Source organism: Mustela lutreola, chromosome 1 (assembly GCF_030435805.1).
Source record: "Mustela lutreola isolate mMusLut2 chromosome 1, mMusLut2.pri, whole genome shotgun sequence".
Classification (NCBI taxonomy): Eukaryota; Metazoa; Chordata; class Mammalia; order Carnivora; family Mustelidae; genus Mustela; species Mustela lutreola.
The window spans coordinates 140,880,327-141,006,424 of NC_081290.1; the positions used below are offsets into that span (position 1 = coordinate 140,880,327).

General features: G+C 42.6%; 1 protein-coding gene and 1 long non-coding RNA gene across 4 annotated transcripts; one reads left to right on the top strand and one right to left on the bottom strand.

Annotated features, from left to right (window-relative positions):
- Window positions 1-17,816: 17,816 nt before the first annotated feature.
- TMEM154 (transmembrane protein 154) lies at window positions 17,817-62,338 on the top strand. 3 transcript variants are annotated; one of them, XM_059175404.1, is made up of 8 exons: window positions 17,820-18,004; window positions 24,347-24,400; window positions 38,411-38,671; window positions 38,765-38,803; window positions 44,702-44,729; window positions 46,079-46,164; window positions 48,184-48,241; window positions 57,213-62,338. In XM_059175404.1, exons 1-8 carry the CDS (start codon window positions 17,911-17,913, stop codon window positions 57,226-57,228), a joined length of 636 nt encoding a protein of 211 aa, XP_059031387.1. In that variant the 5' UTR covers window positions 17,820-17,910; the 3' UTR covers window positions 57,229-62,338. The 3 variants fall into 3 exon arrangements, with proteins under 3 accessions (XP_059031379.1, XP_059031397.1, XP_059031387.1); XM_059175396.1 differs by lacking the exons at window positions 48,184-48,241; window positions 57,213-62,338 and adding an exon at window positions 46,945-47,167 and having other exon boundaries at window positions 17,817-18,004; XM_059175414.1 differs by lacking the exons at window positions 44,702-44,729; window positions 46,079-46,164; window positions 48,184-48,241; window positions 57,213-62,338 and adding an exon at window positions 40,496-44,674 and having other exon boundaries at window positions 17,817-18,004.
- A 33,121-nt stretch (window positions 62,339-95,459) lies between these two features.
- Window positions 95,460-110,238, bottom strand: LOC131832434 (uncharacterized). The gene is made up of 5 exons (XR_009354046.1): window positions 110,141-110,238; window positions 108,181-108,322; window positions 104,037-107,333; window positions 95,853-96,026; window positions 95,460-95,584 (listed from the first exon to the last, which is right to left on the bottom strand). It is a non-coding gene; the product is annotated as an uncharacterized LOC131832434 (long non-coding RNA).
- Between the last annotated feature and the right edge of the window lie 15,860 nt (window positions 110,239-126,098).

A 126,098-nucleotide genomic window follows, 5' to 3' on the forward strand; every position in this document is an offset into this window, starting at 1 on the left:
TCTTTTTTTTCAGCTTTCTTGAGAAGTAATTGATCAATGATACTGTAAGATACTTAAAGTATATATCACGATGATTTGATGTACGTGTACACTGTGACAGAGTCCCTCTCATCTAGTTAATTAACACGTCCATCACCTCACATGTATGTCTTTTGTGTGTGAGAACATTTAAGTTCTACCCTCCTAGTGAATTTCAATTATATGATACAGTGTTATTAGGGGTGATTCTTAATTAGACTAAGCCAATGAAGGTAATTCCACTTCCTTGCCTCTGACTAGCCTAAAAATGTCAATGTGAAGGAAAGTCAGCTGGTGGTCCCTGGTAAAGTTTTCATCAGAACAGGGATCAGGAACATTTTGTGTGTCAGGCTTCAGACTGTTGTGTGAAGGTTTGATCCTGAGAGAAGAAAGAACAATCTGGCATCCATGAGGGAACAAGCCTCAGGAGCCAAGGCAATACCCTGAAGATGGCAGAGCAGAAAGGTGGAAGGAAACAGGGCCTTTGATCATGTCCTTGAGCCACTGAGCTCACAAACCCTGGACCTGATTTATCTTCAGACTTTGTGTTACGTGAGATTCTCTCTGTTTAAGGCATTTGAAGTTAGGTCTTCTGTTTCCTCAAGTCAAAAGCGTCCTAAATGACATACGTTATTTTAGCCACCCAAAGATTACTCTATTTTTATTTGTCTGCAGGTATTTGTGTATATATCTTAAATTTCTTGAGACCAAGAATCATAATTTTTTTAGTATTTTTTAAAATAAGATTTTATTTTTAAGTAATCTCTATACCCAAAGTGGGACTCAAATCCACAACCCTGAGATGAAGAGTTGCGTGCTCCACCGACTGAGCCAGTCAGACACCCCAGAAGGCTTCATTTTTAAAGGAGTAATTTTAGGTTTACAGCAAAATTAAGAAGGTACAGAGGTTAACCAGATACCCCTTGTCCTCCCCCCCATATATCTAGCCTTCCCCATTAAAACATCTTCTACCAAAGTGGTGCATTTGTTACAACTCAGAAACCTACACCGAGATCCAAAATCCATAGTTCACATTAGGGTTCGCTTTTGGTTTTGTTTGGACAAATGGATAATAATATAAATTTACCATAACAGTTTCATAAAAAGTAATTTCACCGCCCTAAAAAAATCCTCTGTGCTCTGCCTATCCATCCCTCTACCGCCCAACCCCTGGCAACTACTAATCTTTTCACTGTTTGCCTTTTCCAGAACAGCAGATGGTTGGAATCATGCAGTCTGTAGCCTCCCAGATTGGCTCCTTTCACTTAGTAATATGCATTTAAGTTTCCTCCATGTCTTTTCACAGCTTGATAGCTCATTTCTTTTAGCGCTGAATAATATTCCATTGTCTGGATGTACCACAGTTCATTTATCTATTCATCTACTGAAGGACTTTTTAAAAAAATTAACCTATTTTAAAAATTAACATATAATGTATTATTTGTTTCAGGGGTACGGGTCTGTGATTCACCCGTCTTACACGATTCACAGTGCTCACAATTACTGAAGGACATCTTGAGTACTTCCAAGTTTTGACAGTTGTGAACAAAGCTGCTATAAACATTCGTGCGTGGGAGGTTTCCGTGTGGACATCAACTGTCAGCTCCTCTGGCTAAATACCAAGGAGTATGATTGCTGGATTGTACGGGAAGAGGTTATTTCATTTTGCAAGAATGCCCAACTGTCTTCAAAAGTGGCTGTTCCATTTTGCATTCCCACCAGCAAGAAGTAAAAATTCCCATTATTCCACATCCTCACCAGAGTTCAGTGTTGCCAATATTTCAGGTTTGGGCCATTCTAATAGATATGTAGCAAAATCTCACTGTTGTTTTAATTTGCATTTTCCTGATGTCGTATGATGTGGGACATCTTTTCACATGCCTATTTGCCACCTGTATATCTTCTTTGATGAGGGTCCGTTAAGGTCTTTGACCCAGTGTTCAATTAGGTTGTTTTCTTGTTGTTGCTTTTGTGAGTTCTTTATATATTTTGGATAATAGTCCTTTATTAGATGTGTCCTTTGCAAATATTTTCTCCCAGTCTGGGTCTTGTCTTCTAATACTCTTAATATTGTCTATTGGAATCATGACATTTTATGCAGAATTTTTCAAAGGTCTCTAATACAACGTGGTTTGAGAGAACAATTTCATTATTTCATTTCTGTAATTATTTCTCTTCCAAACATTTTAAGACTTAGTTCATATTAAACTTATGCTAATCACTGGAACACTAAAATGAACATACGCACGTACAGCTTGTGGTTGTTCAAGACAAAAACGGGACATCTGATCACCTTTATAGGCAGAAGCTTTATTGTGAGGCTGTGTGTGGACAGACCTTTCACATCTCACAGCTCTGACTCTGTCCTCTGCTTGCCTCCAGCTTATCTGACCCGCGTGGGCCTCTCCTTCTATTTTTGTAAGTTCTATCCTTCTCCTTCTACCAAACAAATGGCCAAAGGGGTAAAAATTCTTTCAAGTTTCAGAGGGACACATTTATGTTAGTATTTTATCACCTTTGTAGGAAAAAGCCCTCAGGCACACTACTTTGTGATCACTGGACAACTTTGGGTCAAGTGCCATCTTGAGTCAGCCAATGACTACTTTAAGACTATAAAATTCCCTGATGTATCTTCCTTCAAATGCTAAGAGGAAGTTGGAAACAAAAGGTACCATGACTTGGATGTTGAACGTGTTTTTGAAAGAGTGATACAGAAAATAACTCCAGAACTCATATCTTTAGTCACTGCTGCTATGTCTTCACTGTGTGCCCTGTTTAAATAATTTTTTTTTAATTTTTTTTTTTTATTTATTTATCAGAGAGAGAGAGGGGGAGAGAGTGAGCACAGGCAGACAGAATGGCAGGCAGAGGCAGAGGGAGAAGCAGGCTCCCTGCCAAGCAAGGAGCCCGCCTGTTTAAATAATTTTTAAATAATTTCTATCTCCTCAGATCAAAAGAATGAAATAAAAGAGAATCAGTTCTCTCTTTTAAAATTAGTAATGATTCTCAGGGCACCTGGGTGGCTCAGTCAGCTAAGTATCAGAATCTCGATTTCAGTTCAGGTCATGATTGCAGGGATTTGGGATCAAGCCCCTTGCTGGGCTCTGCACTCAGTGGGGGGTCTGCATGAGATTCTCTCTTCTCCTCTTGCCCTACCCCTCCAACTCAGTGTGGCATTCTCTCTCTCTCTAAAATAAATAAAGAAATATTAAAAAATAAAATAAGATCAGTAATGATTCATAACTTGTTTTGGGGAAACGAAATGGAAACTAAGTTCTCAAGGCTAAAACAAAAATGTGCTCTGTTGGAACAAAGCACAGTGTAATAATTTATAAAGGACTAACAATATTTAGAAATATCGAATTAACTAGATAAAGTAAATGTTAAGATAACAGTTACTAGTTAAGATAAAAACAACTACTGTTGTGGTTATTTTACTTTACAGTCAAATACTACTGTACCTGTAATTATATTCCCAGAGCAAGAGGTTATCATACTGACATCAACTCCACCAAGAATAAAAAGAGTTACCTGGAGGATAGATTAGGTTCCTATACTTATAGTTCAATGAAAAAAATTGTTTTTAAAGATTTTACTTATGTATTTGACAGAGAGAGAGAGATCACAAGTAGGCAGAGAAGCAGGCAGAGAGAGAACAGAGGAAGCAGGCTCCCTGCTGAGGAGAGAGCCCCATGCTGGTCTTGATCCCAGGACTCTGAGATCATGACCTGAGTCAAAGGCAGAGGCTTAACCCACTGAGCAACCCAGGCACCCCAGAAAAAATGTTTTTTTAAAGCTTATTTATTTTTATTTTAGAGAGAGAGGACATGAGCGGGTTTGGCAGAGAGGGAGAGAAAGAATCTTCACCCAGACTCCCCACTGAGCTGGGTGCTGTACTCTAGGCTCTATCCCTTGACCTTGAGATCATGACCTGAGCTGAAATCCAGAGTTGGCCAGTTAACTGACGGAGCCACCCAGGCACCACTTAAATGAAAAAATTTTACCTTTATTTGTTTTCATTTTATTTAAATTCCAGTTAACATACAGTGTAATATTAGGTTTAAATGTAAAATTTAGTGACTCAACACTTCCATACAGCACCCAGGGCTTTTCATAACAAGTGCCCTCCTTAATGCCATCACCCATTTAGCCCATCCCCAACCCACCTCCCCTTCAGCAACTTCCAGTTTGTTCTCTATAGTTAAGAGTCTGTTTTATGGTTTGTCTCTTTCTTCTCTACTCCCCTCTCCCATTATGTTCATCTGTTTTTCTTAAATCCCACGTGAGTGAAATCATAGGGTATTTGTCTTTCTCTGACTTATTTTGCTTAGCATAGTACACTCTAGATTTAACCATGTTGTTGCAAATGGCAAGATTTCATTCTTTTTGATGGCTGTGTAATATTCTGTTATATATATATAAAACATCTTCTTTGTCCATTCATTGGTCATTGGTCAATAGACATTTGGGCTCTTCCCAGTTTGTCTGGCATTGATAACACTGCTCTAGATATCAGGGTGCATGTACCCCTTTGCATCAGTATTTTTGTATCGTTTGGATAAATACCTAGTAGTGCATTTGCTGGATCGCAGGATAGTTCTATTTTTAACTTTTTGAGGAACCTCTATACTATATTCCAGGAAAATTTTTATTTTTAAGTAGAAAAACACAAGTGTAATTTCAGAAGTATTCTTAAAAAAAAAAAAAAAAGAGAGAGGAGACTCTGGAAAGAAATAGTGGGTGATGCTTTTATTTTCTGCCATCTACTGATCTGCATTTTCTAATGTTTCTACAGTGAGCATATATCACTTTAAAAATAATAAAATGGTAGGGCACCTGGGTGGCTTGGTTGGTTAAGCATCTGCCTTTGGCTCAGGTCATGATCTCAGGGTTCTGGGATGGAGCCCCACATTACCATCAGGCTCCCTGTTCCACGGGGAGTCTGCTTCTCACTCTTCCTCTACCCCTCTCCCTGTTCATGCTCTCTCTCTATCAAATAAACAAATAAAACCTTTAAAAAAAATATGGAAATGTTGCATTAATGTATGACCCCTAAGTAAGGAAAAGGAAAATAAAGAAATGTATTTGGTGTAGAGCCCAGTGTGGTGACTTAAGTAAATTTAAGTGCTTTGTTTTCTAATGCTTCTGAGGGTAATGATCTCCATTCCAGAGCTGGCAAATGTAAACAACACAAGATACCCTGGAAACACACTGGAGCCTATTTTGACTCATTTGAATTTAGAATTGTGGTAATAAACCTATTTGGGTAAGTGTCAGATGATGGCTACTTCTATGAGTATTTGTGCTGTGACTTCACTTGCTGTGGATTTAGAATGCACCCAAAAGGACAGCTGTGCAAGATGCTATTTTTGTCTGCCTCTAATTCCTCCGAGATTTGTTTATCCAAATTGTCGAAAACCACCCAATCCTCAGTGAAAACCCACCAACATCAAATGCAATGCTTTTAAAAAGCAACCCATTCTGCAACACAGGGGCAGGGGAAAACATGTTATTTAAAATAAAATGTCCTTTGTGGGGTGGACTTCACTAGAACGCCGGTCAAGACATATGCTGCTTCATTGCCAACAGAACCCAGTTCCATTCCTCTAGGACCTTGTCCCTGACTTCCTTTCCAACCCCACACTCTACTTTCCAACCACATGAGATCGCCCTTCCCTAAGGCCACCAAACCAGCTCAGCTGGAACAAATCTCCAGACGTCACCACGCAAACACTTTCAAGAGTTCATATACGAAAGGCCAAACATTAAAACCTCCGTTTTATTGTGGCTGACATTCCTCCCCCCTCCCCAAAAAAAGAGCCAATGTGTTTTGCAAAAACAAACAAACAAACACAAAAACAAACAAACAAGCAAAACCCCTTGAGGATGGAGGACAGTTTTATGCAATGGGAAAATAACCACACCAGAGGAAGAGAAGGTAGGCAGCCTCTGCTTCAGCTAGTAAATGTTCGCAAATCTAAACTCTTGGCAGGGAGACAGTGAGAATTATTTTGTTTCTGATTTGGTAACTTGTGACCCATTTACAAAGGCAAAGAAGAGATTTTTTAAAAATCCCATTTGAATAAGGGCCGTTTTTAGATTCTTTAATTCCTTTGTTCATTCAACTCGTATTAATTGGTTTTAAGCTCTCTTCTGGGGCAGAGCATTGAGCTAGAGGAAGCCCTAAAGTTAACTCAGACAGGGTTTCTGCTTTCCAGAAGCCCATGGTAGATTAGGGAAGAAAGAGATTGTCTAAATTATATAATCTGAATGTGTTGTGATAAAGGTCATGAGTAGCGCTACAAGGCTACAGGTGCTGTCAGTATCCTTCCTCTCCAGTAATCACGGCCATGAACAGTGTTTCTAGCAAGACCATTCAGGGACTCAGAGATCCAGGCATACCCTGAGTCATCACAGAGCATGACTCAGCCAGATACATTTGCTGGTTCCGGATTGAGCAGTGGCTCTTGCAGGAGGAGGAAAGAACAGTGGCAAGTTAAGTGTGAGCAGCTCTACCTTTACAAGCCCCATCTTTACTATCTGCAGTATGGGTGACAGCCACATGACGCAAAACTTCATGGCTTTGCCAAAAACAGCTCTATTTTCTCTGATTTTTCCCTATTCAGGCTTGCAACTTGTGAATGAAGACGCTTAAGGGATATGTCAGTCAGCTCTTGCTGCACTCATGCTAGGTAAAAAATAATCCTAAATCTCTCCATAGCTTATAATCAGAAACACTCATTGTCAAGCCCCTGGGTCTCTAAGTCAGCCGAGGTCTGGCTGAGCTAGGCTGGATTCCAGGTTTCTGACCTTGTTGAGGTCTGCTTCACATTATGAGGCTCATGATCTCAGATCGCAGAAATGCAAGAAGCCAGATTACACAATATGGCTTTTAAAGGACTTGTTTGCACCTGGCATATTATCTCTTCCCCGCATATCTCATTGGTGAGAGCAAGTGGTACAGGACTGGCCCCACAACGCTAAGGCAGGGAAATAATCTCTGCCTATCTGAGCAGCAGGAACTGCCAAGTCACAAGAGTGTGGATATAATTTATGTAATTCAGAGAAAGCATAAGGAACTGAGAACAACAATCTAATCTACTGTGGGAGAGAAACTAACAATGAGATACGTAAGTAAGTGCAGTGGGGCTGTTGCCGACCTTCGGGTACTGGAACGTAACATACGACTGATACCGGTGCCCAGTGCTTCTGTGTGCTTAGAGCTGAAGTCACCATAACTGCCGACTTTGAGGGCTTTTGTTTCTGGCTTCCAATAAGCTTTGGGCCCGCTGCTTCACGAACAGTGAAGGAAACACATCACCCTTCTTTTTAGTGTCTTGGCGCGCTCCTTCCCTTCCTCCTGCCCCTCTTCCACAACTGTCAGGCTTCTCCAGCCCACCGCGTTTCCGGCTGCTCTCCCCTCCACGCAGTGATGCTCTCCTCCAATTTCACCCACCAGGCCCTGCTACGTTGCTGTTAATACACGTCTGAATCTCGGTGATGAAGGAACATCTCAAGAACCCCCCTGGGTTGTTTGGAAGCAGGTCCTGTCTTCGGAAACGGAGGTCCGGGTCTCCTCTGGAAATGCTTCCGTGAGCCTGCCTCGGAAAGAAACTCACAGCCTCCTACAGTGTGAGTGCTGGGACTTTAGACGGCAGCTAGCCAATCCTGCTATGTTAGAGATAAAGCAAATGAGGCCCAGAGAGTCCATTTACTTTTTTTCCTTTTCTTTTTTTTTCTTTTTTAAATGTTTATTGTGTTATGTTAGTCATCATAAAATATTTCATTTGTTTTTGATGTAGTGTTCCATGATTCACTGTTTACGTATAACACCCAGTGCTCCACACAATACATGCCCTCCTTAATACCCACCACCAGCTCACCCATCCCCCAACACCCCTCCCCTCTAAAGCCCTCAGTTGTTTCTCAGAGTCCACAGTCTCTCATGGTTCATCTCCTCCTCTGATTTCCCCCAACTCACTTCTCTCCATCTCCCAGTGTCCTCCGTGTTATTCCTTATGCTCCACAAGTAAGTGAAACCATATGATAATTGACTCTCTCTGCTTGATTTATTTCACTCAGCATAATCTCCTCCAGTCCCATCCATGTTGATACAAAAGTTGGGTATTCATCCTTTCTGATGGAGGCATAATACTCCATAGAGTATATGGACCACATCTTCTTTATCCATTCATCTGTTGAAGGCATGTTGGCTCTTTCCACACTTTGGCGACCGTGGCTATTGCTGCTATGAACATTGGGGTGCATATGGCCCTTCTTTTCACAATATCTCTATCTTTGGGGCAAATACCCAGTAGTACAATTGCAGGGTCATAGGGTAGCACTATTTTTAATTTTGGGGGTTGGGGGAATCTCCACACTGCAGAGAATCCATTTACTGAAAGAACTAAGACCAGGGTCTTGGACTTCTTATTCTCAATCCAGGGGACCCAGCGTATCTCACCACTTGCATCCTTCCCTGAGGGAGTCAGTTGAATTCTTATTAAAATTATCATGAACATGTGTGGCAGGTACTAGATGAACTTCTATAAATACAAAGATTTGGGGGCCCTGGGTTCTCTCTGTTTATACACATTCATCGAGAACTCCCCAAACTAGCAAATTGGACTATTTGGCCTGGGAAAAGGAGATTTCAGCTAAAATGCAAAGATAACTATAAAGAGATAACCCTTAGCTTCTGATCTTCTAAGGGGACCAGAGCTGCCGACCTTCGCGTACTGGAACATCACATACGACTGATACCCGTGCCCAGTCACCAACCCTGGCACTTCCAGGGCAATCTCAGAGAAAACGAAGGGGATGGAAGGACCCTAAAGTAACTGAAAGTTTATCCCATATAAATCAGAAATTGCTAAACTGACTGGTTATTTGTGTAAGTGACTCTATTTCCTTTTTCCACTACCAGAATTGAAATTCATAACTGATCTTATAATGGAAAAATAGAGTAAGTTACTATATTCCAGGCCTGAGTTTGCGATGTGCATTTTGAACCTACTGTCTATTGACAGGTACTACTAGTACTACTAGTACCCTCTTAGCTAATATGTATGGAAAAAGATCTGCAACACTTTAAACACGGAATACTTTCATTTTGATTATGTACACTTGAACGTTTCCACAATAAACATGCACTATTTTTGTAATAAGAAAAATAATATTTTAACTGAAAAAAAAAAACCCTCCAACCCTCCATTACTCATTTCTACCCAATACAGATCCTCTCCATTTTCACTTATTTTTGGCACAATCCACATACCTTGGCATTGGAGTTGCTTCTCCTTACATCTTTCTTATTCAATTTGCAATTCCACCCCTTCCCCGAAACCTTTGTGCCTTTGTATTTTCTCGTTTCATTGGTGTTGAGGATTTAGCTGGCCAAGACATCAGCCGAATCTGAGAAGTCAAATTAAATAGAAAAGCCAATAAAAGAAAAAGCATTGAGACCACTAATCTGATTTATCATTCCGAAGTGGGCTTCAGAACAGATACTATGCATTTGCTAATGTTGTCTGCCCTACTTAAAAATTACTTGAAGTGACTTAGAACTAAATTATCAAGATATCATTTGATCAAAACCGAAACAGCAGTAGAAGGAAACTGAGTTCCTTTTAATAGGCGTGGGAAGCCCCAGCTGAGTAAGACTGGGGCAGTCAGGTCTGTTTTGCTCTGTGCTGTGGGGTAGGGAGCTGGGATGGCCTTTAGCTCTGCAAGAGTCAAAGGGAGACTTCTGGGAGGGCTCCCTGGTGGAGACCCGCCTCGAACAAGGTCCTGAAAGAGAAGTTCAATTAACCAAGGAAAGAAATGTTCCTAGAAGGGGTTAAGGACCCTGGGCAAGGCAGAGTTATACCACCAAGTTCTACACTCAGTTCCAGGCTTCCTGGCAAACAAGGCCAAAACGCGGGAAATGTGCTACTTATTTTTACTATTTGAGAAAAGGGAAATACCATTCCAGGAGCTAAAGATGAAACTCTAGATTAGTGATTTTCAAGTGTTAGCCCGTATAAAAATCCCCTTGAACACCATGAAACTCGCAGAGTTCTGGACCCCATTCCAGAGATTCTGACTCGATAATTCTGGGGTGCGGTCCAGGACTCTGAAATAAACAAGTCACCCCATAATTCCAATGGAGTTTCCACCCATTTAAAAAAAATACCACCATCAAATGAATTTTTTAAAATCAATTTTTCATTCATCTTTTCATTCAAAAAACAATTAAGTGCCATCCTCAATGTTGGGGGTTGACAGGAGAAGGAGACAGAGTGGTGGTCTGCCCCCAGGGGCACTATGGGCCGTTAAGAGGAGGGCCACAGGGTCTCTGGGCCAGCCAGCCTCTTCTCATGTGCTCCCCACGGGACCCTCCAGACCAGACACCTGTGCCTCGTCCCACGTGCTCATTGCCACTTCTGCTCCTAACCACAATCTTTCTCAGTTTCATTTTTGGTGACGAGGCCATCTGCCTGGGCTCAGAAAACTCAGTTGTGGAGGAGGTGCCCACTGAGGCACTGGATGGAGGCTCCCAGGATTCTCCAAATGCTGCAGCAGCTTCTCGGAGTGACCAGCTGAAGAGTATGTCACCAGAGTCAGCAGCCTGGATGCAGGGACAGGGACCACTGAGGATCCTGACAAGTGCAGAGGGGCTGGTCAACCAGATGGACCTAGATGGATCCAGGCTCCCAGCTTCAAAGATAGTGTGCTATAGATTAAATATGGGTGCCCCCCCAAGTTCATATTTTGGGGCCCCAACCCCCTATATGAAGGAATTCAGAGATGGGGACTTTGGGAGATGTTAGAGGTTGATGAAGTCCTTATAGTGAGGCCCGCACTATGAGATAAGTGTTCTTATAAGATGAGGCATCAGAGAGCTTGCTCTCTGTCAATGTCATGTGAAGACACAGGGAGAAGACAATGATCTCTAAACCAGGAAGGGGGCTTTCCTGAGAATATGACCATGTGAGCAACCTGATCTTGGACTTTCAGTTTCTAGAACTTTGAGAAAATACAGTTGACCCTCAACAACACAGCTTTGAACTTCATGGGTTCACTTATACACACAGATTTTCTTTGATAAACTACTCTCAATGTATTCTCTCTTCCTTACGATTTTTTGGGAACTTCCTTATGAATTTCTTTTTTTCCTTGATTCATTTTTTAAAAAAATTGTTATGTAAATTCAATTTAGTTAACATATAGTGTACTATTAGTTTCAGGGGTAGAATTCAGTGATTCATTAGTTGTATACAACATCCAATGTTCATTACATTAACTGACCTCCTTAATGCCATCACCCAGTTATCCCATGCCCCGCCAGCACCTCCCTTCCAGCAACCTTCAGTTTGTTTCCTAGAGTTAAGAGTCTCTATGGTTTGCCTCCCTCTCTGTTTTTGTCTTATTTTATTTTTCCTTCCCTTCTCCTATGCTCATCTATTTGGTTTCTTTCTTTCTTTCTTTTTTACAATTTTATTTATTTATTTGAGAGAGAGAGAGGGAGATGGAGAGAGAGATAGAGAACATGAGCAGAGGTGAGGGATAGAGGGAGAGGAAAATGCAGACTCTCTGCTAAGAAGGGAGCCCAACACAGGACTCAGTCCCAGGACCCTAGGATCATGAACTGAGCCAAAAGCAGACAATTAACCAACTGAGTTCTCCAAGCAACCTCATCTGTTTTGTTTCTTAAATTCCACATATGAATGAAGTGATATGGTAATTGTCTTTCTCTGAAGGACTTATTTTGCTTAGCATAATGCACTCTAGTTCCATCCATGTTGTTGCAAACGGCAAGATTTCATTCTTTTTGATGGCCGAGTAATACTCCATTGCATCTATGTACCACATCTTCTTTATCCATTCATCTGTTGATGGACATCTGGGCCCTTTCCACAGTTTGGCTATTGTGGACATTGATGCTATAAACATTGGGGTGCATGTGCCCCTTCAAATCACTGTGTTTGTATGTTTGGATAAGTACCTAGTAGTGTATTTGCTGGGTCATAGGGAAGTTCTATTTTTAACTTTTTAAGTAACCTCCACACTGTTTTCCAGAGTGGCTGCACCAGTTTCTATTCCTACCAACAGTGTAAGGGGTTCCCCTTTCTCCACATCCTCACCAACATCTGTCTTTTTCTGACTTGTTAATTTTAGCCATTCTGACTGGTATGAGGTGGTATCTCATTGTGGTTTTGATTTGTATTTCCCTGATGCTGAGGGATGTTGAGCATTTTTTCATGTGTCTACTGGCCATTTGTATGTCTTCTGTCCATTTCTTGATGGTTTTGTTTTGTTTTGTTTTTGAGTTTGGTAAATCCTTAATAGATTTTGGATACTAGCTCTTTATCTGAGATGTCATTTGTAACTATCTTCTCCCATTCCATTGGTTGCCTTTTAGTTCTGTTGATTGTTTCCTTTGTTGTGCAAAAGCTTTTTACCCTGATGAAGTTGCAATGTTCATTTTTGCTTTTGTTTCCCTTACCTTTGGAGACACGTCTAGCAAAAAGTTGCTCCAGCCGAGGTCAAGGAAGTTGCTGTCTGTGTTCTCCACTAGGATTTGGATGGATTCCTGTCTCACATTGAGGTCTGTCATCCATTTTGAGTCTATTTTTGTGTGTGGTGTAAGGAAATGGTTCAATTTCATTCTTCTGCATGTAGCTGTCTAATTTTCTCGGCAACATTTGTTGAAGAAACTGTCATTTTTCCATTGAATGTTCTTTACTGCTTTGTTGAAGATTAGTTGACCATAGAGTTGAGGGTCCATTTCTGGGTTCTGTATTCTGTTCCATTGATCTATGTCTGTTTTTGTGCCAGTACCATACTGTCTTGATGATCACACTTTGTAACTGAGCCTGAAGTCCAGAATTGTGATGCCTTCAGGTTTGGTTTTCCTTTTAAACATTCCTTTGGCTATTTGGGGTCTTTTCTGATTCCATACTTCCTTGAGATTTTTTTAAAAAATTTTATTTATTTATTTGACACAGAGAGAGAGAGATCACAAGTAGGTGGAGAGGCAGGCAGAAAGGGGGGGGAGAAGCAGGCTCCCCGCTGAGTAGAGAGCCTGATACAGGGCTCCATCCCAGGACCCTGAGATCATGACCTGAGCCGAAGACAGAGGTTTAACCTACTGAGCTATCCAGGCACCCCACCTTGCAATTTTCTTAACATTTTCTTTTCTCTAGCTTACTTTTATGTAAGAATGTGGTCTATAGGGGCACCTGGGTGGCTCAGTTGGTTAAGCGAGACTGCCTTTGGTTCAGGTCATGATCCTGGAGTCCCGGGGTCGAGTCCCCCATTGGGCTTTCTGCTCGGCAGGGAGTCTGCTTCTCCCTCTGACCTCCCCCTCTTATGCTCGCTCTTTCTCTCATTCTCTCTCTCAAGTAAATAAATAAAATCTTTTTTTTTTTTTTTAAGAAAAGAATGTGGTCTATAATACATACATAAAATTGACATTAACCGACTACTTGTGTTATCCATAAGGTTAAGGCTGTTAGTAGTTAAGCTCTGCAAAAGTCAAAAGTTACACACATGTGGGGGGTTACACACCCTAAGCCCTGTGTCGTTCAGAAGTCAAGTGTAAAAGTCTATGGTATGGCAGCCCAAGCTAACCAAAACATGGTGGAATTGCCATCAGTCCTTCTCCTGGCTGTAGTCTCTCTGCACACTCTGGGCTTCAGTTTAATCCTTCGGCCCCAGCCTTGCCCTGCCCGTTTATCTGTATGGACACACTTTTTTCCAGCCAGGGACCTTAGCTTGCTCCCTACAACCTGTCAATCAGCTTCAGAGTGATTATATGCCCACGTGCTTTTACTGTTACCATGACTGAGGTCCTTCTGACAAAGTAAACACTGCAGATCATTAGCTGCCACCATCTAGCATTTAGACAGAGAAAGAAGTCCCAGAAAGTGTGTGTGTGTGTCTCAGTGTGGGTGGAGATTTTGTGTGAGTATGCAAAATGTGGGTGTGTGTTGAGAGACAATATATAAATGGACAAAGGCCAAACCATAAATGTAATAATAATACTGTAACCCACGGTCCGCAGCAAACGACTCAGGAAGCCAGTCTGCTATAAAGCAAACATGTCCAAGTCAGACCCTATCTCTAGCAACAGGCCCTGGAAGTCAAACAGCAATCCCAAACCCCTGTCACAATGGCCCTTATTTTTATTCCCTCTTCCAAGCTGGGAGAAGCCAAATATGCACCTCTAGCCAGTCACCAGAACTAAAAATTAGAACTTGCTTCTAGTTCCTCATGCCAACAGCCTCTGCTCTCGGGGCATACGTGAAACCTTCTCCTTTTCCCACTAACAAGTTTTCCCACTCCTGTCTCTGCCTTTGCATCTCGGCCACAGTGCAAGCCATGGTGGTTGACTCCATGGTTCGAGCAGGCTGGGAATCAAAGGTCTTTGCTTGTTCTTGTTTGGATGATCTTCATGTATTTCTGCAGTGTGCAGGAGCGTGTAGAAGCACGTGTGTATGAACACGTGAGTATGAGAGGGAGCTGTGTGTGTGTGTGTGAGTTTGTGTGGGGGAGAATGGCAAGGGTGTAGGGTAAGGAGAATGGTGGAACAGGATGCCACACTCACCATCAGATCTCCTTGCTTCTGGGTTTGCTCCCTTTGCCCCTCCTCTTGTAGGGCTGACGGGGAGAGAAGGTGGGCGGGGGAAAAAGCAGGAGGGAAGGGAGTTGGATTTGGATGAGAGTCACTTCCGTGATACAGATAGTTGATGATTAAAAGCCAGACTTTTGTGTGGAGTAATAGAGTCTCTAGATCATCAAACCAGTCCTCCTACTACTCCCCCCACCGCCCTCTAGAGTACAACACCTCAGAGCTTTCCCAGCCCACCGTACTTCAAGACCTCCGTTTCTCCTTTCATTGTTGAAAGCCAATGGCAGATTCCAGGACAAGGTTCCCACTCCCCTCCCCATCTCTGTGCCTCCCATTCACACTGGAGCCTCCCTGGTGTCTTACGGTTGTGACTGCGTCCCTGACTTCAAGTTAGTTACCAGTGTATCCGGATTTAATCTGAGGCCAGGCAGCCACTTGCCAAAATTAATGGTTGGTAAAATTAGAACAAACAGAGGTAAATAGCCTTTACCTAGCACACCATCTCCCTGTGATTTTAATAGCAGCAAAGAGATCACTGCGGTTTTACAATTTTCTGATCAATGATGGTAACTTTCTTCCCCTTAAGATGCGGTTAATCACCCTAAGGGTCTTAGAGAACACAGGGGTCAAAAGAAAATTGCACGTTTGTGCAGGCTTTCTGCAGGACCTCCATATATTTTGCACATCACGCTAACTGCTGGGAGGTTGTGGTGCCCAGGAGCTGCGCCCTGCGCACTCGGATAAATGGTGCAGAGCTTCCCGACTCTGCCACGGGAAAGAGTCTGGGGTCCTGCCACAGAAAACCTGATTCCACAAAGCCCCCTGGTGAGCTTCCCTTTTAAAAATGGAAGAAACCAGGGCTGACACCCCACCCCCACCAGTGAGCACTTGGAGCCTGGCATCCCTAGTCCTAATAAGATGCAAGTGGCCTAATGGAGGGAACTCCAATGCTGGGCATCTTCTCCCGCACGTGGGGGTCACAGCGGTGGGGATGTGCATGCTAGGACGGGGGGAAAAACTGCCAGGTGGACTCTGCACCAGTTCTGCCCAAACCAGTGGTCTGCTCACTTGCTTGACAAGAGTTCTCTCCCTGCTGTTTTCCAGTCCATCCACCAGTGTTGGACTTGTCTATTTCCTCCAGCTGTGTGCTCTGCATTGTCACCTAAGCTGCAAAGCGATTGTATCTGTTGACTTAAGCCACTTTAAAACGGTGAAATGCATACTGTAGGTCCAGGAACCAACTGGACATTTCATGAATCACCAACCCATTTCTTGTGAATACGAATGGAGATTAACAGTGACTAATGTCACCGAAAAGCAATAACGCACTAACCCCAAAACAGATAGCTGTGTCAGGGGCTGAGGAATTCTGGTTGCTTCCAGTGTTCACACCAAGCAGAGCACCAGGGATGAACTGGCTCCAAGGGAGTTACTCATGGTACCTGCAGGCAGGGGCTTAGAGACCGGGTGGATGTCTGGTGCCTCTCTCTCTCTCTGTCTTTCTTGGCAGTACCACAAACATAACTATGAAATTTCCTTCTGTCCTGCCTGGGCCCTAAACCTAAACCAAAGGAATGACTTCAGTTAGAACACAAACACCTAACACACTCTAATCCGTTGCTTGCTGGTCTAAACATCTCATTGTTTCCCCTGGGCAGAACGGCCACCCCCATTCTAATCCAATTCAGTCCTATTTTGTTTGCTAACCACCTCTGAGAATGTTATTGTTATGTAAGAAGGAAGAAAAGCGAAATGCAGATTTTTTTTACCCCCTGAGAACAGATTCTGCTTCAGAAATGGGCCCTTTAAGAGATCATTGCTCTTTACCATAGAGCCAGCAATCAAGCCCTGTGGCAGTTTCCCAAAGGATCGAACGCTTCTGTCTGCACAAATGCGTGCATCCAGATGTTTCTGGCCGCTTTATTTCTAAGTGCTGAAACCTGGAAGCAGCCAAGATGTCCTCCAGGAGGCGAAGGAATTGGTAAGTGTGGTACATTCAGACAATGGACTGTCACTCAGCGCCAAAAAGAAATGAGCTGTCGTGTCACAAAAAGACATGGAGGAAACGTAAATGCACATTACTAAGTGAAGGAAACCAATCAGGAAAACTACATTACATGCCACGTAATTCCAACTGCACGCCGTTTGGGGAAAAGGCAAAACTCTGGAGGTAGTAAAAAGATCAGTGGGTGCCTGGAGTTAGGGTGGGAGGAGGGATGAATGGGTGGAGCATGGAGGATACTTAGGGCAGAGAAACCATCCCGGGGGATAATATCAAGGTGGATTTGTGTCATTTTGCGTTTGCCAAACCTACAGAATGTGCCACACGTGAGAGACCCCTAATGTCAACTATGAATTTGGGGTGATGACAATGATCAGCGTGCATTTCTCCATGGTAACAATTTGTACCAGTTTGGGAGGATGTCCACAATGGGAGGCTGTGCGTGTGTGGGTGTAAGGAGTGTATGGGACATCTCTGTAGCTTCCTCTGAATTATGCTAGGAACCTAAAACTGCTCTAAAAACACATGAGTTTTATAAAGAAAAAAAAATAATAGAAATCATTTCTCTCGGGGGGTGCAGAGTACATTCGGGCACATGCTTAGCGTTGTCCTTTATCTCCCTATGAGGGAGGTGGCATTCAGGGCCCAGCGATGGTAGTGTGTCTGGCTGGAGAGAAGTGTCCCAGCCATTTTCTGATGGTCCAGGTACCCCTGCCCGCTAAGCCCGAGCTGTCCAACACAGCAGCTGCTAGCCGCATGGAGTTCTTTTAATTTAAATTAATAAAAATGAAAGTACAAATTCATTGTGCACTGGTCTCATCTGAAGGGCGCTATAGCCTATGTGGCTAATGGCTACTTTATTTGGCAGATTTGGGACCTTTCCATCATCTCAGAAAGTTCTACTGGATGGCGCTGCTCTAGACTCTGGGCCGCCCCAGAGGCTCACCTGGGGTGCAGCAAAATCACCACTGGAGAATGCTTGAGGTCCAGGATCCTCAGGCCCAGATCCCAAAGGACAGCTGAGCTCTAGACCCCTTTTCTAAGAGCCAGTTTCAAAAGATGGGCGCCCGCTGCAGGGCTGGGACTGAAAAGGGTTCGTGAGACCTTGCAGGGCAACTTCTCTTTTGCAATCCTTGCTGGTCTGACAGGCTCCTACAGAATTACATCACTTCCTAAAAAACAGGCAAACACCTCTCCTTCAAGTTAGCACCGACCCAAACAAGCAGGAAACAGGAAATGTTCAGGTTTCAGGGAGGCTGAAGCCCAGCGCAGCATCATGACCGGGCGGCGGCGAGCGGACAGGAAGGCTCCCGGGGCTGCCCTCGCCTTTGCCCTGGCGATCGCGCTCCTTCCCACCGGCCAGGCTCAGGGTAAGCTACGTCCCGCTTTCCAACCCCCGGGAAGGAGGAGAGCCAGGCTGGGTCAGTGCCCGAGGCTACAGAACTCTGCCGGGAAGGGGAACACCCAGAAAACCAAGTCCTTTCTATAAAAGAAGAAGATGAAATTAGAATTGTAGTTTGGGAGGCAGGGGTGTGGAGTCTGGTGGGGGGAGGGCTTGGCTGGCTTCCCCCGCAGCCGCCCATTCCTCCTCCCGCGCCCTCACTCCATCTAACTTTCCTGCAATTTTTGTCCTCTACCAAGTGCGGGGTCCCTGTAATTTCCCGGCTTGGACGGGCATCTTAAAGAAACCATAAACTTTTTTGTCAGTTGGTGTAAAAGAATGTTTCCATCAGAAGTCGTGAATTTCCTTTTAATAATGTGGGCTGGGAAATCTGCTAGTAGCAAAATCTCCCGGAAAAACTGATGTATGGAAATGTACTACTGGAATGTATACTAAAGAAAACCAGTCAGTTAAAAAAAAAAAAAAAAAAGTAAACAGGAAATTATCAGAGGAGTTACCAGGCATCCATTCTAACTTTTCAAGAGAAATCTTTCATCTGTTTTTCTTTGAGCTTGTTACTTTGGGGGATATTTTCTTTGCATGCATTTTTACTAATGAACCTTTACTTTAGAAAGTAATGTGATTGTAGCAAATCAAATGTATTGGGAAGACAAAATATTAAATCTCATTATTTTGAACTAAGAGCGGCAATTGATTTATACCCTTGACAGTTGCTACAACGAGCGCAATCTCCCTCGATTGCCTCATACAGTTTTGTTGACTTGCCCTTGGGTAAATAAACTCATTGCCCATGACTTCTGTCAACAGATACTACCTGTTTCTAGTAGTGCAGGTCAGTATTTCAAGTAAAAGGAAAGTTCTCACGCTAGGGTTCTTCGAATAGGATGGGGATTGGGGGGCAGGCATCAGGCACTGACCTAGCCTGTGGCAATTTCCTGGAGAGTCACAGTCAGCAGCCAAACAAACCCCCCGCCCCACCAATTTCTCCTGCCCTGGGTGCTCTCCATGTGGTCTTGCCAGGCATCTGGGGTGGAAAATGAAAAGTGAAAGGCAAACCATGCCCACTGGAAAGATGTCCGGTTGAAATGCTAGGTGTGTTTCAGATGAGACCTGGGGCGGGGTGGGGGGGACACAGTGTGTTGTCTTAGGCACAGTTTGGGGGCTGGGAGCGAGCATGATGATGACGAAGCTCCAGCCGCACGGGTGACACAGGGAAAGTCGCTGAAGCAGGGGACGGTCAGATGTCCAAGTGCCGCGGCTGCTCAGCTCTTCTAACTGGGACCCCGCGTCCCAACTGGGCCCCAATGGAGATTCCTTTCCCTGTGGGGTGTCTCTCAGCAGCCCAGGGGGCAGAGCTTGGCCTTCCTACTTCCAAGTCTTGTGAGTCTCAACGCTACCCCAGGTGCCTCAAACATGCCCTGAGAGTAATACTTAAGGCTGCCTGAGTATTTTCTGGAGCTTCTGAGTATCTTCTTGACATATCTGAGTTGAAGCGTAAGGCATCCACGAGAGGCAAAAGGGTCACGTAAAGACTCAGTACAAGTTTTCTTTCTAATGCTGGGCTCTGATCGGTGGCTCTTTCACAATAAAGACCTTTGGTTGCTCCTCATTTATACCACTTGGTCCCTTGTTTCAACCTTCTTCCCAGGTGTCTCCTCCTGTGTGCCCTCCCACGGCCCAATCAGACTGAAGGGAGGGGGTGCTCCAGGTCTCTGCGGTTCTTGTCAAGAATGAATGACAAGTTCCCTTTTTTCTACTTAGTGAACTCCTATGTAACCCTAAAGACCTAGACTGGAAGTTACCTTGATGTCTCCTTTGCGCCTTGCCTGATGGCTTTATCTGTGTCATGCCCACATAAAACTCAACTTCAGTACACATAGCTGATTGCATAGAATCCTAAGTGTGTGTATGTGTCCGTATCTCCCATAACCGCTGTGAGAGCGACCAGAGAAAATGCTCGGTAGCTTATCTTTGACTTGTTGGGATCCACATAAATAAAGAACTCTGTAATTGTTGACAAATGCTAAAATCATTCTAGAATGGATTTGAGGTTGAGCACTAAAAGTTGATGAGCTCCTGAAAACAGGTGGTGCGAGAATGTCAGGGAAATCAAAGGGGAAAACCTGCATTTCAGCTGAAAGCAGGGTTTACCTAGATAATCCAACATGCTTATTGGGCCCTGTCTGGATTTCCAATGTCAGAAAATGCAAAAATGTCCACTCACAAAAAGCTATATAATCAAAGCCAAGGAGAAGTCTTTTATAAATTAAGGATTGATTATCTATTTTTTAATTAATCAATGTATATCCTTTTGAGCTAATGGTGCCTAAGATGTGAGGATGTGAGTTACTAAATGGGTGTCACACTTGTATTTCCTTGAATTCTTAAGGAAGTATCTTGGAAATGTTTAGCAGTGGAATCCAGTCCGCTGAGCAGCCTGATACCCCCTCCTTGCAAGCATATTCCAGGATACGGCTCAAGTCAGTTATCAGCAGTCCCAGGCTCTGCCGCAGTACCTTGGAGTCAGTGTCCTTTCTCTATACGGAGAGCCTGCTGCAGTCTTGATTACTGTCCCAAGTGAAATAATCTACTTAGAAGTCACCGGGAGAGAAATGAGAAAACAGCTTTTCTGGGATTTTGACGAAACAGATGAGCATAGTTAAAGAAAAGCTGCGGGTTTAGGTACCTTGGCCAGCATGGACGCTAAGAAAATTCAGACTCTATGTCAAGGCGACATTCTGTCCAGGGGGTGAGGGAGTCGTTTTCACCTGGCTTCTTGCCCTGTGTCCTGTCAATATCAGCTTAACACTATCAGAGAGCTAAAAGCAGCCTCCCAAGACACTGAAAGCGTGGGGTTTATTAGCTGCAGTGGGCAGGATGGTCTGTAAAAGGAGAGCTGAGGGCACCGGGCAGAAACAAGGAGGCTGTGTTTTGCTGGGTCAGGGTTAAACAGCGGGTTTGACGGGAAAGACTCGGAGATTTTCTGCACCGATTCAGAAGAGTAAGAACCATTAATTAGTAGATAAACTTTGAGAAGAAAAGAAGGAATTAAAGAAAATACTATTTACGTAAATGGAACTGCGATTTCTGACACTGATCTTGTCTCGTTGAGTGTGACTGGCATCTGCTATTGCGTGGGACAGTTCCAATTTCAAGTAGCAATAATGACGAGAGCAGACGCCTAGAGTCCTCATTGCATGCCAGGTGCCCTTCTAAATAATTTACATATACTCACTCATTTAATTCCCCTAATGACCTTATATAGTGAGTACGAGTATCCCTGCTTTACATATGAGAAAATGGAAGCACAGAGAGGTTAAGTGACTTGACTCGAGTCACACAGCTAAATAGTGCATCTAAGTAAGATTCAGTCTCAGGAATCCATGCTCTAACGTATACTATAACACCTTTGGGTTTTTAGGCTCTGCCAGTATATGGGTCTAGTTCCAGGTTTAGAAAAATATGTCTCTGGTACCCTTCCAACTGTAAATGTATCACATACATCTTGGACCCCCTCAGTTGGGGTCTAAGGCTATTGCATGTTAATAAAGGAACTGTATTTGTTTGGTTGGGTCAGAGACCGGCCTACAGCAAAAGGGATGGAGCAAATTGGTTTAACTTTGGCTTGTAGTGGAGGAAGGGAAGGGCTGCAAGTTGCAGCAGGAGGAACAGAGCATCTGGGGATTAGCAAAGTTAAGACCAGAAGCAGGAAAAGTGGAATGACAAAGTCACTGGTCAGAGGCTTTAGGGTGTGGGAACCAGGGAGAGACAGCACAGTCTTGTGTTAGCTGCCCTGAGAGAGCCCTGCTGAGATCTGACCTGGAGGACCAAATAGCCTTCAGGTACCAAAGAAAATAGGCAGAAAGGGATTTCCTGGGGTTTAAAGTCCCTCTGTGTCTTTAAAAGCCTGACCTAAGGATCCAGAAGAGGCCTGGATCTTGGCTGGGTTGGGCCCCATTCTGCAAAGAAACAGTATGACCTATAATCTGCCTACCTGTGTCAAGTTTGCACCACCCTCAAATTTTGGCAAAGATGTGGAGAAAAAGGAACTTTGCAGCACGGGTGGGAGGGTTCCCACAATCCGCTAGCCTATACTGCTGCTTAGCCTGTGCCTTGGGCTTTTCATTTCAGTTATATTTTTCACTCTAGACAGATTTTTTCATTTCCAGAAAAAAAAAGTGTGCTGTGTCTTGCTTGTTTTTTTCTTATTAATTATTCCTTCTCTCAGGTCTTTTTTTTTTTTTTTTTTAACATAGTCTTCTGTGCTAACTTTTATCTGCAGTTTATGTAGACCTAATCTTGTCACTGGTTCTATCTGTCAATTCCCATTCCTGATAGCTATCTTGTGGGGGAAGTGGCGCCTGGGTGGCTCAGTCAGTTAAGCTTCTGCCTTCTGCTCAGGTCACGATCCCAGGGTCCTGGGATTGAGCTCTCTCTGCATCAGGCTCCCTGCTCAGAGGAGAGTCTGTTTCTCCCTCTCCCTCTGACTGCGGCTCTGCCTACTTGTGCTCTCTATCTCTCTGTCAAATAAATAAATAAAATCTTTAGAAAAAAAAAAAAAGGAAAGAAAAGAAATCGTGGGGGCACTGAGGACTTGCTGTGGCACACAGAGGATGACTTCACCTCATTTGACAGAAACCCAGATTTCTGATTCCAGCACCAAGTTACTGTAAATACTTTCCCAATACAACCTACTCCTGTTCCAAATTGTGTTTGGAAGATACGGAGGCAGGGATGGGCCAGGCTGAAGCTTGGACCTCAGGCTTCAAGGCTGGCTTTGGGTTGGAGAGGGGACAAGCTGAGCAGTCCTCAGGGGCCAGACTCCAAGAGCTGTCTGAGGGGGTGCCAAAACCTCATGAAATGTACGAGCCAACAAAGCAGAGTCTTCTGTGGGGGCAGGTCAATCCCAGAAATGGGCAGACAAGGATGCCAAAGTCATTGCCAAGGAGAAAGAAGTAGGCAGAATTAAACTGAACATCAGAAGAGGGGCCAGGGTCCACAGTGTCAGGATGATGGTGAGATCAGCCTTGGGGTGGCACACCTGACTCTGACTCTGAACTCTGCCAAATCATTGCTCCTTCCTGTCCGTCTTCACTCCCTCTTTCTATCCTTTCCTCCCCTGCCCTTTCTTTCCTTCTTCCCTCTCTTTCTTTCTTTCTTTCTCTCTCTTTCTTTCTTCCCTCCCCCCTCTCTCTCTCCCTTCCTTCCCACAGCCTGATATTTTAGCTTTAACTTTTTAAAAAAATATTTTATTTATTTATTTGACAGAGAGAGAGAGAGAGAGAGAGAGAGAGATCACAAGTAGGCAGGGAGGCAGGCAGAGGGAGAGAGAGAAGCAGCCTCCCTGAGCAGAGAGCCCGACTCCGGGGCTCGAACCCAGGACCCTGAGGTCATGACCAGAGCCGAAGGCAGAGGCTTAACCCTCTGAGCCACCCAGGCGCCCCTAGCTTTAACTTTTAACCCAAGAGATGCACCGAAGTCCCCTGAAAGCATTATATAGCCTCTTATGCCCAATGGGCCCAACCTTTGTTCTAGGAAATCCCCATAGGTAAATTTGTCTCTAAATTTAAATTTCCTGAATCATTTTTTCTTTCTTCTTTAAAAAAAAAAAAATTTCTGGGGTCTGGGGATTTCCTTGTTTTTTGACATTTTGTTATACTGTAAAAAGTTGTCTCATATTTCATTCAGTATCTCTAGGTGCTGCATATTGGGAGAATTTTTCAGGTTACCAACTGTATCAGATTACTGGAAAAGGAAATTTTTCTATATAATCAGCTTGGAGGACAATTTGGAAATATTTAGTCAGCTGAATATGTTCATACTTGACAACCCCAACAATCCAATCCTAGCTATATATCCCAGATGAAGAACAAATGCACAGCAAAGAGGCATGGCCAAGAATGTTGATTGTAGCATTGTTTGTAAAGATGGAAAAAATAGAAACAACTTAAATGTGCGTGCACAGAAGAATACATGAAATTTAATACAGTCACAACATGAGATATCCTACAACAGGTAAAATTAAGTAGTCCAAATGTATGAAGATGACTCAATCTCAATCTCAAATGCAGTGTTGGCCAAAAGAGCCAATTGAAGATCATTATGCACAGAATGATTACATTTATTTAAAATTTTTAAAAACACTCCAAATTATGCTTATATTGCTTAGGGATATAGGCATATTTGAAAAGTTGCAACTGATATTGTTACCTTTAGGAGAGCAGTTACCTTTGGAGAGGGTAGGAGGGAATGAGATTGGGGCAGAGTACAAGAGAGGCTTCAACTGCATCTCTGATGTGATTCTTTTCAGAAAACACCACGAGAGGCCTGGAGACAGCAGATGAAGACCCAGGGGTCCATTCCAGTGAGTGTCCTGTTTTTTTCTGACCTGGAAGCTAGGAATGGTTTTTGTGTATTTGAATGCTTCAGTGAAAACTTATTTAAGTGGTTAAATGAAACCTGACTTTTGCTTTCTGGACCACAAGATCTAAAATATTTATTCTCTGTTCTTTAAGAAAAAGTTGCCAACCTTTGGTCAACAGGGAAAGGTATAAGAAAATCAGTGGTGGGTACTCAGTTATCTGTTACATTGTTCTCTCAAAAAAAGGTAAAAAAAAAAAAAAAAGCATAACCTCAATACAGTCATTACCTTAAAAAATTAATATCATCATCTATCCAATCAATGTCTCATTAGCTCTGATAATTATCTTATAAATGTTTTTTAATAGTTATTCTGTTCAAATTCGGATCTAAATAATATCAACACCTTTAAAAAAAAAAGGTAGGTATACATTCATAATGAAAAATAGCTAGAGTACCTTTGAATACTTCTCGAGCTTTCTTCTATCTTTCCTTTCCATTGTTCCCAATCTCTCTGAAAGACAGTCAACAAGCCTTCATCTCAGCCCACTGACATCTGGCTGCTGTGTCAAGAGCAGCCACTCAAATTCCTCTTTCTGGATCCCCAGTGCCTTCTAATAGCTAAACCCAAAGGACCCATTTCTGTCCATATTACATGTTCTCCTCTCTATCACTCAATGTAATCAACAGTGATGGAAATGCTCCTCTTCCTTGGGTCTTATGATGCCATTTTCTCCTTGATTTCCTAGGACATTGATTGCCCCCTTCCATTTTGGGATTAGAGATTTTTTTCTTCCACCTGCTCATCTCATAGTAATGTCTATCTTTTATTTCTTATTCCTTACATTCTTCCTGGGCCATGGCATCCATGTTCATGGCTTTCATCTCACTCCGTGGTTGATGATTCCCAAAAAACCCACCCCCCACCATGCCTAGTTGCCTGGCTCTAGATCTGTATTCTCGCCCTCAGTTCTTCTTGGGCATGCCACAGGGACTCTAGGCTCAGCATGTCCAGAGAGGAACTCCTCAGCTCCCTGCTAGCCTAAGCCCCTATTAGCTCTCACCTCGTCTCCTTCATTAACTTCTTAACTTATCTCCTAGCTTTTAGTCTCATCTCCAACCCCATTTCATGTAACACCCAGAGCAATAGTTCTATAACAAAAAGTTATCATTTCCTCCTGCACTTACCCCTTCAGTGGGATTTCATTTCCTTGGGGTAGCTTCCAAACCCCTTGACATCATTTCAAGGCCCCTTATGAAAGGGGAGTTCCTTTCCTGCTTATCCCCTGACACTCCCCACCACACGCTCTAGGTACAACTACTTGAATGTGTGTCAAACTCTGAGTCTTTCTGTGTGCTTCAACTGTGATGCCTTTCCCTGACATCTTTGCTGGATAAACTTCTGAGATTCCTTTGAAGGATCTCCTCCTCTGTGAAGATTTCCTGAATCTTTCACTCCCATGTCCTCATGGGACTCCATACACAAACAATCATACACAATGACTTTTATTAAACCACATTATAGTTATTGATGTATGTGCCATTGTCCCTACCTACCCGTGTTTTCCTGGGAGGCATAGACCTGGTTTCATTTCTCAGGACCTACAACAGTGTCTGGTACATTATAGGCACATGACTGACTGAGGAATGACATGAAATTTATTCAAGAGTTACATATATTCATGACAAAATAGTAACCATTTAAATAATAAAATGAAATTGTGGTAATACCTGGATAAATATGATTTTTTAGTTAACCATGTTTTATTTTATTCCAAAATGTTAACTATTCCAAATGTTTTTATATATAAATAGTTTACTTCTGTCTTCTCACACCCAAACGGGCAACAGTTACTGCTTCCCTTCCTGTAGAGAATATTATGTAGCTGTATCTATGAGTAGTACTGAGAAAGTACTTTTTTTAAAAAAAGATTTTATTTATCCATTTGGCAGACAGAGAGGGATCACAAATAGGCAGAGAGGCAGGCAGAGAAAGAGAGGGGGAAACAGGCTCCCCACTGAGCAGAGACCCTGATGCAGGGCTTGATCCCAGGACCCTGAGATTATGACCTGAGCCGAAGGCAGAGGCTTAACCCACTGAGCCACCCAGGCACTCCGGGAAAGTACTTTTAAAAAAAGATTTTTATTTGTCAGAGAGATAGCACAATCAGCAGGGAGAGGGAGAAACAGGCTCCCAGCTGAGCAGGGAATCCAATGCTGGGCTCAATCCCAAGGCCTCAGGATCATGATCTGAGCCAAAGGCAGGCACTCAACTGACTGAGCCACCCAGGTGCCCCCTGAGAATGTATACTTAATCCATCTTCCTCTCAAACTAGGGATGAAGTTCAGACCCAGGAAATATGCATTGAGCAGCGTGACAAATTGCAGAAATGTCTTGTAGTCACAAACATTTTGGGGAGACTTTTGAAAAGAATACAAAAGGAAAACAAATTCCATAGATGATAAATTTCAAGCCAGTAAGAGCTTATTTAAAAACTTGAAAAAGAAATAAAATTTCTGTAACATAAAATAAACAGAAAAATCTGCCAGGGTGGTGGGGGGAGGGGAATGAGAGCACAGAAACATTTCCTGATTAATTAAAGAAGGTAGTTTGAAAGAAGAGTTATTTACTGGAGAAGGGTCCACTTGGTGGTGGCATTTTGGTTTCTTTTCCTTGGAACAAAACCACCAAATCTAGTTTGTTTCTGAAATTTCCATATTTCTTCTATGTGTCTTTGCTATATAGGAATTAAAATGTCTTTATTGTTTCCTGCTTCCCCACCCCATTGTAGTTTTCAGAAACAGGAGACCAGTGGTTCCTAGGGCTTGCGGACATGTGCTTTCTTTCTTCCATTGGCAGTATTATTTTTAAAATTCATGTATTCTTTTTTAAACATAATGCTTCCTTTTTATGGTTAAGATGACTAGATTTAGCAAATAAAAATAAAGGACACCCAGTTAAAGGTAAATTTCAAATACACACTTTTTCATGTGTGTTTAAGAACATCTTGTACAATTCAGTATAAGTAGAGGCCACATTTATGCACAAAAATTATTTGTTGATCTGATATTCAAATTAAACTGGCCATCCTGTACTTTAGTAACTCTATGACTAGGATTATCTTTTCTCAAGCAAAGACCATCCTTACGTTGGTATATCACTAAGAGCCCAGGCATATTGGCCATGTACCCAATTAACACGTATATGAAGAAAATTTAGGCTGAATCCTAGATCAATCATACAAATTATAAATAAAGGAAGTGTGCTGGAAAAAAAGCAAAACACATCCCAGTGATTGCATAGACTAAAACCGGGAATCTGAGAGTGGATCAACATTAGAGAATCTTCTAATGTAATTCATCTCATTAAACACCAGAAGAGAAAAAAAATTGTAGGATCATAATGATAAATGCAGAAAAGAGCCTGGCAAGAGAGTGGGACCACCCAGCATCAGTAGTTCAAGCAGCAACACTCACTTCTCAGTGCTGGAGCCCTGTGAGATTGGCCGGGATGGAGGGCAGGATTGAGTTTTTCTCAAGGTAAAGTAGGATCAGAAGTAAGCAGGGCTTAGACACCTGGTAAGGGACTTTGCTGACCCCAGAATATCCAATCCCCAATCTGCCCTCCTCAGACACTACTCTAGGGACCTCGGGAGATTGTCTCCTTCCTCAGCCTCTCAAACTCTTGCTCTGTGCTCCCCAGTAGGCTAGCGATGGGAACTTCTGAGTACCCCTTGTCCCCCTTTCTCCTGCAGCTGGTGATGAGGTACCGTAGTCCCTGAGCAACCAGCTCACATCTCCTTTCCCTGCTCTCCTGTCCTCTGATTTGTCGCAAACATCCATCTACCACTTCGTTTTTTGGCTTGTCCCTGTCTTTCGGTTGCTTTCTCTGACAACTCTGAGTTGTCACCCGTAGGTGGAGGGCCTCTGTGCCCCGCGGAAGAGCCCACCTGTCTCCCTCCCCTACTCAGAGCGGGGCTGGTAGCAGGCCAGGGAGAGGACAAGGGCTTGGCCAAGAACATTTGTTTCCAACTTACTCTCTAGAATTGTATTCTTGAAACTGGCTATTCAAAAGAGAGATAGAAAGGTAATAAACATAGAAAAGTATTCAGATTATGAATGACCATAGATATTATTTTAATAGAATCCTTTTTTTCCATTTCAAAGCACTTGTGCATCTATTATCCCACTGATGGTAGAAAGAGTTTTAAATATGAAAAATGCATGTGTATTCTGTCCCATAAAAATACTTGAATTCCTTTAAACTGCCAGGTACCACAGGCTAGAGTAGGTCTCCAGTGTGCAAAAAGGTAGCCAGACTGTCAAAAATGCAGCTTCTGCAAATGAGTAACTTTAGACCGGGACAGCCTGAGGGTCTGGGCAAGTCTGATTAAATATGAGTAAGCTTTCTTTTAAAAAGACATAAAAATAAACAGTTTAAAACAGAAAAGACATCAGAGCACCGTGGGCCTCCTTCGCGGGGCATGTTTTCATCTGATAGTAAATTGTAATTGCAGGTGTGTCTCAAGGCAATGCGGTGAAAATAGAACCAAGCTTCAGAAGTAAATTCCCAGAGCAGACTACCGCAGGGAAGCATTTTACCAGAAAACCCTCCTCAAAATAAGCAAAAGGAACATTTGTCAACCTTCTTTCAACATGCGAGATCATCCCCTTTAGTCAGCTGATGGCTGGAGAGACAGGGTGTGCAAAACACGGGCACCGCTTTCCCCTGAACCTCCTGTGGTAGAACCTGCCCTTCTCCTTCAGTGCTTTGCCTCCCAATCCGTTCAGCCACGCTTATGCTGACCATATCTTCTTCAGATAAATATGTCAGGAAAAATATGTTCAGGAATATTTTCAATTAACCAAAATTATTAAATACATCATACAACAGAGCATATAATGAAAACAACAATCCTTCCGAGTCCCTAGTCCTGTTCCCAGAGAATTAGGTCACCTGTGGGAAACCATGTGGAATACTAGATTCCCTCCATCCCACCAAACAAAAACTACAAACATGACATTTCTCAGGAGTCTTCACTGGCATTAAACCGTTCCTCTCATTTTCCAGTGTTTTCTTTAAAATTCAGGTAACCTTTTGAGGACACCACCTAGTTCTCTTTGTAACTAAGAACGCACTGTGTGTATTCTTGGAAGAGAGTGGACAGAGAGAGGAGGACAGGATATTCTTGTTAAAAAGGTGAGAGATGTCCTCTTATTGTCTCTCCAACTAACCTGACTTATTTACATTTCCTGAGCAACTTGTACACAACGGCGACTGTACAGCAGACAGGGTTCCAGGAGTTAGGGAGAGATACGGCGCCAAACCGTGGAGGCATTTGGCAATAAACAAGTACCTGAATGAACTCCTCTCAGATGATACACAGTAAGTCAGCATTGTTTTGAAACCAAGCAAACCAGAGAAAGGGCAGAACACTTCAGAAGCCATGAAGGATTGTGTCCCAGTGGCTCACCATCAAGGAGCCATTGTCTGTCCACCTGCTGTTGGCATGTTCTGGCATCAAATGCCATCGCCCTCCCACAGACGGGCTGCGGCCCCATGAGTCTGCTGAGTCATCTGTTCTCATTCTTCCCTGGCCCATCACAGCCAGATTCCACAGATGCTGAGCCACTGGTTTGTAAAAAGATGCCAGAACCAGAGAGAGAGACCATTTACTTGATGGCCACATACGCCTATTCACCTATTAGTTTCACTTCCAGAGGCTTCTTTCTGTGTAGGGGTCTCCAATCACCTTTAAAGCGGGTAAGGACTATCTTCATGAATAACAAATTAAAATAAAGTCAAGGGACTTACAGTTTAACTCAGTAACTCTCAACCCAGTATCCTTCCTTACTGCAAGCTTACTGCTGAAAGCTCTGGGGCAGCTTTGAGGACATATCGTTGCCCAGGTGCAGCAGCAGATACCCTCACATAACGGATGTGGGTGTAGCTTAAAACCCACCAGGCAGTGTTGGTGGACCGTGAGTGTTGAGAATAAGAGGTGTTACCAATAATTAAGCACAACTAAATAAGCTTGTCTGGGCAACTTAGACCCATAGCTGTCAAAGTATGGCATCCAGACCAGCTGCGGCAGCATTGTCTTAGAAATGAAAATCCCTGGGGCTCCTGGCCAGCTCAGTCAGTAGAGCATGTGACTCTTGATTTTTGGGTTGTGGGTTCGAACCCCATGTTGGGTGGGGAGATTACTTAAAAATAAAATCTTTCAAAAAAACCCTTAAAATTCTTGGCGTCATCCCAGATCTGCTAAAGCAGAGACTCTGTGAGCAGGGGCCGGCTCTCTGTTTGAGGAGCTCTCCAGGTGATTCTGACGCTAACGTTTGAGGACCACTGGTATAAACCTCCAGGCTGAACTGTCTGCAGGCACTGCTGCTGGAGATGAGGGTTTTACGCTCCAGCACAGTCTCTTATGTTCAGACTTACTCAGGAAGTCGTGGTTGTCCCAGTGCTCTCTCAGTTCAGCCTGGCCAGAGTCTCTCAGGAGCTCCAGGCTACAGTGATGATTCTTCAGCTACTGCATTCTGGTGATGGAGTTGGCAGCTTTTGGCATCCAACTTCCTGACCTCTGACTCTTCCCCGGTTTGCCAAGGAGGAGCACGGAGAGCAGGAGGGGAGGGTGCTAGAGTGGCCCAGGGGGTGACTGGAAATGGGTAAGGTTGGGCTACAGTGGTTCTCAACCTGGAGAACTAAAAAGTACTGAGGCCGGGGCTCACCACAGATACTGGAGGTAAAGTTTTGGGCATCAAAAGAGTGGAAAGGTTCTGAGGTGATTCTTTCATGCAGCCAAGGCTGAGAACCCCTGGAGAGCTTCTTGGTTTGATTTTGTCTCATCCTTCTCACACTGACTGGCTCTTTGCTGTGTGCAGCCCTACAGGGGGCTGAGAAGTAGGCCGACTTCTTGGTTTAGTGTCTTGAATGTTTTGAAATTCATATCCTCCCGTTACTCTTCAAAGCAGGAGTGAGTTTGAATGCCTGCCTTGTGTTTCCTTTCGTTTCATTATCTGAATGATCAAGTTGTTTAAAATCATAAAATAAAATGAAATATGGGCACTTGGGTGGCTCAGTAGGTTAAGCGTCTGTCTTTAGCTCAGGTCATGATCCTGGGGTCCTGGGATCCAGTCCGCATCTGACTTGCTGCTCAGCAGGGACTCTGCTTCTCCCTCTGCCCCTACTCCCCTTGAGGGCACACGTGCACACTTTCTCTCTCTTTCCCTCTCTATCTTGCAAAAATAAAGAAAGAAACTCTTAAAAAAATAAAATGAAATAAAAGTTAACATAATATGGGCACAGAGTCCACATGACAAATGAAAGAATGGGTCCTCTGATTGAGGCCCAACATACTTGATGCTATCCCAGGTTTATGCCATTCGCCCAGCCTTGTTCTACTTTACATTATAACAGCCACGTGGCATTCTTTCGGTTGGTACTAATTCTTATCTTTTGGGGTTTTTTGTTTTGTTTTTTTCCCACTTAAAAAAAAAAAAACCAAAAGCAAAAACCAAAAAAAAAAACTAGAGCTAGGTTGCATATTTGTTCCACTTTCAAAAAAAGAGGAAGTTAGCTGGTTTGCCTGGCTGGGAAGCAGAGTCATTTCCACTTAGCAGAGTCCCTAGGGGGGGTGGGGGGAGTGTGGGGGGTGGGTGAGGGGGGGGTCACGTGCCTGTTCCGAGGCTGGGGCCCCTCAGGCTCACTGAGAACATTTCCCCCACTTTCCAACCTACCTCCGAGGATTTGCCCCAGGGTCCTTGCCAGATGTGTGGAGTATGCGCCCCAGATGTGTTTGCATGATATTGTCAAAAATCTTTCGGAAGGGACGCTGCAGGTGCAACTGATGAGCTGGTAATTTTAGGATTTGAGGATTAAAAGCCAAGTGGAGATACAGAGATTTGGCGGGACCCGAGTGGAGGGAGAGAGACGGTGAAAGGGAGAGTGCAGGGTGGGGGCGGGAGAGTGTGCCTGGGGACCCCTTGAAGACAGAGCTTCCATGGTGGCCTGGAGCCCTCGCAGCCCCACACAGATTCCCTGGGCAGGTCACTTGCGGGCCCTGGCCCCGCCGGGTGTCCCTCATACAGCGGGTCTGCTTGTCCCGTACTGTCCTTGCTCTTCCTTCTTCTCTTCTGTGCTTTTGCAGCCTAACGCCTCTCCCTTTTCGCTCACAGGCTGGACCCTCTCCATTTCTGCAGCTTTCTCAGTTTTAGCCCCCGGGCCATACATATTTTACCCCGAAATATGTCCAAATTTAGGTAAGCAGACACAACAACGACAAAAGAATGAAGCCGTTATTGCGGACAGATTAGTCCCCTGGGGAGCAGCAGAGAAACCAGTGAGTCTAGAGAGGGGAGAGGGAGAAGGGGCGGACCATAAAGGAAGTAGCAAATCCACCAGCACCTGGCAGGAGTGTGGGGCCCTCTGGGTTAGCCTTAGCTGCATTTTCATGTCTGTGATTCCCTTTGCTCTTTGGGGGAACACGCTGGGGTAGGCAGGAAAGGGTCCTCCTTTTCTGGCCTTTAAGAAAGGGAAGGTTGAAGCCAAGAGGGGCTTTCGCAGGCCCTGTCAGTCGGCATCCTGCCTGCCACGATGCCACGGAGATGTCCACAAAGTTCACACATCACACAAGACACGGCCCTGAATGTTCTGCTTCACACGGAAGCCCCAGACTCACTTCCTGAAGGAGAGTTCTGGGTTTTCCCGTAAGAGTGCTGGACCCCTTAGGTTGGTTATCCCAGCAGCATAGGATGGTTCCTACAGGAAATCACTCTTGACAGTTATGGGCCTCAGCGAGGGTTGCTTAGAAAAGGCTGGGGTCCAAGGCATGTCCGAGGGAGTGTGGCTTTAGGGGGCCCTGTGTCCATTGGGTTAAGAGTTGCTGTTACCCCATGAGCCACAGGACAGCCTCCATAATGCTCCCGAGAAACATCCTCTGAGCTGCCGTCTGGACTCCCCTGCCTTGTCTTGTGATCCCTGGCTCCTCTGCAGTTCCCACCTTGGGTTTGTCCATCCCTGGTTTTCTTCTGAACTCTTACCCAGGTCACCCATGCTTGGTCATTGACCTGATTCAATGGCCTACCCTAATTTCCCAGCTCCCCTGTTAATGACATATAATGCTCCTGGCATGAACTCTTGGGACTGATCCCCACTCTTGGTCAACTTCTGCCCCTCCTTTCTCATCAGACACTCTGCACACCCAGTATTTTCCTAACTTAACTTTCTGCCAGTCCTCATGGTGTGAGGCCTGGGCTGGAGCTATCTCGGAGAAGTTATGAGGGCAGACCTCTAAGAGTAGTTTGGTGCTGTCTCCTCTCCCCACGGCACCCAACCCCCTCTCTCTACACTTGAGACGGAATATGGACAGTACAGGGGTGCCTGGGTGGCTCAGTTGGTTAAGCATTTGCATTTGGCTCAGGTCATGATCCCAGGGTCCTGGGATCTAGTCCTGCATTGGGCTCCTTGCTCAGTGGGAAGACTGCTTCTCCCTCTGCCTGCTGCTCCCCCTGCTTTTGGTCTCTCTCTTTCTCTGACAAATAAATAAAATCTTCTAAAACAATACACATTGTACAGGCACAAGTGCCAACTGAAGGATGTACAGGGGTATTTATTATGACATCTCTGAGAATGCAAAAGAAACAACCTAAATTTCTGTGAATAGGAATAGGTTATGATACAACCAGATAATAGGGGGGAAAACAACTCCCTGTATAGAGACAGGAAATAATCTTGAAAACCAGTTTTTAAGTTAAAAAAAAAAAAGCAAAGGGTAGAACATATGTAGACTTTGTTACCTTTTGTGTTAAAAACAAAAGCAAAAACAAAAACAGGAAATGATACATAGGCAGGGAGTTTCTCTGGAAGGCAAAAGAAATAATGGCCACCTCTGGGGAAGAAACAGGAGTAACTAGGGGACGTGGTGTAGTGACATTTCCTTTTTGACCTTAGTACCATGTGCCTAAGTACCATGTCTAAGTACTTGTACCATGTACAAGTACCATGTCTAAGTACCATATGTCTAATAATTTTTAAAAATTCTAATTAAAAACAAGATAAACACTATATGTGTGGAAATGTGGAAGTAGATGGGGCTTTGGGGATCACCCCTTAGTTGTACAAACTAGGACAGTAGGCCACAGAGGTGAAGAATTCATTCAAATTCCCACTACTTCGAAGTGAGAGAGCTGTGACTGGAAACTTCACTGTCCTTTGGCACCTATGCTCTAGGGAATGCGGTTTTCAAACCACATGTAGCAGAACTTATAAATGTCAGGGTTGTAACCCAGGGCAAGACATTCGAGACTCAGTTTCTTCATCTGTAAAATGTGCACAATAAATTTGTCATGAAGATGAAATTAGGCAGTGCCTGTTATCCTAGCTAGTTCCTAGCATATAAAGCATCGGATTCATGCCAGTTGCCATTATTTATTATTTTTGACTATGATGGTGTTGGATGGGGCAGAGAAAGCTGGGAGGAAGGTTCTCATAGAAGCATCTGGAGATGAAGGCTTGTAAGGTAAAGAAAAATAAAATAGGGAGCGAGACTGACCCCTTGGTTCTTATTTATTCAGGTAGTCACTAGAGATTCTGAGAGAGTAACTGAGGCTTCATGTGGAAGATGTATGTTAGGGTGTATATGAGAGGGATATGGGGAGAGAAATGCCAGCCCTTTTCACTGCCAATTGTCAGTAAAGGCCACCTGTGACCAGCACTGCTCCTTATACTGAAAAATGAATGTGCCACCTGGGACCATCTGGTTGTACCATTTCTCTTTCATTCCTGATTATCCAAATGCCCTCGTTATTCCAGCTACCATATTTCCTTCCTTATTTTCTCTTCTTCTGGGGCAAGGGTCAAGTGGTGACTCAAAGCCTTCCTTGGAGGGGTGGATGGTTGAGCGTCCAGCTCTTGGTTTTGGCTCAGGTCATGATCTCAGGGTCGTGGGATCGAGCCCTGCATTGTGCTCTGTGCTCAGCAGGGAGGTTGCTTAAGATTGTCTCTCCCTCTCCCTCTGCCCTGCCTCCCACACCTGCTCTCTCTCTCTCTCTTTCTCTCTCTAAAATCAATAAATTTTATAAATAAAATAAATAAAACTTAAAAAAAGAAAAAAAGACTTCCTTGGAGAGGTGCCAAGCTCATCTTGCTGTTCTGGGCAGCTTTGCCCACAGTGCATCCGGGCTGAGGAGGAGTCCTGCAGAGCCAAGGTTTCTGGGACCCATCCCCTCACCCTTCCCTTTCGTGACAGGAAGCCACCTCCTTATAGGCAGAGGAGCAAGGACAGGGGGTTCCCTCTCTTGTTCATCACTTGATGACTGGTAATCATCATATTCCTATCTTATCGGAGGGAAAATACTATGTGAGGTTTAACGCTTGGGTTCTGTGACTGGCCCTCTTGGGTTCAAACCCTCCTCCATGATTGCTCTGTGACTATGGGTAAGCCGTGTAACCTCTTTGCCCCAGTTTCCATCTGGAAAAATGGTAAGGGCAAAGGAGATAATCTGCGTAAAAGACAGAGCACAGGACTTGTCTTGGTCAGTTCTCTAGGAAGGTTAGCCTGACATAGTGGCGGCAGCCTCAGCTGTAGTAGAAGTAAGGGAATGAGATAAAAGGCAAGTCTGGGGATTCGAGGAAGGTCCATGAGCACTGACCTGAAGAAACAGGGTCAGGGGGCGCCTGGGTGGCTCAGTGGGTTAAGGCCTCTGCCTTTGGCTCGGGTCATGATCCGAGCCCCTCATCGGCTCTCTGCTCAATGGGGAGCCTTCTCCCCCAACCCCCGCCTACCTCTGCCTACTTGTGATCTCTCTCTCTCTGTGTCAAATAAATAAAATCTTTGAGAAAAAAAAAAAAAAAGAAAGAAACAGGGTCAGTACCACCAACTGCACCTGCAAAGGTGCTGCTCCCCCCCCCCCCAATGTCCCATAAATGTCTAGTCATCTCTGGTTGGATTATCAGTGAAGCATGCTATTTGGTTCCAATAGCTCTGCAAACAAGGTGACTCTAATGAAGAGATTGTTCTGTCTTCTAATAAAGGACAAACATCTTTTCCTGGTTCAGGATGATACATGATGAATCAAAGCTCTTCACATAGGTTATTATTATTAACTTATTACCTTGTTTCAAAAACATATATATAGACAAAGCCACTTACCCCAGACAGAGGTCAATAAATAGTAGACATTTTTTTAAAATCCTGCTTTTGGCAGAAACACGTGAGGGACACTGGTTTCTGCAGTTTGTGATTGATTCCGATGGTTTTGGGTGGCATTTACCAATGAGATTTTTCAAGTGGATTGTCTGCTCTTGGAGGAAACTGAGACGTTGGTCTGTATAACAACAACAACAACAAAAAATTAGACTATGATCAAAAAAATGTTTTTATAAATAAAATCAGAGGAATCCATTGTCACTGAGTCGCACAGACAGACAGGAGTGACATGGACCCTGCAGGGACCTGCTCCGACGTTCTGCTGGGCTACTGACCTCTGAGTAGAAAGCTTGGCTTGTAGCAACTGACTTTTCTATTTGCACAGCACCTTGCTCTTTAGAAAGAATTTTCCCATCCATCACCTTATTGGATTAGTTTTCTATGGCCCGAACTCATATGCTCTCTTCCTTGGCGGGCCCCATATGAAGGATAAGCTATGCTATGCTATGATAGGATGAATGCCTTCTGCTTACCTTACTGTGATCACTACATAGCCAAGGTGAGGGGAGATTTGTTAGATAATCGTCAGGCTCATAGTCCTTCCCAGCCCTGGGATGAACCCCAGGATGGCTTTCCACACAATCGGAAATTCAAACAGAATAAACTTGCTTAAAGTTTCTTAATAGGGAAAGTTCTGAAAATGCTTTTTATGAAATACATTTAAATATTGGTGTAGTTTCCTCAGTCCCTAGGGGAAGTTCCTCCTGAGAACGTCGCCTTACAAACGAATTACACGCTATGTTTTTATTTAGAACCCAGGAAAATTTCTGTCAGATAATCCTAGAGAGACTCAATACTCTGCACTATGTGGGAACTGACACTGAAACCCAATCAGTCACCCCAGTTTCTAAGAATTCTTCCACACTGATAGGTAACCTTTTATTAAAAATTAGGACAGTCTGGAATACCTAGATGGCTCAGTCAGTTAAGTGTCAGAGACTTGGACTCTTGGTTTGGGCTCAGGTCATGATCTCAGGGTTGTGGGATCGAGCCCCATATTGGGCTCTGTGCTCAGTGGGGGGTCTGCTTCAGATTCTGTCTCTCCTTCCATCCCTCCTCCTCAGATCCTGCCTTCCTCACGCAAGAGCACACACAATCACACTTTGTCAAATAAATAGATAAATAAGAGATTTTTATTTTTAAGATTTTATTTATTTATTTGACAGACGGAGATCACAAGTAGGCAGAGAGGAGGCATGCAGAGAGAGGAGGATGCAGGCTCCCTGCTGAGCGGAGAGCCCGATTATGGGACTTGATCCCAGGACCCTGGGATCACGACCCGAGCCAATGGCAGAGGCTTTAACCCACTGAGCCACCCAGGCTTCCCTAAATAGATAAATAAATGAATAAATAAAATCTTCAAAGAAAATTGGGACAGTGTGCGTTCCTTTATACACAAGTGTTGCAAGGAAAGTAGTTCACTTCTAGTAGATACGAATTTAGGTTTACCCAGAAATGTTATTGAAATAGCATGATCCCCTATAGGAGATGTTCTGGAATATCAGCCTTGACACAACAAAGCTTCTCAATGCCCTTTGCGCAAGCTTGTCTAACGTACCTGGTCAGGGCTAACCTGACTGCATTTTGTGGAAGGTTTCTCTCCAGACTCTGATCCCATGTTCAATATACTCCCAGCCTGAGCTCCATTTACGTTTAATCGATACTCAGTCACACTGAACTGGAAATCAAAGGCAGGGGACCAAGTTTACCACAGGATGCGTGTAGGATGTATTTAAAAATCATTGAAAACATGACATAGTAGCTTTGTCTCCATGGCAATCTCAATTTTGTGTGTGTCCCTACAGATTTTTTTGAGGAAATAGAACAGTCAGCAGATATGTCCCTGGAAGAGGAAAGAAGACATGAAGATTTTAATATACAAAATACATTTGATACAGTGACCACAGGAGCACTCACTGCAAATTCAAGTTTCAGCGACTTTGACGAGGATGAGAATCAGTTAGAATTTGTATTAATGGTGTTGATCCCACTGGTTTTATTTGCCCTTCTATTTTTATCAGTGATAATCCTTGTAATACGCTATAAAAGAAAAAAAGCCAAACAAGGTAAATATTTTGTATGTTCCCATTTCTGGACAATTGCTTCACGTGTTAACAAACCATCTGTAAAACAAAATTTTTTTTGCTTCTTCTACACAGAAACTTCTAGCCGAGGATCTCAGAGTGCCTTACAGACATGTGAGTAGGATCCTAACGCTGTCTGGAGTGGGGAGTGGGGAGTGGGGGAAGTAAAAGAAGGGAGAGGTTTTCAAGTTGATCAGCCAGGACTACACGAAAGAGTAAATGATGACTATTCCCTTATTTTTCAAAAAGGGAATGGCTTTGGCCTAAATTGGGATTTAAAACACACAGCTGTCATCTCTGTACCTAATCCAGATGAGGGCCTTATCTAATATTGGCCAAGAGGTCCATGCAGCTTTCCCTAAATTGGAGGAAACATTCAAAATGGCGAAGCAGTGGGTCAGCTTGGGATTGGGGCAGGGAAGGTTGATACCCTGGGCTCGTCTCCACCGGAAGAGGAATTCTTCCGTCGTATATTCTGTGTATAATATACGATATATTCTGTATATTTCTGTTGAAGATACTGTTTTCTTCTCCATGCCCCATCCCAATCTGATTATGAAAAGACCCGAGTAAGCATGGCTCTTATTCTCATTAAAGCTATGCTAACTTTCGTATGAGATTCCTAGTAGGAGGAAGATTACCAGTATCATTCTGAAACCAATCTGATGGAGAATTCCCTAGGTCAGAGATCCCTCTGTGTGTATTCAATTCCAAATCGAGGAGCAACAAATACTAGGTGTCAGGGTTTTCCAAGTCCAGAGCAGACTTGAGTACTTTTGGCTTGTACTGGTAAAAATGACTTAAAGTTGAAGCCTTTGGTTATTCCAAAAATCACTCAAGAATGAGAACATCGCTAATGAGCTACATATTGATATGCATATACAAAACTCACTCAATATTCCTCACACTCACTAACAGGACACCTCTGGCTTTGAGATCGTGCCCTTGGCCTGCGGGACTGGCTCACTGTCCTTGACCGGCAGAGCCTTTAAGCTCTTGGCAGGAGCTATAAATGGTCATTTTCCATTATACCAGCAGGTATGGTAAATGCGAACTAGGGAAGGCGCACTGATGTGTGTTAGCTTTCTTGGCAAGAGCCAATATCATAGATTCCAAGGGAGTCGAAAAAACACATGTTTCTCCACTGCTTGAAATTTCAGGGTGACCTAGTAACAGTGGTCACATGGGAGCTCCTTTGTAAGCTAAAGAAAAAGATAAAGCAAACAGAGCTGTCTGAACCCCATTTTTTTAACCTCAGGGACAGTGAGAACTTCCTGCCTAAACCGTAGACCAGTAGCCCGTCTTATCTAACGATGTCATGGGGCTTGGGGGGCAGGATGGGGGTGTCCGTTCAAATATGCATGCTTTCAGGCTCTAAATACAGAAAGGGATTTTTCATGGAACTTCATCATGAGCATCTCCAAGTTCAAAAGCCATTTGCCGTCAAGAACTGGCCTCCTTCTCAGAGGGCTCATGCACCCTGTACTGTAGCCACACTCCCAAGTATTTGCTGCCCCCAGAGCCTGGCTTACAAGTTCACGATGTTTTCTTACATGACTGGTTGACACTACTCTCCTGTTTGGGATTTCCTTCTTGCCCGCTTGGCAACCTGCCACCTTCTTCTTCCATGCCCAAGTTTTTGTGAAGCCTTGAGTAATCACTCCCTGGGCAAAATGAATGAATCATGGCCTCTTCTCGGCTCTTACAGACTATGGTCTCACTTACGGTGCATGGTATTTATGTTGGTATAAGTTGGTGACTTGTCTTTTTTTTTTTTTTTTTTTTTTTTTTGGTTTCTCTTACTAGGTTTTGTTCTCTTTAGGACCAAAAGAACCAAGGACTTGCCTTGTTTATCTTGTTTAATGGTGTGGTTTGGAGGTTAGAGTGTGGACTCTGGAACCACACTGCCTGGGTGGCTTTGTTCCCTAGCCCTATGACTTCTCTGATTCAGTTTCCTCATCTGTGAAATGGACAAATCCAACACTGGGCTTACAGAACCGTCGTGAGAAGTAAATAGGTTCATCTATGTAAACCACTTAGGAAAAAGAGTAGCTGGCATGTTGTGTAGCTGCTGCTGCTTATGAGTACTGCCCCTTCTACCTGACACAGTGTGTAGCCCACCACATATATCAGCGGCCCGATAATTGTGGTTGAAAGAGCGAGTTCATGAAACTGTGTTAGCACTTTTTCTTTCTCTTTTTTTTTTTTTAGAAGAGCATCTACCTATTCCCAGAGATAAAGAAAAACTTGAAACTTACTCTTGATACAAATTGGCACTTTCTTTTTGTTTTAAATATACCTCACTTTAAGAGAAACAACACAGACATCTTAGGTTTTCAAAACAATTGCTTATCACAAGTTTTGATAGAGAGAGCTTTGTTTGAATATTTCCTTTACTATAGATATGGATGGTTCACTGCTTAACACATGGGTATCTCTTCAAACAAACTAAATGCTGGAAAGTTTATCACTCCTGTCTGCTGAAGTCCATATTTAATGTTATAATGCAAGTCAATTAAAAGAGAGAGGTTCCTGGGTGGAGAAGTTGGTTAAGTGTCGGATTCTTTTTTTTTTTAAAGATTTATTTATTTGACAGAGAGAAATCACAAGTAGACAGAGAGGCAGCCAGAGAGAGAGAGAGAGAGAGGGAAGCAGGCTCCCTGCTGAGCAGAGAGCCCGATGCGGGACTCGATCCCAGGACCCTGAGATCATGACCTGAGCCGAAGGCAGCGGCTTAATCCACTGAGCCACCCAGGCGCCCTAAGTGTCGGATTCTTGATTTTTGGCTCAGGTCATGCTCTTAGGGTTCTGAGATCGAGCCCTACATCAGGCTCCATGTTCAGCAGGGCACCTGCTTAAGATTCTCTCTCCCTCTCCCTCTGCACCCCCTCCCAGCTCTCTAAAAAATAGATAAAAGGAGACGGTTCAAATTAACAAAATCTGATTTAAATATTTTTTTTTTCCAGTAGAAATAAAACTGTCACACTGGGTCAGACCAGCATTTTGCTTGGAAAACATCTAAAACAATGTTTTGTGGGAGGGCATGGATGATGTCCCCTCAGCAAGTTAGAAATAGACACATTTGTTCCCCGCCCTCCCCCATGTGAATAGAGCCTGGTGTGTTCTTCATCATCAGGAAATAAGCCTGTACATTTGATGACAGGGGAGGACCTGGCCAACACCTGTAGCAAGAACCCTTCTTCCGACTGGCAATCATATTCTTCCTTTGGGCTTGTCCATTTCAAGTCCAGGAGAAGGAAAGTGCTGGGCGGTAACTCTGTTCTACTGTCCTTCCTAGACCTCCAGGAGTTACATTTGCAGTTGTTCTTATTTAACACTTATTAAGGGTCTCCATGGGTTGTGTCTCTACCAGAGCTGCAGGGAAAACAGCTGGCAGGAAAGCCTCACTTTAGGCAGGCTGTGACGCCTTGGCACCTGGCACGGCTCAGTACATCTCCAGAAAGACACTCTCTCTCTTGCTGAGGGTTCTGAGTGGGAAAAAAGCTTACGCAAGCCAGTCTCCTATGGGGCTCTGGCCCCCACTGCGAAGGCCCCCCATCCCCACTGCCCTGCCAGCCCAGCAATCCCACCACCAGAGGTGCACAGAAGAGAGTGATTGACTGTGGGGCACGGGTGGCTAAGTGGGAGTAACTGGGAACTGGAGGGGGAGGACAAAGTGGGAAGGAGGGTATGGAATGGAAGAACTGTAGGAGGAAAGACAGAATTAAGAGCAGATGGAGGTTGTGTAAGAGGTGCATTTGCCCTCCGGTTGCAAAGGGAGTAGATGGCTCTTAATAAAGACATAGAGGCCAGGTGGAGTGGTGCGGGCAGCGCCTGATTGCTGGGGACATGTAATTGGTCTCCCTCCTGGCTTAATGCTCGGCGCCTGTGAGCTCTCCCAGATGTTTTTCTGTTGCCATGGTGGCTGGGCCAGGGGTAATGGTCTCAGAGCAGGGGAGATGAGGCCACAGAAGGCTCTCTGCTCTGTTTGAATACTGATTACAGGAGCCTCGTGTTTGGTGCATCTGGAGCACTTTTGTAATGGGTTTTTAAACTTTTCTGTCGTCTGCATGCAGGGTTGGCTTTCGCTTGCCACAAAGCCTGCAGGCGCTCAAATTATAAAGATAAACCCCTGCCTTCTATGGTGGAGCTGTGGGACCACTTGCTCTCTGAGAAATTAGTGTATGTTTGGGGGTTGGGCTTGTTACTAAGCAGGAAAGGAGGGGAGGGAAAGGGGGGAGGTGACACAACAGAGGGATCCTATAGGTCACCTATAGGAGAGGCTCGATTGTGCAGTAAAATCCCTTAAGGAAATAGCATGTCAATTTGAGATTTTAAAAATACATAAAAAATGCAAGATGCATATATTCCTCTCTCCCCAGTCCAAGTGTCTGAGGATCAGGCATCTGCAGAGAGCTTCCGGTTCCTACCAGGGCCAGAAAGGCATAACCCAGAGGCCCTGAAGGTAGGCAGTCATGGCATGAAACTTCCATCTGTGCCTAGCTTTCCTGGATCAGCAACACCATGGAAGCTTGCCAACCCCCAGGAAATGACACCGGCTCCCGGCTTCCAGGAGCTTGGTTCCAGGTGCCTGCCGGCTGCATTTCCTCAATGGGGATCTGCGTTTCTGCAGGCCTGGCAAAAAGAGACCCCTGACTTTCGAGGATCAGGAACATCTGACTGTTCGGGGGACCTCTGCAAAGTGGCTTGCTTCTCAATGGTTTCACATCATAGAAGGTGCTGGGGGCCTATGCTCTCCAGTCACGTGTCATCACTGCCTCGTTTCTCTGGAAGCATCTGTTTCCCTGCCAAGCAAAACAGAGCTGGAACTGGGGCCCCGGGGTCTGCTTCTTGCTGCACGTTCATGTGGAGCCTGATGGGCATTTGATGTCCTGTTATCCGGTTCTCACTTCGCCCACAGTAACACAAAGCTGGTTTGCTCAAAGCTGCACTTTTACAACATTACGGAAGTCTGAAGCATTGGACATGAATTTAATCTGCGTTGGACCATCCATATTAAGACCTTCTCATTTATTCAATACTCATTTACCAGGTGTTTGCTGGCTACTGTGTTAGCTGGATGGAAGGTGAGAGACATCAGAGCGAACAAGACCTGCATGATCTCTGTCCTTCTGGAGCTATGTTTTAGCCAGAGAGACACAAAATTAAGCCGATGAATTGATCAGTGACAAATTGGGTCAAATGCTATAAAGGAGTAAGAAAGGTGCTGGGCTGGGGAACAACGGGAAGGTGGGCCCTCCTTCAGATATAGGGTGCTCCTTTAGGAGACAGTATAGACTGAGACCAGAAGGGGAGTGAAGACTCCAGCCAAGCAAGCAGCAGGGGTGAGAGCAGAGTTCGAGGAGAGCCCTTGACAGAGGTTACCACAGCCTGCTCCAGGACAAAGGCACAGTCACAGTGTTGGGCTTGATGTGTCACAAGCAGAGATGCAACAGTGATTTTTTTTTTTAAAGATTTCATTTACTTAATTGGCAGAGGAGAGATCACAAGTAGGCAGAGAGGCAGGCAGAGGGAGAGGGAGAAGCAGACTCCCTGCCGAGCAGAGAGCCCAGTGTGGGCCTCGAACCCAGGAACCCAGGATCATGACCTGAGTGAAAGGCAGAGGCTTTAGCCTGCTGAGTCACCCAGGCGTCCCAACAGTGATGTTTTGAATGGGACCTTTTGGGGCAAGGAGCCATCCCTCTTGTCTCATTCCTACATGCCTTCCCTCACACTGTTTTCTTCTTTATATGGATTAAAAAAATAAAAAGGATAAACTTCTGATTTGAGGTAAACACTCTCAGAGGACCATCTTATCTTAAAAAAACAAACACACAGATTTTATACGGATGAGGACCTCGTTTCAATATGGCGCGTGTCTGACTCAGGCTCACTATTACTCCCTTAAAAATGCTATTTGAAGTCATCTCTTATCTTCGTAAAGGAGTTTTCAGCTGTGGTTGAAATAAAACAGGGAAAACTAACATGACCTTTGTATTTTCTTCTCTTTAGGTGAACTGGGAAGTGAAAACATCAAAGTGTAAGTCCTCGTTGCCTGTGACCCAGCTCAGTGAGGACAGGGATTCAGGAAGAGGAGCAGATTAGAAAGCCCCCTGCCTTTTTAGGAGTTTTTGTTCTGACACCCTTGAGGGACCCTTGAGGGGCTCTTGTTTCCTGGACTCCAGGCGAGGGCCCTGAGCAGCCTCCTAGGGGAGGCGGATGCACACTAGTCCTCCAACCCCAATTCAGGAATCTGGGCAACGAACAAGGTCCTCTTCAGAAAAAAAAAAAATCTCTTTTGACTGCTAACAGTTCCAAAGGCATTGTAGTTCAATACTCTGATTCTGGGTGTATTTCAAGGATATTGGTTCATTTATTCTGGTTAAACATTTTATCACCAGGAAAGATAGGTTCCCTGGTATTAAAGGAGGCGAGCACTGGTAGAAGCCTAAAGTTCGTGTGGCAGAACCACACTGGGTTGGAGGGAGAGGGGAATGGTGGGGGTGGTGAGGGAGAGGACAGAGGAATGGCGCAGGGAATGGGAGGACAGAGTGAGAGACAGAGAGAGGGAGAGCGAGGGAAAGGGGAGAAAGAGGGTAAGGAGAAGAGGGAGAGAGAGAGCAAGATTCCACTAGAAGAGTGTTCTGGGACCCTGTCACCACCCCCGCCCCCGCTGCCTGCCCACCCGCCCCTCCCCCCCCCCCCCCCCCCCCCCCGCCCTGCCTCCGCTTCCCTGGCCAGCAACCGGGCTTCTTTAGACACTTTGCTCACTTCCTCCACATGGTGTCACGCCCATGCTGCGGTTCAGAGCTGGTGGTCCTCCTCCCCAATACCATTTACATTAACAGGGTCTTCTTTCCCATAATGGTGGATTCTGAGCCCTGGTAAGTGAGGCCGGTGGGTTTCTGAAAGCAAGGGCTCTATTTCTCCATGACAGAAAAGCCTGGGAATTGAAAGGAGAGGTGAGGAAAACAGCCTGTTCACAGTGGCCGCTTGACCTGGGGCACAGATCAGAAACCTCAAAGAAAGGGAAGTGAAATTAAGCAAGGCAAAAATGCTCAACAGGGCGACTCCCCTGAGGCTCGTCATAGTGGAAGGCTGGCACAAGTTTGTACCTTCTAGGGGGCGGTCAGAGGCTCCCTTTGAGCTCCCTCTGTGCCCTCCGTCTTTGGATCGGTGATAGAGGAAGGTTTGTTTTAGTTCTAGCCTTTCCTCCTTCTAGAGTTTGGTACAGTGACGAGGGCAAACCCCGCCCTCCCCCCATCTGCCCCGGAGTGTCACTCATGAGGTCAAGGTCACCTTTCCCCACACAATGTTCCAGGCTCTCCCAAAAGGAAAGGCTCACACCATGCTTCTTTGGGTTTCAACACGGTTTTTGCTTCCCTGTAGCCCCATTTTTGAGGAGGACACACCCTCTGTTATGGAAATCGAGATGGAAGAGCTTGACAAGTGGATGAACAGCATGAATAAAAATGGTATGGTCACCTAAAGTTGCTTTTTCTGTCTTCTCTGCTCTGAGAAGGCTCCGGGGTTTTGGAATACCCATAAATCCTGGAGTGTGACGGTGTGAGCCCAATCCATGTTAGATCTGGAACAAGCAGATCATGAACCTGGGTCTGACCATCCTTAAAGACGGCCTTACTTGGTGCCATTTGTTTTTATTTTTGTGGAGCTTTTCAAATGACCTCTTTAAAGAAGAAAATGGTATTTTTTTTTATTTTTCAAGAGAGGAACTCTCCAGGTCCTAATTATCTGGAAAAAGTCAGCATTTGACTGTAGAATTTAGAGAACTATGGTTTTAATCTGCATATGGTTATAAAAGTTTACCACATAGAGTTTACATAGATCAGTGCTGTCCAGTACAACAGATGCCAGCCATATGTGACCATTTAAATTAAAATTTTAAAAAATAAAAGAAAGTTAAAAATTTTGTTCTTCCATCACTCTAGCCATGTTTTGAGTGTGCACTAGCCACTTGTGGCTTGTAACTACTATATTATACAGCGTAAATCTAGAACATTTCCATCCCTGAAGCAAGTTCTATGGGACAATGCTAATATAGTGGTATTACAAATATTCTCCTTAACTTATTTCCCAGTTGATAGCTGGCAGTAATTGTATGTGTTCCTTACATTTCCTTAAATTAATATTTGAATTTAAAAATGATGGTAGCTGTTCTTTCTTCTTTAAATTTCCTTTAGAAAGTCAATAATTTTTTTTTTAATTTAAGGATTATTTATGTATTTATTTGACAGACAGAGACACAGCGAGAGCAGAAACACAAGCAGGGGGAATGGGAGAGGGAGAAGGAGGCTTCCTACTGAGCAGGGAGCCCGATACTGGATCGATCCCAAGACCCTGAGATCATGACCTGAACGGAAGGCAGACACTTAACGACTGAGCCACCCAGGCGCCCCCAATCAATAAATTATTTTTAATGCTCCGCTTAAATGAATAAATCCATGATTTATTTTACCATATCATTCATATTTTTAGCACTCATCTTTAAAAAATACACTGGGATCTATCAGGTTCAACAATAGTGAAGTCCAAATCCAGAGACCTGTCATTAGAATGACTGTACCAGAGGCTTTATCAACATAAACTTTCCAAAAGATTAGAACCCTTCAGGAACTTGTATAGTTTTGAGCAGAACTGCTTTTCATAGCCCAATATTGAGGAAAGAATGGCTCCATAGGACATTTAAGGATAGGAGTGGGTCACAGAGATAATCCTGAAGGTAGTTTCATTTTGTTATTTTTAGTTTATAAAATATGCATATGTAATATAATATGGAAAATTCAAAAAAAAAAAGTAGAAAGGAGAAAAAAATACATACTACCCAAAGATAACCTTTCTTATTTCCTTTTGTGCCTGAGATCATTGTAATACAAAATCAGGATCCTAGCACATTCACTAAACCAGAAACCTGGAATAAAGCACTTCTATTTCACCACCATAGCAGAGCGTTATTTTGACACATGCATGATGGAGGGGATGGATTTTGTTTTTCCTTAAAAGTAACTGTGGCATAATAGGAGAGAGCTCTGATGGCTTTAAGAAGGTTAGTCGTTCCTCAGTTTACTTGCGGCTTTTCGATTGGGCATCTTGACTGAAATCATTCTGCAGGCACATCAGGACCTCTGGTAAAGCTATTTTATTCCAGTGTCTAACCTGAAACATGCAGATTCTAGCTCTTGGAGCCACAGTGGGGTTCTTCAGGGACTGAATAAGCAGGCGATGATGAGTTGTGCCCTTTCCAACCAGGCCAGAGGCATGTTGAAGTCTTGTATCTGTGCTACTAATGCTTTTTCCATTTCAAGAGCCTTGCCATCATTAATCTTTTAACCTCTGGAACTCCCTAGTGAGGCCATTTCTGCACAAGGAACTGTACAGATCAGGGAAATGTGATGTTCAAATATATGAGTTTTGTGGCTAGAAGACAGAGTTTTGGTGACTAATAATGGGTTTGCTTTTTTTTTCCCCCTGTCTAGCTGACTGTGAATGTTTACCTACTTTAAAGGAAGAGAAGGAATCAAACCACAACCCAAGGTACTTCTAGTTTCCACTGTTGATGAGTGGTCTATGGGGGTGAGGATGGGAGACTATAGGTGAGACCTTTTACTTACTGTCTCTTTGCCTGTAAATTTCACAAGACGGTTTACATGGATATATGTGTGTGTCATGTGGAGAAAAGAAAGTGTGAGTTATGGCAAATAGGAAAATGCAAAGTATATATCCTAGTGGGTCCATCTTCAGAAGCAAATTAGCGCTGGCATTTTCTTGCCCCTCGAAAGAGACACTCTTGAGTAGGCTTCCATTATAGTCCCCAAATTTTTGATTATAACAAACTATAGGCTTGTTTAGCTTGGATGAAGAGATGTTTGGTATGGAAAACAGATGGAAGTGGCCATCTTAAAGGGAATAATTGTACCTAAAAGTGAGCAAAATTGACATATAAAAAACAAGACAAAACAAAACCCCACCTGGATTGGGTCATTTGTTACAGGAGAGAAATTAAATGAGAATTTAATAAACATATTCCATCCTACCACTAGGTGGCTCTGCTTGATAGAAGATTTTGGCCTCTAGGACTGGTGGTGTTCAGCACCCCGTAATGGTGTTTAACTGTTATATTTTGGGAGGATGGAATGACCATGTTTGAGGTGTTTTTGATCAGAGAATTGTTTGGTCGGGACATGAGAAGTGTCGCGGTAGGAAGGATTGATGACACAGCAGCTCGGTCCCTTATCCCACATGGCACCACTGTGATTTGGGGGGCATCAAGTTGTTGGTAGGGGTGACTCAGAGGTGATCTCAACCCTGTCTGAGATGTAGTCACTCCCCCCATGTCACACATCAGGCCTCCACATTCTTACTGAGGCACACCTCAGCTTTGACAACGAACGAAATCCACTTCCTATTGAATATTTCAGTCATGATTACCTCTCCAGATATCTGCATGTTAAAAATTCGTCACTGGCTCAGAAAAGAGCCTATCCTGTTTAAATGAGATGCCAGATATAACAAGCAGAGGAGAGAAAAGAAAATGCTCGGGGGAGTATCACAAAGGAAATTACAAAGGAGTATTTTCCCCACATTTTAATCTTACCTAAAAATGAGTCACTGTGTTATGTTTCATGTGGGGCTCACCCACATCACCACCAAAACCCTATAAATATCTTGTTACTGTATCTCTGACGGGCACCCTCACATGATGTGAAACATCAGTGGTTTTTAGGTACCTGCCTCTTGATCTTTGAACTTGTTGGCAACATAGAAGAAAAGGAATGTTAGAGGATTATGGGGTTGTGAAAGCATCTTAGAAATCACGTTTCTGAAATATTGAAAGGTTGGTCCTGGGAATAAACTTGAGCTCATTTCTGCCTGTATGACAAAAAGCCTCAAGCTATTTGGACGGCTGCTTTATGCTAAACTATGATTTTCAAGGTGAATGTCTGCATTCTTCCATTGGTCCAGAACTATCTGGTCTCAATTCATAGGACGACAGCCTGGCTTCACCTTGTTCCCTCTTGGGGAAGCCAGCACTGGCATATGGAAACAGCAATGGTGAGTCCCCAGGCTTTGGTATATAGGTACTTCCTGATTAGTCAAAGAGCAGTACAAGATTATAAAGCAAATCTAATTGTTAGTTACTAAAAACTTGGAAAGATATAAGGCACTTAGAACAAACCCTGCCACAAAATAAACTCTCAATAAGTACTGGTATTATTATTGTTTTTATATTTTTAAAAGGTTTTTTTTTTAAAATTTATTCATTTGACAGAGATCACAAGTAGGCAGAGAGGCAGGCAGAGAGAGAAGAAGGGAAGCAGCCTCCCTACTGAGCAGATAGCCCGATGTGGGGCTCGATCCCAGGACCCTGAGATCATGACCTGAGCCGAAGGCAGAGGCTTTAACCCACTGAGCCACCCAGGCGCCCCTTATTATTGTTTTTAAAGATTTTATTCATTTATTTGTCTGAGAGAGAGCATGTGCACGTGCGAGCCTGAACAGGGAGAGTGACAGTCTGAGGGGGAAGTAGGCTCCCTGCTGAGTAGGAGCCTGGCATGGGACTCAATCCAAGGACCCTGAGATCATAACCTGAGCCCAAGGCAGATGCTTAACCCACTGAGCCACCTAGGCATCCCTGGTATTATTATTATTAACTTAAATTTGATATACATAAATTCACTGCCTTATGCGCTAAGGAGACTGTGTCCAAGGGGCCAGGCACATCCATATCTGTGGTTGGGCATTAAAAAACAACAACAACAACAAAAGCAACCTTGTTATTTTAGAGCAGTTTCAGGTGTACAGCAAAATGAGCAGAAATGACAGAGGATTCCCACATACTCTGCACAACGTCCCTGACTATTGATGCTCCATACCAATTGGCTAATGTACTTTGACACATCATTGCCCCCAAAGTTCCCCACTGGCTTTTCCCTGGGAGACTCATCCTTCCTCTCCCATTCAGGCAGTGTGCTGTAGACCACAACGCTTCAGAAAGTACTCACTGGAGAGTGAGTTTAGTAGAAAACACATGTCTCCCTCCTCTTACTACATTAAGACTTCCAGAACCCATTTGAAGTGTTCAATCCTTCTTAATGCTAGAAATATCCTCTGACACAGAACCTCCGTTATATATAAAGTCCATGTGCTTCTAGAAAAAGGGAGTCCATCTGGTTACCATGCTACCCTTAACGTACCACACGGGGTGTGAAGACTTTTCATTAGGGTCCTTAGTCTCAGGTCTTTCAGATCTTTTCCCACATATCCCATTGGCCAGCCATTGTTCATTACCTTGCCCTGTCCTCACGGAATGGATGTTTTCTCTGACGCCGTGGAACCTAACATTTAGCACAGGACTTTCATAAGGGCCAGAGACATAGGAAGCACTCTGGGAAGTTTACACTAGGGTTTTCATGTCTTTAGAAAATCAATAAGATAAAAAAAGACTTGTGGAGGAGGGGGAGTTTTATGTTATTTCCTACCTTAGTATTTCTCCCCTAATTCTTACCTGTTATGCATGAGGCACTATGGGAGGAGTAGTGGGAATAGCGTCAGTGGAATAGTGTCTAGGGGGTACAGTGGGGCAGTGGGAGAGGTCTGCCTGGAGCTGAAGAGAATTCATTCAGTGGCATTGTTAAGCTTTGCCAGCACTCAGTGATAACAGAAAGCAGATCTATTGAGTTGGTTTTATTACTGTTTAAATTCTCTGTAAAGAATGCACTGCCTTATTGTCTACTCTAAACCCTCCCAGCATCTTCCTAAATGCCACTAGATAGTTGTAACCACATGAAGGATAGAATTCCTTTCATCACAGTGCTTAAGGTCTAGCCATCCTGTCCCTTCTTCCTGAGGCCTTTAGAATCGGACAGTTTCCTGCAAGTGTTTCTGTCTCGGCAAGCTTAGGTGAATAACCACAGAAAAGGAAACACAAATATGAGCCACGTGTCCATCTTCTTTCCCTGTATGCCAACTGGCCACAGTGATGAGTTCATATTGAGTAATAGCATTAGGAAAGACTAGGGGAAAATTAATTTGGTTCCTTCCAAGTGGATTTAGAATTTTGAAGGCACATTAATAACAAAAAAACAAGAAGATATTTATGCAGCATTTTATACATACCAGACGCCTAGGTTCTACCACCTAGGAAGTTAGCTAGTCAGAGAGGGTAAATAACAGCATACCTGTTCCGGTTTTGTAATGATTCTGCTGTTTATTTTATGATTCATGTCTGAGCTCAGTGACATAAAAATGGATCGCTTCAATATTTCTTGGGAAAATCCAGGTTAGTTTAATAAAGAATTTTGTGAATTTCTTCCTGTTTCTGCTCTTCTCTTTGTCTTTTTTTTTTTTTTTTTGAAAAGTATGATTGTTGATGTAGTTTTACAAAATATATTTGCTGAACATCTAGTATGAGCCTGGCATGGTCTGCATCATGCCAATTCAACCAGTTAGAATAAACTAATCTGTATGAGTAAACCTGGAATCAGAGAGGGTAAGTGATTTGTCCAATTTACACAGCAAGTTTATGATAAAACTCAGTGTGTCTTTTATTAACTGGTTAAGATAAGAGACATTCCACATATTGAAAGACAAATTAGAGATGAAAAAATAGGAGGGACATTCAGCAGCAAGAAAGACAGCCACCATGAAGTTATTAATACCTGACAGTATTTGGTGGGTGGCATGGCCATCATCTCGTACAGTCATTGACAAGACTGATCCATTAATAGTGAGAAACCAGCAGTTTTGGTGAACTGTTTTGGCTTCTCCACTCAAGTATATCTCAGTGGCCACTTCTAGTTATTTTCTTCGTGAGTTTCTTTCCTTTCTTCCTTTCTAGTTTCTCAAAAGTCCTTTAAAACTCAACAAGTATTCAATAGGAAGTATGTTTAAGTGGCAGCTGGTTTCCCTCAAATCTGAGCGCTGTCTTATAAGGGATAAAAAGTAACATCAGAGGGCACAGAGTAACCGCTTATAATCCCATAGGATGATAACCTCAAATAACACTGTTAAAATGCAGGTGTTGTACGTGTGTGCATGTGACGTGCGTGTTGTGGGTGAGAGAAGATGTATTAAATTTAATAAACCACAACAATGCTTAAGGAGTGGCCCAGAAACTGTGTCTGCTGTAGGCATGATCTATGTGTGTTGGATGAATTTTAGGCCTGGCTGTGATGTTAACCAGATGTGTGACCTCTATAAACACCCCCAACCCCATCCCCCCACCTCCATCCCTACCCCCCACCTCGTGTTGGCCCCTTTCGGGAAGGAGAAGGGAAGATATATTGGAGAAGAGAAAGGGAGCATGATCTAATTGTTAGGTGACTTTATGCCATACTGAGCTCTGCACTGCCCCCAAACCAAGTTTGGGAGCATCCTAACATGAAAAAGGTTTAATGCCGGTTTACTGCCATCTTTGGAGCCAGGGAACATTGGCCGTGGTCCTACGGAGGGAGCTGGTCAGGAGATACTGGTTAGGAGAACCAAGATGGCTGATCTGCTCCCGCCTGCAACCCAGGGGTAGTTAGGAAGCGAGGTGTTCAGAGCCAACTCTGTCCTCATTTCACTGCGAGCCCTCCAATTAAATGCTTTCTTACAAATCGTAAGATGAGGCTTTGTCATAGTTCAATTTGTTTTTACAGTTAGTAGTAGGCCTGTTACTATAAAGGCTGTTGGGGAAGCTGTCCCACATTCTTAAAATATCTATGTAACACTCTGAGAAAAAATTACTCACTATTGCCACTGTCGTCGACAAGACACTAAAACTGCCAGAATTAACACTGAGGCAAGCAACAGAGGTTTGAGGCAGGATCCCTGACTTTATTTGTTGCAATCGTGTGGCAGTTTGCCAAGGTATTTTTAACAGGGAACTCGAGGGTTTGCCAGAGTTAAAAACGCCCGGCCTTCCTTCATGGTTTCACAGAGATGATAAACAGCTGCCAAGGACAGCAGGGAACACACTAACTAAATAAAGGAAGGAACGAGCGAGTGAGAATGTCTCCAGGCCCAGGTGGTGGGCCTGACCCCAGGGTGCCGACTTCCTCCCAGGCCCGCACCCCTCCGGTGAACACAGGCCTGTGAGTGTTGGACACTAGGCATGACCTGATGCCCCTGAGGCAGCGGGTGTCGGCTTTGAGAGCGTCTTGTGTGGCAGGACCCGTCACACCACTCACTGTCCACGCAGCTGAGCAGGGTGCCACATGTGGGCTCCCGGGCTCTTTGGTGCTCGCAGGAAACAGGTTCTGCTTGGTGGACAGTGTCACAGGCTACACCTTCGAAATGCTCACAGGGTGTTCTCAACAAACCCCAGGGAAGTACATTCTCCTCAGAAATGGGAAGTTTGTTTTTGGAAGATGGTTTCTTAAAGCCTTTGGATGTTGGATGCAGTGTTAAAGCTTATGTTGAACCAACGAACATTTGCTAACGTAGACTCTGCAAAATAAGAATAATACATGTTCACACGTTTGTAGGTCAGGCCGGTAGAGCAGTGACTTCCTTAGATTTGCTCTCTTCTTCTTCGTCTTCTTTTAAGATTTTATTCATTTATTTGGCAGAGAGAGAGAGCACAAGCAGGGAGCGGCAGGGAGAGGGGGATGCAGGCTCTCTGCTGAATAGGGAGCCCGATGCGGGACTCGGTCCCAGGACCGTGGGATCATGACCTGAGCTGAAGGCAGAAGCTTAAACGACTGACCCACCCAGGCACCCTTCACTTACTCCTTGCAACAACGCTATAAAATGCATAGATTATTATATATGTTTTGCGGGTGAGAGGAGAACAGAAAACTAAGGCTAAGAAAAGTGCACTTGCCCAAGGTCATCCAGCAAGGAAGTGGCTGGACCCTAGTTCAAGCTCTGGCCACCTGACCCTATGCTCTTTTCTACTGTGTGAAAGAGCCACTGTTAGCACGTACTAGCATGCGTACTGCTGTAAACGCAACAGGAGGTGTTTAATACTGAGACATAAACTTAACCAAAAAATAGATGGCATAATGTAAAAAGAAACTGTTCAGTTTTATGGAAGGACATAAAAATATTTTTAAAAATAGAGACTTACTGTACTCCTGAAAGACTTCACAATGTCATGATTAAAATTAAGAGTTCTCTCATGCTTTAGATTAATATAGACGCCAAATGAGTTTAAATGTTAAAAAAAAAGTCCAGAAAAAAATAGAGAATATATTATTATAACTTAAGGTGGGGATTGGTTGAAGGCATGGCACACAGGTCAAAAATCATATCAGAAAAGCATAGCTGTCTGGGCGCCTGGGTGGCTCCATTGGTTAAGTGTCCAACTCTTGATTTTGGCTCAGATCTTGATCTCATGGTTGTGGGACCGAGCCCCTCGTGGGGCTCCATGCTCAGCGGGGAGTCTGCTAGAGATTCTCTCTCTCCCCTTCCATCTGCACCTCCCCCCACCCACACACATACCCTTTTCCCTGCTCAGCGGGAAGCCTGCTTCTCCCTCTCCCACTCCCCCTGCTTGTATTCCCTCTCTCCCTGTGTGTCTCTCTCTGCCAAATAAATAAATAAAATCTTTAAAAAATAATAACAATAATATCCAGTATTGGAAAGGATGTGGGGAAAGGAAATCTCCCTAAAGAAAGTGTGGGGAGGAAGGTAAATCGTACAAAATGTCTAGGGAAGGGGATAATTTGCCAATGGGCCATTCAAGCTTAGAAATGGCATTTAGTTTAACCTGGCAATTCCTCTCCTAGGTATGTTTATACAAAGGTAACAACTGGAATTGTGCAAAGATTTTTTATACTAAATAAAAACTAAAAATCGGAAATAGACAACGTGTTTAATCTCAAGAATACAGTTTAAAAAATGCTTTTTCGGTCTGGTGAGACAATGGAAGGCTCTGTAGCTGCTAAAAAGATACTGTATATTTATTAGCAAGGAATGATGTCTGTATGTGAGTGATGGTGAGAAATGCCAATTATAGCATGAAATGAATAATATGATCCCCCTTTTTTAATTCCCTTTTTGCACATAAAGAATGTATATCTTTATCAAAGGAAGGAAGCTTGGGAGAGTACACACCAAGATGTTAACTGTGGGAAGACTTAGTATTTTTGTTTTGCTTATTTGTATTTATTTTTTCAACAAAGACTATGGATTGGTTTTCTAACACTTTAGAAAATCACTTCTGTTAGGACTGCTGGGTGCAGATCAGTGCTATAGACAAAAGAGGGCTTGTGCCCACTGCTATCCGGCTTTGTGCTACACTCTGCTTAGAGTGGCTGGCATTTCAAGATAAGGCCACAGAAGGAAACAGACTTACTTATGTGCATAGAGATGAACTCCTAGATCTTAGAAATAATTACCTGCTACCACCCAATTTCCAAGAAATGGAACCTCCTTGCCCAGCTGAAGAGTGGTTCAGTGTCACCAAAGTGAAGGGTGGTTATATCTGCTCTTTGCGGGGGAAAAGTCTTAATTTTCCATCAGCTTTCCATTTCAGGTAAGTTTCGCTGTGGTATTTGTCTTTTATTCACAACTGTCTGCCTCCTCCTTTCCCATCGATTGCCCATCCCTAATCACAGCTTCTTCCCTCCGTTTTTAAAACACAAACACAAACACACAACCATCCACCCAAAGCCTCCCCTCTCCTTCCACGGATAGATCGATTTATCTATCAAACTGCTTCAGTCTTTTTGGAAACACATGCTGTCTCCCTGAGCAGGAGAGCTTGGAACTAGGAGTCAGATGAATCTAGTCAGTTGCAGACCATCCATGCCTGTGAGCTAAGGAGATACGAAGTTCTATTGGCTATTATCATTCAGGCACTTTCTTGGAGACAGAGGTCACTTCAAGTAGGGATGTTCTGGGATCTGAGTGATGGGACAGCAAAGTGAAACAAGAAGCTGGAGGGGTAGAGTGGCTTGCTTTCCAGGAGCCGTGGGTGGAGGCGTGGTCTCACTGGGAAAAGCTGCAGAGCCAGATACAAGGCCAAGATAGCCAAGCTAGAAACAAAAGCACAAATTAGCCAGCCCGGCACAGTCATGTCCGAATACCATGTCCATAATTTAGGTCTCCTCACACCCCAAGATGCCTAATGATTGAATTCTAAATGACACCGAGAAGGAACCTTTGTGGATATGAACAAAATGGGCTTTTGAAAACACGCCAGGACCACAAACTCCTGAGAAAAAACAACACATGGAAATTTTTTTTAAAGGGGGGGAAAAAAGCAATTTGGCATTGATTCATAGAGAATGGGATTAGATTTAATTAAAGGGAGGGAACCTCCAACTCCATCTGGTTCTTTCCACATCAGCACTAGGGAGGGATATTAGAGCAAGAGCTAAGGGATTATTTCTTGGCTTTCAAGGATTTCCTCCTTAGGGATCAAATACAAAAATTCAAACCAACCTTTGGTTCAGAAATGGTAAGCCGGACACCGTTGGCTTTCTGACTGTTCGTGTTTTCTTGAGTCACCTCCGTAGTGGAGCGACCAGCTCTCGGTAGCTTCTTGGAAATATACGATTGTTCTGTTTTTTTGCAGTGACAATGAATCCTGAAACTGAATGGTGCTAATGTTTTCCAAGAGAAGCGGCCCCGGAGGGAGCTTGCTAGCCTGCCAACAGAGGATGAAGAGGATGCAAATTTAATTAATTTCAAATCAACATAGACACAAGAACCTTTTGCTGTTTCTTCCAACGCCCACTCTTCCTAATGATGGCATCACCTGTACTTGGAAGAATGCACAATTGAGCAGCACTAGGAAGAAGCTTGGCTGCCGTCCATGCTAGCTGCTGAGGGAGGAGGAACCACATGGTATCCACCTCTCATCAGGGCCTCTTCCCTCCCGTCCACCCGCCTCTCACTGCCTGTACTCACTCTGGCCATGCTCTCTAGGTCTTACCTTTCTGCTTCACTCCTTGGAGTTTAAATCAGGAAGCTGTTTTATATATGGCTTACTTCTGGGTCACCTTGTTACCAAATTAGCTCTGGATAATTTCCTCTGATTAGTCAAGTCCTCTGATAGGTCATCTGCGTTCAGCAGGAACTTTCCTCAAGGCGAGTTACATCATGGGAGAGACAGAAAACAAAGCGAGTGGTTCACTGTATACATCATCCCAGGGGCTTGGTAAGCTCACCTACCTGCCCAGAAGACATACAGAGAGAACCTGCCATCCTGATGCTGTTTGGTGCCTTGTGGACTCTGAGTTGGCCGGACCCTTTGGGACCTTCTCTGAGGAATAGGAATCTTCAGTGAGAGACCAAAGTAATTTCCTTCTCAGCTAAAATCACCTACCTGTCTGTTCACATTTTCCCCAGACCTCATTCTTGCTCTCAGCACACCTGCCTTGCCTGTGGTATGTGAAAAGGACATGTACACAGGAGGATCAGCTGTCAGCCTTCTTTGTTCTTGAGATCCTTAAGGTCATTTGAAACAAACAGAATAAGAATAGGAAATACCCGTGTCTGTGGCAGATATCACTCAGTGCACTTTCCTATCAGGCTGGGACAAGCCTCGTGTCCTCCTCTACACAGCTCTCCAGGAGGCCACAATCAGTCCATCAGAGAGGACGATCTCTGCCATATTTGTTGACACCCTTGCCAAGAAGCAGTGGTGCAGAAGGGTCTGCTTATCATTCCCATTCACGTAAAATCATTCCTCATTTAATCCTTAATTTTCTACTTTAAAGCAATCTAGCAAGTTGGGAGTCCTCAGATCTTCTACAACACCTGATATTTTATTCTAGGAAAGAAGTAAAGAAGGAAAACTTTATTTATTTTATTCTCTACATATAAACTGAGGGGAGATGAGGTTCACCAAACATTTGCTGCTGAATCTGGGGTCTTGAGTTTGAAAGGCCGCCTTAAAGCGTAACAAAAACGGCCCCTCTCCCTCCTTTTGGAATCCCTCTGGCATGCTCGCCTTCAGGACTTTGCCCATAATTTTAAAGACAGAGCTCCAAAGCTGGGGAGATCTTTCCACACAAAGAAAGAAAACTATCTGGTTGTGTTTAACCACGACTATTCTGCTATCCTGAGACTTCATACAGCTTTGGCAAAAGACCGTCTTCATGGTATATAATTTCAACAGATTTATGTGTCATATTCTCGTTAGTACATCCTAATACGGTATCTTTGTTTTCACTTCTGTTCTGCACATTCATATTCAACTTGTGGTCCACAGTAACTCCCAGATACTTATGCCAAAACTGCCATTTTCTGAATCATCGTTTCAGCTTATTTTGTTAATTTGTTCTTTCTCAACATTTTGACTCTCAGAAGACTCTCTGATTCCTTCTTTTTCTCTCTAGGTATCCAAGATTTGGGGGGAACACCGAGGCCTGTCAATTTTGTCCAAGACCATCCAATAATGCGACTTTAGAAGTTCAGAGAACTATAAGAGGTCTTGGAATCTCATTTTGATGAAGCAATATTTTACGATACAATAAAAATTCTCTCATTTAGTATGTAAAATCATTTCAAATTCTAGAAACAAACTTCAGCATCATGCCTTTCAATTTATCTCTGAAAAATGTACTAACTTCTGTAATTGCACAGTATACAAGCATTTTATTAAAGGTTTTTTTTTTTTTTTTCTGGCAAGATATAGGAATCAAAACAGTGAAGGGTCAATCCTAGCCTCCTGTATCTATTAATTACTGTTCAATCAATAGGTGTCATATATTTATGATAATTTTAAGAATTGTTTTAAACTCAAAGTTAATTTTATGCTTCAGATTAATGTCTATAAACAGCTAACTAATTTTCCCTTAATTGGGTAGCCAATCAGAACAAAATCTGACTTGGGGATATTTTAAAGATATGTAAGTTTCACTGCATTTTTGTACATTTTAAGCAAACCAGGTTAATAATGTTGTCGAGTCGAACTTCTCAGGAAACTTGTTTTAATAAATATGTAAGGATATCAACCAGCTACTCTTACTGCAATGATGTGACTCCTCTTTCTGGCGAGCTCATTGTTATCCAGACACAGGCATATAGCTGGGATCAAACTTCAGAGCCATGGTGGGGTGGGGGAGGGGGGGCAAATGCCTCTAGCAGTGTAAATGCATGCTTTAAAAATGCTTTTGTCTATTTTTACATTTTGATTGTTTATCAGTTTGCACGATGTCTGGAAGGAGGCTCCCATGATGAGTAAACAAAAAATATAGACTTTAGTTTAAATTCCCGTCAGAATTAATACAAATTCTGAATGTACTGGAGTGATAAGACACAGTTACATACTAGGAAGACACCGCTGAAATTCTCATTGTGGGGAAAACATTGACATTTTAGGCTGAATTAAATTTACACATGCTATGTTTTCACACTTGGAAGATACTCAGGATGAATCTCGGCTTCCATTTAACAGGGACAACAGGCAGACCAGAGTAGCTTCATGCACAGATAACATTTCTTCAATCTTAAGTTAACCGGGAGAGTCACGGTATAATAGCGTGCAATGAAATTAGTCAGATTGCTTATTAATAATTGTAACTGTGATTAATAATTGCATCATCCAAACAATGAATCCTAAATTTGTTTGAGCAATTTTTTGACATTACCTTGGCACTCTCCCATTTGGTTACCAAAGTCTTATTTTCCTCTTAGTCCTTTTGGGGGTGGCTATTGGTAGATACGCAGCAGGTTTTCTTGATTTCTTTTGGTTTTTGCCCTACTACCTTTTCTCCAAAAAAATGTCATATTCATAGGATAGCAATCCATTCAGTTATATAAAACTTTTTCAAATCAATTCCATAGATGCTCTAAGCTCTTTTTGAAATATTTTAAGAAGTTAATTTCTTTTTTTTTTAAAGTTTTTTTTAGTTATATATTTGACACAGAGAGAGACAGCGAGAGAGGGAGCACAAGCAGTGGGAGTGAGAGAGGGAGAAGCAGGCTTCCCGCTGAGCAGGGATCCCGATGTGGGACTCGGTCCTAGGGTCCAGGGATCTTGACCTGAATCCAAAGGCAGATGGTTAACGACTGAGCCACCATCTTTAACGTCTTCAGGTGCCCCAAGAAGTTAAATTTTTAAACCAAAGTACATCCAATAACATGGAGACTTTTATTTCAGTGCTGTATAAGTTTAGAAATACAAAACTGAGCTGTTTAAGACAAGCAAAGGTGACTGGATTTTCTTCCACTGGACTTCAAGTGTGGAGTGCACAGATAACCATATTCCTCACTTCCCACCACAGCATCATCACTGGCCTTTGGTATTTCATAAATAAGTAATTGGACCTTTTACAAAAAGCACGATCTTCACATTTTTCACTTTTTTGGTCTGCATGGCAAGAATTAAATGAATAACACATAGAAACTACAAATAGTAAGAAACATTTTTTTCAGTGTTAAGATCAGTGGAAAGTAATCACCATATTACTCTGACTTAGGTAAAGCCCCTGAAATTATATATAACATCAAGAACTTAGGAAAACTCTGAGTGTTTAATAAATGTCAGCATCCAGAAAGAGCAGTGATTATAGTTTTCCAACAAGTTAAAAATAATCTGGTAGATCGTTGGTAATTTAGCATGTACATGTCTTGTTTTTAAAGTTAAGTGAAAATATTGCAAAAAAAAAAAAAAAACCCTACCTTATTAGACTCTCTCATTTTTCAAGCAGTATAAAGTATTTTCTCAGAATGTCAGTAAGATCAACAGATGTTGTATTTACCATTGGGCTTCAATGTAGAAATTCTGCCTTGGAAGCTTCATGTAAGAAATCATTATTGATTAGAATTTATTTGCAAAACTACTGAAGTGGGTTTTTTTTTTTAAGATTTTATTTATTTATTGTCAGGTAGAGAGAGAACACAAGCAGACAGAGTGCAGGCAGAGGTAGAGAGGGAAGCAGGCTCCTCGTTGAGCAAGGAGCCTGATTCAGGATTCGAACCCAGGACCCTGGGATCACGACCTCAGCCAAAGGCAGCCACTTAACCCACTGAACCATCCAGGCATCCCTACAGATTTTTTGTTTGTTTGTTTGTTTTTCTTTTTGTTTGATTATTTTTAGAGAGAGAAGGGAGCAGGGAGGGACAAGAGGAGAGGGAGAGAGAGAATCCCAAGCAGGCTCCACACCCAGCATGGAGCCCACCATGGGGTTTGACCCCCATGACCCTGAGCTCATGGCCTGAGCCAAAGTCAAGAGTTGGTGGCTTAACGGACTGAGCCACTCAGGCGCCCTACAACTACTAAAGTTTTAACACTGATGAAAGGTTTTAGGGTTTTTTTCCCCTTGTCTTGCATGCTGAGAATAATATATATAATATTATTTTTCCCTCATAGCTTATGGCTTTAGAAATGCCAGCTATACATTACATATGTATAAATTGTTCTATTCTCAGCTGCATGATTTTTGATTAAAAAAATTATTAAGTCCATACCTGTTTGTATGCTACATTGCTCAATCAGCAGTAATGGAATTAAAAAGCATTTCTAAATTCAGTTGAAAAATAAAGTGCTATAAGATAGGAGTAAAAAATATCTTTAACATTAGTTTCTATGTAATTAATGTATATTAACATTTTAAATTAATGTTTATTTGAAGGTAAGGTATTTGTTTACTAAAATGTTGACTGAGGGTAAAGGGGTGAATTAACATCTTTTTAAAGGAAAATTCTTTTAATTTCTGTGACTATGAAAAATAAAAAATTTTACCTTTGATACTTATGCTCTTTTGATCTATATATCTCTTTAAATAAATGAAGCAATGACAATTTTAAAAGTTCCTATAGAATTGAACCTTTTTTACACAAAATTATCTACCCTAAAATTAATTGGATTTTCTACATATCTAAAAAGATACTATAACACATTCTTGTCTTTTTTTCTTTGAAAAATATTTTTAAATTGAAAAATGAAATTTTAATTGTCTATGGAATGTAATTTTTAAACATTTTTTAAGTAAAAATAGGAAAATCTCAGAGCTAAAGCCTTCTCTTTGTCCTGATTACTCACTTTTCTTCATGCCTTTAATTCTAATTTCATTTTCCACACATTGACATTATAATAGTTAGAGCAAGGCTGACAGGCAGGTTCACCATACACAGATCCTACGAAGACATCTGTGAATAAGGATGTGTTCTCGCAGGTCACAAAAACTAGTCAGCACCTTGACAAACAACAAGCAGAAAGATCCCTCCTCCAGGCCCCAGCTGAAGTAAAACCTGGTCGCTTAGGGCAACGTTAAACCCCGAGAGTCTGTGGCAGTGGGTATTTCCTTCCTATTTCAACCAGAACGACTGAAGGACTGAAGTGTTGGGACAGATCAGCCTTGAGATGGCTTGGACCCAAAGAGCAGAGAGTCCCACAACATTAGGGAAATGATACTAAGAGAGAACAATAATACTAACTGTACCTAGCATCCATTGTGTGTCTCAGGAATTAAGTTCAGCTTCTAAGAGTAGACACATGAAATACAGTTGTTTTAAGCAAGGTCTTTTCTTCTCCCACATGAAGGAGCACAAAGGTAAGCTGGTGTGGTAAGTGCACGGTCACCTGAGACCTGGGTTTCTTCTCAGACTCCCACCTCCGTCAGTGCAGAGCTCCAGTCGACCAGGTGGCCACATGATGTAAACTCTCCAGCATCATGTTCACAAGGAGGAGAGAAAGGGAACAAGCCCAGGGGTGAGTCACTTAAAAGAGCTTTCCTGCTGGCGCATTGAGACACCTCAGCCTTATCCTATTAGCTAACCTATCTGCCAGGCCACCAGGAACAGTAGTCTCCAGGGTTGGCACATTAGCATATCCAACAATAAGGTTCTGTTTCACAAAGCACTAAGAGAATATTGGATATCTATAGAGGCAGCAATCCAGGCCAGAAGGGGTGAAGCACTTAATCATGTAGCATCTCATTTTAATCCTCATCGTAATACTTTGAAGATTGGCTTAGAGAACTCATGAACTTGTCCCGTGTCTTCCCAACTGCAGAGCACGTGCTTTAAACTACTACATTAACCCGCCTGTCCAGTAATAACCAGTAGGAGAATGTTTAAGAAGGTGTTGGTCATTGTCAAGGAGGCCCATGGGTGGGCATGGTTGGATGAGAAGTAATGGAAGCTGACGGCTGGTGGAGAAGGAAGGGCGCCACACAGTGCCAGTGGAAATGGTGTATCCGGCTGAGAAAAAGAAGCCTGGGCTTGGAATAAAGTGGGTAAGGGGGAAAAAAACTAGTTTCTGGATCTAGCTTCCGGTAAGGATTTGGTCACTGAGTGAAAAAATAAAATCCCATTTACTGGGGCTGAAGTCAGCAGGGTAGTGGTTGTCCTCTTCAGGGTTGGGATAGAGAGCTATGCCCAGTTACTCTCAAATACAGGTGGTTAGGGCGATCACGTGTAAATGCAGAGTTGCTTGAAAGATCACCTCTTTAACAGCCATAATCACTGTGACTTTCAGAATGGCCAAACCTGGCAGGTCCGTAGCCCTTGTGTAAAAGAGGAAGAATAGCAATGTTTGAGATTTGCTCTGACCTCGAGTCCCACCTCCAGAAGCAGTCATACTTTGCAAAAGAGAAAAATCTGATTGAATTGGCATTTTGCCCATGTATTGCTGCCTAACTACCTTAGAACTGGGTGGGTTAAACCAAAACCAAACCAAAGTAACAACAAAACAAAGCCAAAAAACTTAGGAGCTTAACCCAGCAACAATCATTTATTTTGTTCGTGAGTCTCCAATTTGGGTGGGGGGTCTTTGGGAGTGGCTCCTCTCTATTCCACATGGCATCACCTGGGCGACTGAAAATTGGGGCTGGGGGATCTGCCTTCAGATGTCTCACTCCCATGGCTGGTAAGCTGGTATCGTTATTGGCTGTTTGATTGGAACCCAGCCAGGCCTGTGGGCCCGGGGCCTTGGCTCCTACTACATAGTCCTCTCCATGCCTGTCACACAGCATGGTAGCTGGGTTTCAAGAGCAAATATCCCAAGAGAACAAAGTGGAAGGACATGGCATTTTAAAAGCTAGACTCAGAAGTCACAATTCATCACTTCCTCTGTCCCCTGTCATTTGAAACAGTCACAAAGTTCAAGGGCAAGAAGACATAAATGCTACCCTTCGGTGTCAAGAGCAAGTGGAATAGGAGATATGTTATAGGCATTCTGGAAAACATCATCTGCCAAACTTGGTGTGGCCCCATGCTATGGCTGTCTTGGCTTAGACATACATACCTGTCCAGTAATTTTGGGTAGTTTTCACCACCTACATGAGGCTTGACATAACAGAACAGGCCATGGGGTGGGGACAGACACAGAGAAACTTATGCCTATTCTCAGTACATAAGGTTATAATGGGAACAGATTCGATTGTGAGCACCTTGAGGATGGGGATTAAAAAGCGTTAGTCATCTCTGTATCCTGAACAGTGCTTGGCCCTAGGAAATGCTCAATAACCATGGGAAAACCCATCACCTACTGAGCTAAGAGTCACTGTACAGCCCTTACTCAGTACTACCGTCAGTCTTTACTATCAGTGACAACAGAACCCAAATAGAGAATTGTTTACTGTCCATTATCATTTTTACCCAAGTTTCCAGTTCCACTGTGTTTCCCTCATCTTCCAGCTAAGATTCTGATGCCATTTCTTTTTTTTTTTTATTTGACAGAGAGAGATCACAAGTAGGCAGAGAGTCAGGCAGAGAGAGAGAGGAGGAGGAAGCAAGCTCCCCGCCGAGCAGAGAGCCCAAAGCGGGACTCGATCCCAGGACCCCGAGATCATGACCTGAGCAGCACTGAGCCACACAGGCGTCCTCTGAAGCCATTTTTAATCATTATTCCAAATTGTCCTCTTGTGTGTGCTTTTTGTTTTTAGCTGTCTTAAATCCAATCTGGAAGGTGGCAGAGAACGATCGTAATTGAACTATCAAGGAAGTGGAGGTGGAGGGGAAAAGTTGGCCCCAGTTTGGAGGGGAAGGAACACAAGGTGCGGGGGAGCCCAGCAAACCACTGAAATCCTCTCAGCAGCTCTTTCTACTCAGCTCTGGGCTCCCCTCCTTTGCTCTCTAGAACGTGCATGGAGAAAGGAAATACAAGTTTTATTAATAACAAGAGTCAATGATCTATTTTAGGTGATGATACAAGCAAGATACTGACTATTTCTTCCTTGGATAGGAAGACAGATGAACAAAATAAAAGTGCTGTAAATTCTTCTTGAACGTTCTCCAGCCCGCACTAAATGTAGATGAAGCCAACCAAGACAGCTAATGGGGCAAGATGGTAAACTATGGGACCCATGTTATTCTCACTGCCATGAATCTGTACAGAAATTCCTCCATCTTGTAACATGCACTGACCAATGACTTTTCAACTCGTGTGAATGTGCCTTTCTGTTTGTAACCCACCCCTGTTCATTACAGATGCCTCCATCCTTCCTCTTTGCTTATAGTGCCCTTCAGGGATCAGGGATAGATACATCTGTGGAAACACCCAAATGAATTAATGTCGGGATTTGTGTTCTCATTGGGGCTGGAGCATGAATAAGGGGAACACAGTGGGCTGGGGAAGGAGGTGGGGAGTATGTGAGGAAAAGCTCTTGGGGACTCTCTGGTTCAACAGATGAAACCAACATTAGTTGTGAAGACCAAAGGGCAGGATAGGAATCAAAATCTGGAACATAAAACTGAGGCAGGAGTTAGAAGCAGACTAGAAAGGGTTGGGAGTGAGAAGGGTGAGGAGAGTTCTGGGTGATTTCCACAATGGAGCTGAGCTGTCCAGAGTCTGCTTTCATTGTCCACTGGATGCACCGGGAATGGTGCTCAGGCTGGCTTCATGGTGCAAGGGCAGAAAGGACATTACATAATAATACCTTCTCTATAACAGAGTTGCGCCTCCTCCCTGTTAAGTTGAGAAACTCAGTTCTAGAGGGAAAGCATGACTATTAAACCCTGGGCTAGGATTCATGGTCTCACAGCACTGGCACTCATACCCTGACTCCTATCAGAGGTCTGAGGATGGTGGGAGCTAACTGAATTGTCTGAGAAGGGACAGACCACCTACATCTCTGGTCAGACCCAGAGCAGGTGACACGAGGCGTGGACAGGGCAAAGCTCAACATTTTCTTTTGAACAAATTTTACAAATCTATCCTAAATAAATACACTTCTAATTTTCTGCCCTCACATGTAATGTTGCTGTGTTTGTTTAAACAAGACTCTTGATTCCATGAGAAAATTTCCAACTCTAAATACCTCAGCTCAAAAGAGACGTATGGGCTCAGGTAACCAAACTGGGCAGAGACAGGAAGTTGTTTCTCTCAGAGACAAGCAGAAGCAGGTTCAGCTACAGCAAGGGGCAGCCAAGACCAGGTACTCAAACACAGTTAGGATTCTCCAGTGTTTCTGTCTTTCCTTCATTGTCTGAAACAACTTTCTCCATAGGGTTATAACTATTGCAGCTAGTAGCTCCAGGAAGCTCATCTTTCTGTCTTTCCCACCAAAGTAGAAGGGAATCTCTTTCCTTTACCCAGTGAAGAAAAGTCCCCCAGAACGACTTTTATGCCTAACCCCACGAAAGTGGTATTGGGACTGATGGGGTTGACATTTCCCTGCACTGCCACAGGTTGAAATGTGTGTGTCTGTGTGTATGTGTCAGGTACACACATTGGTTGGTTGGTGGGGTGGGTGGTTGATTAGTTCATTAGTTGGTTGTTTGGTTGGTTGAAGAGGATTCATGATGAAGTAGCTTCTAAAGGGAATCAGAGTGTTATGACCAGATGCATAGTATTTGGGACAAGCCACGCACACAGATACCCCCACCCACTACACGTGCTCTTCTTTCCCATTCTCCTTACTTATCCACATGCAGAGTCAGAGGTCCAGAGTGGGGTGGGGGCGCCTGGGTGGCTCAGTGGGTTAAAGCCTCTGCCTTAGGCTTAGGTCGTGATCCCAGCGTCCTGGGATTGAGCCCAGCGTCGGGTTCTCTGCTCAGCAGGGATCCCACTTTCTCCTCTCTCTGCCTACCTCTCTGCCTACTTGTGATCTCTGTCTGTTAAATAAATTTTAAAAAAGAAGAAGAAGACGACGACGAAGAAGACGTCCAGAGTGGGCCAGGTTCTCAGGATGGCGGATCTATTGATGCTTTTCATTTCCTCCTTTGTACATTTTTAGTATTTTTCTAGATGTGCTACAGTAAATGTGTATTGCCTTTGTAATTTATGTTACAAAAAACAGAGTGGGTAAGTTTCCATTAATCGAAGCAGAATATTATGAACTCAGACAGGAAAATCCAATATTTTTACCGTATATCTTGTGAACCTTAGTTGCAAAGCTAATTAATATATTTAGGTGTATATGACCAGGACTACTTTTTGTGGGAAAGAGAAGGGGTTCCAAATAGGGGTTGGTTAGAAGCTCTGAAGGCCTTGCTCCACAGTGTGGAATGTCTTGGGTTTTTCCTACATGCGTTCCTGTATCCCAGGCTGAACATGGACACGCTTCATGCATTTCTCTTCAGGGCCTATGGGAGATTCAGGGCATCTTTGGAGATTGTATTTACCTTGTGGGCTGTGTCTCCATTGAGGACAGGAGCAGAATATCCTCAAGCAGTTGTCAAGATCCCAAGAAGCTGAATGAGAACAAGCCAATATTAGAAAGACTTTCTCTCCCCATAATGCCTAATGTCTAATCACTTAGGCTCTTTTTTTTTTAAACTATAAGAATCATTAAATATTAAAGAATATTTTGAATACAGAGTAAAAATATCCTCCATTTAAAATTCTCTCTATTGTACACATTTTCCTTGCCACAGTTTCTACAATTAACGCAAGACGCTTTTCATAGAGAAAAAAAAATTAGTGAAAATAAAGTGCAATTATAATACCCCCCCACAACCAAATGCATTCTTAATTCCACGAGACTAGCAAGGCGATTTGTACTCTCCACCAACTCTTTCTAAGAAAGGCAATGTGAGGGGCGCCTGGGTGGCTCAGTGGGCTAAAGCCTCTGCCTTCGGCTCAGGTCATGATCTCAGGGTCCTGGGATCGAGCCCCGCATCGGGCTCTCTGCTCAGTGGGGAGCCTGCATCTCCCCCCACCCACCTCTGTCTGCCTCTCTGCCTACTTGTGATCTCTGTCAAGTAAATAAATAAAATCTTAAAAAAAAAAAAAAAGAAAAAAGAAAGGCAATGTGAGAAGAAGTCTGAGGATGAACCCTGATGAGACTTACGGGGGCCACTTCCTCAAGCCCCCTGAGAAAGTGTACTTTCCCGAGGAGAGCAGGAACATTCCCAGCTGCTGTTGGAGGCTTTAGGGGGGGTCCACAGCAAAGGGAGTCAGTCAGAAATCCTGGAGAGAAAATACGTGAAGGCTTCCTAAAGATGCCACTGGGATCCATTCATTCTGCAAATATTGTTTATACCCACTCTGCTCCTGGTAATAAAGATACAGAGGAAAGGTGGGATAGTGTGGAGAAGCCCCCGGCCTCTGGAGCCAGACTGGCTGGGTTTAAATGGTGGCTCCAAAAGGGGAACCCTCCTACGCTGTCGGTGGGAATGTAAGCTGGTGCAGCCACTCTGGAAAACAGCATGGAGGTTCCTAAAAAAGTTGAAAATAGAGCTACTTTACGACACAGTAATCACACTACTGGGTATTTACCCTAAAGATACAAAGGTAGGGATCTGAAGAGGCAAATGCACCAGAATGTTTATACCAGCAATGTCTACAATAGCCAAACTATGGAAAGAGCCTAGATGTTCATCAATGGGTGAATGGATCAAGAAGATGTGGTATATATACACAACGGAATACTATGCAGCCATCAACCCCCCCAAAATCTTGCCATTTGCAATGATATGGATGGAACTAGAGGGTATTATGCTAAGCAAAATAAGTCAATCAGAGAAAGACAATTATCATATGATCTCTCTGATACAAGGAATTTGAGAGACAGGGTGGAGGGTCATGGAGAGTAGGAAGAGAAAAAATGAAACAAGATGGGATCAGGAGGGAGACAGACCACAAGAGACTCTTAATCTCATGAAACAAACTGAGGATTGCTGGGGGGTGGGGGGCAGGGATAGGGTGTCAGGGTTATGGACATTGGGGAGGGTATGTGCTATGGTGAGTGCTGTGAAATGTGTAAGCTTGATGACTCACAGACCTGTACCCCTGGGGCAAATAACACATTATATGTTAATAAAATTAAATAAATAAACAAAAATAATGCTGGCTCCATGCTTCAGGTTACCTAACTCTCTGTGCCCTACCTGCCACATAAAATTTTCTGAAAAAAAAAAAAAAACCAAAAAAACAATAAAACCCCAAAACCACATGAATTAATCCATGTGAACGCTCTGAACAGCAAGTGCCCAGTGTGTGGTAAGGATTGGAGAGAGCTGGTTGTTACTCTTGTCATCTCTGCCCTTAAGGACATCACAGTCCCGAGGCTGAAATGGCACAGACTGTAAGTCTGTGGAACAAGAGGAAGGACCTGCCAGGCTCAGTGGGTAAGATGCAGAGTTGCTGGGAAGCTCCCCTGCTGAACAGCTTGTAGGAAATTACGCTGCCCAGGACTCTGGCCCCAGCACAATTTTGAAGGTTATTGGGTCACAGAGGGCACAGTCCCCTAGTGAGAATCATTCCAACTGGGAATGATGGCATGATGATGATGATGATGATGATGATGAAGACTTTTATTGAGCACTTACTTGGTGACAGATACCCTTCTACTTGTTCCTTGTGAATGAACTTGCTTAACTCCCCAGGTAAGTATATTATTACCCCCATTCTATTTTCAATTTTTATTTATTTATTTATCTATTGGGGGGAGGGGCAGAGGGAGAGAGACACTCTCATGTAGACTCTGCACTGAGTGGGGAGCCGGATGTGGGGCTCGATCTCACAACCCTGAGATCCCAACCTGAGCTTAAAACCAAGAGACAGACGCCTAACTAGCTGAGCCACCCAGGCACCCCTATGATCCCCATTTACAGAGAGATGAGGTAACTTGCTCAGGGCACACAGGTAGTATGCGGTAGAGCTGGGATTTGAACCCAGCTAGTCTGTTTCCAAAAACAGCCTGCGTGTTACTAGGCTCACTGTGCAAATGTGCCATTTTCAGGGACTGGGAAGGAATTGTGTGAAGGATGACCCTAGATGGCATTTTGTCCACTTATTTGAGTATCATTCATGTGTTCTTTCAACTGACGTTTCCTGAGCCCCTTATCATATGATCTCTCTGATACGAGGAATTTGAGAGGCAGGGTGGGAAGTCACGGGGGGTAGGGAGGGAAAAAAATGAAACAAGATGGGATCAAGAGGAGACAAACCATAAGAGACTCTTGATCTCATGAAACAGACTGAGAATTTCTGGGGGCTGGGGGCAGGGATAGGGTGGCTGGGTGAGGGACATTGGGGCGGGCATATGCTATGGTGAAAGCATAACATATAAGTAGGGCACAGTGGGACCTGTTAGGTGCAGAAAGAAGCCAGGATCCTCCCACCAAGCTGTTTCGGGAGATAAGGTTTGTGCCCAAATGCAGAGTGACAAGTTCCTGGGGAGGAGCAGATACAGGGCTCAGAGACACAGAGAGAAAGGATGACTGGGTTGGGGACAGCAGGCCGAACCTGACGGAGGAAGTTGAATTGGAGCAAGACCTTAAAGGACAGAAGGGTTGGGACAAATGGTCATTCAAGAAAGTGGCATTCCAGTTTCTAAGGAAGAGCAGGAGGAAAGGCAGGGCATCAGGGGAACACGGCACAGCACAATTTGGCCGAAGCATGCAGGGCGTGTGAGGGAGAGCAGCAGGTGTGCAAGGAGGCACAGGGAAGCCAGGGTCTTGAACTCTGGTTTAGGAAGTTGAATTTCATTTAGTGGGAATCAGGAGCTCTTGAAGACCTTAGGGAATGAAAGCACGATGCCCAGCACTGGGATTTGGAAGAATGATTCTCACACGTGGAGGGTGAGTTTCAGGGAGACAAGCAACCTATTAGGAAATGAGGGTAGCAGCAGAGGGAATTAAGAAAAGAGGAGAAAAGAAATAGGAAGGACACCCCAGATATGATCAGGTCACACTGCCCACCCATCTTTGGCTGCTTAAAAACCTTCAGATGGCTTCCCATTGATTTTCCAATGATCTCAAAGTCCTTAATATGGTCTGAACACTACCTTTGCCTCTTGGATCCCCCATGGTTCCCAGTGCTTTAGCCAACAGCCTTCTTTTAACTCACTGAGTACACTGTGGTCTTCTTTCCTTGGACTTTCTCACGAGCTCTTTTCTCTGCTTAAAATGCACCTTTGCCACCCCACACCTCTCCCTACTCTTTGTCTCAGTAGGTCCGTCATCCTTCAGATTTGAGCTGAGTCAAAGCCTTCCCCGCCCCCACTGTGTGTTCTCACTACCCTGTCTTCATTACAAGTTTCGTGAGAACCGGAGGCACATGGGTGGCTCAACGGGTTAAGCATCTACCTTCAGCTCAGGTCATGATCGCAGGGTCCTGGGATGAGCCCCACGGGGGCTCCCTCCTCAGCGGGGAGTCTGCTTCTCCCTCTCCACCCCCCTGCTTGTGTTCCCTCTCTCCCTATCTCTCTCTCTGTCGAATAAATAAATAAGATCTTAAAAAAAAAAAAGTTTCATGAGAACAGATAAATCCCTGCCCTTGACTGCAAGCATGCAACAGGTATCTGCTTGGCCCAGCACCAATCATCTCTTGAGCTAACCCGCCCTCAAAATGTTAGATCAATGAATGCAGCATCCGTAGTATTTGGTAACTGACTGAATAACAGGAGTGAAAACTAACACCAGGCTTTGCACCCTAGTGGCAGGAAACGTGGTGTTGCCATTTGCTGTAATAGAGAACATAAGAGGAACCGTTTTTCAGGTTATTTTTTCCAGACTATGAATCTGGCATCACACAAATGGATCTGGGGCTGCCCGCAGGTTGTCAGTTTGTCCAGCAGGCCATAGCAAATTTAACACTACAATTGAAAGGGAATGTTAGAGCTGGAGAAAAAAAGCGTGACAAGTTTGTGGGCACATTCATGAGAGTTACTTGCTTACACGCGGCAGAAAATCCAAAAGAAGAGAGGCTTAAATTTGCAAGGGCTTATTGTTGTCTCACCTAAAAGAAGTTTAGAGGTAGGAAGTCGAGGACTGATCCGGTGGCTAGACCATGCTCTCTATCTTTCTGTGTCACTGTTCTTAGTAGGTGGGTTCTATCCTTGAAGCTGCTTTTGGCCCCTGATGGCTGCTGGAGCTCTGGTCATCAAGCTTGTCCTGCTGGCAAGAAAGAAGAAGAGGGAAGATGACATGAGCTCCTCCGAAAGCCCGATGCACTTATGTCTCATTGGTCCAAACCTTTAGGAAGGCAGGATGTCCTGCCTTAAGTAACATTAGAAAACGTAGTCCTCTTGGTGGGTGCATTGCTACATTAAAAAAAGTCAGGGGCTCTCCTGAGAATAAGGTATGTCAGCTGGGCAATGGCTGATTCTACCACCAGGAAGCCAGAGCCTAGATGCGAGGGGTGAGGTTATGACAGAAATGTGCCTTTTTATAAATGTTCATCCAGCTGGGACGAATGAGTGTCCAGGGATGGGTACATGAAATTTTAGAGAAGCAAGGAATTTCAGTAACCTCCTGGTGTAATCCCTGCATTTTGCTGATGAGGAGACTTGACCCGTAGAAACAGAGAGCTTTGGCCAGTGCCACACAGCAGGTGGGTGGCAGAGCTGGGGCCAGAAGCAGAGTCTCTGGATAAAGTCAGGAAACAGACTGTTGGGAGAGTTTGGAGCAGCCCCAGGTGATCATACTGGAATAAGGAGTCATGTCATGCAACATTACAGTGATTCAGAGGGGATGCTGGCACAGAATGGTCTTGGGTTTGAATCCCAGCTGAGTGAGCTTGGACGAGTCACCCACCCAGCTTCTCCCAACTGCAGCTCGTCTTCGACATAATGGGGGTGATGGCACGGAGTAGGCACGTTATCCCTGGTGCTCATTCTTATCGTCATTATTAGAAAGAAACAAACCTCTTTAGAATAACTAAATGAATCAGTGAACAAACAAAACATGAATGGATGAAATGACAATAGACAGCTATGGCTGTTTGCTCGCTGAGAGCTTTGGAGCTGGGTAGCTCATTTCTATGTCCTCCCATTCAGTTCTATTGCTGTAGCTCCCCGCATGCGCCCTACGAAGCATCTGGCTTCCTCCGACTCCCACGGGTCTGCCTGCCAGACCATGCTTTCTCCTCTGTGCCACCTGTGCCCCTTCTAAACATACCGATTCTACAAAAGATGAGCTGGGCATTACTTCCATGGACTTCCAAGTGGACTTCCTCCACTCCTTGATTTCAGTTTCCATTTCCGCTCTCACATATCCCCTCTCACTGCCTCACCTGCTCCCCAACTTCCTTTTCCATCCGGCAAGGCAGCACATTTGGAATGTGGACCCAGGACTGAGCTCAGTGCATGGAACAGTACAAAGAAGACAAGAGTCATAGATACTGGCCTTGAATTTTTTTCAATATGATGACAAATGCGTGCGCCATAATGACATTTTCTTCCTTCCTTCCTTTTTAAGATTTTTTTTAAAAAAGATTTTACTTATTTATTTGACATAGAGAGACACACACAGAGAGAGGGAACACAAGGAGGGGGAGTGGGAGAGGGAGAAGCAGATTCCCCACTGAGCAGGGAGCCCGATGTGGGGTTCGATCGCAGGACCCTGAAATCATGACCTGGGCTGAAGGCAGATGCTTAACCGACTAAGCCACCCAGGTGCCCCTCTTTTTAAGATTTTATTTGTTTGATAGAGAGAGAGAGGGAGTATAAGCAGGCAGAGGGAGAGGGAGAAGCAGGCTCTCCACAGAACAGGGAGCATGATGAGGGACCTGATCCTGGGACGCTGGGATCATGACCTGAGGTGAAGGCAGCTACTTAACTGACTGAGACACCCAGGTGCCTCCACAATGACATTTTCTAAGACACCATGACTTCTAGGTATGTTGCAGACAGCTGTCCTATAGCTATATTTTTCTCACCGTCCCCCTTTATAGTTGACATTTTCCCCAACTCTGTCAATACCTACTCTTTGCTACTTTACATATTTTTGAATTATTAATTCTTGTGGAATTTTGAAGGCTGAGAAGTAGTTATATTTATGGTCTTTTCTTTCCCATCCTTTTTTTTTTTTTTTTTCTTTTTTAAAATTCTTCTCCTTTCCTATCTTAAGAAAATAAAAAGCTCATCAATTCAGTATCAACACCCAAGGTAAAATAGCATTAAATTGCCAAATGAAACATGGAAACTCTGTAAATACTATGTGAGAGCCTTGTTAAAATTAATTTATTCTCTTTGGGCAGATAGCGGGTTCTAGTTTGATTTGGAAGTGCAGAATTTATGTCTGTTGTAAAATATGGCAGTAAGTCCCATATTGCTGTGTCCAGGACAAGATGCCAGCTGGAGAAGAAACAGAGCTCAGTATTTGCCTGTCTGGGAGAGTTTCATATCCAGAGAGCCTGAGGCCCTCTGTGCAGTCAGAACACTCCCATATTTCCTCTCCTATAGGGTTTTGCTTCCACCGCTAACCAGCTGGGGGACTTTGGGAAAGCTGCTTCACTCTCCTGGGCCTCGGTTTCCCCATCTTCAAAACAAAGCAGCTAGACTAAATCATTTTCAAGTCAACAGCTGTCCCACCAAAGTGCACACAAAGAGCATATCTCTGAGCTTCTTAAAAATTCAGTCTTGGGGGGGGCCTGTGTGGCTCAGTTGGTTGAGCGACTGCCTTCGGCTCAGGTCATGATCCTGGACTTCCAGGATCGAGTCCCACATCGGGCTCCCAGCTCCTTGGGGAGTCAGCTTCTCCCTCTGACCTCCTCCTTTCTCATGCTCTCTCTCACTCATTCTCCCTCAAATAAATAAATAAAATCTTTTAAAAAAAAAATTCAGTCTTGGGTCGCCACACCAAAGGGGGATTGGCTCACAAATGAGCAGTTTAATGAGCGTGTCATATCATTGTGAAGCAAGGAACTTATGGACCCCTTGGAAATCTACCACAAACTTTTATTCAGCCTCAGTATGCTGGATCTTCCTCAGAAACAAATCACAAATAAATTCTTGGAGAAGCAGAAGATGGAGGAAGCGGAGGAAGAAAAAGAAAAAGAATAAGCAAGAACCTCGTTAGCCCCGGGAGCAGAGGTTTGAAAGGCAAGGCCCGTGGTTCCCAGGGCTGAACTGCTGGCTGCTGACCCCTCTCCGCCTCACATAAGGGAGGACTGACTAGCTTTGAGTCCTGTAGGAGAAGGTTCTCTCAGGTTTCCACTGGTGGGGAACTCAAGCATGGCTCCCTCAGCACCCACGTATGATGCTTTCAAAAACAGCTCCCTTCAGGATGGCTCGAGATGGCGAGGGGGAGAGGCTTCCTTTCCCCTGATGAGGTCTTCCTATTGCTGGTTTAGGGTCATGGGGACAACTGAGCACTTTTTTTGGCATTTCAATTAGGGACTGCTTAGTACAGGACATTGAAACACCGCCGACAGCGGCTAAAACTTCCTTTGCGCTGGGCGATGTTCTAAGTAATTTACCTGTGCTAACTCCTTTATACCTCTCCACAAACCTGTGAGAGAGGTATTATAATTGTATTCAATTTCCAGAAATGGGGGCACAAAGAGGTGAAGCAACTTGCTGAGGGCCATTCTCTGGGAAGCAGGAGACCTGGGATTCCAGGAAGGGCAGTCTGCCTCTACAGCAGAAGTTCTCAACCTCTTGGCTCCACTGCCTCTCTTACGTTTTGGGGTGTCTCAGCTCTCCATCAGCTGTGGCCTGTGACCACAAAGAACTCCTTAGCCATTCCTTTTCTAATTTGTCCATTTGCATCCTCGGTCTGCAAGAGGGCTGTGTGAAGAGAGAGCCAAGCAAAGCAGGAAAATGCTCTTGGGCAGCCTCAATGCCTTCCTTCGTAGTAAACATCCAGAAATCTGGGAAAGCAGATAGCTTTGGTAGGCAGAGAAAATACTGGACCTGCTCCGCAGTGACGATCAGGCCCTTAGGGACCCTGCTGTAAACATATCTGCAAATGTGAGAGCGAAGTTGGAACAGCTCTAAGCCCCTCTCCAACCTGCTCCAATAACTTTCAAGGCAAAGGTCTAGTGCATTTCCTTTGAGGGTTGTGTGTGTGTGTGTGCACATGCCCAAGGAAGCGTGCTCTTCTTATTCTTCAGGTGATTAGATAAAATGATAAAATGCCTTGCACAGATACAGTTTCCTCCTGCAGGAAGTGAGCGGATGGGAGAGATTCACTGTCATGATGAGTCACTACCCGGATTTGAAACAAACACACCTACAAAGAGACGTGGGGTGTAGACTCAGTAAATAACCAGCTGGCTGGCACTTCTGAATCCAATTGCTGCCACAGATTCATTTTCCTATTTTTTTTTTTTCCTCTCCATTTTTCACTGCTTTGGAGCCATCCTCGGCTACAGCCTGTTCATTCTCTGCATTAAAATGCAGCGCTCTCCTCTACCTTCAGAGTCCCGGGAGCGGGCTCAGTACCGAGGGGAGAAATGAGGGCAGGGCTAAAGAGGAACATATAAAAAATAAATGAGCCATTCATAAAAATGAATATTATTACCAAAAGGAGCCGTCTGCCAACGTCTCCCTGTATATATTAAGTCAGCTGCTGAGCTCCGTAACAGCGCGGAATTAAGCCAATGCATCATCTTTTTAGTGGTTGCTCAGTTGATCTACTATTAACTTTAAACAACCAATTGTGAAATGAGCACTTCACTATGCCATAATGATGATGAGGCTCCGCCTGGCCCTATTTTTCATAACGTGAGCTTGAAAATTGGTAAAATAAATTCAGCTGTGCTTAGCCCACTCTCGTCACCCTCCAGAACCAGATATTCAGGTATGGGGGGGGGGGGGCAGACGGCTCCACTCAACCAGCTTCGCGAGGTCATTTGCACAAATTCTAGAAACCGCCTTTATTTTTCTCCAGCTTAGCCTATCTTATGCCTGAAAATCCGAAAGGCCAAGATGTGGGGCTTTTTTTTGCTGTCTCCATGAGCCATTGCAGATGGCTTTTCTTCCCACTCGAAGACTTGCATCGCGGGTGCCCGTCTTTTCCTCCGAGGCCTGCACGTCGGTGGAGGTGAGAGTATGAAAGACATCGGCGCAGAGCTGGGGTTGACAGCACCGTCCCACAGGCAGACTGAGCCCCGTCTCTTGAGTCTTGCTTGGTGTTTCACCGGGTCGCCGGAGGCTTCTTGCTCTTTGCTTCTCCAGGTCGGGGCTGTGATCTGGCCCCTCCTTGGAGGTGGTGGCCCTGAAAAGCAGTAAGTGATTCCCACACGTGGCTCATGGAATCAGGGTCCTTAACTTCGCAGCCACACCTTGTAAATCTCCCCAGGCTACTAGCCGGTGTCTGTCCCCAGCAGTTCCGAGAACAATCCTGCAGACGCTGACAGGAAGGGCCGTTATGGTCGTGGATGTTCTCACCATCTGGAATGGTTACAGTTGTCAGGATCCGAGATGACTCACCGCTGAGGAATCATTTCTCTAATGGCAGCACTAATCAGGAGGGATGAGGCCGTTGCTAAGTGCCGCCGCATGGAGAAAATACCTTGCCAGATGAAAAGGGAGGGCTGTTGATGTGCTTTTGCTCATTTGAAAATAAAGGGGCTTGGAATGTTGTCCTTGCTTGCATCTCATGACAGGTCATCCTTCACATCGGGAGCCCATGTGGCTCCTCTGGCCAGCCTTCGGGATGGTTGGCTCTTTCTACGTACAGGCAGATAGGCTCTCTGTCCTTCCTCTCTGGCTGCCCTGAGGAGACTGGGCAATTTTCTCTGCTGGAGGTGTAGCAGTTTGGTGTAGAAAGGACAGTGCAAACAGACCGGTATATGGGTTTTTTTATGTAGTCCCCTCCCCCGAGCGTTTGCCCTAGTGCTATTCGTGCAAACTCTAACCCTACCATAGTCTCTCCCCTCCCTTCTGTCCCGTCCCCTGGGGGTAGGGAGGTGGCTTTGGAAATTCCCACTGGCAGCCAGAGCTCTGAGGCAGTCTCCTGACCCTTAACTGCTGCCTTCAGAAGGAATCAAGCCTGTCTACCCCTTGATTGTGGGCTTCCGGCCTCCAGAACTGGAAGAGAAGACACTTCTTCTGTTTTATGTTCCTCAATGTGCAGTTATTTGTTACCACAGCCCTAGGAAACCAATTAGGTGAGGGTACCAGTGGACCTTATGTGTCACAAGAAGACGTCAGATGAGAGCCAAACGGTCTCTTAGTCAAATAGATTAAGAGTTGTCAGCAGCTCCATTGGGAAATGGCTGCACCAAACATCCTTAGACTTTGTGCTTGGGGTCACTGTCTTGTAAAATATAGGTTTGTATTTCATGGGGGTGGTTGATTTATCTGAATCCACTCCATTTGTTACCATCAAAGGAGTCCTGAATCCAAGCTGAAAGCTCACCCCTGCCCTTTTCCCCATGGAGCGGAAACCAGGATGCCATGACAATTTCCCCAGGAGGTGACAGCTCAGGGTGTCATTTGTAACTGTTTCACATTCATTGCCATGGGGTGGCCACGTCATCCTTTTCTCTGATCTCCTTCCCATCCTTCCTTTTACCTTGGCCTTGCCTTGTGCAGCTGCATACCCATCTCAGCAGTGATCCTAAGAATCCCGATGGAAGGAAATCCAACGGCATCCTTAATCTTCAAATGAAAGCGGACACTTATGCATGTTTAAGAACTCATTTAATTCTCATAATCCACTTGTTACTATCCCTCATTTACAGACAATAAAATTGAGGTCCAGAGAGGCTAACTTGCCCTAAGTCAACAACTGAAAACCACGAACTCTGGCTCAAGAGATCTGCGTGAACCAGCTCTGCAAACTGCCTCCAAAGGAAAAGCCCCTTTGGGGGCTGCCAGCCGCACACCATCTTCTGCTTCCCAATGTTCCTTTTCCATGTGGGACCATCCCATTTGAGACTGCAGCTCCCCCATGTAATACAAGGACCCGCGCAAAGACTCCCAGCTCCACTTATAATTCCTCCCAGCACCGCCACAACTAAGCTGACATCCTTCAAGCAAGTCTCCACAATCACACAGAGAGAAACGTGCCATGTCCCACTCAGGATGTGCCTCGCCATCTTGCTCCCAGGGTTTCTCTACCATGGAGGCCATCTTGTTCCCTTCCACAGAGGTGGGGCTGGGAAATGAGGGCTAAATCCCAGCCCATGGGCAGGGGGAGGCTATCAGGAGAAAGGATTGCTCTTTTTGCTTGCCTGCCTGCCTTGCCTGCCCACTTCTGCTTCCCAACTGAGGTCCAGCCTGCAATGATCACACACACTTCCCATCAGGAAAATCCCTCCCTTGCTTCATGTGGAGGTGGTCTTATCCCCTCCTCTCAACAGGAACTCCACATCCTAATACAACACCATAAACCTGGTATCACACCCTGAGGCCTGCAGGTCTAGGAGCTAAAAGAGGGAACATCCATTATATCATGGATGATGGAGGTCGCAGTCTCCAGTCACACGAAGAGTCCTCTCATTCCCCTGTAACTTGACAATGTAGTCTCATTCTTAGCTCATTCTTAGCTCTAGTAGCCGTTTTCTCTTTGGTCTAATAAAAAAGACATCCCATTAAAGAAGTGAATAAGAAAAAAGGAACAGAATTTACTCAGTGTAAGAAACATTTGGGTTTTTAGTTCACACATTCATTGCAACATGAAGGTGATGTGACCACAGCTGACTCACAGAGTTAATCAATTAGCCTGTAACACATAGAAAACGAACATGACAATGACACAGCAGTAGAAGTTACCAGCTGGCTTCCAGGAAGCTGTCCTGAGCCTACATGCTTTGTTTTATCTGGTCCCTCTTGTCCCTAACATTACGGTTTGCAGACACTGGCTTCTGATTCTGCCAGTGCCAATGGCTCCAACAGTTAGCTCAAAGCTAGGGCGTGGTGTGTTAGAAAATGATTTCAAATTGAGTGACATTTCAGGGCTGGGCAATGGCTGCATACACTGCAGAAACGGAAGGATGGTTTTTGCTTTTGGACAATCTGCAGCACGCTTTCTTATACAACTGCCTGTTGAGAAAGAGAGGGTCCCTCTTGCCCCCGCCCCCAGTAGAACCCCATTTCTGATTTTGAAATAAATATAAGGTGTATGTCATGGGCTGAAAATGAAGTTATCTATTTTTAAAAAACAATTTCTGATTCAAAACAGCAACTTGCTATAGTGATTATGATAGTGGTTTAGGGTCAAGTTCTTCAAAAGATAAATAAGATCATCCCAAATGTAATTATGTTGAAATATTAAACATTAAAAGCTCAATTTACCAACAGTTCATAGTCTGGGCTATTATGAGAGCAATTGAGTCAACCACAGAGCAGCTTCCAACAGGATCTAGAAAGATGCTTAGAAAATAAAGATTATTGATTTTTTTTTTTTTTTAAGTTAAGGAGCAAGAAGAAAACTTAGCAATTCAGCTTCTTATCTTAAAGATGACAGGGAGGGGCGCCTGGGTGGCTCAGTGGGTTAAGCCACTGCCTTCGGCTTGGGTCATGATCTCAGGGTCCTGGGATCGAGTCCCGCGTCGGGCTCTCTGCTCAGCAGGGAGCCTGCTTCCCTCTCTCTCTCTCTGCCTGCCTCTCCATCTACTTGTGATTTCTCTCTGTCAAATAAATAAATAAAATCTTTAAAAAAAAAATAAAAAAAAATAAAGATGACAGGGAAAAGGACGTTTGTAGATAAGTTTGAACAAATGTATCAGCTGCAGAAGGGAGGCTTTTCAGCCGTGTGAGGTGTTCACATCCAGTCTCTCCGTGGCCCGTGCTAGACACACAGCCATGGGTTATTTGGGTTATTTCTAGTGGCTGACCTGAACGGTCCGCCACAGCCAACCAGCCTCTTTGTCGTTCTTAACACCTCCTTCGATACTTCACATCTTTTGCAAGTTGTTTGTTAGTTTTGGGGTTTTTTTGTTTGCTTGTCTGCTTTTTTTGAACATCAGGGCTGACTGGTTGCATTAACCACAGTGACTACACTCCGACTCAGTCTCGCCAATGGTGGGGAAAGGCTGGTGTTAGTATCAGTAGCTCTTGTTTGTGTGCTTTCACTCTCTTTTTTGTTTTTCTTTATTTTATTGCTGATTACGTTCCTCCTAACCTTCTGACTGGTTGTGTCTTGGCCTCTCTATGAAATTAAGACCAGGAGGCCTGGAAGCAAAGCTTACTCTCACTATTACGCAGGATGCTGGACTTAAATGCGTCCTTTAATGGCATCTGTACCTCACTTCCTTATTTGTAATGTGGAATTGATGAACCAAAGAACCTTCAATTTGATGAGATCTTAGATGCTTTTTAGTAGAGCAAAATATTTTCTCTCCCTTTTTTTTCAGATGAAGAAATTGAAGATTAGGGAAGCATTCATTAAGGGAAGAATTCACTAAGAATTGCTTACAACTGCCACCTCTCAGGATTGAGAATAAATATGGGGTAATAAGCAAAGGATATTTTAATAACTTACTTAATACTCCAAATTCATAGTTGTCTTTGGCAAAATGTTGAGGTAGATAAAGACTGTTTTCTCGCCTTTCAGCTCCCTACCACTCTCTGAGTCCAAATATTTGGAGCCGCTGTTTGCCAAGAGAAACCGGTAAAGCAATCATAGCCTGTCTAATGCAGTTTTCGATTTTACAATGAAGGACATCTGTGTTTGTATACCTCAGAAAATAGACTACAAAAAGCACGGGTAATTAGGTAAGTTCTAGAAATAGTAAGGTAGCATGCTTCTCAGTGTTAGCCTTTTGCTACTACTACAGAATCTTGAACATAAAAAGATTATGGGACAATGAGACAACACCTAGAGGAAAATGGAAAAGATGTTGGCAGCTGAGGATACAACCTTTGGGATGAACATCATTCTCTGTTCTCCATTCCTAAAAACTTGATCATTTAGAAGGCAACCTGATATGAAATGAAGTTAACTTAGAAAGTGAATAGAACATGATTAATTTTCAGATACCTTCCTTTCAGTATATTTTGGCTATTTCAGTTAAAAAAATATTGACCTACCTTCTTTTTCTTTTTTCTCTTAATAGGTAATGACTTTACCTATTTATTTATTTACATGATCTTTATGTCCAATGTGGGACTCGAACTCACAACCCAAAGATCAAGTATCGTGTGCTCCACTGACTGAGCGAGTCAGGCTTCCCCAAAAATGTTGACTTAAAATCTTAAAGCAGATCTGGAACTATATCTTGGTTCAGTGCTAAAAACAAGAGCCCAGTGCCAGGGGTTCATGCAAGACCCAGGCCAATAGCATTAGAGTCACGGGGAAATTTTTTTGAGATGAAGATCTTCTAGGTCCTACCACTAGATATTTTGAATCAACTGAAGTGGAATGGGGCCTGGGCATGTGTATGATTTTAGATTTCCAAATGTTTGTCAGTATCTACTGGTGGGATGCATTGGCCATCGGCCCGGGGAACTCTTTGAGAGGTACTCTGTTGCTTCAGGCCTATAGAGGAGATGGTTTACAGCAAAAGTTCAGTGTGAGTCAGAATCCTGACGGGGAATAGATGACACACTGGAATCAGGTAATGTGAAGATAAAGAAAGGGAGGATTACAAAGGCATGGATAGGGTGTAGGGAAATCCACAAAGGATGGTATAGCACCCCAAGACTAACAATGTAGAGAATCACTACCACCCTAAGCCTGAAGAGCCAAAGAAAGAGAGTGGTTATTGGAATAGACTGTCGCCGTAGGGAGAGGACCACCTGACAGAATTCGTGGCCTTATAAAAGGATGTGGCCATTGGATGTCAACGTTCTTAGCAGCATTCTTCAGGATAGCCAGAAAGTGGAAATAATCCACCTGTCCATCAACAGATGAATGAATAAACAAAATATGATATACGCAGTGAAATAGTATTCAGCCTTAAAAAAATAAAATTCTTGGAGCAACTGTGGGGCTCAGTCAGCCTCTGGTTCAGGTCACAATCCCAGGGCCCTGGAATTGAGCCCCACATAGGGCTCCCTGCTCAGCAGGGAGCCGACTTCTCCCTCTCCCTCGCAACTCCCCCTGTTTGTGCTTATGCTTTCTCTCTCTGACAAATAAATAAATAGAGTCTTAAAAATAAATAAATAAATAAATAGAATTCTGACACATGACTCTGTGGATGAACCTTGAGCACATTTTGCTAAGTGACACAAGCCAGACACAAAGGGACAGTACTGTAAGAGGTATCTGGAGAAGGCAAATTCATAGATACAGAGAGTAGAATAGAGGTTGCTAAGGGATAAGGGGAAGGAGTAATAGTTATTACTTAATGGGTATGGAATTTCTGTTTGGGGTGATAAAACGGTTCTTGAAATGGATTAGTGTGATAGTTGCACAACATAATAAGTGTGCTTAAAACCCCTGAATCATGTACCTAAACATAGTGAAAATGGTAAATGTTATGTATATTTTATAAGAAAAATTTTAAGTGCAGATATGAAACAAAACAAAACAGGATGCGGCCAACATGACAATCAATTCCTTAAGGAGCAGGTCCAGCTTCTTTGTTCTTCCACCCACCACCCCCCTAATCCTTACTAGTTGGACCAAACTGGGATGCACGGAGCAAGGGAGCCCACTGATGTAGTTCATAAAGATCAGCCATGCAGGGCACAAAACAGGGTGGAGAAGAGAAGATCTGAAGAGACAAAAGGCAGCTGGATAGCCTGGGTCCTGTCACTCAGTCATCTGCTCTCTAGAGGAAGCATCAAACCTACCATCAGAACAACATCAAAAAAGCACTGGAATGAGAAAAGCTAGTGGCAGGTGTTTTCTCCTTCCCCAGAAACAACCATATATAACCAGTAAACACAGTGCTATGTTTTTCAAATTAACCCAGAAATTCTCTGTTTACATGCCATGATATTCATTCATATCTTTTGATCCAGAAATCCCACTGCCAGAGACCACCCTAGGGAAACAATCAGAAATGCAGCTGAAAAATGACTTACACGGAGAATCCCTGAAACAGTATTTATAATCACAAAAGAGAAGCGATGAAATGTCTGGCGTGCACAATATATTAAGTGGGAAAGCAGGCAGCAGAGAGAGTGTACGTGCAATGCCAATTGTGTAAGAGGCTGCAAACTATGCGAACACATTAGAAAGCTTATCTTCAAATGATTGGATTAAGAATGACTTCCCCCCACCCCCATTTCAAGCTTTCTTATTTTTCAGCATTTCTGTGTTGAACATGATTTACTCTGATAACCAAGAGAAAACAACACATTATTTTTTAAAGCCTCGTGTCTGCCTCGCAGAGAAATATTCCCAATACAGTGACCTACAGAGTCTTCTCTGCCAGCCTCCCTAAAAGGCATTGATTACCTGCTGGCTGCCTATTAATTTGAAGGGAAGCAGCCAGGGGAGAGCAACCACTGCCTCTGAAACAGACAGCGTGTGTGGCTGAGGGGGCAGCTTCCTTTGATGAAATATCGCTAAACGATGAAATTCTATCTCCTGCAAGAAATGATTTCTGCTGGCTGTGCAAACGTCAGGCTGGAGCCTGCCCTTGGAGAGGCGGCTGTGTTACTCTGTATTTGTAAAATCAGCAGAGCCTATGCATGAACGGTCACAGTGGGTGATTTTACAAGCTACTCACAACGGGCATCTGCGCATTGAAAACCACTGCTTGGAGAAGATTCAACCCATTGTGATTCCCTCTTGTTTCATGCTTTGCCGTTTTGAAAGGGGGTCGCTTTACCCAAGAGAAAATGCTCTTTGATGAAATGATGACAGAGACCTATGAAACTACAATATATGAACCTGAACTTGGTACAGTCTGGCCTTTGATACATTGTTTAACCGCTTCTCAGCCTCGCCCCACTCACACTCCTGACCTGCTCCCTCAGCAATGCCAGCTCTGTGCAGAAATGTGGGCTTCTAGAAGGAATTGAAAGCTGCTTAGGAATAACAGCTGTGGGAGGCCTGACCCATGGATGTTCCGCCCAGTTCTCCCCAAGACTTCAGGTGTCCTGACATAGGCCACAGACCCTGCTGGGTCTGCTCGTTGCTGGATCTCTACACTTCAGACGACCTACTGGCCATAATGGCCAAGTCAGTATTTGATGGCACTCGGGCACCTGTCTGCTGTTGGCTTGACACTGAGTCATTGCATCAACTCAGCAGATGGTAAGAGTTTTTAACCCACACAGACTGTGCTTCCTTCAGACTGGGACTTGGTGAAGTCTCCAGGCTTTTTCTCTTGTCTGCCTTCACCCGAGTATCATTTGCTGTGGACTTTACCTTGCAAACTGTCTTTCAGCATCGCAATGTTTTAACCAGGGAAATTAATTTTGCCATCAGTGAAGCTGGTAATAAAACATCACACAAAGTTACGAGAGCACTTCCAATTTTAAAAATTAGACTACAAAAACGAGCCATTGAGAGAAATCGTTTTTAGTCAAGGTAGACACAATAAAAAACTTGTGAAGCCTTTTCAACATGTTGTTTGGGTTACATCCCCAGAGACTTGAACCTTGAAAATGCTTTAAGAGACATTGCATTCGAAGAATTACTGGAAGAAATGAGGCAATGTTAAGAGCATCCATTGGTAGTAGAATATTTCCTGAAGGATGGCATATGATTTTCCTTTAGACTTAGTTGCATCCAGACAAGAAGATGTTTACCCAGTGGTTAGTCTTACCCCCGACGACTGACTCAGACTGGTCTGAGCCCCGAGCGGACAGCCCTCTTAACTGAAAGCAGAAGGATTCTCCACCTCTGTTAATAACGTCTTTCCTAACTGAGCCACTCATTTTCCCCACAATTTTCCAAGTTATGGTTCAGAGTTCCTGATCTCAAGCCAGAGCAAGAGGGAATTCATATTTGTTAATGAGTCTCATAGCATTGTTTCTGGAGAGAAATTAAGTGTGAGAATAAATAACTTGGCCAAGGGTCTGATGGATGAAAAGCAGACAGATCTGAAGAGAACGTAACAGCGTGGCTGCATTTAACACTATGCATCTATTCAGAGGGGAAGATAAAATGCTTTTTTTTTTTTTTTAATCAGTATTGGATAAGAACATAACTCTTACTCCTCCATTTTTAAAATTTTTATTTATTTATTTGACAGAGAGAGATAGCAAGAGAGGGGAGTGAGAGAGGGAGAAGCAGGCAGGGAGCCCGATGTGGGGCTGGATCCAGGATCCTGGGACCACGACCTAAGCCAAAAGCAGACACTTAATGACTGAGCCACCCAGGTGCTCCTCTTTTCCCCTCTTCTGACCTACATAAATGTAACACAGTAATGAAGTCATCAAAACAGCCTCAGACAAGGCCAGAAAAGGAGGCAAGGCTGCCTTCATTTTTCGTACATGTGACCAGAGTTCTGAAAAAGTTTCAAACTACCGTGTCAGGTAGTAAACGTTCAGTTAACACAAAGGAAAGTGTTGTAATTGAAAGATCGTTACTTTATTAGCTTAGACATACAGAGTGGTAATTGTATGTTACTATTACTTCATGGCCAATTATTCCATCCCTCTGGGTTGAGCCCTCACAGAAGGTCTTGATAGCACTCGGTATGCCAGATTCATTTTTAAGCCACAGTGCTTTCCAAACGATGACTCTCTGTCGCCTCTCTGCAGATCTCAAGTGATCCAGACAGACGAAGTTAGTGACTTACCCTCCCAGAAAGAGATATTACCAACTTGAATGAAGGCTTAGAAATTTCTCAGCAGGTTCAGGATTTCTGTCCTCTAGCTTACTACAGATAGGTTAGAAGGACAGACTTCCAAACAGTATCTGGGATGAGATAATAGTAATAGCTAGAAAAGAAACTCCCCTGAAGATGAGACTAATAGAGATTGATTCATGAACAGAGCTACCCTTTGGTTCTGATTCTAGGACTTCCCTCTAAGCATGCTGCCGTTATCTTGGAGTTTATGCTCAAAGCTTTGCAGCATCTGTTCTCGAGCTTTCCAGAAAAAGGATGGCTAAGCAGGAACAGAATGATCACATCATTCACACTTGAACTCAACGCGATGAGCACATTTGTTTGTCCTCATTAAGTGCCGCGGAGCGGGCGCTAACAGACATGCAGAGGCAATGTGCTGGGGCAGGGCCAGGGGATTGGGAGCTGGGCTCGCTCTGCTCGCAGCCTGGGGAGATGACCGCTTCTCTGAGCTCTCAGCTAACTTGTCCAGAAGAAGAGGCATTAAGGCAGAGGTTTACCAGAAGCTTCCAGGGTCCCGGGGGAAATGCCCAAGACTACCTCAGGGGTCTGGAGGAAAGCCAAACAGGGTACCTACAGGTACCTGGCTTCCATGTCAAACTTGGAGGCTTTATATGTATCAAATTCTAAGGTAGACTGATTTTAAAGCTGTGCAAAGCACAAGATGAGCTAACCTTCATGTTCTTTATTTATGAAAAGGCAAAATGAGGAGCCTGATCGTCTTTTCTCGTGGCCAAACACGATGGCGCCTGGAGCTAGCCTGCCCGGGTTTGACCCTCATCTCTTCTATCTGGAGCCGTGTGAACTTGGGCAAGTTTGTTACCTTCTCTTTGACTCGGTTTCCTCATGTGTAGCATGAGTGTAATAGCAGTAGTTGCTGCATAGGATTCTTGTGAGGATTAGATGAGGTAATCGATACAAAGCCCTCAGAACAGCGCCTGGCACACAACAAGTGTTTCCTATTATTATTGGCCCCAGCTAGCTGGGAGCGTCTGGCCCGCATGGTTAATAAAGCCACAAAAGGAAATGCAGAAGAGCTCACTTATTCCACGTAAAGGTGCTTGGGAACATAATTGGATTTGCTGAAAGTGCCTTTTTAAACGGTACTGTTGGTTTCTGATTCACATTTGGGAAGAAAAGCAGAACAGAAGGTGATAAATTCCTTTATGGGTGAGCTTGGCAGGAAAGGCAGATGCGACTGCAAAGTTAATTGGTGGATGGGAGGTGGGACCCCTGGGCAAAGGCAGACTGACGGCAAGAACATGTTCTTCCCTCTCCTGCCCCGGTTTGTGGTGATTAATTCATTAGGGATTCTGAAAGGCCATTCTTGGGTGGCTGCTGGTCCTGTCTTCGCCCAGACGGGGATGATGTCAGCATATCATTTGTGGAGTTCTATGGAGTTTATGGAGTTCTGCAAACCTCTGGAGGATTCCAGGAGCTGCAGATCGTCTCCCGGCTGCTGGCCAGCTCTCTGATCACTGAATCCCACTTGAACCTTGCATATTGCAACTTACTTGTTTCCATCATGATTTCAGTTGTGGTTGTCGCTCTTCGCACAAGCACAGGGGCATGAGAAAACCTCCGAAGTTCCTTACATAAGACTCAGTTTTCTAGCCCTGCGGGCTTGAATCTCTCTGAGAATTAGGCTCCATTTCTCATGGAATGAGATAACACACCAGACGTAACCAAGTTTAAGATGCAGAATTTAAGACTGTAAAATGAATCATTAAGAAAGAAATACCTGCTAATTAGACTCTGACACAAGCTTTAAAAAAGAGAAGTATGAAAATACTCCTGTGGACTTAGACCGATTTTTTAAAATTTTAAATTTAAAATCACACACCACTCACATAAATACACACATGCATAGAAAGGAAAATATCAGGTTAGGGTTTTCCTAAAACTTTTTTGCTTACAGAGTCTGAGTCTTCTGAATCACTCTTTTTAAACCCTTGTATCTCTGTTCCTTCACATAGTATCATTCTGTGCTGTTAGGGGCAATGAGTATGTAGAATGTCAACATCAACATCAACAAATCGTGATGTAAATTTCTGAAGTCATTATAGATGGCCTGCGGGCTCAGCACAGGTGGTGACAATCATGCCACGTCTCAACTGAAATGCCCTTTGAACAGCTATGACAGGTTCGTAGCTGTGCCAGAAATGACAACTCTTTCATAACTACCACCCTGCCTGCATCAATAAAAAGATGCATCCCAAATGAAGGACCATTTAAATATGGGGGGGATCTATATCTTGAATCCGTGAATCGGTAATAAAGGTTTACACTTGTTTTTTTTCAGAGGATGGGTTTAATTCTCAGACAACTTTTCAAAGATTGTCGAAAAACTGTTAGAAGATACGCAGCAAAGTTTTGGCCTTTTCCAAGAACTTGACAGGTCCTCCCATCAGGGTCTGCTGGAGGACCAGAAAGATCCCAGAGGCAAGAGCCAGCCTCTGGAGAGGACAGCTGCTCTCCCGGAAAGATGGTGTCATTGTTATTTTCTCTGTTAAAATACAAATACCCTTAAAAAGGTCATTCAGTGTCACCCTCTGATTAATGATTTCTCCCTTCCAGAGTGGATTTTGCCAGAGGCTTATTTAAAGGAGCCAACCTTTTAAATTACAATTTTTTAAAAAATATTTTATTTATTTATTTGACAAACAAGGATCACAAGTAGGCAGAGAGGCAGGCAGGGTGGGGGGAAGCAGGTTCCCTGCTGACCAGAGCCGATGTGGGCCTCAATCCCAGGACCCTGAGATCATGACCTGAGTTGAAGGCAGAGGCTTAACCTACACTGAGCCACCCAGGTGCCCCGTAAACCACCACTTTTTTTTTTTTTTAAAGTCATCTCTGGCCCAAAGTGGGGCTAATACGCATGACCCCGAGATCAAGAGTCACGTTCTCTAATAACTGATCCAGCCAGGTGTCCCTCTAAAGAGCCAGCCTTTCAAAAAGAAAAATCTCAAAATGTTTTAATAGCATAAAGCTTAGATCAGAAAAGGCCATATATTGTATGATTCCATTTACATAAAATGTCCAGAATGGGCAAATATCTAGAGACAGAAAGTAGATTAGTGTTTGCCAGGGGCTGAGGGCAGGCAGATGGGGGTGACTGATATTCGGTTCAGGGTTTCTTTCTGGAGAGGCTAAACTGCTCTAAAATTAGATTGTGGTGATGGTTGCACAAACCTGTGGATATACTAAAAACATTGAGTTGTACACCCTTAACTGGGTAAATTGAATAATATGTGAATTATATCTCAACAAGGGAGTTTAAAAAAATGCTTCTCAGAATGTGTTGTGTGTGTATAAAATAACCCAACCAGTTCTTTTGCCCTTATTCTGGTGATATTTATTTTTTAAAAAACTTGGAATTATTTTGTTCAAAGCAACCCAACAGATTCAACAAAGCAAATGCTAGGGCCTGTAGCAAAGAAAAACTGATCTTTTCTTGGAGGAACCCACAACCAAGGAACAGCAGAAGGGAGATAGATGCATGAATAATTCTGGAGGGCAGGGGAAATATTCTGAGACTTGAGGACATTTCTTGGTGAACTCAGGATCTGGCTTGACTTTGAAGGCATTGGATTTTGATAGGTAGGTATGGGGAGAGAAAGGAAGGGGGCACAGGCAGAGTCGAGAAATGTCTCATTTCCTCTGCAAGCAGAGAGAGGCTCTTGGCAAGAGGTCCCAGTCCAGGTGAGTTTATGAGTCCAAACCTCTGAGAGCTTCTCTGGGAAGAGTTGAGGTATCTGTGAGCCATGGAGAGTGAGGGTAGGTGGAGTCAAGCCAGAGAAGGTTCTGGGACCATGGGGAGAATGTTGTCAACAATGAGAAAGGAGCAGGGGCATTGAGCAGCTGGCTGCTGGTACAGATTCTGTTCTCAAATCCAACTTTCTTAATTCTCAGCTCTGTCATCTCTCCCTGGAATGACTGTCATAACCCATTCTGTGTCATCCATGTCACCGGCCTCTGGTGGCCTTGGGAGGCTGTGGTCTAGTGGAAAAACACCAGCTTTGTTCAACTTCTCATCATAGGATCATATTCCATTAACAACCATTCCCACCCCTCGTACTCCTGTTCTCTAAGGGGTCTGCCCACCCTGACTGCAACTAGCAGGTGGATTTGTGAAGGATAGGTTTCTTTCTTCAACCAACCCCCCTAGATTTTTAATTCAGGAATTTATTTCAAAAAAATAAATAAATAAGTTGAGATGGATGGAGTCCATACTTGGCAACTAACAATTTAGACTTAAGCGAATAGCTGACCCAGTCAAAATTTATATATAAAAACACACGGAAGAATTCTGGTGTTAACTTTTATTCCCTCCTCACTGGGCAGCTGAGGTGATTCTTAACCAGATTTCACTGAGGCCATTGTATCTGTGTTGGCCTGTCAGGATCTCTTCTTTTTCTTTCCCGGGAGGATTTGATGAGGAGATCCCCTGTGAGGCTTCACGCTCTTCCTCATCCGCGCTTGTCATCGAAATGGTTTCTTCCTCGCATGAAGGCTTTTCATTGTCTTTCTCCATCTACAGTGGCCCAAAGTGCTCCGTTTAAGAAGAAACCCTTCATCAAGCGTGTTTCTGTCACAGGCCGGAGAGGAACACACGTGGAGCAGAGGGCAAGTGTTTCCTCCCTCAGCACGACAAGCGGCCACCTGTTATCCAGGAAATTCCACTCCACACCCTACCCCCCGAAACCTCTTCATCGATTCTTTGCTCTGTGTCAGAGCTGGGCCTGTAAGCTCTCAGAGAAGTAAAGAGGATGTTTATAACTTGTTTGAGTATTAACTTAAAAAAAAAAAAATCTCTATCCAGCTCAGAAGTCATTGGTTGACATAAACACTCTGGTTTGGCTGTTGCCCCTTTCTCTGTTAGACTCTGCTCTGCCTTCATTCTTACTTGCGCCACGTGGCTCCCTGCAGAGGCAAGCTTGCGTGCAGGCACACACTTGGGCACACGTGCCACCTCTGCTGGGCGAGGGCGTGGCTTATACCATTTAAAGGAAAGGCGGGGAGGTTCTGGGAAGCCTCACTTGACCTCTCTTCCCGGCTCTCCTTAGTCCTGCTTTTGCATCTGAACTATTTCCTTCCTTGATCAATAGATGCAAGCTCATGCAATAATAAAACCAGAGAGTGGGGCACATGGGTGGCTCAGTCCTTAAGTGTCTACGTTTGGCTCAGATCATGATGCCAGGATCCTGGGATCGAGCCCCACATTGGGCTCCCTGCTTAGTGGGAAGCCTGCCTCTTCCTCTCCCACTCCCCCTGCTTGTGTTCCCTCTCTCACTGTGTCTCTCTCTGTCAAATAAATAAATAAAATCCTTTAAAAAAAAAACAGAGATGCTTATTTAATTCAAGCAAGAAATATTCCTATCCATCTGTACCATCACGGTGGATAATCAAAAATTTGCACACTTATTTTTATTAAATCAAAGAAGAGTATAAAATTAGCATACTTTCTAATTCCATAATATCACTCATTGCAGATTCCTTTCCCTCAAGCTATTTGACTAGATTGGCTAATTCATACTATGGGATATTTTCAACTGTTTACCAAATTGGAACAAGTCCAGACCAGATGCTTTTAAAAAATGCATTCTTCATAAACCAGGAAAAGATCCTAAACTCTGAGAGAATCCCAGATGTTTGGATGTTTTATCTCAACTGGGATGGTAAAACCCTCTTGTCATTGATTTGTCAGATCAAATGTTTTCTTTATTGTGACTGATAATTGCTCAAGAGCAGCCTTGGCTGACACCATCACTGATATTACCTCTTCCCATAAACACCAGTAGAAGAAAATTCTGAATTACTAAGAAAGGTGCTGCTCTATGACTCTTCTATGGTTACTTCTATCAACTTCTTCAGTCTTGAGTTTCACATTCCCAACAAATATACAAATATTGCCTTTCTTTGTTTATAGGCCAGTTCACAGAACACACCATTGCTTAAAATTATTTTTTTGGCTTATATTTCAAGTGATTCTAAACCCGAAGACTTCCAAGCAAAGGAAATACTTAATTTTTTTAAGTTTAAATTGTTTACCCCCCTTTTTTAAAGGTCAGTTATTGGGGTGCCTGGGTGGCTCAGTGGGTTAAGCCTCTGCCTTCGGCTCAGGTCATGATCTCAAAGTCCTGGGATCAAGGCCCGCATCAGGCTCTCTGCTCAGCGGGGAGCCTGCTTTCCCCTCCCTCTCTGACTCCTTATGATCTCTGTCTGTCAAATAAATAAATAAAATCTGGGGGCACCTGGGTGGCTCAGTGGGGGAGGGGGGAGGTCATATAGTCAGGCAGGCCTCTGCCTTTGACTCAGGTCATGATCCCAGGGTTCTGGGAGTGAGCCCCGCATTGGGCTCTCTGCTCTGCAAGGAGCCTGCTTCCTCCTCCTCCTCCTCTCTCTCTCTCTCTCTCTCTCTGTCTGCCTCTCTGCCTACTTGTGATCTCTGTCTGTCAAATAAATAAAATTTTAAAAATATTTAAAAAAAATAAATAGATTTTAAAAATCTGTAAAAAAATAGTCAGTTATTTTGTGTTCATGTTTTGTAAATTATTCATTCAATAAAAATTCATATATTATTAACTGATGAAAAGATAATGGCAGAAGCAGTCAATGGTCAATAAACAAAGAAAAAAATGCATGATTAAATATTTGATAGATGTTCTAAATAAAAAGATGTAGTGAGATATTAACGGTGAGTATGTGGCATGTCTTATGTTTGTTGTTAGAGAGAGGCCTCTTGGAGGAGGTCACACTGAAACAAGGCCTGAAAACAGGAGATAGACAAAGAGAAAGGGAGCAGGGCCCCAACAAGAAGGAACAGTACGTACAAGGCCTCGAAGAAGAGAAGATGTTGATATATTCAGTTGGAGGAAGGATTTTAGTGCGGCCGAGACGTGCAGAGCAAGGAACAGGTGGGTCAAGACAGGAAAGGGGAAAAGGCCAGATCATGTGGGCCAGGAAAGAAGTTTAGATTTTACTGGAAGCAAAACCTGTTTAAGGTTGTCAAATAATGCTGTATAATGACTCAGTTCATATTTTAAAAAGATAACTGTGGCTATCTTTTGGTGGGAAGAGGGAAGTCAGGCCACTATTGCAGTGACTGGAGGAAAAGTGGAGAATGGATTACAGCTGGAGAGAAACTGCTGGAAGATGAAAAATATTCAAGGAAGTAGAAAAGGCAAGATTTATTGAAAGTAAGAGAAAAGGGGCGCCTGAGTGGCTCAGGGGGTTAAAGCCTCTGCCTTCAGCTCGGGTCATAATCCCAGGTCCTGGGATCGAGCCCCGCATCGGGCTCTCTGCTCAGCCGGAGGCCTGCTTCCTCCTCTCTCTCTGCCTGCCTCTCTGCCTATTTGTGATCTCTGTCTGTCAAATAAACAAATAAAATCTTAAAAAAAAAAAAAAAAAGAAAAAAGAAAGTAAGAGAAAAGAGGGAAGGAGGAACCCAGCATGGCAGGGCCTTTTAGATTTTGCAACAGGATGGAAGAGGGTACCACTCAATAAAATGGAAGAAAACAAGGGGAGGGAATGTTCTGGGGTAGGGATTGGGTTGGATCAAGAGTTTCATTTGGGGGATATTGACTGTTCGGAAAGTCAAGGTGCCTGTTCGGAAAGTTCTATATTCTTAAGGATCGTCACACTCTAGGATGCTTTTGTGATTATTTCCATCAGGGTCTTCAAACATCAGTGAATCTGGGGAAATGGCAGAGGCAGTTTGTTAAGTAGATTGAATATATTATGTATATGAGCTTAGAAGGGAAGTCTTGTTTGGGAAGTATTTAAAACCATGGGTATTGATGGGTATAGATGAACAGCCTTAGGGAAAGAATATTCAAGGGAAGAAATAAGGCCTCCTGATTGAACCGCCAAAACTTCAACATTTAAAGATGGGGTTGAGGAAGACAAGTCAGCAAAGAAGCCTGAAGATTGGCTGAAGAAGTAGGAGGGGTACCAGGAGAGTTAAGGGGTTGGGGGGGTCATACAGGCAGGCAGGAAGAGTGTATTCAAAAGGTGGAGGTGGTCCCTCATTCCCAGAGGAAGAATTTTAATAGCATGGCAGGAGCCGAAGCCATAAAGAAACTTGAGAGTACCCAAAGGTACTCCCAAAGGTCATGGTGCTTTAAAATGCCTGTTTAATCAAACAGTGTATAAAGTTTAGTTTACAAATTAAAATCCCACTGACAGTGCAAGTCCAAACATCAAGCAAAATGTAAAATGTCCTGCAGGATCCTTCATTCCTAGAAAGAAAGAGAAATAAAAAAAAACTTATGAAGAACTTGTCATATAAAATGGCTGGCAATGCATATAGTATATTTCAATAAACAAATCAAAGAACAGGGTTTGTTTTTATTTTTGTTTTGTTCAAGTGGGTGGATTTATTTATTGTTAAATATTCTTGCATAAAATATATGTACACTATGAAGGCAACCATATTTGAACCATGCATGTGGGAGGTAACATGCAAAAATGAAGTTTTGTTAGAGTTATGATATTTACATGACTTACGAAAATGATGTTTAGGGGCACCTGGGTGGCTCAGTGGGTTAAGTCTCTGCCTTCGGCTCAGGTCATCCTCTCAGGGTCCTGGGATCGAGCCCCACATAGGGCTTTCTGCTCAGCAGGGAGCCTGCTTCCTCCTCTCTCTCTCTGCCTGCCTCTCTGCCTTCTTGTGATCTCTATCTGTCAAATAAATAAATAAAGTCTTAAAAAAAAAAGAAAATGATGTTTATATTGCTACTATATTATCTTTTTCTAAAGAAGGAAAACGATCGATTTCCCATGACGTGAAAAGGAACTGAGGTTTTCATGGTTTCTGCTTGACAGGTATCCATTTTTGGGGTGACGGGAACTTCCGAGACCAGGCAGGTAAGAAATGACCCCAGACCCTATAGTGAGGGAGTGTGGGAGGAACTCCAACCAGTCTTTCCCATCGGTATGCATATTTCTGTTTCCAGTGCTCCTTTAGTATCACAAAATGACCAACCCCTGAAACTCTAAAATTAGTTTTCATCTGATTCCCTAACTTCTGCTTTGGGACAAGATTAGAGTTGGCTATCAAAGCAGCATTGTTTATCTGCATGATTTCCCACTTTGATGTGTACACCTAAATATGAATCCGTGGGTTTGTTTCTCCGGATGGTTGGAGGGGCTGGACCACCATGGTTTTCCTGGCTGCTGTCCAGGGCCCAGCTGGACTGACTAGAGGCGGAAATTGAGGATGGGAGCAGGGTGGGGAAGGGGGAAAGCGGTTGCCTTAATGTTATCAGCGAATACTTTTGTACTATTTTTTGGCACCTTCCCACTGTGAACCAGCAGAATCTTGATGTAGTTCCCGAGGTCAAAGGCGAGGTTGGGCAAGAGAAGCAAGGAACAAAAGCAATGTGGCTTGATCTTCACCAACCTCTCAGGCTGGTGATTGCTGAGGTCAATCTCAACATCAGTTTTTACTCTCTAAGCCTTTATTGAGTGCTTCGGGTGGTCTGCGTGTTTGCTGCCTGCCGGATTCTTAAAGCACCTCACCGTGATGATCAATTAGGAGAGACAAAACGATACCGGGATGTGTGTCCTTTTGAAATGCAAATAACTCTGAGAAAAGAAATAAAAATTGCCACTGCCTTTGTAAAAATCAGAGGACTCAGCCCCTGCTCCTCTGAGCCGCATTTATCACCTTTTGCACACTCCAGCCACTCAAATAGAGGGAACTGGCAAGAAGAAAGGCGTACTTGCAGATTAAAATGTATCCCAAGAACTCTTTCCATGCTCCAAGGTAGAAATTCTTCATAGAATTATACATGAACAAATCTCCCTCTCTTAAATTAAAAAAAAACTGTTTAGAATACTGTTTTTTAACTACAAATTATTATTTCTTCTTCTTCATTTTAAATGTTTTATTTTAGTACCAGCTACTTCTCCTCTTGGTTACTGTAACATCCATTTATCTTGGAAAGAACATAACCTAAGATCAGGCAGTAGTGACCCAATTTGAAAGACTGATCATTTACTTGATTGAGAAAAGATGTATTTTTTAAATGGCATGTTCAAAACGTGTGTAAACATCTTTAAGGAGCTGCTCAATGATGACGTTGCACATTCTCTTTAGGAATAATGTGATTGTGAAGCTCATTCTTCTTCCATGACTTTTTTTTTTTTTTTTTTTTTTTTTAGAGTAGAAAAAGAGTGGCGAGAGAGGGGCAGAGGAAGAGGGAGAGAGACTCTTAGGCAGGCTCCATGCCCAGTGAGTCTGACACTGGGCTCAATCTCATGACCCTGAGATCATGATCATGATCTGAGCCCAAATTAAGAGTCAGACACTTAACTGATTAAACCAGCCAGAAGCCTTCTTCCGTGACATTTCTTAATGTTCTCTTTGTGCAAAAGATTCTCAGAAGGATGGGAGCACCTGGGTGGCTCAGTTGGTTAAGCATTTGCCTTTGACTCAGGTCATGATCTTGTGGTCCTGGGATGGAGCCCCGCTTCAGGCTCTCTGCTCAGCGGGGAGTCTACTTCTCTCTTCTCTCTCTCCCTCTGTGTTCTCTCTTTCTCTCTCTGACTCTCTCACAAATAAATAAAATCTTTTTAAAAATTAAGAATAAAAGATTCTCTGAAGGAATGAGAAAAAAAAAAAACATTTTTTAAAAAGATGACAAAACGCTTCATTAAAAGGTAGAATAAAGGCAAAATGGCATGGAATCCAGAGGCCTTGGTTAAGCCTTTCTGAGCCTCAATTTCCTCTTCCGTATAATGGGGGATGGCAGCTGTTATCATGAGGAAGTACAATTGAGGTTAGATGCTCATGTGTTTATTTTATGGGGGGAATATAACCCAGTGGGCCCCTAAAAATAATTCAGACCTATAGGTCTGTACATGTATTTTTTGATTCAGTGACAAATCCACATTCAGTATTCTAGTTTATAAGACACAAGAGAAAGGTCAAAGCCTTTGTGGAAAAAGCAATCTTGCTGAAGTCTTCTCAAAGGACACATTCATTTAGTCACTCAGCAAATTGTTACTGAAACCTACTACATCCTGAGCATTTGTGCTAGGTGCCGGGGAGTGATCAAATGAGTTTCTGATCTCATGGAACTTGGATCTAGTGGAGAGGAGATTGTGATTGACCACATAACCACAAATAAATATTACAATCTATAAGAAAAGCTACGAAGAAGAAAATTCTGACTTTTTTTTTAACTATTGGAAAATAGAACAGACATTGAAAAAAAATACTTGAGAAGTATAATTTTGCCATTTTTCAATCTCAATGTCTTTCTTAATCAATAGCTATGATGTTAGTACTTGGATTCACTTGTTCGTGTGTGGCACTCTCTGTGAAGATAAACTGTGTCAAATACATTTCAAATTTGCAAGATTGGATTAAAACATGGAGTCACGAACATAGCAAACTGATGAAACCTTGAAGCTACAACTTCATATCATGGCGATGCCTACATTTTGAAAGGGCAAGAAACTCTGGACAGGAAGCCGGGGGTGGACCTAAGGAGGCACATAAGGAAGGCAAGGGCAAGATTCCCAAATCAGTTGTCGAGTCCCCTCAATGAGGAAACCCTGAGCCAGAGTGACAAAAGGATTGAAGCAGGGCTAGAAGGACTAGTCATGGCACCCCGAAAGCAAGTTTCCAGGGGAAGGGGTTATTTGTTAGTTTTTATTGTATTCAAAGACTTTATCCAGAAGACCTCTAAGAAGTATTTTTCAAACAGTAACTTATGACTTACTTTCAAACAGTAAGTTATGACCCCTTCTTGGGTCACAAAATAAATTTAGTGGGTACCCACGGGCATTTTTAAATGAGATAATAGACAATGTCCATGTGCATTGTCCATAGCAGGGATGAGGTTGTCTGTGTTTGGGAGTGTATGTGTGCACCAAAAGGCCTCTGGAGCCCAGAGCCTGTTCAGTAGTGGGAATTTCCTGAGGAATACCCTGTCCCTGACTTTTCTTAGGATATGGTCCTATAAAGTTACAACCTTCTCCCAAGCAAATTGGGCAGGGATGTCGGTTGCAGAGCAGAGCTCCAACCCAAGCTAAAGCCCAGGGATCCATCTGCACTAAAGATGGTGTCTGAATAGGGGGCTGGCCTGCAAAGGTTCAATCTAGAAGAGTTGTTCCTTGAATGAATGAAACAGAGACCAAGTACAAGGCAAGGGTATTACCTTCCATTGTTGGGAAGGAAATACATAGGTTGGAATCGGTGCTATTTGGTCATTTTTTAACCTGCAAAATGGCAATCTCCTTTATTAAAATTAAGAGGTGGGTTGGCCTAGCTGTGGAGAGATCCCCTGATGACACGGCCTCATTTAGGAGTTGACCTTTGAGTGAGAAAGTTGCTGATAACAGAGAAAATTGGGAGTGGGATTAAACCAAGGGCTTACATCCCTATTTTCCTTGCTGGGCTCTTTGCCCTTGAGTGACTGCTCTGGGTGCCTGTCAGCTGTCTGTAACTGAGGCCATTGTCTTAAACAAGGTATGCTTAGAGGGAGCTTTCTTCTGTCCTTTGTGCTTTTACTAAGACTGCTTTCCAAATACTGTCAATGTTTTGAGTTTTATTTCTCCCACTTAATAAGATACTTCTTTCATGGTGGTTAAAAAATTAATTTATATGAAAACTTTTTGAGGGGAAGGATCAAGAGGTTGCTCATTTTATTTGCAGATATAATTTCTAACTTCAGATCTTCCCACATCGATTTTGGATGGCAGAGAGAATTCTCAAGGCAAGAGGAATGAATAGCTGGTCTTCCTTTGAGTCCTTAGAACATTCTAGAGAGGACTCCTTGATGATAAACAGGGAGGAAAGGTTGACTGGGTGGGGGTGGGGGATGTACCCGTTTGGCAAACTGTGCGGTCCCTTTTTGCTGAGTTAAGTTGGTAGAGAGGGAGTCAGAGAACAGGCTCTGAGCTGGGGACCCAGACATATAAACTGCCATGGAAGAAAGACTAGTAAAGCAGTAATGGAAGAGGCCTGCTTTCACCCTGGTGAGGGGCGGGTGGTTCTCTGTGGAGGCGGAGGAAGACGCAATCCAGGGACCCCAGGATGAGGTATAAGCTGTCAAGAGAGATGGCAGATCTCCAGGACAAACCACTGATTTCTTTCAGATGACCCACCCTGTCACTGCAACTCCCGCCGAGGTGTCCGATCGAGGGAATTTGAGTTCTTCCGAAAGCTTTTCTCAGTCAAAGCCAAAGGGCTCTTTATTTCACATGTAGAGACAAAGAAATGTTTCTTTCAAACTCTCACTTAAAACTTCCATGTCGTGGAAAAAACATGTGCTTAGAAAGGGGACAGACGTGAGTAGCATTTTTTTTTTTTTTAAATGCTCACCACAGACTTGCTGTGAGCTCTTGGGTAAGATAGTTAACAAGTTAGGAATCCCAAAGAACTACAGTCTCTTACCCTGAAAATAGGGAAAATAATACCTCTTTTGTAGGGTTGTTGTGAGGATTACATAAGACAAAGTTTATAAAGTGCAAGGCCGTGTCTGGGCACTCAGTAAATGAAGTTAGTATGTATGTTATGATCTTTCTGGTCCAACCAGCAGTGAAAGGACAACCAAAACAGAATTTGCAACCCTTTTAGGACACCGGTGTTGATCACAATATAAACATGTGGGGCAGATTTACAGAATTTATAATTCAAGATGGGGGTCTTTTTTAAAAGCTTTTATGAGGGGCGCCTGGGTGGCTCAGTGGGTTGAAGAGTTTGCCTTCGGCTCAGGTCATGATCCTGGGGTCCTGGGATCGAGCCCCGCGTTGGGCTCTCTGCTAGGCGGAGAGCCTGCTTCCTCCTCTCTCTCTGCCTGCCTCTCTGCCTACTTGTGATCTCTGTCTGTCAAATAAATAAAATAAAAAATTTTAAAAAAAAAAAAAGCTTTTATGAAAGTGTCACATGAAACAGCTGAGGCAGGTAAGTTCAAACTCTATGGCAAGAACAAAGGAAATGCGTCCAGTTTTAATTCTCGTGCAAGGATCAAGCGTAAGATTATTCAAGCACTTTGGTTTTCCTCCTTTCCAGTTTTGTTGTTTAACCTCTGTTTTATGTAATGTTGGCTTCCCTATTACGGTTGACGTGAGTGAGATTTGGAACAAAGGCTTGAAAATTAGACAGTTCAGACTTAGAGCTAAAACATAGCTCAGGGGTTATATCCAGGCTAGCATATTCTAGATGAGGCCCATGCAAATATGACACGTCACTATTTTGTCATATTCCTCTATCAATTACTTAATATTTTTCTTTAGGTCAACTCTCTTTAAAAACAAACAAACAAACAAACAAACACATAATACTTACTTTACTTCCAAGCAGTAATATTCATGAACATCACAGGTTTGAAAGTCTAGTAAAATAAGTTCATGCCTTAAAGTATTTAGATAATTTTTTCATCTAAAATCATTTCATGCACTCTGAGTGGCATGGGGGGGTCACACACTTAAGTAAACACTGATCACATATGCCCCTCTATTTTATAGATGAGGACACTGAGACCCAAAGAATTGAAGTGATTTCCCAGTCTGTGACTGTAATTCCAATAAAAGGCTTGATATAAGAATTTGGTGATTAAAAACCATCTAAGGGGGCACCTAGGTGGCTCATCCGGTTAAGCATTTCTTGGTTTCTGCTCAGGACATGATCTCAGGGTTGTGAGATGGAGCCCTGCATCAGGCTCTGAGCTCATGCTCTCTTTCTCTCTTTCTCTCAAATAAATAAATAAAACCTTGAAAAAAAAAATCTAGGCATTTCAATAGCACCAATTCTTCTTTTTCATGTTTCCCCTATACTCCCCAGAATCCAAGTGAGTAGGCAAAAAAGGATTGGCCTTAGTGAATGAGAAAACACTACATATTATATATAGCCCCGTCAAAAAAATGTGGAGATGAGTCAAAGGACAAAGAACTAGACTTTATAATTTGTTTCTCTCTTAGAACAATTTTAATAATCATCTGAACACAGCCCAAAGCTGAATCATTTACCTGAGCTTGTACTCCTTTATGGAGTTTATTTTTACTGACCAGATTAAGGTCAGCAATATTGGCCCTCTCCTGACCCTGAATGCCTTATTCCTTGAAACTTGAGTGTTAGTTCCTGTTTGCACCATTGTACCTTGTTAGAGAAGGTATTTCTATTCTCCAGAGAGTGAACAATAAGCTACTGTATGTTTGGTCTCCAGAGTTCATTTCTTCATGTTTTCATTAGTTTTATTCATAAGATTCTATTAGAGTCGATTGTTAAATTGCTGGAAACATCCCCAACAAAGGACAAAAAGGTTCTTCTATAAAACAAGAACAGCCCATCCCCTGCCCAGACTTGAAGGACCATAAATTGGTGTAGTAAATTGCAGAATATAAGCAAGTAACTTTTCTTCCTAATCTCCTAAGGGGCCTGGGATTTGTGAGTCTACGTCTGAAAGTAGGTCAGCAGCATAGTAAAAAAAAATCTTACTAAATACGAGTTGGAGTTTACTGCTTTGAAAAACTGTGGTCCAATCTAGTTAAATCAGAGTCCATTATGTTCATTTTGATGGATTCATTTATCATACATAACCTGGAATGGTTGAAATAATTGTTATAATTAATAATATCTCTTTTGAGATACCCCTTTTTTAAAAAAATTCTCCTTTTATTTCCAGAATTAATGGTTAAAAAAACATTCCTCGGTTTATCCCAGAGGTTTCATTTGACTCAATTCCATTGTGAAGTCACAGTTCCCTGGTGTCTTAAAGATCCTAGACTCTCTTTCTCTCTCTGTTGAACTCATGGAAGCATTTAATACAAATCTGTTTTGATTCATTACACAAAAGCACGTTATCCCAAAAGGTGCACAATCTGAGAATATGCATGGTCATGTAATTTCTAGCCAAGAACATAAAAGCAAATACATCACTTAATATTTATTAAGAATTAAGTACCCAAAGGGGGTTAGTTACTAACAAAGACAGAAGCACATGTAATTCTGTGTCAAATGAGAAATTTGAGCATATTCATTGGAGCAAGCATTAATCTTTTATGAATTGTACAATTTTAAATAAGGCAACATAGGGGAAATTACAATAGAGTGAAGAAAAGAGGCAATTTGGGAGAATTATAATGTATTGAAAACACATGCCAAATACTTCCCTCCATACTGATGAATGGGATCAAGCCATATTCTATGCGAGCCTCACATTGTTTTTCCATCCTACATTCTAGCAAAGTCTAAAAACAGCAGGGTAAGGAGGCAGGGATGGAAATGTTGCAAAAATATTTGTTTTACAGTACAACGGGTGCTTATCTTATTTTAAATTAAATGTTCCCTAACAGACAGCCGCTTAATGGTGCTCATATGCCTGCCCCCCCATTGTGTAACTTGCCCACAGCATTCTCTCAAAAACTACTAGAGAGAGATTTTTGCTGTTCTTTAATTAAAAACAAAAAAAACAAACCAAACCAAACCAAAACAAAACCAAAAACAATAGCCAACCATCTCTCTAACACACAGGTAGAATGTTCCCAGAACAGGTAAAAGCTCCTCTATTACACATTAGTGCCTTTTTCACTCCATGAACTCCAAGACAATTTCCCAACTATTTATTTACTTTTAGCGCTTTTCTCTGCAAACTCAGAAACCAGCTGCCATTCCCTTTAAACCCTCAAAATTATGTGGAAGTATGTCAAACGATGAGTGATACAGGAAAGGGCTCCTACCTGTCCCATTGTACCTATGGAAGAACTCCTTTAGGAACAGAGGGATCCTCCAGCGGTCACGCCCCTTGCGTGGGCTGTCCCAGCCAGTGACATCTGCAAAGTGCCATCTTACTGTGGACGAGAACACACCTGCCAGGCAGTGCCAACATTTGTCACTTGCACTTAAAAATAAGACAGAGGATGATACTTCTGACTTAGAACCAAGAGACTTGTTCTGACAGCACCATTGTGAATGGTACCATTTTAAATAAGCAATACGGAAACATTGCAATAAAATGAAGAAAAAAGGCAATTTGGGGGAATTAAAATGTTTTGAAAACATATGGCAAATACTTCTCTCAATGCTGATGTATAGAGACAAACATCTCTGGGTATCCCCTAGAGCTGGACATGGTTTTTTGTTTTTTTGTTTTTTGTTTTTTTTGTCCATGCCTTGGACCCTCTATCTGGTTGCTTGGGCTCCAAGTTTATCTTGCCTTCTTGCCCACCAGAACCTTTAGTTTCTATAGCTAGCTTCCCTGCTCCGGGCCACACTTCATCATTGCCTCCAGGTCAGTGACTTGCCTCCCATCTTACTGGCTGACCTCACTCCCTTCCCTCCTGTATGTGGTTTTTGCCGATCAACCAGAACAGTGTTGACCTGGGACATCCTCTGTCCTGGTTCTCTCTAGCCTATCCACCTCCCCGCCCCCGGCTTCCTGCCTATGTGGTTCACAACTTTGTGAATTAAGGAATCCAAAGATACATTAAAATTCTGGCCTCACCTAAAAAAGAATAATGTAACTTTGTTTCAAATGTGGCAAATGTAAAGTACTCAGGTAGTCAGTATCCTTGAAAGTGATCATTTACTTGAGCAACTAATCTCTTAGGTTGTGGGGTTTTTTTCAGCACTTCATGCTGGAGGGACATGGTTCAGATCTTCAGTCTGAGGGGAGAAAGGAGACGAGGGTGGCAAGGGCCAGAAAAATGTGAAAGGGATTGGAAAAGGGAACCAAGAGAAAGGAGAAAGAATGTGGGGTATTTACTTGTGAGAAGAAATTAATTTGCAAGTTCGTAACTCCCTTTAAGAATGTGATGTTACTCCAGGAGCATTGGATTTTATTGTCCTCTCATAGCTTCTGCTCAAAAAATACTCCTGAAGGGACAAAAGACAAAAAGCCGAAGGAATGTGAAGAGAGTGTGTTCAGTCTAGTGCTTTCTGAGGGTGGAACAGGCAATGACTTAAAAGGCATATCACGGAGATAAGGAAGAGTCTCTTGAGAGTTGCCAGACCAGTATTTCCTAACACCCCTATTTCCTCTCCTGTCGTCAGCGTGGCCCAGTTCACATTGTCTAAGGATAAGTCATGAACTGTTCCTACTCTGAGACCCACTAATTCTCCTCTGAAGAACATACTCCAAGGACAAAGAACAAAAGTAACTTCCACAAACTTGTTCATAGCGGTGCTATTCAAATTGTAGTGATGTCTTTTAGGGGTCAGACCAGCCCGTGAGCTAGCCCCTCTTCTGTAGGAGCCTCTTCCCCGCTCTGTTCCCCAGAGATGGGGCCCTGGCATCCATGTTTGTAATGGGCAATCCCCCTATGGTCTCCAACTCAACCAGGGCTGGATCTAATGCACACCAGGATGTGGAACTGGGATGGGAAAATTGCAGGTTAATCTCTGTATGTGGTCAGAGTGACACAATAAACTATGAGGTAACTCTAATCAGGGTAAAGGAAAGAAGAATGAAGCAGATTCACCAAGAAAAACAGAGATAAACAAAGAATGGACTGTCAACTTTCTGGCTCCTTCCAGACGCCCAAACTGCATTTCTACCCTTTGACTCTGTGACACGCCCCTCTGTCTTTGTAATAAATTATCCTTTTAACTTAAAGTAATTTGAATCACTTTTTTGTTGCTTATAACCAAAGTCTTAACTGACACACAATAATAAAAAAAAAATCAGAAGCAACGTACCCAAAATAAGAAAGTAAGTCAATTTGTGTAAGTTAGCATGATTAAATATTTTTTCAAGTGATTATCTACATGGAAAGATGCAGGCGAGAAAGCAGAATGAATACATTGCTTGCAACTTTTAAACTGTAGACTTAGTCAACAAGGACTGGAAAAGTATATACAAAGTAATGTAAACAGTTACTAAGGGCATGAGGGTTGCGGAAACATTGTTTATACTATATCTTTGAAATTTAGACCTCTGACATTCTGAAGCAGGGATTTAATATCCCACTTCAGATCTTCCTCAGAAGGTTCATTATTCTGATATTGATAGCCCCCCACCAGTCTTCACCCCAAACTGGAAAGCTGTTCTCGAGTCTGTCTTTTCTCCAGAGGACGTTTTACTGGGAAATAGTATTTGGGAGTTACAGTTCTGGGTGTGATTTTAAAATCATCCTTACTTTTATATGGAGAACGGAATAAAGGCAAGCTGAGTGGAATTTGAGAAATAGACTAAAAGACGGTGTGGTCGTCCATCTGGACTACCAGTCAGTCAGGTCTCCTTGAAGGGTAAACTGATTACAGGTCTGGCGCAAGAAATGTGAAAGACTAACCTGGAACATCTTACCATACCAGAGAACAGTGAAGCAATCCAAGACTACTAGTGGCCTGTCGGAAGGACTGAGGAATCAGCCTGCAGAGACTTCCACTGACCCAGTATGAGATAATTATATATTGATAAAAATAATAATCGCAAGAGATTGACCCAGATTAAGGCATTTAGATCCACGAATTCATATCATTATACACACATATGTAAAAGCTTTGAAAGATACTAAGTCATTATCTATATTGAAAATCCCAAAGAATAATTTTTATAAAAATCCTAGAACTAATTCGTGATGATAACAGGATGTTAGGACACAAGTTAATATATGATAGCCAATTGCTTTCTTATATGTCAGCAGCGAATCAGAAATCAAAACACAATGCCATCTACATTAGCACCAAAAGAAATACTGAAGTATAAATCTAACAAACTATGTTCACGTTCTAGATATATACAACTATAAAACCCTGATGAAAGAAATCAAAGATCGAAATAAATGAAGAGATGTTTCCTGTTCATGGACAGGTAGCCTCAATATTGTCAACATGTCAGTTCTTCCCAGCCTATCGATAGAGTCAACACAATCCCAATCAAAACCTTAGCCATGGGTTCCTGGGTGGCTCAGTGGGGTAAGCCTCTGCCTTCAGCTCAGGTCATAATCTCAGGGTCCTGGGATCAAGTTCCGCATTGGGCTCTCTGCTTGGCAGGGAGACTGCTTCCTCCTCTCTCTCTGCCTACTTGTGATCTCGCTCTGTTAAATAAATAAATAAAATCTTAAAGAAACAAATACACAAACAAAAATCCTCAGTCAGTTATTTTAGGAATATCAATATCAATTGCAAAGTTTATATAGTTTTGGCACTGAGAAACTCACTCATTATTTTGAAAACCACTAAACAAAGGAGAAGAATAAAGCAAGAATAAAAGTAAATTGGATAGGTCTCTTCACAGATTAAAACCTCCCAACTGTTTTAAATTGCATTTTAAATAAAAGCCAACCTATAAGGCCATGCTTGATGTGGCATCTTCTAAACACGCTCATCTTATTTCATGCCATTTAGCCCCTTGCTCACGACGTCCCAACCACCTTCACCTTTAAATAAACTTGCTTTTTTCTGCCCCAGGTAAATTCCTCTTCATGCTTCCGAGCTCACCTTACCCTTCCAGGGGGCCTTTCCTGACCATCTTAGGAGTAAAATATTATTTATTTCCTCTCTAAAGACTAATCAATTTTGTATTTTTCTGTTTGTTTGTTTTTGCTCACTTGTTTTTCCCAGTACAGTGTAAATTTTAAGAAGAGAAGAATGCCTTGTTTCCATCCAGGAGCTACTATATAGAGGCACTCTGTAACTATTCGTAGGAACAGGGAATGAAGTTATCCATCACTTTGAGACTGGATAGTTGAAACCAACAGATGAGACTCTCAAATAAACCAGCGAGAATGAAAAAAAAAAAAAAAAAAACCAGCGAGAATGATTGTGGGATCTCTAGAAAGGCAGAATCCCCAAGGTCCATGTGTACCAAAGAGCCAGAAGAGCACTGGGAACAAAAAGAAATGTGATTTCAGGGACACCTCGGTGGCTCAGTCAGGTCTCTACCTTCAGCTCAGTTCATGATCTCAGGGTCCTGGGACTGAGTCCTACATTGGGTTCCCTGCTCAGCAGGGAGTCTGCTTCTCCCTCTGCCTGTGACTCCTTCTGCTTGTGCTCTTCCTCTCTCTCGCTGTCTGACAAATAAAATCTAAAAAAAAAAAAAAAAAAAAAAATGTGATTTTAAGGAGAAGGTCATTGTGGAGACTGAGAAAGAGATGTGATTACCTTAGACTTTGGGAATACTTTCATGGAGGGTTAAAGTCTTAAAAACTGTAAATACCACGTTATTATTTTTTTTTTAATTTAGTTTTTGACGAAGAGAGAAACAGTGAGAGAACACAGCAGGGGGAGTATGAGAGGGAGAAGCAGGCTTCCCACTGAGTAGAGAGCCCAATTCGGGGCTCAATCCCAGGACTCCGGGATCATGACCTGAGAAGAAGGCAGACGCTTAAAGGCTGAGCCATCCAGGTACCCAATACCACTTTAAAAATAAAAATTGTAGAGTTCCTAAGGCCTTTGCCTATGGATTCTCAATTAACTACTCCAATGATACAGCTAATAAATAAGAGGCCCTTTTCATTATGTACTTGGCTATGGCATGGGGCAAATGATTCTAACAACTCTTACTATTATATCTGATCTTTGATGTGTCTTGACGTGAACTTGTGTGTATGTATAGAAAACCCATCACGGTTCTATTTTGCTTTTACGATGCAAATGTATCTTTTATGATTAGGAGCACTGTCATGCCCAATGCTCCTTTTAATTTCTTTCTCTTTTGAACTGAGAGATTTTCTGAGGCTAGCTGTTAGCAAAACCTGTCATCATAGTTTCTGAAAATCAAGACTAGGGTAATTGAAATTATTCATAAAGATTCTAGGAAGCTGATGGGTTGTGGAGAGGATATGGCTTCTTTCTACCTGTGTCTTAATTACTCAAACAACATATATACTACAGAAAATTGAGGGGAAAAAAAAAAGTGAAAGAAATCAGACATAATCAATCCCCATGACCCTCATGTTACAAATCTGATATATTTTCTCATGTGCTTATTGTTCCCTAGTTGCAATCTCAGTATGCATGTAAGGGTTCATCCTAAATCCTAAATAAAGGAGACAGCTAGCTGTAGAATGAGTAGTCAGGAAAGGTTTCATGAAAATGTCATTTGAGATAGAACCTGATCAGCAAGAAAGAATCAGCCTTGTGATTGTCTGAGCCAGAGGCTTCTCGCACATGAGGTAACGAGGACAAAGAAACAGGACTGGAATGAACTTGGAGGAACAGAAAAGTGGTCAATGTTCATAGAGTAAATGAGCAAGAGGAACATGGATGAAGATGAGTTGGGGGAAGAAAAGGAGGGTGTGTGTGTGTGTGTGTGCGTGCATGTATAAGAAAGGGAAAGAGATCCTGTGGGACCTCAGAAAACTTGGTAAAGAGATTACTTCCTGGTCTAAGAGGCATGTGAAGCTATTGTAAGATTTTACACAGAGCAGCGACATGTCTGATCTACATTCTTAAGAGTACTCCAGTCACCAAAGATGTTATACAGAAATTATTTCTGCATAAGTGCGGACACAAATGCTTAAGGACCAAATCCCGACTCAAATCAGCTTAACTATTCCAAAATATTTGTCAGGAATGCTCATGCATGGTGGGAACTACTGGAAGTTTAGGTGGGGCTATACTTGGGGGTCCAGAGGTTGTCCTTACATCTTACTTTTCTCTCTCACTAATTCTGCTTCCCACCCTCTCCTCTGCAACTCTTGAACCCAACCAACAGGGGGTACAGCTGCCAGTAGCCCAAGGTTCTCCAAATGGAAGACAGTTTCTGTCTATCTTCAATTTGAAACAATCTGGGAGAAGACTCAAATTGGCCAGGCAAGAAAAACGTATCTTTTCTTTGATCAGTTACCATATACAGGGGAATGCTACATTGTCACTGGTCCAACCTGCATCAGATACTTACCCCTTGGCAGAGATGAGGTTGGCTGCTATGACATACCTTTCCACCAGGATCACACAAGATTTGGAAGGATTCTCCAAAGGAAAGGAATATTGCTACAGGAGATTCATAACCATGCTGGGCACAGTAGGGAGGGAAAAAAAGAAGAAGAAAGAAACAACCAATAAGTGGACTGCACGGTCATTTGATTTACATAATCTTTTTCTTGCAGAGTAATATTCCACTATAGGTATATTTTATTCATTTAATATTTTTGCTCAAACTACCATTGCCAAGTTCTCTACTTTACTGAAACAACTCCTGATGTTTTCACAATTAGGTTGTTTCCAAACTTTAATAATCATGATTAATATTCTGTGGCTGTCCTAGTGCATATGGCTTTTTCTATATCTTTTGTATAGGGATCCCGGATAAAAGGGCATGAGATCTTGTTTTAAGTAAATCAAATTTATTACTTCCTAAAAGTTTTTGTCCATGTGAAATGTCAGTATGCACTCATAAAACATATATACACTTTTCTGTTCTCTTTACATTAATGAGTACCATCCCTTTTTCATTTTACCAGTTTAATAGGTGAAAAAGGACATATGTTTGTTTTGTTCATCGCTTTGTAAAATCACAACTGCTGGGGAAATTTTGTATTTAAGGTTAGGTGTTGTAGCTCTTTTATTAATGTTCTGCACATGTCCTTTGCTGATTTATCTATTAGAATCTGGTAATTTTTATATCTCTTTATCCTAACTCTTTGAAGTTATTACTCATTTGTGATTACGTTTTCAAGTTTGCAGTTTGCCTTTTTTATTTTAACTTTCAAAATTATATTTGCTTTTATGTTGTCAAATTTTTATTTCATCTACTGTTCTCAGGCTTAGAAATTCATATTTTCCCAGAGGCTTGAAAAATATTTAGTTCTATTTTATTTTAGCTCATCTAAATCTTGATTTTTCTTTTTCATTCCCTTACATATTCCAAGTTTTAATTTTTTATTTATAATGTGAGATGAAGATATGAGCTGATTTTTCTCTCAGTTGCTAGCTATTCAAACCATTACAATTTATGAACTGATATTTCCTTCCCAGTTGATTTGTGATGCAAATATCAAGATACATTTAATATGTATTTTATGCATGCAAGAACCCATTTACAGGGTATTTTTTCCATTGAGAGATTTGTCAATACAATCCTTACACCAGCACCAGGAAATTTTAATTCTTATTGCTTTATGTTTTGGTGTCTAGTAGGACTAGCTCTCCACTTCATTTCTCTTTAGAATATCCATGTTATTTTCATTCAGTCATTCTTCCAGATGAAGGTTAAGATAACATCCAAAGTAAATACAAAGTAAATACAAAGCAAAAAAGATCCTATTGAGCTGTTCACAAGAACTGCATAAAATTTAAGAGAGAACACTGGAAAATATCTAAATGCTAGGATCAGGGTTTTCTTTCATCAAATACATCAGGATTCTGATATCTTGTTCTCCTCTGTCCAGTTTGCTCTTTCTTTTTGGGAGCAAAATTCATTTGCATGAGGAATACATTTCCAATTTTTGTGGAGTTTTTATTTAAAGTTTGTACTTTAGAAAATAATTCTATTGTGACTGATCTCAGAATTGGAAGTAGGACTTAAATGCCATCAGTGGATTTGGGACTAAAATTCCTATAGTTTTTTTGTTGTCTCTTCTTAGTTTTAGTACTTCTACAGATCTTTTAGCACCTGAAACAAAAAACAAAAACCAAACCAAACAAAAAAGCAATCCTATAGTTTCAGGCTGGGAATCCCCCATGTTGGGCTGTATTCCATGACCCTGAGATCATGATGGGAGTGGAAACCAAGAGTTGGTTACCCAACCAGCTGAGCCACCCAGGCGCCCTGATGGTCCAACCCTTTAAGATGCTTGTCCAGTGTCTGGAATCTTGGGGGATTGTGTGTGTGTGTGTGTGTGTGTGTGTGTGTGTGTGTGTGTTTATATCTATCTTGAGTAGGCTGTAGTTCCCAAACGCTATGGTCAAGTTGAAGCTCTCCTCTGTGGTGTAGGATTTAGGGTAAAACTTATTGCTTTCCTTTTATCACCCTTCTTTACCACTTGATGCATTATAATTGGTGTACAGGTAAAAACCAGCTTAAAATCACCAGATCTGAAGGATGAAGGACATCACAAAAGCTCAGCCAGAAGATTGGGTATGGAAGTCAGAAGGGGTTGTATCTCTCTGACTTTTTGGTGATGAAAAACATGTCCTAATTGTATAAGCCTGTGTTTTGCATTGCTTTGTGGAAGCATCAGATAAGATACTTCCTTCTCCCCCACCTCCCATAGCTGCGTTCAACTGTCTAGAACTTGGAGATTCTTGAAGAATATAGCATGCACGCATGCGTGTCTGTGTGTGTCTTTGACTACAATGTATCTCCAATACACTATACAAAACCATACACAAGTTTTCTGCTTCAGGAGACCATAATTTTTGCATACATTTATAGGCAACATGGATTGCTTCACCTTCGCTTTTATAGGGATGCTTTTCCTGTCTTCGCACATTTCCCTAGTCTTTGATTCTTCGTTTTTGTTCTGGTCAACTTTATTTAAATTCCTACTTAACTGTCACACTCCCTAAAGCTTTTAGTTTTTCTCTTTTGGCAGGCAAACATTTCTCTCCTAAAGAATCTTGTGGTCAAGAGACCACAAGATTCTTGTAGTTCTCTTTGTAGTTCTCAGAATAAGGAGAAGTATTTTTTTTTTTCTATACCATACACTGCCTAGTGGGGTTTTGGTTGGCACTCAATAGCTATTTATTTACTCAAAATAGATTCTAATGAATATCAAATTCATTCATTACCCAATACCACATTCATTCATTCATTCATCTAGTTTCTGGTAGCTTCTTTTATATTGCCCTGGGTTGTCAGCAAAGGGCACAATAAAGCTTCAAAGATTTTTTTTTAATTAATGGATTTTATTTTCTACAGCAGTTTTAGATTTACAGAAAATGAGGAGAAAGTACAAAAAGTTCCCATATACTCCCTCACTTTCTCCAGTTTCCTCTATTATTAACATCTTGCATTAGTGGGATGCATTTGATGCAATTGATGAGCCAATATGGATACATTATTATTAACTAAGGTCCATTACATTACAACATTAGGACTCGATCTTCGTAGTTTACATTCCATGGGTTTGGGAAAATATATAATGGCATATATCCACTATTAGAGTACCATGCAGACTAATTTCACTGCCCTAAAAATTCTCTGTGTTCCATCTGTTCATTTCTCCCTCCTTCCCAGAACCTCTGGCAACAATTGATCTTTTACTGTCTCTGTGGTTTTCCCTTTCCAAATGTTGTATAGTTGGAATGATGCAATATATACAATTTTCAATCTGGCCTCTTTCACTTAGAAATATGCATTTAAGTGTCCCTTGTGTATTTTTGATCTATAGACTTTTAACAATTCATCAGCAATATGTATTAAACACCTGCTGCATGCTAGGCACAGTGACAGGTGTTGAGTGTCCTGCAGTAGACAAGACAAGCAGGATTGTTGCCCTTGCTCTCAGTTTGAGAACTGTCAGATATTCAGTCCCCAACAACAGATTTTCCAAGGCAACAAGGACTCTACTTGTTGTATTGAAGGTCTTCTTGTTTTTCCCTGAGGAAATCGTTTGCTTATGTCAACACCTTGAGGAGACCAATGATACCTACAAGTGATTTACCATGTTCTAGACTTACCAGTCCCCCCTTCTTAATGTAACAGGAATGAGCTCTTCTGGCTCACAGTGTAGATCCCAATTGAATTTTGACTATGAAATTTGATGAAGCAAGAGGAAAGCAACTGCCCCAAAAGATGGTTCTGCCTGTTTTCTCAGCCTGGAGTATATCTAAATCTTCCTTCCTACCTAATGACTAACATATAGAAAGTTATTTCTGCCTATAGTCAGTAATAAAATCTAAAGTTGTAGCTGAAATTTCAAAAGATGATTTATGGATCACTGGTAATACAGTTGCAAATGAAAATACAAGACATCCTCCAACTCCTTCATTGGTTTCTTCCCCCCAAATTGGCAAGATGAATCTTGTATGTGCTAGATGTCATTAGATGAATAAAATGAGCAATCTAGTCCCAACGTCAAATCAGGCCTACTTCATTTAAACCATAAGTGACTCTTAATCTCACAAAACAAACTGAGGGTTGCCGGGGGGAGGGGGTTGGGGAGAAGGGGGTGGGATTATGGACATTGGGGAGGGTATGTGATTTGGTGAGTGCTGTGAAGTGTGTAAACCTGGTGATTCACAGACCTGGGGATAAAAATATATGTATATAAAAAATATATGATTATAAAAAATAAAAAATTAAAAAAAATACTTCACATCTTAAGGGGATTTTTTTAAAACTTGTTTGTTTATTGTTATTCACTCTTAAGACAGAACTAGAATGATGCATCTCCATAATAGTTAATAGTAGTTTTAAGTTTTCCATGAATGTAGGGTATAATTTACCCTAAAACAGGTATTTGTATTCTGATAAGACCAATGTTAGAAATAAGATACATTACCAAGCAAAGCAGTATTACATATATAATTAGAAATGATACTGCTAAGAACATGAAAATGTTCAACAGAGCAGCAAGTTACAGTAGGGTCTTTTTTGTTTTCTTTCTCTTTAAGCCTTGAGGTTTTCTGTACTATGTGGTGTATTTACAGTCATGAGAATGAAACTGGTTTCAACCAGATTAGAAAAGAGACTACATACGATGATATCATAATGCCTGAAGAAATGAATAATTAAATCTGTGATTAATACACAAACACAATGGGAATACTGAGATCCCTTACTTGTCAGCAAATACTTTCGCAGATTTTATTTTGAAGTCTTAGGCCCACAAAAGAGCACTGTCAAAATGGTTATTAAGTCACAGAGAATGGGGACACCCACCAACAGACAATTCTTTTCAACCCTGCTGCAAGAAAGAAATCTACAACTGAAAGATAAACTCTGGAAAGAGGTTTTATTTATTAATTTTATATGAAGAATATGCATCTGCGTATGACAAAATAGTCTATACTGAGGATAAGAAGGGGACATGACAATTTCATTTATTCAGAATGATTGTTATTGGTATATAAAAAAAGAGCATTTGAAAATGAGAAATGTTCAAGGTAATAGCTTGTTTTTTCCTTTGCAGGCTGTCTTTACATGTAGGGGCAGCTGAAGTTCTTTGCCTTGGAGATAATCTGTATTCTCTTAGCTTACAAACCTGTTTTCATCCCCTTTTTCTTCATTAGTTTTCTAACCTTACACATCTAATCACAGCTGCTGTTTTCTTTCCTTCCTTTACAAGGGAAGTTTTATATGGAAGATGCAGAAAACTGTGGTCAGGTGAATGGGTATGCGTGATGCCAGGCCTTAGGATGGGAGCTGCGGGGGATATAGGATGAATCAGTCCTTCCATTCAGGACTGTGGGAATGAGCCGGTGCCTCTCGGAGCCATTTTGGAACCTGAGGCTGAGGAGAAACCAGTCATCCTGATGCTGCCTTCATTTAAAATTTCCGTATCAGCAAATATCATAATCTATATTGGCACTAATTTAAAACTTAAAAAATTTTTATATAAACTATTATATAAATATTATTAAAATGTTGATAATATCACATGAATATATAATGCAAGGATTATAAAGCATACGAGATATGGTACATTCTATAAGATACATTTTTTAAAAGCTGGTGAAAATGTTTGAGATGAAAAAAGACTGAAGAGATGACAATCAAATGGAGAGTGAAACGTGATGAGGTACTGATTTGAAAAATACTTGATTACTGAGCTTTTTTGCTGCTCCCTTAAAATTTGTATCTCGGGTGGGTGCCTCTCTGGCCTCACCCTGATCCCGGGGCTAGAAAGGACAAGGGGGGCAGGGTAAAGGGTTGTGGTCCAAGGGAGAGCAAGTTGCAGTCTGGTTAGGGGGAGAATCAACAGTTTCTGTAAGAAGCCTTAAAGGATGAGGAGGATTTCTGCCTGTCAGACAACTGAAGGAGGTGGAGAGCACCGGGAAATGCAGGCACCTCAAGCAGAAAGAACAATGCGGGCAAGGACATCAGCAGGGCAGGCCTGAGGTCTGGAAGCTGCAGGCAAGCCCATCAATGCCCATCAATCCACGGATGGAATATGTATAGGTAGTAATGGGAGCAGAAGCTGAAAAGAAGATTTAGATCCTTCTGTGACCTGCCTGTTTGAATCAGGAGGCAATGGGGGTTACTGAAGATTTGTTCTTTTGTGTTTTTTGTTTTTTGTTTTTAAGATTTAATTTATTTATTTGGTGGGGGCCTGGGTGGGTCAGTGCGTTAAAGCCTCTGCCTTCGGCTCAGGTCATGATCCCAGGGTCCTGGGATCGAGCCCTGCATTGGGGCTTTCTGCTCAGCAGGGAGCCTGCTTCTCCCTTTCTCTGCCTGCCTCCCTACCTACTTGTGATCTCTGTCTGTCAAATAAATAAATAAAAATCTTTAAAAAAAAAAGATTTTTATTTATTTATTTGAGAGAGGAAGAGAGAGTGAGAGCACAAGTGGGTGGGTGGGGGGACAGAGGGAGGTGGGGCTCCAACAGGGATTATGACCTGAGTCCAAAGCAGAGACTTAACAGACTGAGCCACCCAGGTGTCCTTTACTTTTTTAAATTAATAATGCATTTTTGATGTTTTCTTAATTTATTTTCAAGCACTTACACAGAAGTAGTTTAAAATTCAAGATGTATTTTTGCTATATGCCTCTTCTAAATCCACTGGAAAGCGATAGGAGTGAAAATAGGATATGGGAGAGAAATTCAGGAGTAAGATGAAGACTTGGTTATTGATAATAAGCACAATTCTTATAGAGCCTGGATTTCCCAGCACAGTCTCAATTTAAAACTTTCTGTCCTATTATTTTCATTTGTACATTCTGCTCCTCCCCAACTTTTCACAGCTTTGTTAAGTTGTAATTGGTGTACAATAAATGGCATGTTTAAAATATACACTTTGATCAGTTTTGACACATGCTGTCAACTGTGAAACCATCACCACATTCAATAATGTACATATCATCACCCTAAGAGTTTGCTCAGGTCCTTTGCAATTCATCCCTCCTTCTCACCTTCTGCTCCCATCCCCAGGTGACCATTAATTGTTTTCTGTCATCATAGATTGGTTTTCATTTTTCAGAATTTCATATAAATGGAATTACACAATATCTCCTGGATATAGTACATTCTAGAAGACATGTTTTAAAATAATGGAGGAAAGTTCTAGATTTAGAAAGACTAGAGAGACTGACCTAACAGCCAAATGCAATAGATGCAACTTGATTGGATTCTGGTTTGAAAACACTAGAGACCACACTAGACCACACTGGGTACTACATGACAATAGGGAATAACTATTGATTCTCTTGGGTGTGAAAATGGTAATATTTTATGATTAATTACACGATCTTTTATGTAGAAGATTATCCTAGCATTGTATGTTAAAGCACTAGGTGTATAAAGTGTCTTGCTTTTTAGCAATTTACATTCAAGTAGTTCAGAAAGACAATTAAACAAAGCAATATGGAAATACTTTAATAACTATTGAATCTACATGGTAGGTATAAGGGGGTTTATAAAAGTTCTTCTCAACTTCCCTGGATATCTGAACCTCTTTTTTTTTTTTTTTTAAAGATTTTTATTTATTTATTTGACAGAGAGAGATCACAAGTAGGCAGAGAGGCAGGCAGAGAGAGAGAGAGGAGGAAACAGGCTCCCTGCTGAGCAGAGAGCCCGATGTGGGACTCGATCCCAGGACCCTGAGATCATGACCTGAGCTGAAGGCAGCGGCTTAACCCACTGAGCCACCCAGGCGCCCCATGAACCTCTTTTAATAATCATAACTGGGGAGAGGGGAAAGGACAGAAAATGAAAATCAAGACTCCCCTGAAGAAAACCTAGGCTATAGTTAATCACCAAGTCTTTTTTCTACTTCTGAATCTTTCACTGGTATCCATTCTATATTCAAGTTTACCACCCATACCTGATTTAGAAAAAGTATACTTCTTAACTGAGAGCAACAATAAATTTCAACTTTCACCTCAGATCATATATAAAAACTAACTTGAATTTGATCAGAGACCTAAATGTGAGAGCTAAAACTATAAACTTTCTATAAAATAAAAAACAGAGGAGAAAACTGTAGTGGCCTAGGGTTTGGCACAGATCTCTTGAACTCATGCAAAACACATAAACTATAAATGAAAAAAATCAATAAATTAGATTTCATAAAAATTAAAATTTAAATTAAAACCAAAATGAGATACCACTATAGAGCTGATAGAATGGATAAGATTAAAAAGACTAATGATATCAAGTGTTTGGGAGAATGTGGAGTCACTGGAATTCTCATGTACTACTAGTGGGAATGCAAAATGATAGAGCCACTTTGGAGAACAGCTGAACCAGTTCTTAAAAGTTCAATGTGTACCAACCAAATACACATCATTTAACCCTTAGATAATGACCTAAAAGGAATGTTATGGCTCAAGTCTCCATCAACGGGTAAATAAACACATAATGATATGCCCACACAATAGAAGTCAGCAATGAAAAAGAATAAATTATTGATATGGGGGGGGTCCTGCAGAATAATAATAGTGGAGAAAACCTATGTAATCTTGGCTACGGTGATGACTTTTTTAGATACAGCATCAAAGGCATAATCGATGAAAGAAATAATTCATAAGCTGGACTTCATCAAAATGAAAAACTGCTTTGTGAAAGACAATGTCAAAAGAATGAGAAAGACAAGCCACAAGATGGGAGAAAATTTTGCAAAACAGCTCATCTTTCATGGCTCTGCTCAAAAGACCCTCTTCTGAAACCCTGACCTCCTTCTTCCTGACTCCATAACCACAGACGTAGAGTGTTTTCAAGCCACATTGCAAATACTACTTTTTTTCATTCATTCACTCAAAAATATATATTCTGTGCATGCCATGTTTTAGGCACTGTTCTAGGCATGGAGCATATAGCAGCGAATAAATCAGATGAAGTCTCTGGCTTACATTTTACTGAATGTGTACAAGGTAGAGAGAGGTAACAAATAAATATAATAGAATTCCAGGTAGAAATATTGTTGTGAATATTTTTTTAAAAAGCAGTGGAAGACTAAAGGGTGATGATGTGGTGTGTGTTATTTTATTTAATTAATTCATTTATTTTGAAGGGTAGTTGATAATAATGTATTAGTTTCAGGTATCAAAATAATGCTTTGACATTTATTTACATTATGAAGTAATTTCCATGATAAATCAAGCTATCATCTGTCATCATACAAAGTTATTACAATATTATTAACTATATTCTCTAGCATGTACGTTCTATCCCCATGACTTTAAAACTGGAAGTTTGTGCCTTTTAATCCCCTGTCCGTGTATTGCTCATTCTCCCATCTGCCTCCCCTCTGGCAACCTCCAGATTGTTCTCTGTATCTATGAATCTGTTTCTGTGTTGTTTTGTTTGCTCATTTGTTTTGTTTTTCAGATTCCACATGTAAGTGAAATTATATTGTATTTGTCTTTCTCTGTCTGACTTACTTCACTCCAGATAATATCCTCTAGGTCCATCCATGTTGTCACAAATAGCAAGATTTCATTCTTTTTTATGGCTGAGTAATATTCCATTGTAGGAGTGTGTTTTATTTTAGAAAGCAAGTCAGAAAAGGTATAGCTGACAGACATTGGTGCCTTACCCACATACCCTCAAGGTACTCTGGAATAATCCAGTACAAGCCAACCTCACTGGAAGTGCTTGCGATTCTCTGTCTGTGGCTTCTCTTTATCTGAATGTGGGGCAGGCCCATGGTCAGGGAACAGACTTCAGCCAATGGCAATGGAAGGTGAAGGACAAACATCCTAGCTTCTCTGCCTCCTTGGGTGGGACAACTTTGATGTGCATTCCCCATGTTTCCCAGAGATCCCCTATGGGATTGATTTCCAGTTGTCCTCAGCAGCACCTTGTGCAATAAATTGCTCTATACTCTTTCCTCCCCTGTCTCACTTCTCCATTCCTCTGCCAGTACTTCTCAAAATCACATTTTCCCTTTCAAACATGCCACCTGTACTCAGATCCTTTTGGAGGAACCCCACCCAAGTCAGTGTGTTCGAAGAAGTGATGCAAGGAAGGGGACCATCAGAATAGGGTTCTAGAACTGGATCATTTGCTGGTCAGAGGGCAATGAAGACCCTGTTGCTATTGATAATCTCTGGCATGCCCTCCCATCATTATTGCTAAGAATCTGACCTGTGATGAATCAGGATAGTGTATAAGTATAAGAGAATGCACCAGCCTATAGACTAGCTCTTGAGCTGCAATCTATGGGAGGGGGGGGGGCAATAGAAATTATTAGAATTTTGAAGTTGATTTGTTGTTAGCTATCTATCGGAGGAGCCATGAAGGAAGAAAATAACAGGCTCAGATCAGGTAACCATTAATTTGGAACACAGTTTGAAAGAAGGCCAGAAATCTTCCCTCGTGTCTTTTAAAGGTAGTCTCATCTCCTGTGGACAGAGTAGACTAAGCTGAAAAACAAAACCTCACATTTGATCTTTGGTATAGCAGGAGATTGAACTCACTGCCCTGAAGGTTTCTTAGGCTAATGTTAGGGACTTGAAAGGAAAGAAGAGGAGCCCTGTGACCTCTGATGGGAATGGCTGGATGGATGGGATTAAAGACTTCAGATTCCTTTGGATACTCTGGGCCAGAATTTTCTGGAGTCCTTCCTCTTGCTAGAGGAAACCAGTGTCTGATTGCCTGGAGATTGTGCAAAGGCTTTACGTAGGGCAGATGCCTTGCAAGATGGCACTTGTCTGAAAGATCTATCCTTGTCTCTACTGCTCTAGACCAATAATTAGAAGTCTTATTATGAGCCAAGCAGAGAAATACTGCTACGTGAAGAAAGGGATTATTCACCAAGAGCACTGCAGCGCCTGTCAGATATGTACCAGCAGGAACTGGGAGAATTGGCCTGGAAATGGAACTTAAAGGTGCTGGATCAGGGAGGACCGGCTATGAGGCTGGATGGGGAGAGTTTCTCAATAAGGGTGCCTAATGCAGTGATTCACGACTTTATGTCCTGGTAGAATACCTAAAACTATACCCAGTACATTGCAAAAGTGGCTCTTTGAAACTTGAAAACAATCATGAGATGAAGATGCTGGGATTTCTTACAGGGAAGATGAGGAAGGAGTAAAAAAAAAGAAATCATAGGTTAGAATTAAGAATGCATTTATTATGTAATACTAGAGAATCTGCCAGCTAGCAACATTCCCTGGGAGGGCCCAGAGGACACTCCCTTCACTAAAGTGGTAAGATTGTACAAGTACATTCTGCGAAGCTCAAAATTACTTGACCTCTAGATCAAGATTGATGATAAGAGATGCCTCAGAGTCAATGGACATAACAGGATTCTTGAGGCCAAGTTGGCAGCACTAGGCCATCAAGAGCAATGGGATGTAATTATGGTCACATGCATCAACATTAATTAATTTTAGGGACCTAACTTTGATGGGGGGTAGGTGAGTTCCAGAAGAACACATGAATTATTTGTATTTTAAAAACATGCAAAATGAAAATGTAAGTGTGTGTGTGTGTGTGTGTGTGTGAGAGAGAGAGAGAGACAGGTTAGTAAACTCAAAACTAGCATAGGGGTACCTGAGGGGCTCATCCGTTAAGTGTCTGACTCTTGATTTCGGCTTGGGTCATGATCTCAGGGTTGTGGGATTGACCCCTGAGTCGGGCTCCTCATTCAGTGGGGAGTCTGCTCCAGATTCTCTCTCTCCTCCTCCTGTCCCTCCCCACCACCTAAAAATAACATTAAAAAAAAACTCTAGAAAGAAACTAGAATAACAGTTATGAAAGGAAGAGAGAAAAGAATAGGGAGGGGGAGAGATATATAACAGAATTTCTATGGTATTGATAATATTTTCTATCTCAAGTCAGGTTGTAAGTACACAGGTGATCATTTTCTTGTTATACTCTATGCAGATAAGTTGCACATGTTGAATGCATTCAATATTTGACAAAAATAATCTAAAGAAATAAAGCCTAACCGTGACTCCTTTCTATTGTGACTCACAGTAGAGAGCAGAAGCATCGGATAGATGCAAACTCAAGTCAGGTTGGCTGTACAAGCTTAGTTAGGGAACTTATTGAGTCTCTGAGTGATAGGTTTCTCACCAGGAAAATGATTTTGATAATGTCTTTCCAGCAGGGTAGAGGTAAGGACTAAATGAGATAATTTATATAAATTTTATAATCGGTGCCTGGCACATACCAGGTGTGATTTAATAAATTAGTCCACTTTTCCTGTTTTCTTCCTTTTTAGAGATTTTCCATCTTCTTCATTTGATTTAGTTCCAATTTAATTATTTCCTGTAAGCAAAGAATTATGTCAGAGGGGCTGTGCCTTAATTTAAAAACACTTTTTTTCGTTTCAAAGACCATCATCTCATTTGATCCTCTCATTCAGTCCCCGTTGGCTGGCAGATGATGGAACATGTAGGAGCCCCAGTAAATACCAGCAAACAGATGGATGTAGAATGTAGGTGTAATGGGCTGAATTGCGTTTCCCCAAAATTCACATACAGAAATCCCAATCTCCAGTGCCTCAGATGTTACTGTATTTGGAGATTAGATCTCTTAAGAGGTGATTAAATTAAGATGTGGCCATTCCACCATGACTAGTATCCCCATAAGAAGAAGAAGGGACCCCAAGGATGAGCTCCCACAGAGGAAAGGCCATCTGAGGATACAGCGAGGAGATGGCTGTCTGAGAGACAAGGAGAGAAGCTTCAAGGGAAACCAACCCTGTTGACCCCTTGATCATGGATGTTCAGCCTCCGGAGCTGTGAGAAAATAAAATTGTTTTTAAGGCACTTGGTCTGTAGTATTTGGTTATGGCAGGCTTTATAAACTAACACAGTAGGGCAAATATTATTATCCCCAAGTTATAAATGTATAACTGAGTCTCAAGGCTTAAGATTCTCACAGATTTACATGAGCAATAAAAGGGCAGAATTGTCCTTGAATCTAGGTATCGAATTCTGGTTCTTTCCATTATAGCCTGCTTCTTTTCAAAATTGTGCTATATTGAGATATTTCCATCTGTATATATAATCTTTAAATTAAATTCTTATTTTTATCCAAGTAGTATATGGACTCATAAAAAACAATAACAAAACAAACAAACAAATAAATAAATAACAAAATAAACAAGGGGGCCGCCTGGGTGGCTCAGTCAATTAAGTGTCTGCTTTTGGCTCAGGTAATGATCTCAGGGGCCTGGGATGGAGTCCCCGCTCAGTGGGGAGCCTGTTTCTCCCTCTTCTTCTGCCCCTCTTCCTGCTGGTGCTCTTTCTCTCTCTCTCTCTCAAATAAATAAATAAAATTTTAAAGAAATCAAACAAAAATAAAAAGTCCCCTGCTTTTTCCCTCATCTAATGTGGCTTTCTTAGAGACAAGTACTCTCAACTCTTCAGGCGCTTTTTTTTTTTTTTTAAGATTTATTTATTTATTGGAGAAAGATACAGAGATCACAAGTATGTAGAACATTAGGCAGAGAGAGAGAGGGAGAAGCAGTCTCCCTGCTGAGAAGACAGCCTGATGCGGGGTTCGATCCCGAGCTTGATGCAGGGCTTGATGCAGGGCTTGATGCGGAGCTCGATCCCAAGACTCTGGGATCATGACCTGAGCCAAAGTCAGAGGCTTTAACCCACTGAGCCACACAGGCACCCTTACTCTTCAGGTGCTTTTTCCTCATGGTATTTGCATCCAGATAACATGCTCATACAGATGTGTCATGATTTTTCAAATCAAGATGTCGTCTATTAAGTTCCTATTATTAAAGATGAGTCTTTAATGATCTCAATACACATAGACACAGACACACACTATTGGGTAATGCCCTTTGTCTTTAAAAAGTTTTATCACAGTCTATGATAGTTTTCTTCTTCTGTATTATCTCAGTTCTCAGTTTCCTCCAGGTTAATTTTCTTTCTTTTCTTTAATTTCCTTTACTTTCACATTAGACTTTCCTCAAATGTTTGGGTCATCCTTGGCTTGCCATTCATCTGTAAGAAAAAGCCTGTTTCCTGTTTGTGCCCTCAGAGGCAAATAATAACTTCAATTTGCCATTTTCTAGGGTTCCCTATCAGGAATTGGCTGGTTATTGCAGGCCACTCTGCTGCAGAAACTTAGGGTTTAGCTTCCTTTTCTTGAAGTGAGTTGCTTCTGCCTACCCACTATTTTCTAGAATTTCTTGACATCTTTTTTCTCCTATTACCTTATCTCCTGTTCCCTTTGTACTTTTTTTTTTTTTAATAACTTTTTATTCCTTTGCTATTATTTTAGCAGGCTTTGAGAAGGAATAGAGAACAAATGTGTTTTTCAACAGTACTCTACATTTCTAATGTTGCCTTTTCTTGGATTTTTGCTATTAGTCAATATGTCACGGTTAGTATCAGTTCAATGCAAATGACTGCAACTATCTGTGAGGAAGTATTTTTCCAGGTGTGTCTGTCAAAGCTTCTTTTATATTGAAAAACCTCAGCTTGTGTTTTGAGTAATAATAGGAATATGGTATTTCATACTCAAGTATCACTTATTTTTAAAGACATTCATGCATAAAGCCAGGTGAGGAGGGTGAGCACATGGGGAGAAGGACCTGTGTGGCATCAAATTCTGAGCAGGCCGACGAGGACTTCCACATGGTATGTGGTGGCCAAGCCTGGGCAGGGGGAGGAGAAAATCCATGCAGAGAGGTGGCATACCATGAGAAGGGGGAGGGGCAGATCCCAAGCAAGGTGAAGAGGGCATCCGTGCTGTGGGGCAGCCTGTGGTGATGGGTCAGAGCCCAGGGGCAGTGGCTGTGGTGTGAACTTGGTTAAAAACCAAAGGATGGATCAAATAAGTATATTAAAGATAATGCAAGTCAGGTTTCTCACCCTAGGAGAATGAAGTCATAAATATGGAAAAGGAAAAAACTGGAATAAACCCTGAGTGTTGGATTGGAATTAGATATTATTAGTGTAAACTCATGGACTTACTGTATCCATATTTATATGGCATCAGTGGTGATATATAAATACAGATGTAAATGTCTGTGTGTCTGTATACATATTCCCTAGCTCTACCCACCAAGAGAGTCTGAGAGCTGTGGACTCAAATTGCAACAAGCAGATCCACCCAAATTGTGGCTTCTAAATACCATTTACCACTTAAAGGGACCTAGGCTCCTTGGTAGGGTGCCATATTTATCATCTAAAAATATAGCAGATATTTAGCAAATAAGGAATTATTGCATGGAACACACCTATGCCAAATATCTATTCATTATTTATCTGAAATTCAAATTTAACTGATTAACCTTTGTTTTATTTGGTGATCCTTATCCTTTGGAGAAAGGGCCACATCCAACACTGGGGCAGAAAAAGTACAACATGAGTCTGGAACACTTTGTTGGGCTAGGAAAAAAAAATACTAAAGGAATGATGGGAAAAGTGATATAGAAGCCAGTTTGGAAGAGTTCTCACTGGCCAAATATAGGACAACATAACCATCAAAATAAACAATAATAGTAACAGATTATAACTTATTAGACAAGGGAGAACTCAGAGCCTATTAGGATATAAATAAAATAGTAAAATAAAAGTTTGATGAGGAATAAGGTATTTATTTAGAGCTAAAGTATCTCCACAAAAGTATCTTCACAAAATTAATAGTTATTAATTCCAAATGTAAAAAATAATAACTATATTGTGGAGACGCCCAACATTCATCATTTTAATCGAGCGATTAAACAAATTGAGCGGCACCTAATGAAACAGAGTAAGAACAGCACTGTTTTGGTGATATTCCTGCTAAACACACCCAAACTGAGGGAGTCTACAAAAGAACTACCTGTAATCTTCA

Excerpts from the sequence above, each read along its gene's own strand:
- TMEM154 (XM_059175396.1), top strand. The coding sequence starts at position 17,911 with ATGACCGGGCGGCGGCGAGCGGACAGGAAGGCTCCCGGGGCTGCCCTC. Across the intron at positions 24,401-38,410 it reads AGACCCAGGGGTCCATTCCA|ATTTTTTTGAGGAAATAGAA; the intron begins GTGAGTGTCCTG and ends GTGTCCCTACAG. Across the intron at positions 38,672-38,764 it reads AAGAAAAAAAGCCAAACAAG|AAACTTCTAGCCGAGGATCT; the intron begins GTAAATATTTTG and ends TCTTCTACACAG.